The sequence below is a fragment of the Cynocephalus volans genome, chromosome 10 (genome assembly GCF_027409185.1).
Source record: "Cynocephalus volans isolate mCynVol1 chromosome 10, mCynVol1.pri, whole genome shotgun sequence".
Classification (NCBI taxonomy): Eukaryota; Metazoa; Chordata; class Mammalia; order Dermoptera; family Cynocephalidae; genus Cynocephalus; species Cynocephalus volans.
This window is the reverse complement of record NC_084469.1, coordinates 8,422,582-8,560,495: the sequence shown is the minus strand read 5'-3', so window position 1 is coordinate 8,560,495 and position 137,914 is coordinate 8,422,582. Positions and strand designations below refer to the sequence as shown.

The 137,914-nt window shown below is 53.5% G+C and overlaps 5 protein-coding genes across 8 annotated transcripts; 2 read left to right on the top strand and 3 right to left on the bottom strand.

Annotated features, from left to right (window-relative positions):
• Window positions 1-7,461: 7,461 nt before the first annotated feature.
• Window positions 7,462-16,994, bottom strand: SGCA (sarcoglycan alpha). Of its 4 annotated transcripts, XM_063110988.1 has the most exons (10): window positions 16,910-16,994; window positions 15,871-15,990; window positions 15,633-15,787; window positions 15,383-15,455; window positions 14,797-14,995; window positions 14,113-14,275; window positions 12,876-13,084; window positions 12,573-12,599; window positions 7,905-8,097; window positions 7,462-7,600 (listed from the first exon to the last, which is right to left on the bottom strand). In XM_063110988.1, the coding sequence occupies exons 1-9, from the start codon at window positions 16,944-16,946 to the stop codon at window positions 7,917-7,919; spliced, it is 1,164 nt and encodes a 387-aa protein (XP_062967058.1). In that variant the 5' UTR covers window positions 16,947-16,994; the 3' UTR covers window positions 7,462-7,600; window positions 7,905-7,916. The 4 variants fall into 4 exon arrangements, with proteins under 4 accessions (XP_062967058.1, XP_062967055.1, XP_062967059.1 ...); XM_063110985.1 differs by lacking the exons at window positions 7,462-7,600; window positions 7,905-8,097 and adding an exon at window positions 10,412-12,330; XM_063110989.1 differs by lacking the exons at window positions 7,462-7,600; window positions 7,905-8,097; window positions 15,871-15,990 and adding an exon at window positions 10,412-12,330 and having other exon boundaries at window positions 16,910-16,989.
• A 13,284-nt stretch (window positions 16,995-30,278) lies between these two features.
• Window positions 30,279-46,868, top strand: PPP1R9B (protein phosphatase 1 regulatory subunit 9B). Its single transcript, XM_063112974.1, has 10 exons — window positions 30,279-32,130; window positions 36,053-36,185; window positions 37,542-37,662; window positions 39,655-39,759; window positions 40,829-40,964; window positions 41,570-41,722; window positions 41,835-41,888; window positions 44,377-44,606; window positions 44,953-45,049; window positions 45,236-46,868. Exons 1-10 carry the CDS (start codon window positions 30,766-30,768, stop codon window positions 45,287-45,289), a joined length of 2,448 nt encoding a protein of 815 aa, XP_062969044.1. The 5' UTR covers window positions 30,279-30,765; the 3' UTR covers window positions 45,290-46,868.
• Window positions 46,869-54,337: 7,469 nt separating this feature from the next.
• Window positions 54,338-66,397, top strand: SAMD14 (sterile alpha motif domain containing 14). Its single transcript, XM_063112976.1, has 9 exons — window positions 54,338-54,380; window positions 61,624-61,790; window positions 62,264-62,552; window positions 63,268-63,355; window positions 63,455-63,529; window positions 63,636-63,795; window positions 65,042-65,161; window positions 65,265-65,420; window positions 66,242-66,397. Exons 1-9 carry the CDS (start codon window positions 54,338-54,340, stop codon window positions 66,395-66,397), a joined length of 1,254 nt encoding a protein of 417 aa, XP_062969046.1.
• A 1,762-nt stretch (window positions 66,398-68,159) lies between these two features.
• Window positions 68,160-83,865, bottom strand: PDK2 (pyruvate dehydrogenase kinase 2). The gene is made up of 11 exons (XM_063112975.1): window positions 83,609-83,865; window positions 81,584-81,725; window positions 73,402-73,473; window positions 72,743-72,927; window positions 72,074-72,163; window positions 71,790-71,867; window positions 71,050-71,126; window positions 70,866-70,964; window positions 70,548-70,655; window positions 69,856-69,969; window positions 68,160-69,268 (listed from the first exon to the last, which is right to left on the bottom strand). Exons 1-11 carry the CDS (start codon window positions 83,724-83,726, stop codon window positions 69,128-69,130), a joined length of 1,224 nt encoding a protein of 407 aa, XP_062969045.1. The 5' UTR covers window positions 83,727-83,865; the 3' UTR covers window positions 68,160-69,127.
• A 4,462-nt stretch (window positions 83,866-88,327) lies between these two features.
• Window positions 88,328-117,894, bottom strand: ITGA3 (integrin subunit alpha 3). Its single transcript, XM_063109567.1, has 26 exons — window positions 117,227-117,894; window positions 109,969-110,096; window positions 109,584-109,663; window positions 107,483-107,732; window positions 104,759-104,845; window positions 104,156-104,363; window positions 103,509-103,705; window positions 101,832-101,920; window positions 101,549-101,685; window positions 101,295-101,381; window positions 100,267-100,334; window positions 100,056-100,192; window positions 99,310-99,459; window positions 99,113-99,210; window positions 98,680-98,827; window positions 98,360-98,428; window positions 97,683-97,762; window positions 97,492-97,569; window positions 96,903-97,005; window positions 96,553-96,735; window positions 96,223-96,345; window positions 95,347-95,460; window positions 94,283-94,381; window positions 90,927-91,052; window positions 90,428-90,569; window positions 88,328-89,715 (listed from the first exon to the last, which is right to left on the bottom strand). The coding sequence occupies exons 1-25, from the start codon at window positions 117,430-117,432 to the stop codon at window positions 90,459-90,461; spliced, it is 3,156 nt and encodes a 1,051-aa protein (XP_062965637.1). The 5' UTR covers window positions 117,433-117,894; the 3' UTR covers window positions 88,328-89,715; window positions 90,428-90,458.
• Between the last annotated feature and the right edge of the window lie 20,020 nt (window positions 117,895-137,914).

Here is a 137,914-nt window from a genome sequence, read left to right as displayed (position 1 = left end):
TGGAATAAAGCATGTGGAAATGACCCAAACATATCTGCAGTGGCCTCCTGATTTCCTTCCTTGGGGTTGGGGGGAGTGGGAGAAGTGGGGGGGGGGGCTCTAGGGTGGGTGGGCTCGCCTCCCACTTCCTGCCCTTTCCCTCTTCCCCCTTCTCTTCTAGCTCCGTCTATAGCCCCTCCACCTTCCCTTTGCCTTTTTTATGCCTTAAACTTTTTTCTTTCCTCTTTTATTTTTCTCTTTCTTGCAATCCTCCTTGCAGTGCCATGCAGGGAACCCACTTGTGCAGCGACGCACACACGCACGCACACATGCACACTTCCCTCCAGATCCTGGGGGTGGGGTGGGGAGGTAGGGGGGCCCAAACCTCATGCCCACGCTCCCATCAGCATCATCAACTCTCCACTGCCACGGGCACCTTGCAGGTTGGGGGGTTGGGGGGATGGGTGGCACTGCTCACGGGTACCACCGTGAGTATCATGGGTGTTGGGAGGATGAAGGACATGGGAGCCCCTCAGCAAGGCCTCTCCCTGGACAAACGTGGGGTCATCTGGCCTCTACTCCTTCCTCACCCCCTCTGAGCTCCTGCCAAGCCGCATGGCGTGAGGAGGGTCTGCTGAGCCTGCCCAGGGCTGCGAGGAGACCAGGAGGAAGGAATGCCCCAGCGCATGCTCACGGGCTCCCAGGGGACTGAGGGAGAGGGTCCAGCCCTCACAAAAGCTTCCCGGGGGTCTTGAAGAGCTGCAATTAAGGTGCTTACAGGGTGCTCTTAGGAAGGACAGAGGCCCCAGCCCTTCTGGGTATGTCCTGGGTCCCTTTTGGCTTCCTGAACCCCCAGAACATGAGACCCCTGGGTATGGGGTGGTCTGGGGAGTTGTTTTGCCCAGCCCCAGCCTCCTGCCCACTCCTTTTCCTTTCTTTTTTTCTCAAATCCTTGCTTCCTCCTCCTCCTCCTTCTCCCTCCTCTTTTCCCTCATCCTCTGCCTGACCCTCTCTGCCTGCCTGAGAACCTGAGGCCCCAAGAGGGAGGGTGACTGGTTGGCTCCCCAACCTCAGGGAATGGGGACAGTGGTGTGTGGTCAGTGGAGGACAGAGAATCCAGAGGGTTGGGAGCCTGGAGCAAACCGGGCACCCAGAGACCAGGAGACAGGAGATGACAGCTGTCCATCCCTTCTGCCCCAAGGTCTCAGGATCTAAACCTCAAAGGAGGGAAAAGCCTGTGTCCCTCCCCTGGGTCTCCAGAGAGATGGACAAGTCTGCAGTTGTTATGAGTAACAGTAATACTATGGCTATCATTAAGTATTCATGGCTATTAATTATGGCCTTTAATAATTCATCTTCTATCACAATTAGGACAGAAGAAAGGGAATTAGTCTAGAATAAGAAAGTATGCATATAGAGAAGGGGCATAGCTCAGGGTAGAGTATGTGATGGCAGAAACTATGGCATATAAAAAAGGCATATACATATGCAAATTGCCAAAGTTGTGTGGTACCTCGTGATCAATTAATTGATCAATGCATGATTGACTGCTTGGCGATGCCTGCCTGCTGTCAGGACATACTGTCCAGGTAACTCCCATCTACCTGAACCTCTGGCACTCATAACCCTTGCTGTCCAGGCACCATCCCCATCTACCTCGATAGGGGATCTAGAAGCATCCTGAACCTGGCATCCAAGGCTCTACCTGGCTCCTACCCACCTGTCTGTGCTCACTGTCCCCTCTCCCGCCCCTATGTGTCCCAGCAACCAAAAAGGGTGACTGCAAATCCCATATGTGCACCACACTTCCCCTCTTCCAGGCCTTTCTTTATGCCCCTTCCTGTGACTGAAATGAAGTCCCTTCTGTCTGCCTCCAGGCCACACTCTAATGTTCCTCCCCACCCCGTTTCCCTGCCCCACCCAGGCTGAGCTTCCTCCTCTGAACTTACGAAGCTCTCCAGGTCTATAAAATTCACCTGGGCCCTTCATCCCAGGAGGCTGTGCTTGACGTGTGGTGGGGAGCTGTGTGCGCTCTGTACACAGGAGTGAGTGCATGTGAGAGGAAGGGCAAGGGACAACCAGCCCGCTTGTGGCAAGGCTCAGGCCAGTGCTTTCTGCAATGATGAGCGTGTCCCATATCTGTGCGGTCCATTATAGTTGCCACTAGCCACAGGTGGCTACTGAGCACTTGAAATGTGCCAGTGTGACTGAGGAATGCAATTTTTATTTTTATTTCATTGTAATTAATTTTAATAACTACATGTGGGTTAGTGGCTTCCGTATTGGGCAGTATAGCTCTAGGCAAAGGAGTGCATAGGTCTCTCACTGCATATATACAAATCTACATGTGGGTACGCAAGTGTGTGTGTGTACACGCATGTGCGTGTATGTGGGCACATGCACTATGTGTTGGGCTGTGGTGGTGGCAGGCACGTGTGGGAGTGCACCCCTGTGCAGCTCCATGTCTGTGTCACGTGTTCTGGGACTGGTGTGTGGTTTCAGTGAGTGTGCAAAACAGGAGGGGAGGGGGACAAAGGGGCCATTGTACCACATTCCCAACTCAAACCCTCCTTTCTGCTGACATCACAGCTGCCCTAAATACCGCTGCCCAGACTCGCTCCCCAAGACCCACGCTGTCCCCTGCATGATGGCACAGAGCCTGCTGTTCCCAACCCTCCTCCGCAAGATTCATCTTTGTCTTCTCTGTGAGGAAGGACCATGTTCCTGTGGCTGATTTTTCCATCAAATCTAGATAGAAAATTCTAGAAAAGGAGGAGGTTTTGTTTGGATTTTGCATCTTTGCTGCTCACTCAGAACCCTGGGTCCCTTTTGGGGCCTGAGCCCATCTCCTGGCAGGATTTTCTATAACCGGAATATGGTGGTTGCCCCTCCTTTTTTTCCAGCTTCTTAACCCTCAGCTTCCCAGGTGCCTCCAAGACTTTCCTAGATGGACAGAACTGGGTGAAGTTGAGGAGAGAAGAGTTGGAAGGAGACCTTCCTATCTGGAGTACAGGAGCCTCAGCATAAGGTGGACAAGGGGCTGTGCGTGGCGGGCGTGAGCGTGGGGGACCCACACAAGGAGGCCTGCTGGTGGCGGGTGAGTGAGGCAGGTGCCCCTGAGTAGTCCTCGTGTGAATGAGAATGTGCCTCACTCTCTGTGCCCACCCGCCTGTGAACGAACGCGTCTATGTTCACAGGCACCCTAACACGTGTGGGCATGTGTGTTGGGAGTGAGGGGTCTGTACATTGGTGAGGGCAACTTCCCACATACATGGCAGTGGGAGAGGTGCTGGGTGAGCCATGGAATGTATGCATCATGGCATTGGGGATACACATGTGCACAGGCATGAGAGAGGGTATAGGAGGGTCATCCGTGTGAACGCAGATGAATGGAGGAGGACGCAGGGAGAAAAGTTAGGACAGACTGGTGTGGGAGGAGGCCGCCATCCTGAAGCCCCAGAGCCCATGGGAGCCCTGGTGCTTGGGAGAGGTTGTGACTCCCTGTCCCCTTCCTCCGTGCCTGCTCAGGGGGTGCCAAGTCAGGCTGAGGACATGTTGACAGGCCAGGAGACAAGACCCTGGAAGAAGGATGGCCCTTGTCTAGGAGGGTAATGGACCCTTACACACATTGAAGGTGAAGGTTTCAACACTTTGCAGAGGATGAATAAGGCAAAGCCAGGAGGGAGGTGAGTATGGTGCATGCAGGTGCTGGAGAAAGGGGGATTTTTCTCTCCATAAGACAATAGGAGAAATTGGGAAGGGGGACTGCTGAATGGGAAGGATGAGAACCACAGTGGGGAGCAAAGCACATTTTAGAACAAGGAGGCCACGTATTTATGTTCTAGGAGAATTCTCTGCTGTGGGGCAAACTCTTCCCACTCCCCAGGGCTTCGCTGACATGTGCACAGAGGCCTGGGTGAGCAGGTGTTCTGTAGGAAGCAAGGAAAGGGGCTTTTTGAGTGAGTCGATCTGGGGTAGAGAGCAAGGAAGAGCTATGAAACCAGCACTGCCCAATAAAGACAATAATGCGAGCCACACGTATGACTTTTCATTTTCTAGCAGCCGTTAAAAAAAAATAAAGAGAAACAGGTAAAACTAATTTTAATAATCTATTTTAGTTAGTCTAATATACACCAAAATATTATCTTTTTTTTTTTTTTTTTTTAAAGATGACCTGTAAGAGGATCTTAACCCTTGACTTGGTGTTGTCAGCACCACGCTCAGCTGGTGAGCTAACCGGCCATCCCTATGTAGGGATCTGAACCTGTGGCCTTGGTGTTATCAGCACCACACTCTTCCAAGTGAGCCATAGGCCAGCCCCAAAATATTATCCTTTTATCATTATGCTTACAGCACATCTCAGTTTGGACTAGACACACCTCCAGTGCTCAGTGGCCACACATGGCCAGTGGTTGCCACACTGGACGGGACAGCACTGGGCAGCCGATCATGCCAAGGACTATGAGAATTTAAGTCTCCACCCCAGATCCGCAGGGAGAGACTAAACTTTTCATGAGGTACAGATGGAAATGGAACTGGTTTAGTCTGGATCTTAAGGGGCAGGGAGAGCTCACAGGCCTCTGGCCTTGGGGGATTGTGTGAGTGCTTGTACCTAATCATGTCTCCATTCTTGGGAGCTTCCAGAGCACCCAGTTCTCACAATTTTTCATAACAGCCCCAAGGCAGTTCTGATGACCTCTTACGAGTAAAGGAGCTCTCAGCTGGGTGAGCCAGCCAGTATGTGGCAGAACCATGATTCCAGTCCTGCTCTGGGAAAGTATGCATCTGAGGGCAGAGGCCAGTGGTAGGTGGTGCTCTGTGTCCCCAGGTCTAGCTGATCGAGAGGTGGTTAGGAAATGTCTGAAGAGCCAGGCCACGCATGGGGGCTGTGTCTAGGATGAGGGTGGAGGCTGGGCACGGGGCCATGAGGGCAGTGCCACGGTGGGACTGGAGGGGTGGAGGAAGGGTGGGGGACAGTTGCCATTCTGTGTTCTGGGCAAGACTGCTGGGTGGAATCACGCGCATCAGTGGGGGGCGAGGGGCTATTGCTCAGTGAGCAGAAGGGCACTGAGTATGTCTTTTCTCCCCGCCATGGGCTGGGGGGCAGCTGGGTGTGCACGTGTGTGCCCAGGCATGGCTCGGTGTCCTCTGCAGTCACGCCATCCTCCCAGCTACTTGTCTGGGCCACTTCCTCTCCGGCCGGCAGCCAGGCTCCCGTGTGTTCCTTGGAGCTGAGCAGGGAGGAAGGCGCTGCCAAGACCCCAAGGCAAAGCAGGGAAGCAGAGGGAAGCGAGAAGCAACCTCACCCTCTCTCATCCCTGGCCAGTGCAGGAAGCCCACGTACGGACGAGGCCTAAGGTCTGCCTGGCTGCAGGGTCACGAGCACAGAGATGCAGAGAAGGCAGCCCCTCCTCACAGGGACAGGGGTCAAGGAGGAGCCACCCCAGACTGCAGGCTGGCTGCTTGGAGCCTCCCATCTGAGCAGATTCTGGGCAACTCCTGGTTTCCATCAGACAATGGCCCCAGGAGAAAGGAGGCAACAAAATGAGAAGTGAGAGGCATCCCTGATCAAAGAAGCCGTGTGGCTGGCTGGGGGGTGGGGCCACTCCTTCCATGAACTTCATCGAGCACTCATGCTGAGCCAGTCCTGTGCCCCTGCCTGCCTTAATAAACACTCTGGAATCCATGTTTTAGGGCTCTGTTAACTGACTAACGGGAATGGGGCACCCAGCCGGGAGGGGAGGGCCAGAAGGTAGTGGTCGGTGCTTCAGCAAAGGCCGTGCTCACCCCTTTGCCCAGAGAGGAGGAGCAACCTCCTTAAAACTCTGAGCAAACCCAGACACGATGGCGTCCCTTCATGCATCCCTTCAGAGATCTTTCCTGAGCGCCTACTGTGTGCGGGTGCTGAGCAGTGGGGCCGGAGAGGGTTAGGGAAGGCCTCTCTGAGGAGCTGCTGTTTGGGCAGAGACCAAAATTGCAGTGAGGGGGGCCGGCCCGTGGCTCACTCGGGAGAGTGTGGTGTTGAGGATGCCAAGGCCCCAGGTTCGGATCCCATATAGGGATGGCCGGTTAGCTCGCTGGCTGAGCGTGGTGCTGACAACACCAAGTCAAGGGTTAAGATCCCCTTACCGGTCATCTTTAAAAAAAAAAAAAAATTGCAGTGAGGGGGGAGCTGTGTAGATATGGGGGTCTGGGTTGTGTAGTGAGTCCCCAAGCTCATGTTGGAACCTAACCCCTGATATTGTGATGGAAGGTGGGGACTTTAAGAGGTGATTGTATAGCGAGGACTGTGCCCTCATGCATGGATTGATCATTCATAGAGTAACGAGTTGATGGTTTAATGGGTTGTCATGGGTGTGGTTCTGATGGCTTTATAAAGGAGGACGAGTAAGAAGGTTAGCTCTCTCTTGCTCAGGCCATTGTCCATGTGATTCCCTGGCTGCCATGGACCCTGGAGAGAGTTCCCACCCAGAAGAAGGCCCTCACCAGATGCACCCCCTGGACTGTGGACTTTCCAGCTTCTGGAACTGTAAGATATAAATTCTGTTTCCTTATGCGTGACCTGGTTTCAGATATTCTGTTATAAGCAACAGAAAACAGAATAATACAGAGTGTCTGGGAATGGGGCTCCCAGCAGAGAAGAGGAATGAAGAGGCTCCAGGTAGTGGGTGCCTGGCCCTTGTGTAGATTCTCTTAGAGTTGCCACCTAGGGCAAGGCCTGGACCACATGTCCTCAGTCCCTGCTATCCCTCCTTGATCTGGGTCCCCTCTCAGGCTTGGTCTCTGGCCTGTCTTCACATGGGAGTGGTAAAATATGAGACTGGATGTGGCTAAGGATGGCAGTGAATGGGGCAGAGCCAGCCCACTTTGGTTGTAGCCAACTGGGAAAAACAAGTTCAGCCGAGCTCTCCAGGGCTCACATGGGGAAGGGCCACGCTGGCAACAATCAGCTCAACAAGGGTTCCAGGCTGTGTGGTGTCCTCTGGAACTCTGCCCTGTCTCTGGAGCAGCCCACCAGGAGGATAGCCCAGAGCCTAGAGTTTTCAGGGTCTCACGTTCCAACCTCTCCCTCCCCACATTCAGACTGGCTTCTTTTCCAGCACGACATCCAAAGGGGCTCTCCCTCCAGGAGATTTTGACAAGTGTCAAGTAAATCTCCACGTAAGAGCCTGGGTCTCCTGCTTCTAGGATCGAATCCAAACTCTGCCACTTGCTTGCTCTCTGACCTTGGGTAAGTCATTTACTCTCCCTAGGCCTCAGTTTCCTTGTCTGTAAAGTGGGGATAATGACCCAGTAATCCTTGCCATCAGGTTCACGAGTGTCACCTACAGCAGGTCCTTCCCTCTTTGTTTCAGAGAAATTGAGAAAACAGCAAAATGCCAAGAGTCCAAAGGCAGGCTGGGACTCCCAAAGGGCAGAAAGGGAAACAGAGGCAATGTGGACTGCAAGGAGGCTGCTGAGAGGAAGGCGCTGGCAGCAATAGATGTTCAGAGTGGCAGGTGTTTATTCTGCGGGTCCTGGCTCCAAACACCCTCACCCTACCCCGCCCCATCTCTTTGGGGATCAGCTAGGCCAGGAGATGGATTCAGCAGGTGGGATGTGGCTAAGAGTTGTGGTTGCTCTGTGTGGAGAGAAAAGAGGAAGCCTGGGCTGGAACTAGAACAGCAGGGATGGAGAGTAGACGGCTGAGAGGGCCACACCCTGATTCTCCTGCCTTCCCCACACGGACCCTCCAACCCCTGGTGCAGGGCACTGAGGAACATAGCCCTGGCACTTCTGAGCACTCTCCACTGCTGCCTCAGAGGGATAGGCAGGTCTAAGCGCTCCTTCCCTGACCTCCCCCATACCCTACCACCTGCCCCAGCCTTGAGACGGAAACCACTTTGTGCCGAGAAATAAGGCAGGCCCTGCCCAACCGGACCAACCTGGCCAGGACCTCAGTGCTGGTCCAGGATGAGGGGCACCTGGGCACTGTCCATGCAGGGAGGCAGCCGCTCGCCAGTGCGCACGTTGAACATGGGCAGGGTGGAGAGCGGCCGGGGCACCTCGCGGCTGGCTGCCATCTGCCGCAGCTCCTCCGTGTTCCCGTGGATGGTGCAATGGTGGACCATCTGGATGCTGGAGGCACAGGGTGGGGGAGTCATCAGCTCTAGTAGTCAGCCCCCCCAGGGTCCAGCCTGGCACTACCTCTGAGCCACCCTGCAGTCTTCCCCACCAGTTATGTGGGGGAGGCTCAAACACTTGATGTGGGGGAGGGGAGCCAACAGGAAGTTTTATGGTGCCTGCTCAGTGCCCAGTGACTGAGACATGGGCTCTGGGTGCAGACAGCCTGGATTCAAAGCTGTGTGTTCTTGGCAAGTTGCTTAACAATTTCGTGCCTCAGTTTCCTCAACTGTAAAATGGGATAATAATACCTACCTCCCAGGATTGTTGTGAAGATTAAATGAGAAAATGCAGCTTGGTGTTTAGAACAGTGCCTGGCACATCGTAAGTGTTCCTGAGATACTAAGACATGGATGGATATCCACAGTGGATATATATTTCCAGAGGCCATTGTTTTCTGGGCTTTATACTATATTCTGGTTTTATATTTGGATGGCCTTCTCGGTCCCTCGTAGCACTCAGCTCCCCTCCCTCAATACCTTCTCCAACCCCTAAGCACCTAATCCTCCTCCCTTCCCTCCATCCTTGTTACTCTGGCAAACTTACCTTCTCCTTCACCTTTCCTCACCTCCTAGTTGTTGCCCAAGCTGTCTCCCCTTCCAGGTACACCTTCCCTCCCCATGTCCTGCCAGGCCTTGAGCATCTCATCTTGTGGCTCCTCAGACCTGTCCTCCACTCCCTTTATACTCTTGCCCCCTCCCAGGCCCACCCCAGCCTGCCCTGGCACTAATCAGTTCCCAGAAGAGTCTTGTCTCCCTGTCTTTGTTTCAGATCAGGGCTCCTTGAGGCCCAGCACTGGGCAACACCCTCAATGGGCTGGAAATCTGAGCACCACTGAGTGGACACACTCATTGGAAAGTCCTTCCTGAGCTCTAGCTCCAGTTACTCCTCAGAAGGCTCAGCCTTTTTCACATTTGACATTCTCATGGACTTGCTTTCTGCTGTCCAGGGGCAAGCTTTAGTTCATTCTGGGAGGCAGGATAGCACAGTAGTTAAGCAGGAGAACTTATTTTGGATTTGCCTCTGGGTTTTACTACTTACTGGCTGTGTGATCTTGGGCCAATTACTTAACCTCTCTGTGCCTTAGCTTCCTCGACGGTAATGCAGTTGTTGTATGAATTAAATGAGTTACACGGGAAAAGCACTTAGAATGTTTCCTAGCCAAGCTTGCAGCAAGTGGTAGCTATTATTGTAGAGAGCCCTTAGCTGCTATCATCATCATCAGTTGTTTTATTATAGCAAGTCCACCAATGAACTTGGCTTCGAGTGGAAGGGTGTTTCCAAGCCCCTTTTACATGAACCCACCCATATTTGTTGGCCCAGTCTGGAGGGATTTTCCCAGACTACCTGGTCGCCAGGTCAGACAGAGCAGTGACTTTTCATTATGAACAATGAGAACTGGTTTTCTTAGAGGGTTGGGGCCCCAGGCAGTGCTGAAGTGACCCCACCTGCCACTCAGTTACTTATCAGATCGGGGAGGGGCTTCCTGTTTGCTACTCACCCATGGCCAAGCCTCAATTGGTGGACAGACTCCAGTTAGAGCCTGACTGGTTAGACTACAGGAAAGACTTCCTAGCTTTACCCTGAATGGGCCACTCTTCTCGGGGGGGGGGGGGGGGGGGGGGGGGGGGGGGACAGAGTCTTGTCTGGCCAGTGGGAAGAGATGGAGTCACCGTCTTAAGGCCAGAGGAGGGTCAGGATGAGTTCTTGAGTCTGGAATTTGGCAAGCTGAGTTGTCTAAAGTACAATTTTCCATTCCCCAGAGAGCGATGGGAGCGGAGCAGGAGAAGTGTATGGAGGCTGAGATGGAAATAGCCGGGTAGGTACGCCAGTGGAGGAAGGGGTGCAGTCACCAGGCCACCTCCCCACCCCCAGCCCTCATCTGGGTCTCATTACTCTGGCAACACACAGGTGGAAAAATGTTCTGGGGATATTTCTCTAGAACAAGAGCAAAAGCCAGACCCTGCAGTGCCTTTCACATCAAAACTCGGGCAGACGAAGGAACAGGCCATTCCTACACACACACACACACACACACACACACACGCACACGCACATGCACACGCACACGCACACGCGCACATGCACACACACACACACACACCTGTGGCCCGAGGTCTCACCCACACCCACTGCACCCCCCCCACAGCTCCACATGCTCTGCATCTGGCACTCACACCCACAGGAGAGCTGGGGCCTGGCGGACTCTGTGATCAGTAAAATATGATATAGGTGAAAATCAGGCAGCAGAATCACAATTTGTGGATCATTTGATCAATCGAACAAGTAGAAAGTTGGATTTTGTAGAAAATCAATCAACATAAAATTCAAGCCAACAAAGGTAAATATCGCACATGGTAAAACTGCTTATTGATTCCAAATTGAAGGAAGCAGATTTTTCTGATATTGGAGCTATAAAATCAACCCAGGGAAGCTGGACATGGTAGAAATTCTGGTCACAATGGCAGTAGATATGATTGGTAAAATTTGGCACAGTCCAAGCAAAATAAGGAATAAAATCCTCCGTATGAAATGTACATAGAAAATCATTGACCCCAATGGGAAAAAAAATCTATAAAATAAAAATGAAAATAGAAAATAAAAGTGAAGCCTTTTAACTGCTTTGTATGGAAAGTTGCTCAAGGAATGAAATCAACTTACATAGAACCAAGGAATGACATTTCTGTTCACTCTGGAAAATACATTCCCCATAAAAATTCATAAGTGTTGGTATAATTCTGATGTTTAAAATGTGTGTATTCCTCAACCCACTGGCTCATAGACCTAATGGGTTGAGATGGTGGGGTCAAATGGTGGGTTTAAAACCAGGGGCCCAGACCACCCTGAAACTGGGTCAAGCATGTACATATACATGCACACCCATGCATACACACGTGTGGGCCCACCCACCTGCCCATGCAGCCATGGCCTTCCTCCCCAGGGCACTGGCATGTCAGATGCCTACACTGTCTGGCATCTCCTGTCTGCCCCCCCCCAAGAGGGAACCATGGGGCCACTGTGACCCCTGCAGGATTCTGATGGCCTCACAATGTCCCTATGAGGTCACCACAGAGATAATCTTACCACCCCTGGCACCCCCAGCACAAGTGCTGAGGCCAACTGTGGGAGATCATCCTTGCTCCTCCCTCCAGCCACCCAAGGGAAGGAGTGGGCTGGAGCCCTACCAGGAAGCCTCTGAGGAAACCAGGAACTGGGACGCACCTGACCCACCCACCAAGATCTTCCAAGACAGTGGAGATTTCCAGCCGCCATCCTGGAGGTCCTCACACCCAACTCACTTCTCCTACCCCAGGAAGAGGTGCAGAAAGATACTTCACTGCTGCCCCCATCTATGCCTTCAGCCTCAAACACTGCCGTGGGTGGAGGCCAACAGGCCAGTGGGTCAGGGGTCCCTACCAACAGTGAGACCGGGCACCACACCTGTCCTAAAAAGCCCCTGAAGCCCAGCATGTCCAAGGTGATCATGGGGGCTATGAAAGAGAAGGGGGCACGCAGCCGCATGTCCCGGGCCGCACTGAAGAAGGCTCTTACCACCATGGGCTTCGACATGACCCGCAATGCCTTTCACTTCAAACAAGTGCTCATGGGACTGGTGGACAAGGGCGTGCTCAAGCAAGTGACCGGCAGGGGGGCCTCGGGCTCCTTCCGCCTGGGCAAGAAGTGGGCCACCAAGGCCAAGCTCAAGGCCAAGAGACAGCAGCAGCGGCGGCGGCAGTCTGGGCAGCGCCGATCTGGGCCGCGCCAGTCTGGACAGCGCAGGTCACTACTGGGCTCCAAACAGGGGCACAAGCGGCTTTTCAAGAGGGCTTGCAGGGTGACCAAATGCCGCCGCAACTAATGAGGCAGGTCAGGCAAGCGGCAGCTGTGCCAGGCCTGCCATAGGCTCAGTGCAGTAGCAATAAAAGGAGCCTAACTTATTTCACACCTGCCTCCTGGAATCTTTGGGGTTCAGAGGAGTGGGAGAGGAAGAGGGCTGGGGATACAGAGGAGGTATAAGGCCATGGGTAGAGGAAGTCTGGGGCAAAATAAGATAGGTTTGGGAAGGGCTGGTGGGATTGAAAGCATCCATAAACATCAGCTAGTCCAATCATGTCAATTTGCAGGTAGAGAAATGGTAACAGAGTAATTGTGTGGCAGAGTCTGGCCTGGAACCCAGGTGTCTGACTCCTAGGGAAGAGAGAGAGAGTGTGTGTGTGTGTGTGTATGTGTGTGTGTGTGTGTGTGTGAGAAGGCAAGATCGGGGTAGGTCAGGCCCAGTGTCCAGCCAGCTCAGGGCAAGGGCTCAGAGGTCAAGGGTGGCCCCCATCCGAGAGTAATCTGATTTGTCTATGCTGCTCATGGAGGTGGGAGGGTCTAACCTGACAGTCTAGGGGGGCTCCCCACCCAGCCCCCAGCTTTCCCCTACTTACTCAGAGGTGGCCAGGTCTCTCTTCAGCCTGTGGAGGAGGAAGAGAGAGGGTTAGCCCACCTCGGGGCTTTGCCCCATGGTGCCCTGGGGCCCAGGTGTGTGTGTCAGTTTGTGTGCTATTGTCTCCAATCTCCTGGTGCCAGGCCAGGCAGGACTCGAACCCCTACCTGCCTAGAAAGGGACCCACACTTCTTTTCTGGCTGAGCACCCAACTCCTTGAAGGGTCTGGGTCCTCATGCAGCACAAGTCCCACGGATAGTCCCATGGGTGTCAGCTCTAGCTGGTGCACTCTGTGCCCACTCACCGTCCCTCCCGCCGGCAGCACATGATGTAGGCCAGCAGCAGGGTGAGCAGGAGGGCCACCAGCAGGGGCACCAGGAGGGTGACCAGAGCATCTGTCAGGAAGTCACGGGCTGTGGCCTCAGTGGGTGGGCAGAAGAAAGGGTCGTGCTCCAGGATCCCATCACCTGGGGTGGGCACTTCATCTGCAGGCTCTGGCACTGACTTATCCACCTGCACAGAGAGCACAGGGCTGACCTAGGAGCAGCTGGCTGGACTCAGAGACTCCCCAGAGCAGGGCAGGGGTTCCAGGACCATCCTACCTATCGCCCTATCCAACCACAGAATTTCCTTTGCCTGCCTCCCCACTTTCGTGTGACCTAGCAGGAGCAGCACTAGACTAGGAACCAGGAGACACAAATTCTAGGAGAGGCAGGGCTGTACAATGGTTAGCACACAGCTCTAGGGTCTGACTGCCTAGGTTTGAATCTCGACTCAGACAAGTGCTTAGCTGGAATGACTAACTTCTATGTGTTTCAGTTTTCTTACCTGTAAAGTCAGAATGATAATGGTACCTACCTCCTCGAGTGGTTGTGAGGATAAAATATGTTGATTTTACAGTGCCTAGCACATAGCAAGTGCTCAAGAATGTTGTCAGTTTCCAGTTCTGGCTGTGGGACCCTGAATGAGTCCATGCTCTGTTGGTCAATTCCCAGGACCAGAGTACACAAGCAGTTTCCAGCCCAGGAAGTCAAGATCTCTAGGGACTCTAGGTACTTCACTCATACCCCAAAGAGCAGTAGTGAGCATCTTTGGTTTATAATGTGGAGAACTATCAGCTTCTTAATGCAGGCAGGTTTGGTAGGTGGTACCTTAGAGGGAAGCTGAGCTGTCACACAAGCCATTGGTGGGGAAAAGGGTTGAGAGCCATCCTGTGGGGAGTGACTGATCGTGTTTAGCTGTTGGGTTGGGTAGATCTGGGATACCAGGAGTTGAAGACCCCAGGTGAGGATTACAGACTCTTTCGCCCTCTTGTGGGAGAAGGTAGAACTTCAGGGTGTGTGTGCGTGTGCGTGTGTGTGTCTGTGAGAGAGAGAAAGAGAGAGAGAGATTGAGAGAGAGACCAAGACTGAGACCATCAAAGAAACGAGCTGGAGAAATCAGAGTCACTGGAATGGGAAGCAGTGGAGAGAGAGAGAGGGAGGGAGCTGTGATGGGGGCCATGCCCCACCCCCACCCCTGGAGTCAGGGTCCCTCCTCACCAGGGACACATTGCACCAGTCCACACGGAAATGGGGTGCAAAGGTGTCATAGCAGGACAGAAGTGGAGGCTGGCCCTGGGCACAGCGGGCTTGGCTGTCAGGGGATGCCACCATCTTCAGGCAGGAAGAGAAGGGTGAGGCAGAGCCCACCTTGATGTACACCCTGGGTGGGCCCAGATAGAAGCCACAGTCAGCAGAGTGGGGCACCTGGCACCACCCAGCTGGGTGGTGTCAAAGCTGTCCTGATTGTAGGCTATGGCCTAGAGATGGGATGGGGGAAGAGGGCTAGGAGGTGGGGTTAGGGGAGAGATGTGGGGCAGCTGGGGCCCGGCAGGAGAGGTCACAGCCCCCCTCTCCCCGCTGAGATCAGGAGTTGGGGTAAGAGTACACAGGGCACCCCACTCTTCTGGGAGAATAACTCCCCCAGGAATGTCCTTTCATATATGGATCTTGTACAACTTCATGGGGTAACAGGAAGTACAGAGTTCAGAGTATCTAAAGTTTAGCCCCAGGAAGGATAAGGAGGAGATAAGGGGGTGGCCAGAGGACAGTGGACAGTGCTGTGAAGATGGGCACGGTAAAACCTCACCTGGAAATTATGGAGACCCTTATTCTATGCCTACCACACAAACAAAAGGCAAGCTGCCTTCCCTTTCAGGAAGCCTTCCTGGGTTGCATGCCTACCCTTCCTTGCGGCCCTCGATGGGAAGGGGTACACGGCCCCCACGGTCCAAGGCAGAAGTGATGTTGAGCAGCTGGAGCTCCCCTGGCTCCCAGAGCCCCCCAACAGCTGTGAGGAAGCGGCTGACAGGCGTGGAGGGCAGCACCTCCTCCACGTCATGGCTGCGCACCAGGAACTCAGCTTGGTACGGCAGCAAGGGCCCTGGGAAGGCCAGGTGGGCACCTCAAGCTGCAACCAGCCCCAAGCTCTGCACCCCCAGACCCTTCCCAAGCCTCCCCCAAGCTCTTGCCCACATTCCCTCATGCCCCTTCCTGCCCCCCAATGCCCCTCCCCAACACCCACAGCCTCAGTGACTTGCCCAAGGCCCCACAGTCAGTCCACAGAACCCCAACAACACAACTCCAGAACCTGGAATCCCAGTCCAGCTCTCATTCCCAAAACATAAATGTCGTGTCCTCCTCAGACTCCCTACTTTCCAGGGTGCCCTGCTACCCTCTACTCTCCAGGAAACCCCCTCCCTTTCCATGGGAGGTGCCCCAACATCCCCCTGGCATTGTTGGGGAAGGGGTGGGGTAGGGCTGGAGGTACCTTCTGGGTCCCCAATTGACAGCACCAGCCTCTGCCCAGTGGTGTCAAAGCTGTCCCGATTGTAGGCTGTGACCTGGGGGGGATAGAGAAGAGAGCCTGGGGCCTTGCAGGACAGGACTGATATACAATTAGAGGTATGTAAATTATGTGTAAATGAGCGTGAAAGAACACGCAATCCTGAATGGCAGGGCTGCTCCTAAGAGGCAATGTTGACCCACCCCTGGGATTTTCTGGGAGTCCCTACTGGCACCTCAATGACCTGGCGCCCTCGATCTTCTGGGGTGGCCGTGCCATAGAGGAAGCCAGGGTGGTGGGGGCTGCGCTGCGTGTAGCGGAGCCACCGGGGCAGGTCTGGGTGTCCCTGGAGGTGGGCATGGTAGGTGATGGGAACGGTGGGTGGGACAGCTGGTGGAAGAGAGGATAGGGGGTTAGAGTCACAACGGGAGCCAGGGTGAGACGCACCCAGCCCACCCGGGTGCCCCTCTCACCGACATGCTCAGGAAGGCGCAGGAAGTTTGCATGGTCCAAGGTGTGCACAAAGACACGGCCCACGAGTGGGTGTAGGGTGGTCTGCTGGGCCCCGATGCCCCCCAGTCCTGCCAGGAGACCTGTGGAGACCCCACAGTCCCCAAATACACAGACCAGACTCAGTCCTGAGCAGGGAATAAGCTGCCTTCCCCACCAAGTCCTCAGTGCCCCTAAGGGACTAAGAGAAGGGGGCTCCTTTGCTGGCTCCCAGGAAAGGATAGGGGAGGGGGTTGGGGGGCAGGCCCTGTCGGTGCTACACATGTTAGTTGGTGACAAGACTCAGACTTCTGTTTAGTTTCGATCCATGGGAGGACCTCCCCCACGTCAACCTTCCCACTCAGTTTAGGCCCTCGTTGGGGGTCACAGCGGACAGGAACTGATGTTTGGCTGGGAGGGATTGTGCGGTGTGCATGTGTGTATGTGTGTGTGTCTTAAGGGCACTTGGAAAAGGTCCCATGCTAAGTGTCTAAGAGGCTGAAGGGGAACAGAAGGGGGAAGGAGCCTTCAGAGGAGGAGGGGTAGCCATTCTGAGACCCCAAACACGCACCTGCCTCCCCTAATATATGGGGAGGGACAAGGCCTGCACTAAAGGCCAAGAGGAGCTGAGCAAAGAGGATTCTAAGCCCCAGAGAAGATCATAGGACCTGCCCCAGCCAGCCCCTCCCTCCCTCTCAGGGCCAAATTTAGCCTGGGCCTAGACAGAAGCAGTGACCCAGCCAGCCCATTAAAGGGCCCACAACCCTCTGGGCCTGTGCTGTCAGGCCTACCCCACCCTAGGACACCTCCAGCCCTCTGAGCTCCAGGCCCTATGTCCCAGAGCCCAGCTCCCAGCACATTCCTGGGACACCCCAGCTGTGTCATTAACAGCCCAAAGCCCTTCTGGCCCCTGCCTCATCCTCCCCAGGCCTCTCCCCTGAGGACCCTTCATACTTCCACCTCATTACCCCCAAATCCCACCCCTCATCCTTGTCTTCCCCGCTGAGGAAGGCCCCAACTTGCCCACAAGAAGAGAAATCCAGACTAGTGCCGCTGCCATGGCTGCCCCAGCCTGGCCTGGCTCCTGTGAGTGACAGAGACAGGGGCAGGGAGGAGAGCGGGGAGGGAGTGAGGTGGGAGGAACTGGGAAGTCTCCCAGGGCAGCTGGGTCCCAGCTGCAGCCAGTGAGGCCCTCCCCATCCCCGCCCAGAGCAGGCGCTGAATCTGGGGTCGACACCCTCCTCACACATAATGTCCCTCCAATCGTCCCTTCCCGGTGGCACGGGGTGTTTTCGAAACCACCAACCTGACTACCTCGGTCCTCCCTTAAAACCCTAATAGTTCGCATTGCCCTGGAGTTCCCCAGCTCAACCCCAGTTGATGGCTTTCAGGCCCTTCCTGTACCTGGCCATCCTGTCTAGAATCCCCTCCTCTCCCCACCCCCAACACACACCAGTCTCTTGCCCAGCTGCCCTCTGCCCCTCCCCAGCTTGCTATGCTCTCTTAAGTCTCTGCAGCAAAATTCCAGTCACCTTTCAAGAATCAGCACAGTTATCTCCTCTTCTCTGAAGACTTTCTGGCCTCCCTCCTTCTCCTGGCTAAGTTGGGTGCCCCCTTAGCCCCTGCGCGAATCCCTGTGCACACCCAGTCACGTGGCCCTGCAGGGTATATAGGTGCTCTGAGCTCCCCAGAGACTAGGGGCTTCTTATCTTCCTATCCCTGGACCTGGCACAGGGCTCGGTAACTAGTAGGTATAGGTGGGCTGGGTGACAGCTTCTTTAACAGCGAACCAGGGTGCCCATTCACCCAGCTCTAATCCCTAGACCAAGGACCCCCAGCAGTTAGGTGTGGGAAGAGAGAGAACCCTGGACAGAGGCAGCCAGATGCAGATGGGTGAGCAGAGGAGGTGCCCTCTCCGGTTTATCATTCAGGGCTAATCGTACAGACTTGGAGCCTTGCAGGCCTGGGCACGAGTCCCACCGCAGCCCCTTACTGGAGATGTGAGTCATTTGCCCTGCCTAGACCTCAGTTTCCACAACTACAAACTGATGTGAATAGTGCTTGCCACTTGGCGTCATTGTGAGGAATCAACAAAATACATATTTACCGAGCACCTAAATCGCTGGCTGTGATCATGCAGGGCTGAGCAGAGCCCTGCCCACGTGGAGCTTGCCTGGTAGTGAGTAATGACAGCTGGCCCTGCCTGCTGCCACGCTGAAGGTCTCGCATTTATTTAGGTATATTAACTCATTCCATCCCCCCAGCACTTCTATGAGGCGGGAATTATTATTGCCCCCATTTTACAGATGCTAAAACTGAGGCACAGGGGTGTATAACTTCCCCAAGGTCACGCTGCTAATGAGATGAATGCATGTAAAGAGCTTAGCCCAGTGCCAGACTCAGCCCCTGACAGCCATCCATGTACTTGCTTATGGGACACTGCTTCCCCTTCCTTCCTGCATTTGCTAAAGGATCTTGATCCAGGCGTGAAAGGGGTGAGGTTCCCTTCTCTCCCAGGGCCTCCCATTCAGAGCAGGCAGAGACGGACCCTGAGAAGGACACAGGGATCCAAGGCTGCCAGGGTTCCAAAATCCTTGGTGCCTGTGTGTATGTCCCTACTGGGCCTCAAGACAAAGGGTGTTGCTCACCGCACCCCCACAGCCCAACTTCCCAGGCAAGGACATCCAGGACCTGCCTAGGTTGAGCCTAAGGGGGAGGGTGTTGGTCTGCAGATTGGGGTGACTGGTAGGCAGGTTACTTAGTCCTTGTCTCTTCCTCTCTCTCTCCTCACCTGACCGACCACCTGTCCCTGGAGACACACCAAATTCTAGAGTCAGCATCCACTTGGGCTCTCAGGAAGGGCAGTGTTTGTCCCAGAGTCACCTTGGCATCTCTCTGCCTTCTCTGAGATGGACAGAGAGAGGAAGAAATGTTCTGGAGGCAGAGGGAGAGTCAGAGGGCTCTGGGGGAGCAGACAGAGGTGAGGAGCCTGGAGCCTGGGCAGCTGCCCAGGCCTCAGCCCCTGAGCTTCTCCTTGTGACTCCTGTCCCTCCCCCTGCTATTTTTGGAGCCACCCACTCATGACCTCAGCTGTCTTAAGGTAGCAGTGCTTGCTCCCAGTGTCACCAGGCCCACGGAGGCCAGCCTTTTTTAATGGAAAAGCTGAAGCCATTTCCCCCTCAGATCCCCCCCTCGCTCTCCCACCCCCAATTCAGGGGAGCCAGGGACTGTCCCAGGAGCCAGCTGCAAGTCCCCAGAAAACCTCCCCCAACCCCTAGGCCACCAGAGGACCTCCCCACCTCAGAGCTGTCTGGATTGCAACCTGTTGCTGCAAAATGCAGCACCTTCTGTCTGCTGGGGCTTGTGGGTGGAATGGGGGGGTCACAGGGTCTTTAAACTTATTTTGGACATTTTTTAAAAAGTAGACAGAATAATGTAATGAGCTCCTATGTATCCATCACCCAGCTTTAACAATTATGGCCAATCTAGTTTCATTTACACATTTCCTAATTTTCCTCTCCCATTTAACTTCACCTGTTATAACACCAAGGTCAAGGGTTCAGTTCCCTGTACTGGCCAGCTGCCAACAAATAATAATAATAATAAAATAATAATAATAATAATAATAATAATAATAATAATTTCATCTGCCAATATTTTGGTGCGTATCTTTTAAAGATAATCACATCATATAGTCAATTATTAAAATAATCAATAACTCCTTAATATCAAACTTCCAGGTTTAAAATTTCTAATTTCTCATAAATGTCATTTATTTTTTTAAAAATGTATTTGTTTGAATCAGGATCCAAATAAGGTGCACACATTGCAGCTGGTCTATTGGTCTCTTCAATCTATTCAAATCTATAGGTTCCCCATCCATCTATTTCTTTCTTTTTCTCTCTTCCCTTTCCTTCCTTCCTTCCTTCTTTCCTTCTTCTCTCTCTCTCTGTCTCTCCTTCCTTGAAGGAACCAGGTTGTTTCTTCTGTAGTTTTCCACAGTCTGAATTTTGCTACTTGCATCTCTATGGTGTTCTGTAACACGTTCCTCTGACCTCTGTACTTCCCATAAATTGTATTTTCTGTATATCGTTATCTCCTGTAAGTTGCAGTTGGATCTAGAAGACTGATCAGCTTTAGGTTCAATTTCCTTCGGCAAGATCCCTTCAGAAGTGGTGGTGGTGTTCTTCCATCTGGAGGCACATTATGTGTTTCTGTAGTCTTAGCAGTGCCAGTGCCTCAGCCATCAGCAATTTTTTTGCAAGATGGTGACATTCACATTCAACCCTTTATTAGCTGCAATAACTCTAAACAGAGACACTGCCCCTCACGATTTGGTTACTGAGCGTTATCGCTCGTATAGGAAAGACAGGATAAATGCTGGATTCTTTTTCTGTATTTACCAGTTTCAAAATAATGAGTTGATTCCCTAGCATCCACCAAACCATGACCAATTAGCTTTTTTTTCTTTTTCTAGTAGTATAATTATGAACTTATGGTTTAAACTTATTTGATTGCTTCAATCCATTGCAACCAGTGATCCTCCTGGTGCTCAAGTTGTCCCATCTTTAACTGTCGATTTAGTCTTCATTAGTTGGAGCATCCATCTGGGGGAACTAGAGGGGTCAGATCTTTGCATCTGTCTCTGCAAGCCCAGCCAGAGTTTCCCTCGCTTCTGCTTTATTCCTGTACCCCAGCCCTGCCCTTACCTAGCTGGTTCTCTGTCCTCGCTTCTTTGCCATCCGCATCTGCTTCTCTAGCTTTCTGCCCTGTCCCCGCCCATCAGTGCCTAAAGTTAATCCCTCTTGTCCTTTGTCCCTGTCTCTCCCCATCCCACTGAATGCTCGCTGAATGAATGAATGAACACACGCATCATCTCCCCAACTCTGTGTCATTCCACTTCAGTATCTATGAACTTGTCTCCCTAAGTCTTTTGATCTGAGGCCCTATTTTCTTTATCTACTTCCAAAACGGGGAGGTTATGCGTTGTCGTGAGGGACAAAGGAAAGGAATTCTCCTCATTGTGATCTGATTCTCGCATCTGCCTCCCAGACTCCGCCCACATCTTTCTCCCAGGCCCTCTCCACCGCCCCCAGCGCAACAACAAAGGGTGCGACTCGATCAGTTCACCACGCGAGGGCGCATTCGCCAGTTCCAGCCCAGCCCTGCGCCTGCGCAATGTTGGAGCGGAGCGGAGCCGGGGGCTGGAAGGCGGCGGAGCACCCCGCCCCGGGCTGTGGTTGCGCGTCAGTGGTGCGTGCTGAGCGCGGCGGCTCGTGGGAGCGACGCCGGAAGCGAGCCAAGGCCATGAACCCCAGCTCGTCCTTCCCTTCCCGATCCAGAGGATGTTCCCTACGGGCAGGAGACTCTGCATGGAGGCAGAGGGTTGCACATAACGATCTCTCCTCCCTCCGCCCCCACCATCTATATCAACCCTCCAATTTCCAAGGACATTTCCATATCCCCCAATCCCCACCACCCACATTTTAGGGCACCAGCCTGAAGATTTATGCATACCCAGAATCTTACCCTCCCCCCATTCTCATCGGTGGACTTCAGCCCTCAAAGGGGTACCCTGAGCCTCTGACCACCCAAAGACACCGAACATGAGTTCGAGAACGCCAGAGACCATTCCTGGACAAATTTCTTAGCTTACGTCAGGAGAAACAGAGAAAAGAAGGGCTGTCCGAGGTGCCACAGGACAGTGTTCTACACAGCTAGATCTCTGGATACGGAACCCTGGGCCATTTGCACCCAGACACTCCATTTTTGTAAAATGGGGGTAAGAAGGATGGAAGCCAAAGTGCTTTGTAAGTGTAAAGCTCTGGAGAAAGTAAGGGGTCTATTTACTTATAACTGACAAGGTAATAGCTGCCCAGGGCAGGCCCACTGGCAAGATCTGAGAGCTGAGAGAGGTCAGATTTAGAAGCCACCACTCACTGATAGAAGGATTAGGAAAATAAGAGACAAAATCTCTGACATCTTTTGTAGACGGTATGATTATTTATATAGAAATCCAAGAGATTCTACAGGCATATCACTAGAGGTATTAAGCGAGCTCAGTAAGATTGCTGGACGACGATCAACATCCAAATACAAATAAAATACAAAATTCAACAGTGTTTCTATACACTAGCAATAATTTACTAGAAATTATAATATCTTTCTAAAAAGAAATCAATCACAGTAAAATTAAAATTGTACAGAATCCAGAAAAAAACTTACAAAAGACATTTCAAGATATTTATGAAGAAACACTATGGGCTATAAAAGGAATAAATGGAGAGAAGCAGAGGAGGATTAAGTTTAGAGACGAGAAGCCTCAGTGTCGTGAAGATGATTCTCTCCACATTAATCTGTTGATTCAATGCCTGTCTAATAAATATCACAACAGGGTTTTTCACAGAGCTAGGCAAACTGATTCTAAAATTCATATAAAAGCGCAAAAGGCCAAGAAGAGGCTAAACAATTCTGAAAAAGAATAAGAAGGGGAACAGCCCCTAAGAGACACCAAGAATTTTTTGAAAGCGAGAGTAATTAAAACAATGTGGTATTGGTGCTGGGCTAGACAAAAGGATCAATAGAGTGGACTGCCCGGAAACAGATCCAAGCATATGTGGGAATTTGATTTATGATGGTGGTGGCATTGTAAATCAGTGAGAGAGACTAAACTATTGAGTAAAAAGTGTTGTGACAATTGGCTTTTCTTATGAAAACTCTTTACACCAGCCATAAGTATTCATTCCAGATGAATTAAAGATCTAAAAGTGAAAAACAAAACTTTAAAATAATTAGGAGAGAATGTAGGAGACCTAAGGGTAGGAAAGCATCTCTTAGGCAAGAGACACAACTCACAAAAGATTGACTGATTTTATTGCATTACCCCAAAAAGCCCTCTGCTATAAAAATGACATTATAAACAAAGTTAAAAGGCAAGCAACAGCCTGGGTGACAATGTTGGCAGCACATAAAACAGACAAAGGGTTAGTATTCAGAATATTTAAAGACCTCCTAGAAAGCAATAAGGAAAGAACAGACCTTTTAAGTGCCACCCCAAATGGCATCCTTTCCCTTCTTCCTTGATAATAGAACCCTGATCTGACTGAGAGGTTTGGGCTCTGGGGGAGGCTGGGACTTCCCCAGCCCCATAGGTGAACTGTGATTGGTCTAAATATAGCAATTATAGTTTGGTTCCTCTAGTCAATGACTGGTTTAGGCTTGGACATGTATGCAATTTTGGTCACCAAGAGTGGAAGGGAGATCTCTTTGGGGTGCCGCTGGGGAAGAGACTTTAAGAAGAAAGCATCCACTTTCTTCTGCCTCTGGACATTATTGTCTGAGGGAGACAGTTGGAGGCAGCCATTTTGGTACCATGAGGGCGCCGGTCTAGGAGGCAAACCAACATGATGAAGAGGGTATTACAGAAAAGAACCTGGTCCTTGATGTCACAGTTGAGCCTCTGAATTAGCCAACTCTAGGACTTCTTGTTATGTGAGATAATAAAATTTCCTTTTTGCTTAAGCCCCTTCTAGATGGGCTTTCTGTAACTTGCACCAAAAGCTACAATAGGATAGCAAAGTATCTGGACATAAGTGATTTGCCTGGAGGAAACCCAGATGGCTCATGATCATAAGAAGATGCTCGACCTCATAGGCAGGGAATGCAGATACGAATGAGATATCACTTCACATGCATCAGATCGGCAAAAATAAAAAGTCTAACAAGAGCAAATGTTGGCAAGGATGTGGTCAAACAGAACATCTTGTACAAATGCTGGTGGTGACAGGATAAATTGGTTCAGCTGCTGCAGAGAGCAGTTTGGCAGTACTAGTCAAGTTGAAATTGTGCCTGTCCTACAGCCCTGGCTTTCTGCTTCTAGGAATAATCTCTAAAGATGGGTTCAGAGAAATGTCCAAGGGTGTTCATGGTAGCCCTGCTTATAACAGCAAAACATAGAAACAACCTAAATGCCTGTCAGTAGAGGAACTGATAAATAAGTCGTGGCTTATTCACATGATAAAATAATAAACAGAAGTTAAGACGAACAAACCAAAACCATATGTATCAACGTGGCTCCATTGTGAAAAACACGTCGAGTGGGAAAAGGCATGAAATGGTATGCATAATATGATCGTTGTTACACAAATTTTAAAAATACAGAAAGCACAACTATACACTGTTCTATGAATAGTTAAATGTGTAGGGAAAATATGAAATTACGGGCTATAATTAAAAAGGAAGGAAAATTTGACACATGCTACAACATGCATAAACCTTGAAGACATTATGCTAAGTGAAATAAGCCAGTCATAAAAGGGCAAATACCATATAATTCCACTTATACGAGGTACCTAGAGTAGTCAAATTCGTAGAGACAGAAAGTAGAGGGTGGTTGCCAGCGGCAGCAGGGAGGGAGAACTGGGGAGGTATTGTTGTATGCATATGAAGTTTTAGTTTGGAAGATGAAAAAGTACCTGAGATGGGGCCTGGCCATTTAGCTCAGTTGATTGGAGCGTGGCGTTGGTAACACCAAGATCAAGGGTTTGGATACCTGAGCCAGCCAGCCGCCAAAAAAACCCCAAAAGTACTGGAGACGATGGTGGTGATGGTTGCACAACAATATGAATGAATGTACCTGAGGCCAGTGACCTATGGGCTTAAAAATGGTTAAAATGGTGAATTTTGTGTTATGTATGGTTTGCTACAATTAAAAAAAATAATACAAAAACAACGGGCTAGAAAGGATGTATTCCAAATTAGTTAGAGTGCGGACAGCAAGCAATGGGACTGTGGAGAAAGAAGTGGGGATTTCACTCAAACTAATGTTCTCTTTCTTTTATATGAAAAAACCTGAAGCAAAAATGACACAATGTTAGCATTTGTGAATTGTTTGTTACATGATGTTCTGAACTTTCCTTCCTCTTGTTTTTTTGGCAGCTGCCCTGTACAGGGATCAAACCTGAGACCTTGGTGTTATCAGCACCATACTCTAACCAAGTGGAGCTAACCAGCCAGACTGAACTTTTCCTTTTTTTTTTTTTTTAAAAGATGACCGGTAAGGGGATCTTAACCCTTGATTTGGTGTTGTCAGCACCACGCTCACCCAATGAGCTAACTGGCCATCCCTATATGGAATCCGAACCCACGGCCTTGGTGTTGTCAGCACCACACTCTCCTGAGTGAGCCACGGGCCGGCCCGAACTTTTCCTATTTTTAAAGAAATTTTCAGGGCTGGCCAGTTAGCTCAGTTGGTTAGAGCGCAGTGTTATATACACCTAAGGCTTAAGGGTTTGGATCCCCTTACCTGCTCATGCTGCCAAAAAAAAAAAAAAAAAAAAAAAAGAAAGAAACTTTTAAAGTAAAAAAATAAATATAAATAATAACATTTTTTAGAAAGAAGAATTAGTTCTCTGAGGTAGAACTGCCCTGAAGTGGCAGGATTTCTCACCCCACCCCTCACCCCCCAAGGCCACCTGAAGTGCAAGGGGCTGCAGCACGGGAGACCTGAGATCTGGTGCTACGGAGGCTGTACCTGTGCCAGGCGCCAGGCTAGCCTGGCAGAGCAGTTGGGATGGGCGATGGCAAGATGTTCTTTCCACTGATCCAGGGCAGGTGAGGCAAAGGGGCAGAAGGGAAGTGACTCAGAGTCAGTCCCCTCCTCAGGCACCCCCTGCACAAGATCCAGAAAGCAGGTGAAAAATAGAAGCCATCAAAACACAGAAATGTGTATTATTAGTAGCTGGAGCAGGCAGTAGAAAGAGTTCTTTGAATCTGCTGATGACAAAATATATAGCCTAATTTTTCCAGTATTTTTTTTTTTTTTTTTTTGTTCTTTGACCTCCCTGCATATCTCTGGAGCTCCCATGGCTAAGGCTGTCTGCGTTGCAAAATACATATTTACAGGCCCTCTAAGCCTAGCTAAATATAGGTTTTCTTTTAAAGCAACTGATGATTTGGAGAAATCTTTCCTCCGCCCCCCAACACACACACATACACCCTGACTCCTCCTTCTCAGTCTCCCTCCCCACTCTCCAAGATGTATCTGAACTTTCCAAGTGGCACTAGAGTGAAGTGTGGAGAGTGACAGAAAGAAAGGGGGCAGAGCAGAGGGAACAGGCAGCAAGGAACCCCTCTCCCTGCAGGGGCAATGAGGGGCTGAGGCACCAAGAGGCAAGGACGAAAAACCCTCTTTGGGAGGTAGAGAGAGGGGTCACATTCACTCTAAGAATGATCCCTAAAGATTTGGAAGAGCTGCAGGCCGGGCTGCCTATATTTCAGATTTCACATAATGGACCGTAAAAGGAAATACGAGGCCCAGTGAAGACACTTGGAAATGCAAACACTGATGTTCATTCTCGGCCACACCTGCCCACCCACACGCATGCATGCACACACACCCATACACGCTCAGATATACATAATCAGTAACAGCCAACACTCCAAGCTCCTTCTCTGTGCTTTATGCATTTAGAATTCATTTAATCCTCACAACAACTCTATGAGGTTGGCATATTATTTCTATCTTACAGATAAAGGATATTTGTTGAGGTCCTTTAGCTGGGAAGTGGCAGGTCAGGAATTCTTGCAAAGAGGGTCTGGTTTCAAAGCCTGTGTTCTGCTATGCCCTACCCATAGAGTAGAGGGACACTCAGGGTCACCCATGCTCAGGAGACATTAAGACATTCAAGTTGAGTTTTCTGAGGAAATTGAAGCTTAGGGAGGGGAAATGGCTAGCCCAAGGTCACCCAGCAGATGGGCAGAGCTAGGATTTAATTCAGGACTAGTAAACCTTAGTCTGGTCTCTATTCTCTAAAACTGGGTAAGCCACTGCTCAGCCTTCCTCATTCCCCCTGTGAAGGGATCAGCCAGTGGCCATTAAAGGCCCCTCCAACACTGATATCCTGGATTTGAGATCTCCTGTACGTAAGTGTACACACACAAGCATCCTAGTACCAGCCCAAGTCCCTAGCAGAGGACGACAGATGAAGGAGAGCGACTGGGGTGGGACCACTGGCTCACCACAAAAGGACTGAAGGGCAGGGTCTAGGCCAGCCTCTGCTTAGATAACTGTGGCCAAGGAAAATGTACTTTTCGAGGCTGAGTCTCAAGGCCTCAGAGCTGGGAAGAGAAGCCAGCTTTGGCACCCAGCCCAGCCCGAGCCCAAGGCGTTGAGGGCTCAAGACTTATCGCACATCTGGCCTCTCCCCACCTTTATCACCATCTCTGCAGTTACACCTGGTATTTAAAACTAGCAAGCCTCGAGGAACATCTAAAAGAGCATCTTCCCAGAGGGCCCTCATCAGATTTGGGGGTACATGGGAAAACAGGGAGGGGCTTTATGAGGAGGAGAGTTGGGAGTGGATTAACTCTGCCTATTGTAGCCTCCTTTTTAGCAAAGACTGGGATAGGCATCCTACCCCATCTCACCCATACATCCTACCTTTTGTGTTCCAGCCATTTTCACCTCTCTCTGGGCTTCAGTTTATCCTCTCAGAGCACAGAGGAGACAAGTGATTCGTCAAGGTCGCACAGCTAGTAAGTGGTAAAGATTTGAACCCTGGCAGCCCGGCTCCTAGGTCACCTTGGGAACCACTCTTCCCTCTATACCATGGTGAAGGTAAGGAAGGAACTTCCATCCAAAGACCACCAGGCAGGGTTGACCAGTTAGCTCAGTTGGTTAGGGTGTGGTACTGGTACACCAAGGTCAAGAGTTAGGTTCCCCAGACCAGCCAGCCAGCAAAAAAAATAAAAAAAAATAAAGAAATAAAGAGCACCAGGTAACTTGGCTGTTGGACAGCCGTTGTCCAGGCTGTCCTCCACAGGACAATGGAAGGGGTGGCTTAATTATCCTGGGATGCTGGTGCTGGACCAGAGGAAACAGGTGATGATTTACAGCCTGGAAAATGAAAATTAGGTTTAAAGCCTTCAGTTTGGATGGTAAGCCTCCCAAATATAGCTCCCCTCCTTGCAGCTGGGAATACTGCTCCTGGCAGGCAGAGAGGGGATGGAGGAGGGAGCAGCCCATCCTCTACCCCATTCCCCACCCATCTCCCAGGCCAGGGAAAGACTGATGGTAAAGCACTTATCACTCCATAAAAGCTTCTTAAAGCTTCTTCGGGAATTCTGGCTGGGGGTGTTGCTCAGCTAACCAGGAGCCCATGAAATAATAATCCCACTCATTAGCCTCAGTCACCCAAGCTCTGGGCAGGCTCTACCCTCTTCCATTCCAAAGCCCTTAAAGTGGCTTCACCCTGGGAAATCTCTGGACAAGGGAGACCAGAGCATCCCAATAATTCTAGTTCACTCCACGCTGCTACGGGAGATGTTGAGGGTCCCAGGGTCTCTGGGCTTGACAGCTGGTTCTCAGCTACTCTTCCCATCTTCAGAAACTGGGGGCTTCCCCACCTGGCCTGAAGCGTGGGCACAGACCCTTTGGGCTGGGACCAATTAAGATGACTCACCACAAAGGGTGTGGGAGATTCTGGGCAGAACACCCAGGGGCCTGCGCCTTCCTCCAATCCACACAAGAGCTTCTGAGGACACTCTGCCCAAACTCCCAACCCCCAACTGGGTGAGATTTCTGTCTTCTCCCAACTTCCATGGTGGGGTTAGGGGGCCTGTGGAGAAAGGGATTTTAAGCCCCAACCTTGATCTTGGATACCAAGCTTGTTCCTGAAAGAGGCCTTCTAAGAAGGGTTAGGAGGGAGGGGAGCCTGAGGATGGCTTCTTTACTCTGCCCCATCCAAAAGTGCAAAATTGGGGAAGGGGAAATTTCCGGGCAGCTGGGCAAAGAAGACGCAGCTGGCACTGGAAAACCTGAGGTCTGGGTTCATTTCTAGCTTCAGCTCAGAACCCAAATCTTCCCTCCCCCTTAGCACCAGTCTCAAGATCCAGTCCTGCGGCTCCTGGCCCCGCCCCATCCCAATATCCAGGGTTCCCAGGTGGCATCCCCACACCCCATCCCCCACCCTGTACAGAGCTCTTTAGCACGTGCCAACGGCTTAATATCCTATAAAACCTACACACACCACTACAGCGAAGGGGTAGGAGGATTCTCTTTGCCAGCCCTTCCAGGCGAGGGGTATGAGAGTAGGAGATTAGGAAGAGGAGGAAGAGGATGGAGGGGAAAAGGGCGGGGGAGGAGGCAGAGGCCGCAGGAAGGCCGGAGATGCAGGAAGCAGCTGGGAGTGGGGGGGGGGGGGAGGCTTTGTGCCTGAGTTGTTCTCTGGGTCCTAGGGTCCACTCTGTTCATCAGTTTCTGGGATCTGTGGACTGAAACAGCGGATGTGGATCTGTCCAGAGGGTGGACCTTCACCTCCAGGGCCCAGGCAGCTGGGGCAGGATAAAGGACAGCCCTAGGCCCCTTGTGTATGTAGGGTGCAGGGGCAGCATCAAAGCAGCTTTCTGGGTTGCCAGGACAGGGAATGTGTAGGACACCATCACCCTCCCCCAACACCCTTGCACGCAGTGGTTAGGATCTTCTAAATCAGAGACCCAAGTTAGAGTTCTCACTGGGGAGACTTTGGCCCCAGGCCTCTAGAATTCCTTCTCCAACCCCCTTCTTCCTGTTTGAGAGATGAGAGTGCCCTGGTAGGGGCATGAAGACAGGGATTCTACCCGTTTTCTTCCAGCCTGGGGTGCAGAGCAGGCAGCCTCTTCAGGCTTCCAGACGGCAAAGGGCAGCTTTGGGGATCCTTTGCCACTTGGGTGATGGCGCCCACTTCCTTTCTTCATTCCCCCTCCTCCACCAGGGCAAGGTCACCAACGCTGAGCCAAGGCCTCACACCTTCAAGGGTGCAAAAGATTCCCTAGGGGAAATTGTTAAAACGCTGATTCCCGGGTTCAGCCTCTGCGGTTCTCCTTCACAAGGCCTTGGGGAGGCCCCGGCTATCTGCATTTTTACCAAGCGCCCAGCGATTTTGATGTTACTAGCCTTGAAGCATACTAAGGAGCTCGAAGGACCTAGAGGGAAATGATCTTTTGCCCCTCCCCACAGAACACCCCTTCACAGTTGAGGAGAGACCACAGTGGCTGGACTGCCTCCCCCCGATATTTAATGGGGCAGCTGTTATGAGGGTCGTGATAAGTGCAGTCAGAGGTTTGGATCCAAGAGGTGAAGAGGACTGGCCAAGGTCTGGGGGCTGCGGAAGGCTCTCCGCGAGGGACCGGCAGGGGAGGGCATAAGATCTGGTGGAGGGGAAGGGGAGGGCTCACAGGCTCCAGCCCCGGAAATCCGATCCCTTTAGGACCCAGAGGTGCCAGTCCCCCAGCGGCGGCTGCGAGAAGGGCAGCCGCTTGGTCTCGGGCAGCCGCGGCTCCGGTAGAGCCAGAGAAAGACCGAGGCTCGGGGCGCGGGGGGGAGGGAGGGAGGGAGGGAGGCGCGGCGGCAGAGCGGCCCGGGCCGGCCGAGCAGCCATGGGCGCCGGGGTGCCGGGTCCCCCGAGAGCCGCGGCCCCCGGCCGGAGTGGGGGGCGCCCGGGCTGCCAGCCCCGGTGACACCGCCTCGGACGATGTGAGCCGGCGCCGCCGCCGCTGCTTCGCGGACAGGGCGCGCGGTCCCACCGGCCCCGGCCGCCGCTTTGCTAATTTGGGTGGGGGCGACCGTACCAGGCCGCTCAGGTTTTTGAAGAGGGGCTGTCTTGGCTGGCTGTCTTGGCAGCTTGGTTGGGGGAGGCGACCCACACAGGGCGCTAGATTTTTTTTTTTTCCCTATTTTTTTAAAAGCAGGGTTAACTGTTTTTGGCAGCTTGATTTTGGGGGAAACCCTGAAAAAGGCCTTTCGGGTTTCTTGGGTGGGGGGCGGTGGTCCCGACTTGGCCAGCCGCCTGTTGGAGGGGGGGAGCGGGGAGCGGGGGGATGCGAACCCAGCTCCCCGCACCATGATGAAGACGGAGCCTCGGGGGCCCGGGGGTCCCCTCCGGAGCGCCTCCCCGCACCGCAGCGCCTACGAGGCGGGCATCCAGGCGCTGAAGCCGCCCGACGCGCCCGGGCCCGACGAGGCACCCAAGGCGGCCCACCACAAGAAATATGGCTCCAACGTCCACCGCATCAAAAGTATGTTCCTGCAGATGGGCACGACGGCGGGGCCGCCGGGCGAGGCGGGCGGCGGCGCGGGCCTGGCCGAGGCCCCGCGGGCGTCCGAGCGCGGCGTGCGCCTGTCGCTGCCGCGGGCCAGCAGCCTGAACGAGAACGTGGACCACAGCGCCCTGCTCAAGCTGGGCACCAGCGTGTCGGAGCGCGTGAGCCGCTTCGACTCCAAGCCCGCGCCCTCGGCGCAGCCCGCGCCGCCGCCGCACCCGCCGTCCCGGCTGCAGGAGACGCGGAAGCTGTTCGAACGGAGCGCCCCGGCGGCCACCGGCGGCGACAAGGAGGCCGCGGCGCGGCGGCTGCTGAGGCAGGAGCGCGCCGGCCTGCAGGACCGGAAGCTGGACGTCGTGGTGCGCTTCAACGGCAGCACCGAGGCGCTGGACAAGCTGGACGCCGACGCCGTGTCGCCGACGGTCAGCCAGCTCAGCGCCGTCTTCGAAAAGGCCGACTCGAGGACCGGCCTCCACCGTGGGCCGGGGCCCCCCAGGGCCGCGGCCGCAGGGGCTCCCCATGTCAACTCGAAGCTGGTCAGTAAGCGGTCCCGGGTGTTTCAGCCACCGCCCGCCCCGTCGGGGGATGCCCCAGCCGAGAAGGAGCGCGGCCCCGGAGGGCAGCAGCCCCCGCAGCACCGAGTGGCTCCTGCTCGGCCGCCCCCCAAGCCCCGGGAGGTGCGCAAGATTAAGCCGGTGGAGGTGGAAGAGAGCGGGGAGTCGGAGGCCGAGTTGGCGCCCGGGGAAGTGATCCAGGCCGAGGTGACGGTCCACGCGGCCTTGGAGAATGGCAGCACCTTGGCAACCACAGCCAGCCATGCGCCCGAGGAGCAGAAGGCCCAAGCGGCCCCCGAGGAGGAGGTGGCGACGGCGGCAGCGCCAGAGAGGGGGGTGAGCAGTGTCCGGGCCCCGGACGTGGCCCCGGAGGAGGCGGATGAGTCCAAGAAGGAGGACTTCTCAGAGGCGGACTTGGTGGACGTGAGTGCCTATAGTGGGCTGGGGGAGGACTCTGGGGGCAGTGCCCTGGAGGAGGACGACGAAGACGAGGAAGAGGATGGGGAGCCTCCCTACGAGCCCGAGTCAGGGTGCGTGGAGATCCCAGGGCTATCGGAGGAAGAGGACCCGGCCCCGAGCCGGAAGATCCACTTCAGCACGGCGCCCATCCAAGTAAGTGAGCCCCCTCCCACCCCCGCGCCGCCCCTGCCACGTGCACGCCGTCGCCCCCGCCTCGCCAGCCGAGCTTGGCAGGCTGAGTCAGCCCCTGCCACCCAGCCCCCTTCCCAGAAGTTCCCACCCTGAGGGGGACGTGGGGGAGCTCCAGCTGTTTGTCAGAGGGGGACGAAGTTCAAGTCTGGGAAGGGGGTGGCCTGCCCAGACCTGCCCTCAGGTTCCTCTGCCTGCGGCACCTCCCAGTGCTCTGATGTACCCGCCCTGCCCCACGCGGGTACTGGAACACCTGCTTTCTCTAACTTTCCCAGACAATCCCTCCTCCAGAGGCTGTCGGAGGCTGGGGCTTGGTGGTGTGAAGGGCTGTGTGTGTCTTCAGGAGAGACTCCCCACATGCATCCTAGAAGAAGGAGTCAGGGAGCTTAGAAACCCTCCTTGCTTTCCCCCTATATGGAAGCTGGGTGGGGGGTCGGGGAGCCAGGAACTTCCCAAAACTAAGGTGCTGGAGACGGCAGGGCAGCCCTTCCTCCACCCTGTCTGTACCCCCACTCCAACTTTGCAGAAGTGAAAGAAGGAAGCAGGTCGTGGGGGTGAGCTAGGCTCTGGCCATGTGACTGGGGTTGGGGAAAAGGCCCAGGCTAGGGCCCTGTTCCCTGGGAGTCTGTGCTGGGCTAGCAACTGGGGTCCTAGGTGGCACAGGGAGGAGGCACCTTGTATGGCCTTTGAGGAGGGGTAGGCCTTTTGCAGGGAACAGAGAAGAGGAGGTGGGGCAGGGAAATCCCCCAGGGTGCCTGGTAACAGTGGCATGTCTTTGCTCTTGGCAGCTCAACAGGACGGACTCCCAAAGCCTTGGCAGGCCCCAAGTGCTCTTGCCACTTTCTCTGAGCGCCCTGAAAGAGGGATGAGAGCTGTCCCTTTGGGTGGGGGGGTCTCAGTTTGCCCCCGCCACCGCCATTATTGGTGATTGGTTTGCGGGCTGTGCCAGTGCTTTGAGATCTTCAGAACAGTGCCAATGGGGAGGGGGTATCCCTTGGGGAGAATGAACCACCCCAGGCCACCCCTACTTCCCACCACCTTCTGTTCTTGGCTGGCACATTCAGCCTGATGATTCTTGCTCACTGCCCCAGGCTCAGCTGTGCCAGCTGTGGGTCCCTGGATTTTCCTTGGCCTGGACCCTGCCTAGCCTTTACCCCTCTGCAGCCAACCCCCTATGTGTTTGCTTATAGTTTCCATAACTACTCCTAGACACTAAGTTGCCCTAGTTTCTTCTCACCCGTCCCAGAATATCTTCACCTCTGCCCCCTCCCACCTCCCACCCCAGCGGGAGGCCTAAAAGGCTAAAAGTGAGTGGCTGCTGCTCCCTCCCAGGCAGGCCCCTTCCCCTGAGCTGGGACCTTAGGAGTCTCCTCCCATCCCCTCTCCCCTTCTCAAGGCAGTGGGATGGAGGATTATGGTGTTTCATGGGACTCAGAGGGAGTCAGGATCCCCCTACCCACACCCACACTCCCACCAGTTCTCTGAGCAGCCTGATGACCTCAGACATGGAGTTTGGTCTGGGCCTGTGACTGTCTATATTTGACACCTTACCCTGATTTTTTGGTAAAAAATAGCACATGATTTGGAGCAGTGCTTCCCTACTCCCTGGTGACGCTGGAGCTCACCGGTCCGGCCCAGTGTGAAAGCCAGAGTGTGTGGTGCGGGCCTTAGTGTGTCTGTCTTTGGGCTTTGCTGGGGATCTTCTCCTCCCCACCCTGGCACAGGGGGTTTTCTTCTCCCTGCCCCCACCCCTGCATCAGTACTGAATCCAATTGTTGCCCTTATGGAGGTGGAGGCTTCAGCTGAGGGCAGACAACCCAATTCCAGATTGTCACCTGGAGGTAGGACTGAGCCCAAAGCCCTCTAATAGACATATGATGGTGGGCAGCCTGAGGAGGGGTGGGGAGTGGTCTGGAGTCTACTAGCCTGAGGCCTGGGATTCCTGCACAGGGCAGGATTTGAAAGGTGGACAGGATTTGAGAAAAGAGGGGAGTGTGAAGCCCAGGACAGGCTGTGAGGGTGTGTTTTGGAGGTTGCAGTGGTTGTGGTCATCTGAGTGTGTGGGAGGGAGGGGTTTTGTTGATCCAGGAGCCCACAAAGACTGAGGGATGAGGGGACCCTATCTCCTGAAGCAGAGGGTGAAGGTCAAGGGACTCAGATGCAAAAGTAGGCCAAAGCCAGTTTGCTGGGTCCAGGGTCACTCCAGCCCCTGTCCTAGTGCCTGGGGCAAAGTCACTGGTGTCCCACCCACCAGAACCCAGCTGGGTGCGGTCTCATCCTGCCCTGCCACTGGTTAACCCATGTGTCCTTTGGCAGTGGACCTGGTATCTTGGACTGTGTGCGGAATGGGTAGCCCATTCCTTTAAGGAGCTAGGGGGCACTGGCCAGATATTGGGAGAACCGTCCACCAACCACTGCACAATGGATGAACAAGCTCTAAGGGCCTGAGCCCAGACTTCTCTGATGCTGTGAAATTGAGGGCACTGAGCTAAGTGACCACAAAGGCCCCTCCCAACCATACTTCTAGTCCCATGAGCACCCCTCCCCCTCCCACTGTGGCAGTGAGGGGGTGGGGATGACATGGAGCAAGCCCAAACAAAAGCTGGGACACAAGAGTGCTGCTGCCTGCCAGGGTGCCCATGGATCTGCTCCTGCAGCAGAGGGGGCCCTGGCAAGGGCCTTGGGGGAGATGGTGTCCCACTCCAGCTCCTTAGGCCTCAGGCCCAGTCATCTGTAAAGCTGCTCACCACCCTTCCCTACCCCCACTTTGCTCCAAGTGGTGCCAACCTGTCACTGCAGGCAATGAAGCCTGAATGTTATGGTACCCCAAATGGTGCTCATTAACCTCCCACTGGGGGCACCCCTGCCTGGGCCCAGAATTAGGCACCCTCTCTGAGCCCCTGCCCCACCTTCTCTGTTCTTTTGGGGAGGGTCGGAGCTGGAAATTCCCCTCTTTGTTGAGAGACACAGGAGGAGGGAGACAGCAGGGTCCAGGAGGGACCAAGCCTGGGTTTGCTGTGGACAGTGTCAGAGAGGCTGCCACTTCCCCCCTCTCCTTGGTCTCTCCAGGGCCTAGGGCCTATGCCTGAGCCAACCAGTGCGTGGGGAACAGGGCATCACTCTGAGAGCTGCTATTCTTGGGGGAGAGGGGCCTGGGCATGCAAGGAAGGCCATAGGAGCCCAGCTTGTTCCCCTGCTCCTGCCACCTGAGGGGCACCTGGGGGTGGAGGGCCTGCCCTTTCCCCATGGGGGTAGAGGTGGTCTCTCCTGCTCCCCTCCTCCATCGCAGCATCCTCCTCAGTTTCAGGTCCCAGCCAGTCCTGGGTGCCTCTCTGCCTGTCTCCATGCCTCTCTCTCCTGCTCCCCTATTCTCTCCACTCTGCCCATGTCTCACACCCGCTCCCCCCTCCTCCCCATCTGGCAGCCTCCAGCATCCTCTTCATTCTTTCTCCCCTCCTCTTCCCCTCTCCTGCTCAGCCTGTTCCTTCCTCCCTGCATCTGTGTCTTTGTGTCCACCTGGCCTCTGTCTGGCCCTCTGAATCCTCATCTCTCATGTGCTCTCTAACCTGGGTGTCTGGGTTCCTGAGTCTGACAGTTTCTCCAGGATTGCCCTGCCCTTCCTATAGCAGATCATGCATAACAGTGTGGGTCAGGCAAGGCCGGGTCCCTTTCTCTCTTAACCCTGAGGCTCCAGAGCTCGGAGCTGGGGTCATTGTGGGACTGGGCAAGGCCTCATCTCAGGCCTCTCTGGGGGCAGGGGAAAGGCATGTGGCAGGAGGGGTGAGGGGGCCATGGGGTGGGTGGCTCAGCCTGCCCCCTCGACCTCCTCACGCCAGTTCTGCCCTCACCCTCCTGCTGGCCTCTCTGACAAGCTGCCCCTCTCCAGGTGTTCAGCACCTACTCTAATGAGGACTACGATCGTCGCAATGAGGATGTGGATCCCATGGCGGCCTCTGCTGAGTACGAGCTGGAGAAGCGGGTGGAGAGGTTGGAGCTGTTCCCTGTGGAGCTGGAAAAGGGTGAGAGGCCAGAGGCCCAGACCATGTGGGCAAAGCCGGGGTTGAGCCAAGTCTTCTCTCTGGTGCCAGCTTCTGTTCTGTGCCCTAAGGGGCTCCCACGGACATCTTGGGCCTCTACTTGACTCAGGCCTCTACCTGACTCAGGCCTTTGATGGCCTTCCCATCAGCACCCCACAGATACACGTGACTCCCACCAGCCCAAGCTCACACCCCCACCAACTCTGTCATGGAAGGACATTTGCTTATTCCATTAACAGAGCTCTGAGTACTGTGTGTGAGGTCCTGAGCTTTGTGTTGGGGATACCGTGACGGGCAAAAGCAGGCTCCCTCAGGAGCGTGTCTCCTCCAGGAGGCCAATTGGGGAGGCAGACATCATGGAACAGTCGCATCTAACTGCGTCCTTATGCACTGCAATAGGTGCTGGGAAAGCATTCAACAGGAGGCCTGACCAGACTGGAGAGGGGGATCCCCAGCAGGTGATGCTTGAGTGGAGCTCTGTAGAACAGGAGTTGAGGGCAGTGTGCAGGGTGCATTTCCACAGGGAGGGTGACAAAGGTGTACACCCAGGCTTCGCAGACCATGGGGAGGACATAGTCCTTTTCTGGGATGGCGTGGGGGCTGGTGCAGGGCATGGGAAAGGTGTTCTACAAAGACCACACCAGGCTGTGATGTAGGGAGAGGGGTCACAAGGAGATGGAGAGAGACTGCTGTGGTGTGGACAAGATGATGGCAGAGCAGGGAGTGGGTGGACTCAAAAGAGCCTCAGGGGTAAAAGCAACAGGATCTGGTGTACTGGACTTAGGCGGAGGCTGTGAGGGGGAGGGAGGGATCCAGGTGCCTCCCAGGACTGGCAGCTGGTGGGTGGTGGTGCCATCCCCCACTAGGGAGTGTTTGTGGAGGGGAAGGTCATGAGTTTGGATGTCAGAGGCCCACGAGGCAGGCGGGGCAGGTGTGGAGAGGGGAGAAACAGAGATCAGTCTGCTTAGAGAGGGAGAAGGCCTAAAGGTTTAGGGCCAAACCCCACCACAGCCACCCCATGCCAGCCACACACCTGTATCTGTGTACACAAGTCTCTCACTCGCCCATGCCACCCTTGGCACATCCTGCTGCTCATCAGTTCTTTTGGTAGGGCAGGGAGTAACCCAAGAGCCAACCTAGCTGGCTTGCAAACCTGGGGTGGACAGACCCATGCCCCTTCCCCAGTTGTGGGGTATCCACTTAGGCATGGGGACTGCATCTGGATGTGGGACTGTGCCCTAGAGTGAGGTCTCTTACCCCATGCCCCCCACAAGCCCTCATCTGGAGTTCCACGACCTCTCCCCATGCCCTGGCATCTCACCACCCTCTGCTCCACAGACTCCGAGGGCCTGGGCATCAGCATCATCGGCATGGGGGCCGGGGCGGACATGGGCCTGGAGAAGCTGGGCATCTTCGTCAAGACTGTGACTGAGGGTGGCGCAGCCCATCGGGACGGCAGGTACCACCCCCGACCTTCCCCATTCTTGCCCAACTCCCTCCTTCGCCAGCCATCACCTGTGGGGTGAGCCACTAAGCAGGGGGCATGAGCCATTCCCTGGGAGCCTTCTGTGCTCTGTGTGTAGTTCAGCTGTTCGCTGTGCCAGGTGCTGTTCCAGGCCTAGGGGCTACACAGTGAGCAGAACAGATAGAAGCCTTTGCCCTAAGGGCATTCACGTTCTAGAGGAGGACAATGGTCAAGTTGGGGGGCTGTACTTGGGTGTTGTGTGTCCTGGTTTGGGGTCTGTATTGTGCCTTTGGAGGGTGAGTGTGGGCATGGAGCTGTGTGTCTGGAGTACATTTGAGCATTTTCTTTTGGTTAAAAAATATTACATCCCTGACTCTGTTGCTGGGCTGGTGCCAAGCCCTGGGAAGTCAGTGGTGAGGAGCTTGCCCTTGGGAAGTGTGCAGCACAGTGAGGTAGACAGACATTCAACAAGTGAGCACAGAAAATGATGAAATGGAGGAAAAATACGGGTGCCATGAAGGCATAAAAAAAGGGCTTGACTTCTCTGAGTGTCAGGGAAGGCTCCCTGGAGGAGGTGACACTGGAGCTGAGAGCTGAAGGACAAGCAGGAGCTAGCAAGGCTGAGGGGGCACAAGGGTTCCATGCAGGGGAGCCTAAAGCAGGCAGGTCTGGCTGGAGCAGAGAGAACGAGGGGGCTCCGGGTGCTGATGTGACTGGACAGATGGCGGGGTGTACCTGGAGCTGGGGCTGCTCTTTGTGTGTGTGTATGCCTGTGTTGCACAACTGTGACTCGAATCAGGGTGTTCTGTGGGTCGGAAGAGTCAGGGAGGGCATCCTGCAGCTCTGGGCCAGCCCGGTGACCCCTCTGGTGGCTGTTCTGCTGTGAGTGTATTGTAGGGTAGAGGGGAGTGGAGTGGGAAGGCTGTAGGGTGGTTGTAAGTTAGAGGTTGACATCAGGAGTCCCTTGTGGTGGTATCTCCAAACCCGGACCCCCCCGCCTTCCATATGATGTAAGTGAGTTGGTGTCCTTGTGAGGGCTCGGTGACTTTAAGGTCATGTTGCTAGAGATGGGATGGCCTCATTCAGGGAGCTTCTGCCTGTTGTGGCCCAGGTGGCATGGAGGGGTCCAGGGAACAGGAAGGGTGACAGTCCTTGTCCTTTCACTCACCCCCTCTCCTTCCTGATTTAAACTTTCCAGAGCTTTTCCCCTTGTCGCCTTTTGGCAGTGTGGGGAGTGTGTGTGCCTGTGTGAGCGTGTCCACAAGCTTGTGCCCACATGGAAGTGGGGGGCATGTGGGGGTGAGCTCTTTACAAGAGGCCATTTCCTCCATTTCCACATGGGACCCCTGAGAGAAGGCCTGGAGCTCCCAGGGAGGTGGGAGTGGAGGAAGGAGGTAGCCAAGGGTACCCCAATATTCTTCATCCCCTCCCCAGACCAGGACCACCCCCATGTCTCCCCTTCTTATGTGGCAAACAAGGGCTTCCAATGCCACAGCTGGAGTGCATTGGGGGTTGTGCACCTGTTTCAGGTGTGTGGGATGGTACGTGAACTTGAGAGTGCTACTTGGGTCTCAGGCATATGGGAGAACATCTGTGGATTTAGCTCTGTGCAGAAATGTCAGAGGAAGCCATGTCACGTGTGTGCCCCTTGCCTGTGTGCATGGCAGAGATGAGCTCTGAGGACATCACATCACTCTGTCAGGTGTGAGGGAGGAGGGGACAAGAGTGTGATTGTCACGGGAAGTGTGCCTGCCGCCTATCCTGGTCCTGGATGCCTGTGTCTGCTTTGCTTGCCTGGCTTGAACTGCACACATGGGTGCACCTGCCTGATCCCTCATCCTCTGGCCTCATGAATTTTATGCAGGTAGACAAAGTACCAGGTCCCTGTGGGGACTGAGCCTGGAATTTTTGATGGGAGGGAGACCACCTCTACCCTAGCTCCACAGTTCCTCTTGTGCCCCCCTTAACCAACGTCATCTCCCCTAGGATCCAGGTGAACGATCTCCTGGTGGAAGTGGATGGAACGAGTCTGGTGGGAGTGACCCAGAGCTTTGCAGCCTCTGTGCTCCGCAACACCAAGGGCCGAGTGCGGTGAGAACCCAGGGGGCAGGGATAGGTGGGGCGTTGGGGCAGGCAGGAGGCTCGGCCCTCATCCAGCCACTCTGCCCAGCTGCCCACATCCAGCGAAGGTTCTGGGTGGCCCATCTCACAGAGGAGGGTCCACTGACTTCCTGCCTGAAGTGATTGCTGTGCCCACAGCCCCTTCGTCATGCCTGCCTTCCCATCCTGTGCTCCATGGCCACTGCTGGCCACCAGTGTTCCGGCTTCAAGGTTCACTGCCCCTCCAAACTTTCCTCTTGTGCTTATTCTCCTTTCCTCTTACCTGTCCCTGACTCACTCATTGAAGAACCAAGATGTGCAGGATGAATGCCAACCCAGTTGAGGTCCCCTCATACGGAACTTCGTCCCTCCCTCCTAACCAGCCCCATGTAACCCTGGGAAGACTCCTCCCTGGGCCTGTAAATGAAAGGGATTGGATTAGAAGCTCCCTGTGTCCATTCCACCACTGGCATAACATTCAGGGATCACTCCCTACCCCCTCCAAGAGGGGCACTGCCCCCAGGAAAGGGTGGTGGAGAGAAACAGGATGTGGGTGGCCACAGGGAGGAGGGGTTGGTGCCTGGAAGTTCCACTATTTCCTCTCCATCCTAATCTCCAGTCATCATCATCCCGCCCCTTCCTGAAGCTCAGGGGCTTGGAACATACCCAAGACACACACCTCCACAGCCCCAGCCCTGCTAGGGTGGGCCATCTTCACCATTCCTCTGCCTCACTTTCTCCCATATGGTGGGGGAAGGGCCCCGACTCTGGCAGCTCCTGACCTCATGTCTCCTGCAGCCCAGTCCAAAGTTTGGTGACATCCCTCTTCCTCCAAAACTGGCCAAGAGGGCAAGTGGGCCTTCTGGCCTCCCCTGGGAAGGAAACCCAATAGGGCCCGCAGCCTCGCCATTCATTATTAACACTGCAGCCTCTGGACTCAGCCCTCTCATTTCCCCTCCCCTGGGAAGGCCTGGGTTTGGAGAGGGGAGCGCCAACAGGGAGGATGGCAGCAGGACCCAGCGGAGGACAGAGGCAGGGGATGACTCTGGTGCCCCTGCAGGTTCATGATTGGCCGGGAGCGGCCGGGGGAGCAGAGCGAAGTGGCCCAGCTGATTCAGCAGACCCTGGAACAGGAGCGATGGCAGCGGGAGATGATGGAGCAGAGATACGCCCAGTACGGAGAGGATGACGAGGAGGTAGGGACTCCTGGCCGGGCTAGCAGCACGATCGCCCCCTGGCGGCTAGATGAAGCATGACAGTCATCTTCTGTCCACAGCTTCCCCAGGGTTTGTAAGGAAGCCCAAAGTGCCACTCCTATCCCAGGGTAGCCCCAGTCTGAGGGAAGAGATACAGACCCTTCCCTCAAAGAACCTCTAGGCTGATGGAAGAGTCACATCCTGTCTTCAGAGCGCCTTCCTGGTCCTGCAAGGAAACAGTTCCCTCAAAGAGCCCCCATTCTGATGGGACAGCATAGCTCCTAACCTCAGGAGACCTAGTCTGAGGAGCAAGACAGGTCCAGACCTTGGGGGACCTGTAGTATGAGGGGAAAGTACAGGCTGTTTCCTCAGGGTCCCAGTCTTATAGGGAAACTATCACTGCCCTCAGGGCGCTCCCCAGCTTTTGGGGGGAGGACACTAACCATGCGTCTGGTGCAGCCCCAGAAAGATGGGGGACCCATGAGCCACACCCCTGGCTAGCTTCCAGTCTGACATGGGCAGACTGCTGCTGGTCTAAGCCCAGGTCATCAGGGCTGAGGGAGGAGGGGTGGGTAGGGTCCACAGTCTCCTGTCTCCCTTCACAGACGGGAGAGTATGCCACTGACGAGGATGAGGAGCTGAGCCCCACGTTCCCAGGCAGCGAGATGGCCATCGAGGTGTTTGAGCTAGCAGAGAATGAGGATGCACTGTCCCCTGTGGACATGGAGCCCGAAAAGCTGGTGCACAAGTTCAAGGAGGTGGGAAGAGGAGGGGTCCCTGGGGTGGTGGAGGACGAAGGTGGGCCAGTATCCTGCCCTGCAGCACTGCCTGCCCCAGCCGGAGCTGAGCACCAGCCCTTGTGCCCTACAGCTCCAGATCAAGCACGCTGTGACCGAGGCAGAGATCCAGCAGCTTAAAAGAAAGGTGAGGGGTATGTGTGTGTTGAGAAACAGGGTCTGAGGGCCAGGGGAAGGATCCCTCACACTTGTGTGTGCCGATACTTGTACACCACCCACAGACACAGGCACCCACAGAACAGGCTGCTCTGAGTTAAGGGGACATAGTATTAAGACCTTGAGCTCTGGACCCATCTGTTCTACCACTCACTTGCTGCTCTGTGCCTCAGTCTCCTTGCCTGTAAAGTGGGGTAATAACAGTACCAACACCAGAGGATCACTGTGAGGATTAAATGAAATAATACACGTAAAGTCCTTAGCACAGTGTCTGACGTATCATTGGTGCTCAATAAAAAGTCAAAGTATTAGCTATTATACTGAAGCTCACTAAGTCGCACTCCATTCACTGAATACAGACCCAGTGATAAATACATATTACCCAGAGATACACACACTGTCACATGCCAGCCTGGATCCAGTCACCTAGAGACACCCATTCTACATGGATGAAATCACGGAGACACTGGACCTGTGCTTTATGTGACATTACACCCAGGAGCATCAGCCTGGTTACATAGACCCACTCTGCATTTGCCTGCTCTCAGACTCACAGGAGTGACCATCATTCAGACTACCTGGTCTAGGAAGAGTGTCACAGGACATGCACATTCTTACCTGGGCAGGCAACACAGAGGTGCTGATGCTCATGTAACCGGGTGGTGACACACAACATACATAAACATGCATGTGTACCATGCACAGATGCTTGCACTTGTAGGCATGTAGTTACACAGACTTCATATTAAAAGTCTGCATAGGATGCCTACTGGGGCCTGATGAGTAGGAGTCCCAACCTACACGAAGCTTCTGGTATGGTGGAGAGAGATGGGTTTATAGGGGCTACACTGAGGAGAGACATGTCACACCGAGGTACATGGGTGTGTACGCTCTCTCGTGCGGGTATACACCTACTAGACACATAGAGAGGAGAGTGTGAAGCCGAGCCTCAGGGAAGGACAGGGTTTAGAAGGCTGAGGCAGAAGGAAAGGCATTACTGCAGAGATGCATGCTGGACCTTGGAGGTTGGCTTGGGAGGAGGCCTGCCAGGCTGCAGCCGCCATTCCTGTGGAGGAGAGGTGGGAGCGGGGCTGGGCTGCCAAGGTGGGCTGTGACCTGCAGCCTCCTGACTCCCCTCGAAGGACCTAGCCTTGGTCCTGTAGGCAGCATGGGGCTGTGGGCCCATATGGGGGCTTCGAGAAGGTCACTGCCTATGAAATGGGAGGACGTGAGGGTGTGCAGGGCTTGGAAGCAGGCAAACTGGTCAGAGGCCTGGACAGTGTTCTGACTGGGGTAGGCCAGGACTGGCCAGAGCACAGGCTGAGGGTATGGAAAGGAAAGATGGGTTAGAGCTGTATTTCCAGGGTCAAGATGACAGGCCTTGTTCCTGAGTGTATGCAGAGCATGAAGGGGAGGGGTGAGTTAGAAATCTGTGCATTCAATTTACAAACATTTGTTGGGTACCTTCTAGATGCCCAGCTCTGTTCTAGTCCCTGTGATGGGCAAAAGCAAAGTTCATTCTTTTCCTTGCACAGCTTAGTCTGCACACCAGTGATGGCATTGTTACAAGCTGACATGGGGCTCTGTTGGAGAGGACAGGGTTACTGAGCTCCTAAAGCAGAAGGAGCCTGACTGAACTAGGGGTGGGGTTAGTTGAAGGCTATGGGGCTCTGCTGTTGAGGGAGTCACAGGAAGCTTCTCTAGGGAAGTGATATACTGAACAGAGAGCTGAAGGGTGAGCTAGTGGGAAATAACTAGGCAAGGGGGAGGGGAGATGAGGGACATTCCAGGAGAGGGAACAGCATGTGCAAAGGCACTATAGCAAGTCTGGGGATCTGCAGGAAGGCCTGTGTGGCTGGAGTGCAGAGAGCAAGGGGCGTTTGCAGCAAACAAGGTGGTGGGGCAGGCAGGGGCTTGGGATTGCATGCTGGGATGGCTCTGAGATGGGGACACCTGTTAATAGAAGTGAGCAAGTCAGGAAAGGAAGTGTAGGTTTGTGCAGGTGGAGGGGCTGGTTTGGGGTGTGGTAACTATGAGGAGCTGGGAGATAAGGCTGGAAGTTGGGAGCGAGGTTGGGCTGTGTTTCAGGATTTGGGACTCAGAGTGCACAGAGGTGGGACCGTGCCCCAGGGCAGTGAGTATGGAGAGAACAGAGGATCCAGGATGGAGCTTTTAGGGATTGGAGGTCTATACTGGGGTCACCTGGTTAGTCAATGACTAACAGAGCCCTCCTTCCTCCCTGGGAGTAGGTGCAATGACAGGGATCCTGGCTAGGATCCCTGAGGCCAAGGTGGCACCTCTTCCCTCTCAGGCTCAGCCCAGGAGAGTTAGTATTTGGGGTGCAGTGGGCTCCACATCTGCGGCAGTCCCCTGGAGACTCTGGCCTCAGTGCCAGGATGGGGGTGCCCCTTGGCTCCCTCTGGCCCCCACCAACTCGGGTCCACTCCTTCTGCTCTCAGCTGCAGAGCCTGGAGCAGGAGAAGGGACGCTGGCGGGTAGAGAAGGCCCAGCTGGAGCAGAGTGTGGAGGAGAACAAGGAGCGCATGGAGAAGCTGGAGGGCTACTGGGGCGAGGCCCAGAGCCTGTGCCAGGCTGTGGATGAGCACCTGCGGGAGACCCAGGCCCAGTACCAGGCCCTGGAGCGCAAGTACAGCAAGGCCAAGCGCCTCATCAAGGACTACCAGCAGAAGTACGTGGCCTGGGGGCTGGGGGCGGGGGTCCTGGGCCCATGGAGGATTGAGAGGCCCCTTGATTACAGTCCGTCCCCGTGGCATCTGAGTAGGGAGGCAAGGAGCACAGAATTTGGAGCGCCCCATGGTGGGGGTGCCTGTTCCCGGAATGACTGGGCTCCAGAGCCCACACAAGGGCCAGGTCCCCGAGGCTTTGAGAAAACCTGAGACCTCCAGACCTGAGAATAGGGTGAGGGGCAGAGTTGCCCAGGTGGAGCTGAGGACAGGGCTGAGAACCCTGATTCTCCCTGGACAGAAGCTAGACCACCCACCTTTATGCACCATCTGTTCCTTGCCTGTCACCAGGGAAATTGAGTTCCTGAAAAAGGAGACAGCGCAGCGTCGGGTTCTGGAGGAGTCAGAGCTAGCTAGGAAGGAGGAGATGGACAAACTCCTGGACAAGGTAGGCTCAGGGGTGCCCTGGGGCACTGCCTGGTGGAAGGAGCTGCACATAAGCCCCCATCTAGCACCCACCCTGTGGATCCTGGAGGGAGAAAAGAGGGGGGTCATATCCCCATCAAAGGGGCAGAAGGGGCAGGGCCTGTGCCTGGTGTCCAGCCCTGACCCTCCCCACCCCTTTGTTTTCCAGATCTCAGAACTGGAAGGAAACCTGCAAACACTGAGGAATTCCAATTCTACTTAACAGGAATCATTCCTTGACTGGACAATACTTAATCCTCTCCCATTGTCCCCTCACCCCTGTCCTCAATACCCCACCCCGCTCCCTATCAGCCTGGGGACAGGTGCCCCGACTCCCCCCACCCCTCCACCCCACCTTCCCCAGCTTCGGACCAGAGGGCCGATATCACAGGCCCCAGTAAGGTGGCCCGGGCAGACAGGCGGCTAGAAGGGCGGCCTCCTTGCCCCATGGGGCTGAGGCACAGAGGCCGGGGGATGCCAAGGGCTGGCCCGGGTGGTGGATGGACACAAGGACCTGCAGACCAAACTGCCAGACTTTACAACCTCCAGTTTTTGTCTCTGGACTGGAATGGGGCTGGGGGCTCTCCCAGCATCTCACCACCTGGAGGCTGCTCCCTGCTCATGGGGCACCTGGGTGGCCCTGGGCCTCTTGACTTGAGATTCTACCTTCTTGGCCCTTCCCTCTCCCACCATTATTGTGCTGTCTCTGTTGCATTCTGACCTTCCTGCTTGGGGAGGTTACCTTGACACCTCCTCCCATCCCTGTTCCCCTATCCAGGGAGGGATAGAGTCCATCCCAGAGCCTGGAGGCTGAGCCTGGCCTGCACTGATTTCTCATGTATCCTTCGAGACAAGGAGAGTGAGAGTAGGAAAAGGAGTCCCAGGACACCTGGTCCCCAGCTCCCCCTCTCCTCGGGCAGCAGCCCTCAATTTCTCCTTGTGCCTCCCTTCTCCCAGGTGCCAAATAGCCATAACCTCCTCCTGGAACTGTTCTGTGGCCTCTCTGGGGTCCAGGTTTCCTGGTCAAGCCCAGGAATGCCAGGGAGGAGAGGAGGTCAGTTTAGGGGGCCTGGGTGCAGAGATCCTGGTCTTAGGCAAAGGGAGCATTTCTCATGGAGAACCAGGCCTTAGCCTGCCCTGCCCAGGGGACACGTGGAAGCCTTGTACTAACAGCACAGATTCAGCCTCGCCCCACCCCAACCCATACTGTTTTCCAGTGTTTTGACTGGAGGGCAAAACATTACCATCTTTTGGGAGACCAGGGCTGCCCTGCTGGCAACCTGCTTTCTAAGTGAAATCGACTTCATTTCCCCACGTTAACCCCAAATTGGGGCTTGGACCAAGGGAGGTGAGACTCCCCCAGGTCTCCTCCCCTTTCAGAATCCATGTCATTTTGCCACTTCCTCATGCCACTGCCCCAGACCTGGGTTTTTGTTCATTTTTTAAAAACGGACAACCCCGTCCCACCCGTTTTGGCTTCCCCTTGTCCCCTGTAAATAGACCACGCCATTGATCAGTATTTCTTGCCCGCCCCTTCCTGCCCCCAGACGTGCCCCACCCCCTGAAAGAGCTGGCTGTCTCCGTGCGGGGATCGTACACTTCACCCCGGCAGATGGAGGGGGCGGAGCCGGGTGGGCGGGGCCGCGGGGCGCTTCCGGCTTCTCGGGCCGGCAGTTCCCCTGCCCCGCCCTCCGGAGGACTGTGTCTCTGTATATAATATATATATATGTATGTATTGTTCCTGGTTTTGTACGGACCATGCCCTCTGTCAGATCGTCCCCATAAAAGCAGCCCCCAGAGCCTCGCTGCCTGGTTTCTTGATTCGCTGGAGGGGGGAGGGGTCAAGGATGCTAGGCTGCCCCCAGTGGTCCCCTCCCACCAGTGCTGCCTCGGACCCTGGGGATCTTCTACAGAATTCCACGATTCCCGGTTCCAGCACTCTGCCACCACTCCCCCCATCAGCACCCATGCTTTTTGTCCATTCCTGGGCAGGGTTAGAATTTCCAGAGGGTTCGTTCAGCCTGATGCATTCCTTTTTCAAGGTCTCTGAAGGAATTCAGAGGATGGGCTAGATATGGCACGGTGAGCCCCAGGCCCCTCCCCTGACAAGTCCTCTAAACTCATGAGGGTACTCTCAAGAGGCACCCTGTATGAAGTCCACGAAGGACCTAAAGTTTCCTAGAGGTGGCAGCTGCGGATGGGAGGTGACATGTCAGGGCAGATTTGTCCCCAGTGTCCTAGAGAGTCTGTTCTATTCGCTCCTCTGGGGGTGGGCCTTAAATTGGTCCCAGGCCCCCCTGCTCTGCACCAGCAGGTTTGGTGGCTGGCTCACCTGCTCTAGCATTAATGGGTCTGAGGGTCTAGATGCCAGGGTTCCAGGGACAAGCTTTAGTGAAGTCCCGGAGAGGTGAGAGCCAGAGGTGGGCAGGGAGGGGAGAAGAGCTTATGGCAGTAGTCGGCAGCAGTCAGCAGCACCAGCCTTGCCTTTCCCTGCATGCTGGTGTACAAATGAGAGAGAAAACTGAAGCACAAGGCATTTGCGTTCAGTGCCTTGCCTTAGGCATTCTCACCTTCCCCTCCCTTTGCCGTAAGGAATGGAAGTCCCAACCTCTGGGCCCTTCAAGGTCACTTTGGTGGGTTCCTAACAACACCCTAGATGAGCTGCCTCTACCAGAACTCCCAGCGAGAGCTCCCGAGGCAACCTCTCCCTTAATTGCTCTGTCACGCAGGTCTCATTCATGTCAACACAAATTCTGTCTGGCTTCCCATAGCTACCGCTCCAAAGTGCCATTACAACACCTCAGGGCCACAAGGGACAGGTCCAATCCTGCCGCCCACCTGATGGTGGAAACCTGGAAACCTGGGGGTGGTGACCATGACTTTCAAGTTATTTCCTTCAAGTGGATCATCCTTGTAACACTCTGGAGGCCCTGGGGATGCTGAAGACAGATCCAGGTGGCTGAATCCCAAGATCAGAGACCGCCAAGCCACAATGTCACAGGTCATGGCTCCAGAGTTAGGGGTCACTGAGGCCCTGCTCAGAAAACCTAGCCAAGAAGTCCCAACAAGTGAAGTGGCTGGACCTTCCTTGGTGGGGAGGCAGACATGGGGGTTAGACATGGTGGTGAGGGCTTCTGACTGGGGCTAAGAATCCAGGGTAGGGTCTTGCTGCCCTCATCTGTCCAGTATACTAGGTAAGGGACCTGTACATTGTGTGTCCCAAAAGGTGGGCCAAGTAGCTCCCTCATCTTGAAGTGTGAGTGTGTTGTGTGGCTGGGGGTGTTGTGAATGGCTTTGCTGTGAGTTTCTCAGGCCTGAGATGTGCCACCTGTGGTATATGTCCATGTTTGGGGATGTGCCAAGTAGCTCATCACACATGGCAGGCCTGTGTGAAGCTTGTCACCTTAGACCCACCCTGTCACCTGCCCAATTCTTGAAAGTCTGAGCACATTTGCCACAACCCCAACATTTACCATGGGTGAGCGAGAGGGGAAGATGAGACTGGGGGTGGGGGGGGGTGTGGGCAGAGGGCTTGAATTTTATTCTATTAGCCATGAAAAAAAAACTACCAGAGGAGGGAGAGGCTCAGATTTGTGTTTTAGGAAGAACTCTGACCCCTCAGTGGAGAAAGGATGGCAGAGGGCAGCCTGAAGCCAGGGAGACCCCTCTGGAGGCTGCTGAGAGGTGATGGCAGTGGACATGAAGATTAAAGATCAAGTTGAGAGCTAGTGATTCAACTCTCAGAAGCTTAGGCCTCACTAGGAACTGGGGTTCTCCCAGATCCTATGGCCTAGCAGACACCCTCCCACAGATCCCTCCCCCTCAACATGGACCTTACATATCCATCATCTTCCCAACCCCTTGGGCTCTGCAGGGCCTATATAATCAATGCCCCGACTCCGGCCTACCACCCAGATCTCACCAGACGCCTGCAAACCACATCCTCTTTAAAGAACCCAGACACAGCCCCCACAGGCTGTCACCAGAGACATCACCCCCTTCCCACATCTCCACAATCTAGCCAGCACCCCATGGCTGCCAGCAGATTCTGAATACCTCCAGAGACCACCAAACTCCCCCAGATTGCTCGAATACTCTCAGCCCCTAAAGGCTATTAATTTTGTCCTCACCCACAGTCCCAAGATCATCCTGGCTTAATATGCCACTTCCCTCAGGCCCTCGGACTCCTAGAACTGCAGAGACTCCCGTGAGTTATCGGGGAACTCTCTGTCCCTACAGACTCCATGCTTCTCCACGTCTCCCCTGAGCTCTGGACCCCTTATCCAGCTTCACCACTTGCTCTAAAACAAACCACTTTCATTCTTCGAAGTCTGTTTTCTCTGAGGTTGAGGGCAATAAAAACACTCACCTTATGGGTTTATTGTGAGGGTGACATTAAATAATCTGAGAGAGTGCCTGGCACGTTCTAAGCCTTGCAGTATGGTTGATTCTTACATGATCTCCCCTGGCTGGCCTGCTACCACCTCCCGCTCACCAGGTCCAAGTCTGATCTCATCCACCCCCAACCCCACCCTGCTCCAGGGCTCCCCGCCTCAAGCCAAGTCATCCAGATCCCTTCTTCTCCGTCAACTTCCCATCCAGTCGGTCCTCAAATCCTGTCAATTTCTTCAGTTCTACATTCCTAATAGCTCTCGACTTGATCTTTAATCTTCATGTCCACTGCCATCATCTCTCAGCAGCCTCCTGAGGGGTGTCCCTGGCTTCAGGCTGCCCTCTGCCATCCTTTCTCCACTGAGGAGTCAGAGATCTTCCTCAAATACAAATCGAGCCCCTCCCTCCTCTGGTAATCTTTTTTCATGGCTAATAGAATAAAATGCAAGCCCCCTGCCGCACGCACCCCCAACCTGGTCTCGTCTTCCCCTCTCGCTCACCACCCCCCGACCCCCGAGCTCGGCTGGCACTTCTCCCCCCCCTGGCCTGGCCACACACGGTCCCTCCCTCCGGCGCAGAAGTGTCTTCTGTGAGCCGGGACTCCCAGCACCCGGGCTTGGGAGGGTTTCCCCACTCGTCTGTCCCTCTGACTACACCGCGATCCCCCGAAGGCCTGGACCGGGGGTTCAGTTCCCCGGGGTCCCCTCCAGCCTCGGCGCCCCGGCATCTCGGTGGGTGTTTGTTTAACGAATGAATGAATCAGGAGCCCTCGCAGACCTTGCAGAGGTGGCGGAAGCCCCGTGGGTCCCAAGGCGAGACCGCCTCCCCGGCCGCTCCCACCCGCGCAGACTCGGGTGCGCGGCGGCTCCGCAGGCCGAGAAGTAGCGGCAACTCGGATCCCCTGGCCCGGCCGCGGCGCCGGCCGCCTCCTCCCGCGCCGGCCTCCCGCCCTCCCTCCCGCTCTTTGTCTCCTGCGCCCCCCGCACCGCCCGCTTCCCGGGGGACCCCCGCGGACCCCGGCGTGACGCGGCGCCGCGCGCGGAGGCCGGCCCGGCGGGGGCGGGGCGGGGGTGGCGCGCTCGCCCTGTCACACTCACTCACACACACGCACACGCACACGCACGCACACACGGAGCATCCTGCCGTCAGGTCTCCCGGCCCAGCCCCGCCCGCGCCGCCTGCGTCCTGCAACCCTTCTCCCGGTCTCCCTCCTCTCCCTCCACCCCATTCCTCCAGCTCCGGGACCCTGCCCCCAACCCCGGGATGGAGCGGCTCGAGCCTGCCCGGAGCCCCCCGCGGCCGGGGTGACGGTCCCTCTCCCGCCCGGCCCCCGCCTCGAGCGCCATGGGCCTGAGGGGCTCCCGAGGCGCCGGACGCTGAAGATGACCGACGCTGGAGGTGAGGGGCCGGGTCCCCTGGGGTGAACTGGGAAGCGGGGCTGGGGGCCGCTCAGGCTCGCGACGGGACCCCGCGTGGGGTTGGACGGGGCCAAGCGACAAGGGCCTTTCTTCCCCTGTCCCTATAGGGGACCTCACGGGGCTGGGGTGCTGGGTTGTCAGGGGAGGTGGCAGAGATAGGATTTGTGTCCCTAATCCCCTCCCTCCTGCCCGACGCCAGGAGAAATTAATAAAAAACTGGGGTGGGGGAAGGAGGAGAGGGCTTAACTCCTTCTTGTCCGGCGCGGAGTTGCACTGATGAATTGGAGAGAAACGAGCCACCTGGCTCTGGGTGGGGAGAGGGTTCCTAGGAGTGGAAGGTGCCCTGTCCCCCACTCCACCCGCACCCCATCTCCAGCAGCGCTTTGAGGGGGTGTCCGGCTCCTGCAGACTGCCCCCAGCCTGGGACCAGTGGAAGACTGGCCGGTGGGGAGGGGGCACCGCCTCTCTCTCCACAGCTGCCTCCCCACCCCCAGCCTCCTCTCCTGGGGGCCGTTTCTTCTGGGCCTTTCCCACTTGCACGTCTCTCTCTTTCTCCTCTTCCAGGGCCCCCTTCCTCTGGCCCGCCTGGCAGTGGTTCTTCCTTCCCTCTTCTTTCTCTTCACACCCCACCCTTGGTCCTCACTCACAGAGGGCAGCTGGAGCCCTCTGTCCCCTCTGCTGCTTTCCTTGGCCCCTCTCTGTCTGATCCCTTTCTGCTCTTTCTTCTCAGCAGCCCTGTGGACTCTCCACCAATCCCTAGTGCGTGTCCACACTGTGTTTGTTCCTACTCCTCAATCCCTTTCCTCTCCCCAGGGCTTATGCACCCTTTGTTTCTCTTCATCCTTTTGGTCTGTGCAAGTGTGGAGCTCACCTGCCTCCCTTTCTCCCAGAGAAGGGTCAAAGGTCACCGATATTCCTCTTCCAGGAATTGGAAGCCTTGAGGGAAAGAGTGGTCTGATAGCACAAGAGGGTATGGAGAGAAACAGGTCCATTCCACCCTTGTGCAGTTACCTGGGTGTGTGTGTGTGTGTCTGTGTGTGTGTGTGTGTGTAGGAGTGGGAGTGGGGGGTGGGATTCAGTGTCTAATTGTCCAAGGCTCAGTTTTGAAAGGAAAGGGTTGAGTGGGAGGGGCCTTGTGACCTCCTGGATATACTACTTCCCCAGAGTCCCCAATGGGACAGTGTAGGGTGGGTCCACCAGGGAGTTAGTTGGTGAAGGAGGGAACGAAAGCAGTTTGTACTGAATCAAGATGGACTGAGCGTGGGTGTGAGCTGAAAACTCCAGCCTACCAGAGGTTGCCTGGAAGACGACTCCATCCACAAAAGGATCTTGACCCTGGACGGGGGCCTTAAATAGAGAACAAATGCGGTTTCCATTCTCAGTAGTCCCTCAGAGGGCCTCCATTCTGGAGAGGCAGTTTATATCTTCAGAGAGTCCCTAGTGTGATGGGGGAATGCATGGCCCCTCCTCAGAGCGCTCTCATCTGATGTGGGGGAGATAAGACCCATTTAGGGATTTGATGAAGTGTGAAGAATTTCCCATTTCCATTAGTTGGAGAAGGGTGGATTTAGAAATTATGTAGGCACATGGGGAGGAGGGAGGGCTACCTAGGACAGCTTTCTGGAGAAGGTGGCAGCTCGGTCCTAGTCAGATAAGGCTTTGAGATTGAATGAGGGAGTTTGGTTCATTCTTAGGGGTGGCCTCCCTTCCTATCTGGCCACTCAAGAAGGGGAGAAAGGTTCTAGATCTTTGCTACTAGCTCTCAGAATTCAAAACTGGCAGGACAGTTCTTGGAGGGCTCAAGTCCCTGACCCCTTCCCACACCTTATTTCCTGCTTTCAGCCCCAGGCAGCCATGGAATCTGGGGGTAGAGGTGGTTTTGATGCTTTTTCCAGTCTTAGCCAGTATGGACCACTTTCCTTTTTTCTACCCTTATCCCTTCCCTCAGCAGTGTCCTTTCCTCATGAGCACCCCCCAAAACTCAGATCATCACCCAACATAGGGCTGAGGGGCAGGAGACACCAGGGTCAAGGCTAAGTTCTGCCTCTCATCCTCTGCATCTCAGTAAACTTCACCTCTGTAAAGTGGAGCTACTATTCCCAAACCTGGCCAGATCACAATGAGATGATGTCTGTGTAATAACAGAAAAGTTGAAAAAGACCCCAGCAGGCATGCGGCCTATCTTTCCTACACCTATCAAATGTGTGGTCTAGCCCAGTGCCTAACCCTTCTCCTGGAGACCTGAGTGTTAGAAGTAATTGGAGATCATGTCTCAACCACGCAGTGTCCCCACTGCCCTAAACCATCAATGGCCCCTGAGTTTCCTCACTCTCCCCTGGGCTTCTCGGGGCTGTGGGAATCCTCTATCTGCTAGGAAACCTACCCAAATTGTTTCAGCTGCGTACATCCTGCTTTTCTCCCTTCTTGCTTCCCCCACCCCACCAAAAACCAAAAAAAAAAAAAAAAAAAAAAAAAACCCACAAGAATCCTACCCATCCACACTCTTCCTGGAACATACATGATGCTTCAGAAAGATCTGGCTGTCCACTGTTCTGCTGTGAGTACTCTTCATACCCTCCTACATCTGTGAGTCTGTCAAGAACTGTGAGAACTGTGAGTTCATCTAGAACAGTGGCCCTGCTGATAGTGCCAGCTTCCTGAACAGCTCATGTTCAGAAAGGCAGGTGGTAGGGCATCAGTGATGGGGTGGGGGCGGGGAGGAGGCAGTACTGGATGATGGATGGAGAGTTGATGAATGCAAAGATGGGTGGCTGGATGGATGGCAGTAGATGAATGGATGCAGGGTGGATGTTGGATGGATGGATGGATAGATGAATGGGTAGATAGGTGGATAGATGGATGAATGAGCGGATGGACGAGAGGGCAGGTAATGGAAGGATAAGTAGGTAGGTAGGTAAGATGGATGGAAGATCCTGGGTCTGGTCCTGACTTTGCCATTAACTTGCTATGTGATCTTGGACCAGTCACTCCCCCATCTGTTTCATTTGGAAAATGAGACGATTGGATTTAACAATCTTCAGAACTTCTCCCAGATTTGATGGTGGACAGTTTGTGATGATTGAAAGCTTTTAGGGATGCTAAAGAGGGAAAGGCCCGAGACAGTGAAGGGAAGAAGTTCAGTGACCCCCGTGAAGGCACAGCAAATCAGCTGGGACCGAAACCGCAAGGCTCAGCCTGTGTCCATGCCCTGGATTTGCTTCTGCCCTTACCCTGCTGCTTTTGCCTCCTGCCTCCTGCCCCACCGCCCACAGTCTGGGGTATGATTCAGATGACTTCTCTTTTGGGGGGCTGGAGGAAGAGTTCTAAGGGAAGGTGAAGGGCTGGTGGGCCAGGAGTGGGTAGCCATTGGCATCTCCCCTGCCTTGACCAACCTGAATCTCTTATCCAGGATCTCTTTCTCTTTCTCTCTCTCCCCTTGTCCTCTCCAGCTATCTTGAGTCATGGCTTCTTCAAAGCTCCGAGATCCCGCGGATGAGGTTTTTGGTAAGTTCTGTGTGGCTCTATCTCTAGCCAATAGACACAGCCATACAGCATTTCCTTCCAAGGCCAGTGGGCATTGAGAAGGGACAGTGGTCCCTGGGGCTTGTGTGTGTGTGTGTGTGTGTGTGTGTGTGTGTGTGTGTGTGTGTGTGTGTGTGTGTGTGTGTGTGTGTCGTGGTCTGACTCCTTGTCACCACTCTCCTAAAGAACATGCCAGTTACAACAATGACAGTAAGTGTCCCCATTGATTAAGTGCTTATCTTATGCCAGGTACTAGGGTAAGCACCCACATCTCACATGTACCGTATCATTTAATCCTCACGACAATGCTAAGAAGGAAGCCCACTCTACAGATAAGGAACATAGGGTGCAGAGTGCTGAAGTGACTTGCTGTAAAGATCACATAGCAAATTAGCAGCAGAGCTGGGACTATAACTCCAGATTGGCTGACTCCCTGCTCTTTTTTTTTTAAAAGATGACCGGTAAGGGGATCTTATCCCTTGACTTGGTGTTGTCAGCACCACGCTCTGCCAAGTGAGCCAACCGGCCATCCCTATATAGGGATCCAAACCCGTGGCCTTGGTATTATCAGCACCACACTCTCCCGAGTGAGGCATGGGCCGGCCCCATGACTCCCTGCTCTTAATCACTGTGCTGTACACTTGTATACTACAGCCCAGATGACACACATTACCTCCAAGTCACTAAGTGTGTGGGACCTCACCCTGCTGGGATGTGCACTGAAATCAAATGTATAAGGCAGACACAGCCTCAGTACCCCAGGCGGGCCCCCCTACCTGGTCTGCATACCCATGTCCTCAGCACACACTGGGGTGCTCACACATGCTCACACCATCACCTACCCCCTGCAGTCTTCTGTTGTATGGATTGGAGAAAGAGACCACCCTGGCAGGGCAGAGTTCCCAGCATGCAATGCAGTGGGGTGAAAGGCTCTTTCCCAGCTAGATTTGGGTGAGGAGTCAGCTAAGGAATGTGGAGGGAGAGGTGACGATAGAGGAGAAGCCGCCTGAAGGCTGCCGATGTTACAGCCTGGAGGGGCGCATATACATGGAAGGCCACACGGCTCCCAGCTTCTCCCCACCCCCTTCCTCCCTCTCTTCCTCCCCTGCCACTGCTACTTGCCTTGGCAATGCTGCTTCCCACCCCAGCCTCTCTGGGGTACCCCAGCCTTTAACTGCATTGGAGGGCCTCAGTCTCTGAGTCTCTTTCTTCACACAGGCCAGCCTAACCACTGTCCCAATAGAGGTGAACTCTCCCTTCCCTGGGCTTTTCTGCCTCCACTGCCCCTACCTCCCTGCCCTCTCCTCCCTATCCAAACCCTTTGTGTTTTCCTCCTCACTGCGGACATAGCTGGACCCTACCTCTCTGGATTCCTGGTGCAAAAGCCAATTAAATATTCATGATTCCCACTGCTCAGGGCCTGAGAGAGAGAAGGAGAGAGTTAGGTGGGGAAAGAGGAAAGGGAGGGAGCAGAGAAGAGGGAAGAGATGGAAGGAGCAGGTGAGAGAGCCTATAGAGCAAGGACCTGGAGAGGGTGGCTCTACCTTGCATCAAAGCCCCCAAGTCCCTTAGGAGTTCCTTTCCTCCCCAGACCCTCCAATGTGAGAGGACCATGGTGCTGATGAGTCCTCTGGTGCGGGTTGGCTGGGCACCAGCCGAGTGCCAGACTGGAGAGGAGGCAAGAGTACCACTCCCAGGAGCCCAGGACACAGCCCCTAACTCCCTCTGCATCCTAGACCAAACCTCTCCTCTCTGAGCCCTTGTTTCCCGACCCATAAAATGAGGAGTTGTACCCAAAAGTCACTCCCATCTCTGCTTCAGAGGCTGTAGCATGCTTGTTGGTTACCAGCAGAGCCAGACTGCCTGTCTTTAATTCTGGCCAGGTCTTCACCAGCTCTATGTCCTTGGCCAAATTAAGGCTGCCCTGGGGATTCCTGTAGTCCCTTCCTTGTAGGGTTGTGGGAAGGATTAAAGGAGCTAGTAATTGTAAAGCACTTAGAACAGTGCCTAGCACAGTAAGAGCACAATAAGTATTAGCTGTTGTTATTCTGTGGTTCAGTCCTCAATCCTTGCTGCTTCCAGGCAGTGCCTGGAGACTCCATGTCAGGGGGATGGGAACAGAGGTCTCCCTCCCCCAGCTCCACCCCAGGGGCTAGGAACGTCAGAAGTGAAGCTGGGCAGCTGAGGGACTGGAAGAGTAGCATCAAGCCTGGGGTCCAAGACAGCAGTTCTTTGACAGTACCTCTCCCCTCTCCAAGCCACCGACTACTCCCCTTGGACAACTGCAACAGCCTGTGTCCACCCTCTCCCTTCAACCGATCATTCCTATCTCCATGCAGGCTGCACTGGCCCCCTGACTGCTCCTCAGACACACTAAACCCAAGCCTGCACAGTTCCTGCTCCTTAGAAAGCTTTCTTGTGTTTTCTTTTTTTACTTAAATTTTTTTTTTTTTTTGGCTGGCTGACACGTGAATCTGAACCCTTGACCTTGGTGTTATCAACACCATGCTCTAACCAACTGAGCTAACCAGCCAACGTTTTTCTTGTTCTTTCTACAAACTTGGCTCTTGATTGTCACCCAGACCTCTGGCTGCTCAATCTAAAGTAGTAGCCCCCCAGTCACTCTCTGCCTCTTCGTCCATTTGACAAATATTTATAGAGCTCCTAATAGGTGCCAGACGCTGTTCTAGGCTCTCAGGGGACAGCAGTGAACAAGCCAGACAAAGTCATTGTCTTTGTGGAGCTTGAATTGTAGTGCAGGAGCACAGATAATAAAAGACCACGTAAATAAACAAGGCACATATTACATAGTGAAGAGTGCTGTGCAAAGAATTAAAATGTGGGATGTGACGGAACATGGGCATGTGCTTGTACGTGACTCACGTCAGTTCCTGCACTGGCACATGGAAGGGTGATTTTGCTTCAACCCCAACTCAGCACCTGCTCCCTGCCAGGCACTGCACCAGGGGCTCATGATACACGGTGGATGGGGAAGGGCTTCACCCTGTGCAGGGTGCAGACAGGCACGGGAGGCAGTCATTCCCGACCACATCATAGTGCAGAGGCCTGAAGAGGTGCTGTTGTCCAAAGCAGGAGAGGAGGTGATGTGTTAGAAATGATTAGCCTGGCAAAAGAGGGGTGGAGAGTGATGGACAGAGAGAGCAGCAGGAGCACAGGGATGGAGGTGGGAAACAAGGTGCAGTCTGGTGTCTATCTAGGTCTCTATCAGGTGTCAGGATAAGCAGTTCAGTATGGCTCCCACCAATACCGTCAACAGGGAGTGCCTGTTGAGCTCTTACTAAGTCACAGGCATTATGGTGAAGCACTTGATATGGTTCATCTTGTGTAACACTCACAACAACCCTACAAGGAAGATACTGCTATTATGTTCCCATTTTACAGATGAGGAAGCAGATACCTAAATGTAAGTAACTCGCCCAGGCTTGCCCAGCCAGCAAGTGGCAGAACTGGATTGGGCCTGTGCCATCTGGCTCCAGAGCCAATGCTCTTAACCACACTGCAAGATATGAGCAGGTAGGAGGAGGAGCCTATGGGAATCCCAGAAAGGGTAGGCTGGTCCCCTCAGGCCTTGAATGGAGAGCGGAAGAGTGTGGACTTTATGTTGTTGGCTTTGGGACTCTCCCACCCCCCAAGAGATTTTTTAAAGCAGGAGAGTACAGGACATGGTCAGAAATGTGCTTTAGGATGTTTCTCCCAGCCTGTGGAAGGTGTGGGGAGGGAGCCAGATGGGAGGCAGGGAGTGAAGGAAGGATAGATGCTGAGGCCATGTTCTGGGATGGTGGGGCTAGGAGGTGGGGGCAGCTGGAGAAGGTCTGAGCTAAGGCAGTTCAGTCTGGAGGGAGAGGGGAAGCCAGTTCCTATGGTGTGAAGAAGGCTAATCACAGAACTTTATTCTTTCACTACAATAGTATGTACTGAGCACCCACTGTGTGCCAGGCACTGCTCTATGCCTGTGATAGAGCAGTGAACAAAACAGAGAAAAGTCTGTCCCCATGGAGCTGACATTCTAATGGGTGGAAAGAGACAATAAACTACATGAGTATAATATACAGTATGCCAGAGTGATAAATGATATAGAAAAACATAGGAGTGGGGATTTGGAATGGTGGGGGGTGTATTATAAGTTGAGTGGTGGGGGAGGGCCTCAATGAGAGAAAAGCAAAGACCTACAGGAGGTGAGGGAGAACCATGCAGAAATCCACAGCAAGAGCCTTGAAGGAAGAGGGAAGAGGACGTGCAAAGGTCCTGAGGGGAAGGAGGGGCCTGTGTGAGCAGGAGCCAGGAGCCAGGAGCTGGGAGCCAGGAGCCAGGTGCTGGAGTGGAGGGAGAGACGTAGAAGCTCAGAGAGGTAAGGGGAACACAGTCTGAGTCTGGAAGGCAACTGGGAAAACTTTGGCTCTTACTCTGCATGAAATGGAAGTCACCGGAGGGTTCTGAGCAGAGGAGTGACACGAGCTGACATGTTTTGTTAGGATCACTCTGGCTGCTGCATTGAAAATAGACTGTAAACAGGAAAGGGAGGAGAAAGACCAGCTAGGGGGCTTTTTGTAACAGTTGAGGCAAGAGACGATGGTGACCAAGACCAGGGCAGTTGTGAGAAGTTGTCCCTCTCCACTTCCCTCCCCCACCGCCTCTCTCTCTCCTTTCCATATGTATGCATGTACCTGAGTGTGTATATACACTCACACTCACAAACAACATTTTATTGTGGAAAATCTCAAATGTGTTCAAATGTAGAGAGAGTAGCACAGTGTGCTCCATCATGTGCTCATGTACTTGTCACCAGCCTCAGCGATTACCGACTCACGGCCAGTCTTGTTTCCTAGACAGTGGTTCAGCACTTAACAATGGGGATACGTTCTGAACAGTGCATCATTACGCGATTTTGTTGTATGGACATCATAGAGTGTACTTACACTTACCTAGATGGTACAGCCTACTACACGCCCCCAGCCCCATTATAATCTCATGGGACTACTGTCCTATACGCGGTCCTTGGTTGACCAAAACGTCGTTATGCGGTCTTTGACGGTATATCTCCTTCCACTCTCCACCTCTATTACTCTGGATTATTTTGAACCTGATCCAAAGCGTCTATCACTTCATCATAAATATTTCAGTATGTCTAGATATATTTTGAAAGTAGAACCAACAGGAATTGTGGACAGATCGGTTTGTAGGATGGGAGGGAAACAAATCAAGGAAGACTCCAGGCGTCTGGCCCCAGCAGCTGGAAGGATGGAGCTGCCATTTACCAAGACGGGAAGGAAAACTGGGAGGAGCAGCCTGTGGGGTGGGAGAGTCAGGAGTTCAGTTATTACAGTTTATGTAAGTTGAAGATGCCCATTGGACATCCAATTTGAGGTGTTGTTTTAGTCTGTTTTGTGTTGCTATAACAGAAATACCTGAGACTGGGTAATTTATAAAGGAAAGAGGTTTATTTGGCTTACGATTCTGGGACAGCTGCATCTGGCACGGGCCTCAGGCTGCTTCTACTCATGGTGGAAAGTGGCAGGCAGCCAGCGGGTACAAGCAGATCACATGGCGAGAGGAAGCAAGAGACAGAGAGGAGGTGCCAGGGTCTTTTTAAGCAACGAGCTGAGCTCTCGTGGGAACTAATAGAGCGAGAACTCACTCATTAATCCCCCCTCCCCCAGGGAGAGCATTAATCCATTCATGAGGGATCCGCCCCCATGACTCAATCAGTTTCCAACACTGCCACATTGGAGATCAAATTTCCACATGAGTTTTTGGAGGGGACAAAACATCCAGACTCCACCAGGTGTCAAGCAGACAGTTGGACACATGAATTAGCAACTAGGTCTGGGGCCGGAGAAGGGTAGGTCGGAGCTGTCTGACTTGGGTAACTTGGGTAGACAATGGGGTCTTTCACTGAGTCAGGGAAGAGAGCAGAAGCAAGTTTGAGGCAAGGTAATGGGTTCATATTGATGGTTGAGTTTGAGGTGCCTGGGGGCCTTTGACGTGGCAAGTTCCCTGGAAGGTGCCTGAGTGCCCAGGCTTGGAATTCAAGGGAGGGGTCAGGGCTGGAACTAGACATAGGTGGTAGTTAAGCCAGGAGAGCAAGTGGGGTGGCTTAGTGGGTGTCTGCAGATAAGAGAGCAGAGCAGACAAGGCAAGGTAGGCACAAATGATGGAATGGGTGTCCCCAAGATCACGGGGGGTGGACTGGGGAAGAAAGATCTTGACCCTTCCAGAGCCTGGGAAAAATCTTTTCTGTTTGGAGACCTCAGTGCAAAGCTCAGGGCCAGTACAGAGTGAGGGCTTCATTCCCAGGTGGAGCACATGAAATGTACGGCTGTGAGCAATAAGGGTTTTTACGCATGCACTATTGAGTTTGTCTGCTCTTCCTCTGTGTCCTTATGCAGGACCTAGCATTGGGCCACAGACTCCAGGACAGGAGAAATAGTCTTCAGGGGACTGTGGGACTTTCCTTCCTGCCACTGCCACTGGCTTGTGGAGGTCCCTCTGGGCCACTTCAACTGCGAGCCCTTTAGATGCTCAGCAGTGTTCCCTCTGAGTGTGACCCTGAGCGTGGCACAGCAAGCCAGTGTCTCCATTTGGGTCAGTCTCTGGAATCAGACTAGCCAGGCTCAAATCCTGGACTATTGCTAGCTGGTGGCTTTAGTCAAGTGACTTAACATCTCTGAGCTTCCGTTTGCTCAACTGTAAAATGTGCGTAATAGCTGTGCTGACCCCACCCATTTGTTCTAAGTAACATATGTACATCATCTGGTGCTAGTATGTGCTTCTTAAATGGTAGTCATTATTAGCATGATCTCTCCAGCCTCATCCCCCAGCCCTTCTCTCCACAAAGCTATCGTCCAACTGTCCCTAGAGGGGCTACCCCTTGCTTCCCTAGTATTACATATGCCAGTCTCACCAACCTCATCTCTTGTAAACTCCCACCCAGTCCTGACCCCGCTCTGGTGTTTCCTCCTCTGACCCATCCAAACAGGGTTGTCCTGTCTTCCTCTGTGCCCACATGAAGCTTCATCACACTGTGCTATATTTATGTGGGGACATGTCTGGCTGCCCCGAAACTGTGAGAGTCCCTGTTTTTCATCTCGTCTGTACTCCCAGTGCCTGGCACTTGGAAACACTGGTTGAATGTTGGGCTGTGAGGTGGGCCTCTGGGCTGGTCGTCTCATGGATCTGGTCTCTGCCCCTTCCACCCCTTTCGCAGACCTGGACTTGGCTGTGCCAGAGACCACCAGACTGGACAGCAGTTTACACAAAGCCAGGGCCCAACTGCTGGCCAAGGGCCGGAGACACCGGCCCTCTCGCTCCAGGCTTCGGGACAGTGCCAGCTCCGCTGAGGATGGTGAAGGCTCTGATGGGCCCGGAGGCAAGGTTGGGGCAACCCACACAAACACATCCACCACCTACCCTTCTTACTGTTGTATAATCCCTCCTCAATGCTCTTCCAGGGCAACTGCACCCCAGACGTCTAACACACTAATGCTAACAAACTTTAGCTCCGCTTCACTTCTGGTTCATTTCATCCTTTTAAAGAAGGTATTATTAACCCCATCTCACAGATGAGGTCACAGAGACCCCGAGAGGTTCAGTAACAAAGTCAGACAGTAAGTGAAGGAGGTGGAATTCAACCCCAGCCCATGTGGCTCAAAGCTCTCCTTTCCTAGTCTCACTGCCCAGCCACCCCTCGGCCCCAGGGCACGAAGAAACCCTCCCGTCAGGCTCCAGAAAGACCCAGGAGTCCGGGCTCCCCACCTAGGCGGCTCCGTGCAGTTTATAGGGTGAAAGTCTCCCAGGCCCTCCGGGAAGGGAAGAGGATTCTCGGTGAGTGGCTGCCCTTCCCCCAGGTGACCGATGGCTGCGGGAGCCCCCTGCACCGGCTGCGCTCGCCTTTGCACTCGAGCCCCGGGTCCCCGGCCGGGGGGTCTTTCTGCCTAGAGCCTCCAGGGTTGCGGCGCAGCCTGGACGAGGACGAGCCGCCGCCCTCGCCGCTCACACGCTACCGGCCCCTGCACAACGCCGCCTCGCACGAGGGCCTGGCCGCCGCCTCCTGCTCGCCGCCGCGCTCCGCGCCCTCCTCCGACAGCTCGCCCAGCTTCGTGCGCCGCCACCCGCGCGCAGAGCCACACAGCGAAGGTGAGCGCGGCCCGGCGCGGCGCCCCCTGCTGGTGCGCACCGGGACCACAGCGGCCCCTCCCGACCCCCGCGCGCACACAAACCAAGGCACAGGTGGCACGGGGGAGCCTGGGGAGGTGGGGAGTAAACGCCACGGTTCATTCATTCATTTACCGAGAGCTTACTGCTCGGCTCTGGGACACACAAGTGAACAAACAGATGTAGTCCTTGTCCTTACGGGGCTTGTAGTTTAGGGGAAAAACAAATAAAACAAATCAACCCTTAATTATTTGTATAGTTGCAGAGTAGTAAGTGCTCTGCAGGAAATGTGCACGATAGCGGACACCATTTAACAGGGTGCCTGACCTACTTGGGAGCGTCCTGGAAGGCTTCTCTGAGAAAGTGACATTTGAGCAACGATTAGAAGGCTGTTTAAAAGTTGGCCATGATAAAATTAACAGTAAATGTAGCGGTCTCTACCTTTTCAGAGTGTTTCACAGTTTGTAAAAGGCTTTCATGAACATCCCATTAGGTCCTGTGAAATAGGCAGGTGTCATTTGAAATGAAGGAAGCTTAGAGAGGTAAAGTAACTGATCGTAGGTCACACAGCTAGTGAAAGGCACCAGAACTAGGTTGCCTGATTCTAAGTCAAGAGAATTTCTACCACTCCACACTGCAGCCAAAGAAGGCAGGCAAGCCACCACACAGGCTATTTCTTTCCCTCTCTCCTCCAAAGATGACAGCCGGGATGCCAGCCCTCCTGAGCCTGCCAGCCCCACCACTGGCCTGGATAAGAAGACTCGCCGAAAGTTCTTGGACCTGGGGTGAGTGGAGGAGGGGCCAGAACATAGGGCTTGGAGCTGTCAGGGTAAGGGGTAGCACACCAGGCAGCACTGCCCTACTGCCCCCTACCCTCCCCACAGGGTCACCCTGCGCCGAGCATCCACTGGCAAGAGCCGGAAAGAGAAGGGCAGCAACCGCCTGTCTATGGGAAGCAGGTAAGAGGTGCCCACAGTGCCCCACCAGCGGCTCCTGTCCATGGTTCTCTGTGGGCCCTGGCCCTCCCCTCTGTGCCCACACCCATACTGGACGCTCTTTCCACAGGGAGTCGGTGGAGGGGTCCGGCAGGTCAGGGGGGTCCCCGTTCCTGCCCTTTTCCTGGTTCACAGACAGCGGCAAGGGCTCTGCGTCCTCGGGCAGCACCACCTCCCCCACCTGCTCCCCTAAACATGAGGGCTTCAGCCCTAAGAAGTCAGCTTCCCAGGTAAGTCCATGACTTTCTTGCCCCCAAACTGGCCCCCAGACTCAGGTAACATAACGGCACACTTCACCCTGGCTGGGATTCAAGCATCCTTGGAGTCCATGTGTCCATTCCTGGAGCCTCTCAGTGATCCATTACTTCATCCATTCTCCGAGTTTACTCATGCACTCATTCATATTCTGAGTAGTTCATTTGCAGATTCATTCATTGCTTCATCCGTTCAACACACAGCACTGAACACTGTGATTCCCCCACTATGCACTCAGCCTGAGGCCTGCTCCATTCCTGCTCACTACTCAGCCTGGCTCAGTTCTAACCCCACGTCCTGTGTTAGGAGCCGGGCCATCTGTTTGGAAGGGTGAGGCTTGGGGGATATAGAGATGATGGGACCCCAACCTAGTGTTCTGAGAGCTCCCAACCCTGTGAGAGATGTGAGACCAAGTGACAAGCAACACGAGCATCTGCTTTTGTTCATGGCACTCTATAGTTTACAAAAGCCCAAACACGTGTTTTTGGCTTTACTCTCACAGAGGCTTAGTGAAGTAGGGAAGGCAGGCATGCTCGTCCCCATTGTGCAGATGAGCAAATGAAGGCCTAGAGAGAAGGGGACTCACATAGATTTAGTAGCAAAACTCTGACCCTCAGCCCGATGCTTGTTCTTTGGTTCTATTCGTTATGTGCGGCTGGGGCAGAGGAGAAAATCAGAAAGCTGTGAATTCCTGGGAGTCCCTTCCAAATGGTACTTCCTTCCCTCCATCCCTTCCTTTCTTCTGTTCCTTGTGCTGGGCCCTGGAGATACCGTGGTGAACAAGACAAAGCCCAGGCCCTCATAGAGCTCATAGTCCAGTGAGAACAAAGATCTCTAATCAGGCACTTACAAGCCAGGGTTCTAGAGGCCAGGTGAGAGGCACCTGGCCCAGCATGAAGGAATCCTGTAGGCTGCCTGTAGGAAGTGACACCTAGCCTGAGACCTCCTCCATTCCTGCTAACTATTCTGCCTGGATTAGTTCTAGCCCTATGTCCTCCAGATGGCTGCTTGCCTTCCCAGAGGACTTAGTCCTGATGCCCCAATGAGTCACCATGTCCTGTGGTCCACCCAGCTCTTGGCTCATATACAGGGGGCAGTGAGCAACTCCTGATGCCTAGTCTAAGACTTCAAATCCATTCAGACAGGAGTGATGGGTTGGGGGGTGGCCTTGAGCTTGGGTGTGAACTCTCTCCTCAGCAGTATGCATCCCTTCCTGTCTAGGAATCCACCCTGAGTGATGACTCCACGCCCCCCAACAGCAGCCCCAAGATCCCAACTGGTCCCCGGCAGGAGGCCAAGTGTTCCTACCCCTACCACACGCTGTCCCAGTCTTCAGATGAGGTGAGCAAGGCCAGCCCATAGTGTCTGCTGGAGTCCTGACCTCTGCCAGGTGTTCAGGCCACAGGCCAAGCCTACCCCTCACCCTCCCTGGTCTCTGCCCCAGTTCCTGGATGAGCCCCTCCCCACTGTGCAACACTGGACCAGTCAGCAGGTGGGCCAGTGGCTGCACAGCCTCAACCTGGAGCAATATGCGCCTGAGTTTGCTGCACGGCAAGTGGACGGGCCGCAGCTACTGCAGCTGGATGGGAGCAAACTGAAGGTGGGTCAGAGGAGAAGGGCCATGACCAGCCTGACCTTGAGGCTACATTCAAGGAATTGGAGCCCCACATCCTGGCCTTTGACCTTCAGCCTGACCTCCTGGGCCAACCTTTATGGCCACTGCCCTGACCTCTGACCTCTAGGCATGGTCCTTGGTGTAGTCTCTGTGCTCCAGCATGAGTCCTATTCGGACTTGAAACTCAAGCCCAATACTTGTTTGGTCAAGCTCCAGCCCAAATCTCCAGGCCTACCCTGCCTTCTAGGAGTCAGCTGGCCCCTGACACTTATGAGTTGCCTGGTGTCATGAGAAGCCAGGCCTCTCCATTTTTCAGCTCTGCCTGATTCTGTCTTGGAGGCTTATGGTAGTGGTGGTGGTCGGGGGGTGGCCTCTGATCTCTGTACTGGGAAGTTCCTGGCCTGTCTCCTGTTCTCCGCTGAGTTTTTTGGGGAAGGAGTGGTGAGGGGTGGTGAGGAAGTCTGGCAGTGGGGAGGGGCCTTGGCCACTGACTAGCTGTGTGACCTTGGGCAAATCACTCCCCATCTCTGGGCCTCAGGAACTTGGGCAGGATCATGCTAAGGCTGAAATCCTGAGTGAAGGAATGGGAGCCAAGGTTTGGGGGTTGGGGGTGGCCAAAGTGCCTGGTACCCTCAACCCTTGTCTCCCCCATTCTGAATCTTCCACTGGCAAGTCATAGAGTGGGAGGTGGAGGATAGGCTGCAGGGAGGCTCCCAGAGCTCCACAGAGAGCACACCAGGGGCTGGGGTTGGCCAGGACCAGGAATGATCCAGGATTCTTTCCCTCACCCTTGGATTCCTCCCCAGAGCCTGGGGCTCAGCAACTCGCATGACCGGGCGCTAGTGAAGCGGAAGCTGAAGGAGCTGGCAGTGGCTGCCGAGAAAGAGCGCAAGGCCCAGGAGAAGGCTGCACGGCAGCGAGAGAAGCTCCGGCGCAGGGAGCAGGAGGCCAAGAAGACCTAGGAGAGGCAGGGACAGGCGCTGGCACCCAGGCACGGGGCAGCCGCTGGGCTCGGCGGGCACAGGCCTCACCAGGGAGGCTGGGCCTGGGCGCCAAGCTTGGGCTGGCCTGGCTCCATGCTCTCAGGGCGTACATGCCCTCTCTCACCCTGTCACTGTCTGCACCCAGAGCCCCCAGAAAGGGAGACCCCAGGGAGAGGGCCCAGTAATAAATCTGACTTCGAGGACTTGTTTGGCACAGAGTTTCTGGGGGAGGTGGCAGATGAAAGGAAGAGGGCAGAGAGGCCAGGGCTGGAGCAAGTCTGGGAGTCCAGAGTAGCCTAAGTCAGGCTGACCCTCTGCCTTCAGGCTGGAAGTGAGCTAGGACGCCTGCCTGCCTGCCAGAAGCCCTGAGATGGGGCCAGGGTCCCAGGGCTCAGAGAGGTAGGCTCAGCATCTTGGCAGCAGGGTGGATAGTGCTGTTCCTCTCCAGCTCTCCAAGGTGGTTTTGTGGTGGGGGAGCTCTGCTCTGCACCCCCAGGAAGCCCAAAGGGCACTACAGCAAGTCACACTCAGGGTAGACTCCTAGCCCACCTCCTCAACAGGAGAGTGGAGAAATCAGCATGGGATCAGTGCGATCTTTGCGAGGACTTCAGGAGAAGGAAGGGCAGTTCACCCTTGCTTCTCCTTTCCCCTCCCTGTCCTGTGGGTCCCAATGGGCAAGATGAGATCCACACAGGTCTGCCCTTCCTGGGGCCCACCCAAGGCCTGGCCTTTTGACCCACTCTCCAAGCCAGGATCCACTTCTCCTCCTGCTGCTCCTTCAGAGGGCACATGAACCCTCTTTGGGGACACAGCAAACTTAGGAGCTGATGGGAATAGAGGACACCCCCAGTAATGCCTGGGTGATGCTTAACAGGTGAATCCTCACCATGGCCAGTCTGAAAGGCAAAATCTGGGGGTCCCTGGAAGCTGCTGCATTGGACGGGTTCATCACCCCTCTCCCATCTGCCCTGGTCATTGCCGGGGCCTCAGTGAGCTCTAGAACTGGCAGACAGCACAGGCTCTGGTTTGCTGGGGCCAGCCCCCTGGGTGGGGGTGGAACCTGTCCTTTTTAGGAAAGGCCAAGGAGTGTCCAGGTACAGTGCTGGCCAGCAGCACACCCAGCACCTCCTCCATCTCCCCATATCTGCCTGCACTGGAGGACAGGACCCAGTGCATGCACACTCCCCTCATTCCTGCCCCGGGGCTGTGTCTTACGCAGGGCCCTGTCTGTGGGACCCAGCCCTGTCCTCCCCTCTGCCATCTGTGCTGGGAGAAGAGCTTCAGAGGGAAACTGAAATATGGGGACCCTGGCACCATCTGGGCATGGTGCAGGGGCTGGTGAGGAGATTGGAAGGCACCCCTGTCCTTGAAGCTGTCAGGAGCTATAGTAGGGGTCCACCTGCATGTGAAGTGGGGAGGCAGTTCTGTTTATTTCAATAAACACTTACAATGTGCCAGTGATCTTTCTGTGTGCCCAGCTGGGGGGTTGGGCTGGGTCATGGGGACTGTGCTAAGACCTGAGTGTGGTGGGTTACAAGTCTGTCACTGGGTTCTGGGCTGGCTGTGTTCTGGATGGATGGCTTTGCCTGGTGTTTTACTCAGGGTACATGATGGGTTAGGTCCTGACAGGGCCAGATGTCCCAAGTGCATTATGTGTTGATCGCGGGGTGCCACAGTGTGTGTTGTGTGTGCACGCATGCATACACGTGGATCTCTCTCCAGGAACACAGCCAGGCCACAGTCTCATTCAATCTCCTCTTTACTGTGGATGTCACTGTCACCATCACAGCCACCGGGAGGAGCACACAGCTTTGACACCCTGTTGCTAAGGGGAAGGGTCAGGGGCATTCAGAGTTATAAAACTAGCTATATACATAGAGTGTCCTAGGGAGAAAGCCACCCTGAGCACACGTGTTCGGGCACAGTGGAGGTTGAGGTCTGGAATTCAGGCAAGACCGAACAGGTGTGTGGCAGGCAGGTGGGTGTGTGCACACGAGGACATGCTGGGAAAGGGCTCAGGAGGTGGCACAAACATCACCAAGGCTGCCTGCAGGGCCTCAAGTACAGGGTCTTCCCAGGTTCCTCCACTTTACGGTTGGGCCCCTGGTGAGAACCCCCACTTCTCCTACCTCTACCCCCATCTAACCTTGACTTTACAACCTCAAGTGGAGGGAGAGGCTGCAGGACCAGTTCCCCAATCAGGGGTTAAGGGTACAACCCCTTTCCCCACCACTCCCTAGATCTGGGGGGCACTGGGCCCCTCCTAACACTAACAACGGGTGAGGACCTGTACAGGCTGGGGCATAAGGCAGGGCAAGGGCACCCACTCGGAAGGCCAGGGCTGTGGGGGGCAGTGAGGACGTAGGACCCCTGGCAGAAAAGTGATAGCCTGGTCTCAGAAAGGAGGACTGCCATGGGAAAGTGTCTCTGGGACACCCCATCAAGGTGAAGCCATCCCCAACCCCTAGGCATCGCCCACAGAGAATGGACACCAGGGAGGCTACCTAGGGTCTCCACAGAGACAGATTGGCACTTAAAGACCACAACAGACTGGTCACTGCAGTGATTTCCATAGAGACAGAACCTGGTCATCAGGGAGACCCCACCTCCTGCCTCCTCCCAGGGGGATGGGAAGGGTCACCATGGTGGCCTGACCCAGAGACAGCAGTCCATCCTCTCAGGGGCAGATAGGTGAGTGGGCAGCTGGCCCTAGCTGACACGGTATGTGGACGTGTTCTTGGGCTCCGTGCTGGGCACACACCAGTCGCCGGCCTCCTGGATGGTCTGGTAGTGGCGCCAGGCTGACTTGTTGTAGACAGGCAGGCGCTCCACTGAGTCCGTCGACAGTGCCTGCAGAGTGTCAGGTCAGCCTCCCACTGCCCTGTGCCCTGCTCACTCTTCAGCAGGCCACCTTGCCCCAGGGCGGGCTCTGCTGGCCACTGACCCCATACCTCTCCCCAGGTCTGGGTTGGCCCACCCTCCAGACACTAGTGGAAACCACTACCCTGCACCCAGAAAGGGTCTGTTCCTTCTGTGTCCTGCTCCTGCCCATTCAAGAAAGCTGCTCCCTCAACGGGTCAGGAAAGGAGTGGGAGGAGGCTGGACTGTGTGACCTTGACCAAGGTCACCAACTCTAGCCCTCAATCTTCCCCTCTGAGCTGAATGACAAGATTTCTATGGTCCCCTGCCTTTCAGGTCTAATAGTCAAGGGTCCCTAGAACAAAGAGAGATCTTAATCATGCACCACGGACTCCCTGAAATTCCCTGTCAAGTTGTGCATCTCTGGGGGTTCAGGAACTGTGGCTTTGCTCTGATTCTCAGAGTCTGGAACCAGGAAAGGATTGGAGGGATGGACAGAAAACCTAAAGGCAGCCCAATCTACCCAGATCCTGTCAGCAAAGCCCTTCTCCAGCAGGCTCTGCAGGCAGGGCCCTCACCTTGAGATAGATGACGGCATCAGTCCCAAAGCCCTCCATGGAGAAGAGCTGCAGGTCCCCTTGGAAGTACTTGGCATAAAGGCGGGAAATGGGAAGCCCATAACCAAAGCCAGCCTGCAGAGGGGCAGGAAGGCAGCGGTGACAAGGAGGCCGGCGCCTGGCCTCCAGGAGCTGCAGGGACTGACATGGTGAGTGAAGGATGAGCTGGGGCCATGCAGAGACAGGCATAGCTCTGAGGCAAGACGGGGGTGTGGAATGGACCAGGGAAATCACAGAGGGAGGGTGGAAGGCGGGGTGGGAAGAGGATTTCTGCTCAGGTGGCCAGGAGGTCGGGCAGGTCATGGGGCTCCTTGGAGTCTCAATTTCCCAGTCCCGACCCTACCTACTCCACCAGGAGTGGGCACGGAGGTGTTGGTAAGGGAACAATGCCAAGAGAAAGGGTGGCAGTTAGAGGGGAGAGGGAGAAGAGGACAACGTGGCAGACAGATAGGACAGATGGGGGGATGTGCACAGGTTGGGGGGAGATGGGAGTAGCAGGAGGCCTGGACTTAGGAGAGGTGACCAATGCCACACACAGCCACACTAGAGGAGGTGAGCAGGGGAGGTCAGGAAGCGAGAGACGGGGAAGAGATGAAGAGAGAGCCAGGCGTCCTTTAGGAGGTTGGAGGGGCACTGGAGTAGAGCCGTCTCACCAACGGGGTCCCCCCAGTGCCAGGCTGGGGGGTGGGTGCTGTGGAGTACATGTAGCTGAAGAGTCGCTCAATCTTCCTCAAGGGGACACCCCCACCTCGGTCACTCATCTAGGGGAGATGGGACATGTCAAGGCTCTCTAGAGCTCAGTTTTCCACACCCCCCATCCCCTGATACCCCTGACTTTCTCATGGTCTTTCTCACCCCCAGAATCTGCCCTGAGAGCACACCATGTGTGAGAAAAGGAGAGCCCATCTCCTGGCAGGAAGGAAATTCCCACCCCCACTGCTCCCAGGTCCCCAAGGTCAAGGATCACATACTTTGATGGACAGATCTTCCTCGCCCAAGGCCACCATGACCTTGACAGGTGGGAGAACAAGGCTGGATTCGTGGCTTTCCACAGTGGCCCGCATGGCATTCTGTGGAGGGAAAGAGGTAAGAGGCACGTGAGAAGCCAGTCCCAACCATGCTCCCCTGCCAAGGCCCAGCCCCCAGCCTCCTCACCTTGAAGAGTTCAAAGAGCATGTGGTAGAGGTGGGAGGGGACATAGACCATGTGAATTGGCTGTTTGGAGTTGGCTGCTGCAGAAGTCAGGACCAAAGATCAGGACATTGTCAAGAATTCACTGGTTAACTCCTTTATCCAAAGTAGGGCCGTTGTAGCTCTTCTTCCCTTCTTCTTTTAGTAACAGACACCCCACTCCCTCCCCAAGGTTTTAATTGAGCACACGGCTGCCCAGCTGAGATGAAATCCCCAGCCTGCCTTGAGCTGGTGGTAGCGAGTGACCTATGGAAGCGACGTGCTCAGCTCCTGGGCCCTGCTTCCACACCCTCGTTCCCTTCCTCCATGCTGGACTGAGATGTGGGGCTGGGAAGTCAGCTCTGGCCACCCTTCCAGGGGTTGGCGAGAGGGCAACCTCTCTTCATTGAGCCACTGGTATTTGGACTCTGGGAAGGCAGCCAAACTGATACCCCATCTAACACACCGCTCTTCTTCATCATGATCTGAAATGAGTTTGTGTTAATTCCCCAACTTCCCCGCACCCAGAATATAAACTCCATGAGAACAGAGACCTTGCTTGTCTTGTTTACTGTTTAATGAACATTTATCAAAACAATTAATACTATAATAATAGCTCTACTTCTTCTCTGTCTAGAAAACAGTCCATTTCTGACTCCCCATCTCACCTGGCTCTCCCATGCCCCGGCCCTGAGACATACACACACACAGCCTCACTCACTCACCATTGACCTCCTGGATCTCCAGGTCGGGTGAGGCCATGTAATACTTGTCACACAGGAGCTTGGCCATATCATAGGCATCTGAGAGAAGATGGGGCCACTCAGGGCATGAGATGGCCACCCAGCAGGCAGTCCTCTTGGCATCGAATCAACACCGGACATCAACGCCATTCAACCCACGGGGACGTGGCCCCCACCCACTGGGGAATGGGTCACCCTGTGACCAGGTAAGCTCGGAGGGGTCCCCGGGACTCCTCTGCAGGCCAGGCACGGTGGGGCTGGCTCACCTTTCACCACCTCAGAGACGTTGCAGTTGGGGTCGATGCTGCCGATGTGTTTGGGGTGGGCTGGGTTGGTGCTGCCATCAAAGATGAGGGCTGCGGGCGAAAGGAAGGGTGGTATTGGCTGGGCCACAAAGCTGCCCCAGAGTCCCTCTTCCCCCAAGGCTCTCCTACTTTTGACCTCCATCTCTAAGGCTTCGGCAGGCTCCAGTCCTAAAGCTGTACCTCCGCCTTCCCTGTGCCCTGACCCCGGCATCTGTGGCTCAGGCCATTTTGGGACCTTTGCAGGTCCGAGGCTTTCTTCTTTTTAGAGGTCTCTCCCCATGTCACATCCCACGCCATGTTTATTCTTTCCTTTTGCTATAACATCATAAGATAACTTTTATTTACCATCTTGCTTTTGAAATTATTTGAGCATGAGGAACTTGTTTGATTTCTGATTGGCTATGATTTCACAACAATCATGAATCCTCCTGGAGTAAGAAGCTCTAAACAACCAACTGTTTTTGAATGTAATGAGAGTTTTTATGACCACCACATATAAAATGTTTTAAGGATGTGACAATTTTACATGTTGTAAACGTTTAAAACAATAAATTTTGACGCTGTCGTTTTCTTTTTCCATCCCGGAGCCTGCGCTCTCCTCGGGTCCTGACCGGCGGCCGCGGCGCTCACTGTGCTGGTTGATGAGCATGCGGATGGAGATGCGGCTGAGGTAGAAGCGGTCCAGGAAGTACTGGATGTTCTGGTTGGAGACGGGGTCGTCGCCATAGGCGTCCTTGTACTCCAGCACACCCTGTGCCATGGTGGGCACCACGTCGTTGTGCCGGTTCCGGATGGTGACCAGCGCGTCAGTGAACCTGGGAGGGAGGGCAGATGGTCACCCCCACCCAGTCCCAGGCCTGGGGCCACCCTCAGACCCGCCTCCACTTCTGACCTTCTCTCCACAGTGTCTTCACCCACTCTACCCCTCCCGATCCAACAGACACACAGTGCCCTCCCCACTGCTCCCAAAGCCCACCCTGACCCTCCCAGCTGTCTGTCCGACAGCCTTCCTGCCCCAAAGCCAGGAGCTCTTAGTGCCTCTGAATGGGAACTCCCCAAGGGCATGGGCCTCTCTCATGAGACTCAGGGCACACTGAGAATGGAATCCGTGTCTCCCCACTCAGACTTGGGACTCGCCGAAAAGGAGTCTGTCTCTCCCCTCAGACTGGACAACCTTGAAGGCAGGGGTCTTTTCTCCCATCCTGCTGGCATCTCTGTCCCTGGGGCTGCCACCCCATTCACCCCTCGCCTACATCTGCCTTCCTCCCCCAACCAGGGCCCTCGCTCACTGGTTCAGGGTACGTTGGTCCTCAGGGTCCTTGTCCAGGAACTCCATGATGTCCAGGAGACTCTGGACATACCTGTGTGCAGGGGTGGGGGCAGGAAGGGACATGGCCTCAACTCGGGGCAAGGCCAGGCCCCCTCCTCACCCCCTGGGCTGGACCTCACTCTTGCTGCTCCTACTGTGGCTGCCACACAGAGCTGTGCCTGTTGACAAGCAACATCACAATTTTTCACAATCCATTTCATTTCTGCATGAGTCTCCTTGACAACCCAGGTAGTTATGCAAGAAAACTCTTAATTAGCTGGTCCTCCCTATAGTGCCTTTGCTTTGGAATCCTAGAATAGTAGTCTTAGAAGAGGCTTGGAGATCATCCCATCCCAGAGGCCTCACGGATCAGGAGACCAAGGCTGAGACTGGGGAGGGAAGGGCCTGACCAAGGGCCTCCAGTGAGAGAAGGCAGGAAAGGTCCATCAACCAATCTGAGCCCCTTCAAGGAAACAGAACCTAACATTTCTCCCACAGGCTTATTGTTGCATGTAATGGGGCATAGCTGGCTGAGTGGGCAGCAAGGGTCTTCTCCTAGAGCAACTCCCAGGCTGCAGTGGTCTGGGTCAGACACCTGCCTAGGGAACTGGATTCTAAAATGGCAGGTGGAAAGGACCCAGTATTGGGCAGGCATGACCAGCTCTGTCCCTGCTCACTCCTTGCTGAAGGCCCCAATAGTAGTGGGTGGCCCCTTCATCTGTAGGCCTGGACGGGAGCTAGAAAAGAGCTGGGTAAGCAATGGGAAGCTATGATATTATGACACGTATATTTTGGTTTTTATCCACAGTTCCAGGCTTGTTCTAACCTTCCCCCATCTTTCTGTCTTGGAGCTGACCTCCAAAGAAATTCTCTGACCTACCCTGTCTGATTGCAGGTCATAAGACCCTCATTCCAGAAGGGGTCCTGTCCCATACCCCAGAGGAAGGAATGCTGCACAGAACGGCCAAGAAGAATCTGAACAAAAAGGCCTTGCTGGGTTTCTTCACCCAGTCTGTTAGTGTCCGATCATACCCTTTTTTATCCAGTCACATCTCTACATGGCTGTCCATGCTTCCAATCACGCCTGCATAATGACGCTCCCATAAAAACCCAAGAGCACAGGGTTTGGGAGCTTCCAGGTAACTGAATATGTGGAGGTTCCTGGAAGGTGGCGTGCCAGAGAAGGCACAGAAGCTCTGTGTCCCTTCCCCATACCTAACGCTGTGCATCTCTTCATCTGTATCCTTTGTAATGTCCTTTACAATAAACCAGTAAATAGGAGTGTTTCCCTGAGTTCTGAGGGCCATTTGGCAAATTAACTGAACCCAAGAAGGGAGTTTGAGGGGCCCCAATTTATAGCCAGTTGGTCAGAAGCCCAGGTAAAACAACCCAGAGCTTGTGATTGGCATGAGAAGGGGGGTAGTTTTGGGGACTGAACCCTCAACCTGTGGGATCTGATGCTATCTCCAGGAAGATAGTATCGGAATCGATTTGAATCAGAGGACACCTGGCAGGTATCCACTGTGGAATTAGTTGCTTGTTGGCTGGTGGGGAGAGGTACCCACACGTTTGGTCACAGTCTTCTGCGTTGACTGCTGCTGAGTAAGAGCACAGGAAAAACACTAAAAAGGTGTTTTTTTCTTTCACTCAGAAGCCCTGCAGGGGGTCAGCTTCTGTGAGGAGTCTGGCCCACCTGTGGTAGCAGATGGTGCCAACCCGGAGCCGTGACATCCCCACCCCCTCAAGCCATGACCCTCTAGTTTCCCTGCTACCATGCCCAGCCGGCATGTTCTCCTGGGGAAGGCAGGAAGAGCTGAGCCTCTCCCAGCAGAAACACTTCCAGCCTGGAGGACCTGTGCACCCCTTCCGCCATGCTATCTAGGAGCTGCCTAGATAGAGCTCCATGGCAGGCAGGGCCCCTGGGGCCTAAGCGTGTCTCTAGAAAAGGCCCCCCCCATTGAGAATCATTCCTGTGTACACAGTGATCTGACTGTCCCTGGAATCTCTAACAGGTAAGAAAGTCAGTAATTAACCCCATTTCACAGTCTCCTCGACTGAGGCCAGAAGCAGGCCCACAGTTGTATGTGGTATGATGAAGACTCACAAGTCTCCAGGGCTCCTGTCACTCTGCAGTACTGCGACTGCTCAAGATTCTCACCTTCAGGCCTCCGTTCAGGCGGTTCCCTCTGCCCTGAATGCTCTTCCCCTTACATCTAGCAATAGCTGCTCTGTCCTCTCTTGCTTAAGACAGTGGAGAAGAGGGTGAAAGAGCTAGCTCTGGAGCTGGCTCTGCCAACTCCCAGTCCTTCCACTTCAAGCTGTGAGCCCTGGGGTAAATTGAGGGCCTGAGTCTCCTCACTGGGAAAAAGTTTTTTCTTTTTTTTTTCTGGCTGCTAGCCAGGAGGGGGACCCAAAATCGTGGTTATCAACACTGCGCTCTAACCACCTGAGCTAAAAAGCCAGCCCGATTTTTTACCGTCTTATCACTCCTTTTTGATGATTAAATGTGATCATTAGCACAGTGCCTAGCACATAGTGAGCACTCTCTCAATGCTTGCTCTTACAAATGGTGGCTGAAAAATTGTCAACAGCTGAGTGCATCCTCTGAGCCCCCAGGCGGCACCCAACAGCCTCCTACTGCTTGGAGGCTTGGCATCGCACCAAGTTTTAGTCCACGCCCTGGAGAGTTGCACCACTTGCCAGCAGGACTGCTCAGCCATGGTGCTCCCTCCCTGCCCTCCCTACCCGGGGCCCAGCTTAGAAACTGACAGCAGGACTTGTAATTGGGTAGGGCTGGGTGTGGGGCCCAGACAGCAGAAGAGATCAGCTTCCTCCCAGAGTCCCCTTCACCATCCCTGCCACCCCAGCAGACAATCAGAGTGACACTCCTAAGACCACCTCAGTCTCTCTGGAGCATAACAACAGCTGACACTTACATAGTGACCACTAATGCCCACATGTGCTCAAGAGTCCCACACAGGGTCTCTCATCTCCCATCAGCCTTCATGAACACAATTTCCTCCTTTCTGCAGGCAGGGAAACTGGCTTGGAGAGAGCAGGTAATATGCCCCAGGCCACATAGTAAGCAGCAGGCTGGGATTCAAACCCAGGTCTGTCTGACTCCAAGTCCATACCATCTGGCCAACTGTTTACTGTCTACACTGGTCCTAACAGTGATGCTGCTGCTGATGCTGATGGTGAAGGCAGCCAGTATTTGCTGGGCACCGACTGTGCCAGGGCTGTGCTCTGTGCCTACCTGTTCCCACACTTTAACCTCCACGATAACCCTGTGAGGTAGGCACTACTGCTAGACCCATTTTACAGATGAGGAAGTGAACAAGCAGAGCTGGGATTCACTCTCCAGGCCTGTGTGACTCCGAATCCCTTGTTACCTAACCATGCCCAGGATAAAGCTTCATGCTCATATGACTCTCAGAGGGATAGAAGACTTAGAGAGAGAACCTGTAAGTATGCAATACTGGGAGGCAGGTGGAGAGAGGAAAGGGAGGAGACCAGCTAGAGAGCAAGGCCCTAGGATCCCTTCTCAAGACCCCGGGGGCAGGCAGGGATGGAAGGGTTAGAGCCAGGAGGGTGAGCCCCTTCCTGACAGTGCTTGGCCCGCAGGTGGGGGGTGGGGCAGGTCCAGAGTCCCAGCCCTAGAGGCAGAGTGAGTCAGCTGCTGGCTGCCCAATGAACCCTAAAGGGCAGAAATGGGGCCTGGTCCCGTGGCCACTGAGTGGAGCACAGGGCACCAGAATGGACTGACAATGGGCAGTGCCTGTCAGCCATGGGCTTCAGTCTCCTGCACTGTGCAGCTGGGTTTCAAATCCCTGCCTGCCTCCCTCACAGGGCCATTCCACTAGCAGAGTGTCCTGGGTGTACTCTTGGGAGGAGAGGGCAAGATGAGAAGGATTTCCCCAGAGGGGCCCTGGCCCTCACCCTGTCCTGAAGTCCCCCAGGGGACTGATGTCACCTTTGGGAGAGACACTGGGGGTGGAGCCGTGCTGGCTCCTGCGCTGCCCACCCCTCCAAGGGCCAGAGAACAGGCTTAGATCTGGAGGCCTGAAAGCAGTCATGCACCGATGGGCCCTTCCAGGAAGAGCAGGCAGTGGGCCCAACGTGTCACCCTGGGGCAGGCCTGGGGGCTCTCGGCCTGTCGACCTCCTTTGTGAGATCTGGAGCTTCCAACCCGGCCCAAGGTAATGTGGAGGCCCACCAAAGCCTCGCCTTCTCTGGATGGGGAAGCAGGAGTCGGGGGAAGCAGGCAGAGGCAGAGAGTGTAGGGCTGTGGGAGTGGGAGATAGTGACAGAGGGGGAGGAAGGGAAGGACGAGGGCACCTGTAGGCCTGTGTGGGAGCAGGAAGGAGCACTGAGTGAGTAGGGGGTGTGGGCAAGTCTGTGAATGTGAAGTATCTGTGCACCGTGCACTAGTGTCCACAACTGCTGGGGACAAGGTGTGAACAAGACGTGGCCATGTGAGGAGGGCATTTGGCTGCAGAGGTGGCAGAAGTGTCCTGCATCTGGAGCTGCTCTGTGGAGGGGTGGCAGGCTCAGCCCTGAGCCAGGCAGGCTTGGGTTCCACTGCTGGCTGTGCCCTAAAGAGACCACTGAGTCACTCAGGTCCCCATCTGCACAGCGGGGTTCACAGCCTTGGCACTTCGTGGCATTGGGTATAGATAAAAGGAGATGTTGTAGTAAGTGATCCCTTGCTACACAGTTTCTGCTCTGGTTATGCAAGGGGTGGCTGAGGGGTCACTGAGCTGATTTAGCTAAAGCTCCAGCCACCTGGTGGGAGCCGGCCCTGGGCCACTGCCATTGTGGTTGTTTTTCTTCTCAAGGGCAAAGACTGGTTGGTTCCCTCAGGGTGGGAGTTCCCCACAGGCAAATTTGGGGTCTACACACCTTACTCATAAGGATGGCCATATCGCCTCCACCCCCTTCCCTTCAACCCCCACAAAGACTCTATTAGTGACAGGAGTGACTCACTGTCATTTGATTCTACTCTGCAATGCTTATTTAACTCTGCATTTTCTGGAAGCACATCCCCACTAACTCCACACTCATCCTCCCCGAGAAGAGCCAAGGTTACCCCTTCTGCCCCCATCAACAACACTAGCTGTCAAACAATTCCTATAAAATGAATCCTACTTTCCCATGAATTTGCACTGTGAACTTGGAAGTCCCTAACTGCCTTCTTCCTTTCCCTTCAAGAATGCAGTCTCCAGATCCCACAGCCTGGGTTCAAATCCTGACTCCACTTCCCTGAGTGTTCTCAGACAAGTTTCTTCACCTCTCTGAACCTCAGTTTCCCATCTAGAGAATGGAAATAATAACAAGGCCCACTTCATAAAGCTGAAGACTAAGTGAGTTAATAAGTGTAGACACAGAACAGTTCCTGGCACACGCAAGCTCTCAATGTGTGTTTGCTCTTCTCGTCACCATTATTTATACTACATTGTCTATGAAACCTCTGCCCTAGTTACATTATCTTTGGCCTGGAAGTGCTGCTGCCTGGAAGCTTGAGAACATCATCATGTTGATAGAGTTCTGTACACTTTTACATCGAGCAGTGCATCTGACCCATTTTATAGATGAGGAGGCTGGGGCTTAGAGGGGCCCTGCGGCTTGCCAAGGATTAAGTGCCTAGCAAGCCTCAAAGGGACCCTTTCTAGAACCTCTCCCCAGCTGAGTAGAAACTCCATTAGCTATTACCACATATTAACTATTACCACTACAACTAACTGCATTTGTGCAGGACTTTTCCTTTTTTCAAGAGGGAGGTTTTGCTCCTCACTCATCCGACTAGAGGCCCTCTTGCCAAGCTCCCTGGTAAATCATCCCCTCCTTTTGGGCAGACCCTGTCCCCTCCACCACATCCATCATCCTAGCTGGCAAGAGGTTTCTCCTGGAGAAGGAGATCTGCATTCCCTCATAGGCAGCCACCTCGTCCCCATCAGGAAGTCCTTCCTGCCCTCACACCTCAGTCTCTCTTGCTGCAGCCAATGCTCATTCTCTGAAAACACTCAGCAGGTTGCCTCTCCAGTGTGGCAGGATGCTTTAGCAGTCCCTTGGCTTGCTCTCCTCTAGGCTGAATCATTCACTGGGGAAGTGCTCTCTCTTGTCTAACTTCATTCCCTCCTACTGTTACCTGACATTACTTCCAAGCTTTGAGGGAAGAAGTCAGGCCAAGCCCCCACATGTCACTGATTTTCAGGAAGGGACTCTGCGGAGGCTCCCTGGTGGAGTCATGGGCAGTTCAATAGACCCCTGCCCTCTTCCTGCATCCTCCAGCTCTCCCAGGAACACAGTGTCCCAGGAGGGGACTCAGAAGCCTTGTCTTAGAGTGAGCGACCAGCTGGAGAGGTAGCCAGGTCAGTCAGCAGGACAGAGCCAGAGGAGGGCTGGGAAGAACAGATGGCACCTTCTGTCTCCTTCCCACCAGCCCACGGTGGGAAATGCTGGTTGGCTCAGAGGTCCTGAACCTCGGAGGGGCAGGGCACAGCAAGAGGTGACCTGGTTGGGCCACATGAAAATCAGGTTCTGTCCTCCCTCCTCTGACCCCACCTTCACAGCTTGCACGAATAGCACAATATCCACAAAGTAAGTTCTCGGACACCCGAGCAAGGCCCTTTCCTGCCTCCACGCCTTTGCGCAAGCTGTTCCTTTAGCTTGGAATACCCTTTGCTTCTTTCTAGCTCTGGCTTGCCTACGTAACCTATAAGGCCCAGTGACAAGTCACCTCCTCTATGCATCCATTTCAACTTCCCCCACAATTCAACCAACATTCATTGTGCACCTACTGTATACCTGGTGCTGTGTGGGCAACACTATTCCTTGCCATCTCTCACCTAGTTAGAATTAGTCAGGTATGTGCACATACATGCATAGAAAGGATGCTGCAAGGGCACTAGTACCTCTTATGAGTCCTTAACAGTGTTTGGTTATGGGGCGGGGGAGGTAATGCTTGGCGCTTCCTTCTACTTTTTTTGTGTTTTCCAAGTGTCAAAGTGAACATGTTGTACTCCTCAATGAGGGGGAAAAAACCCAATTGATGTTACTTTTGAATATCTCGATTCTTAATTAATTAATTATTTTTGGCAGCTGGCCAGTACAGGGATCTGAATCCTTGACCTTGGTTTTATCAGAATCATGCTCTAACTAACTGATAACCGGCCAATCCGATTCTTACTTTAAATGAAACAAATGAAACGCTTCAGCAGCTCACTGCTCCTACTATTACCTATGTTGCACTTAGTTCGCGCTGCCGTGGTGGTTTTATTTTCCCCACGAGATCAAGGGTTCTCTAAGGACAGCTGCTGCTGTTTTCTCAGACCCAGCGTGGCACCGGGCTCACACCAGGTGTAGACGTATGCTCCTGAGTCCAAAAGGAAACCACAGCCACACCATACTGCAAGTCCAGAGACCTAGCAGAAAATTTCTGCACAGGGGCCACTAAAGACCAATGATAATTAGCCACTTACACACCCAGTGATAGAGGACATCCTTGTTTATCCTTCATGTGACTGGCCATTAGCCATTGGCTAATGTCATCCAGTTACTTAACCATGGACAGAGTTCTTCGGTAAACTTTACTGAGGCTTTCCCTCTGCTAGTGCTGCTACGTGCAATAAACTTTTGGTCTTTGCCCCTCCAAAACTCTTTGGAAAAGTACTGCACCAATGTTGTGTCCATTTGAGTATTTTTCAACATCCAAAACAGTGTGACTTGTAGCTTGGATTATACAACTTCGAATATTTGCTTCTTCTTGTTTCTGTTTCCCAAAAAAGTTACTCCAAGTAAATATTGCCTAACAGGTGCTGGGGTTCCAGGACCAGGGCTGGTGGCTAATGCTGACGTTAGCCTGACATGGGGTTTTGGCTGTGAAAAGTACAATTTCCTGGGTAGGTTCTGGGTTTCTAGAGAGAGGAGGATGGTAAGAATAGGGTTGTCTCACAGATGTGGAGGCTAGGAGCTCAACCTTAGTCTCTGCTCTGGCCTAGGATTTCCATGTGACCCTTGGAAACTCCCTGCCCCCCACCCCTCTCTTGGAGCCTCTCTGTCCCCACCCGCCTCAAGGCTGTTGGGAGCATGGATACTCCATCCCCAAGCCCAGGGACACCTAGTGATGGAGTGGGAGGTGTGGGCACTGCCAGGGGTCTCACCAGCTTTGTACCAACTGCACCGAGGGTGTGCTCAGCACCCGGTCAGGAAGCAGGTTGATCTCTTTCATGATGTTGGCCAGGCGCACGGGCAGCTCCTGCCTGAGGAAAGTGAAGGAGGTTTTCTCACAGGCATTGCTGGACCCTGGTGGGAGAGAGAGGGGTGAACCCACACAGCCGCCAACAATGGGAGCCAAAGGACATCTCTGGGCCCAGGCAGGCTAAACCCTCCACTGACTGAAGGTTCCGAGAGGAAGTGACCTGCCCAAGGGCACACAGCAAGGCAGTTCTCCTAATCCCCTGCAGCGCTTGAACCTCCACACTACCCTGCCTAACGCTTCAGGGTAGCATCCTCTCCCTCCCCCGGTTGAACCCTGCTTGCCTTTAACCACAGCGCTGGGGGTGATATAGGGCCACTCCTGGGCCCATTTGGCCTAAATCACCTCACTTTCCTTTTCTCCCCTCCCAGCAGATACTTTGATCCAGTGAGGGTGATCCAGGTGGGCAGAGGAGCCTGGGAAATCCACCCCTGCTCAGGGATGGTCCTGGCAGAGGGCAGCTATGCCTAGACCTCCATGGCTGCGGGGTCCCAACGCTGTCTCTGGCTCAGTCCACCTCACCCCGGCTGGTCTGGATGCCCATTGTAGAGGTGTCCCTATATTAATGCCCATCTGTGAGGCAAACAAGGTCCAAGGATGACAGTCCCAATGCCTCGGTCCTTGGTCTGCTTCAAGATGAAGAGAGGCTGAAGGACTGAATCAGGCCACAGCCGGGAGTCAGGAAACCTGAGTGCTAGCCCAGGCTCTGCCTCCAAATCTGTCACCCAGTGCATCTCACCATCCTTTCAAAGGTCTCAATTTCCCCTACTGTACTACAAGTGGACCAAACTTTACTGAGAGCCCCCTCACATCTGTGATATTTCTGTAATTGGGGTCCAGTTTGGGCTGAACAGCTGCTGGGGGCTGGAAGGGGGCCCAGGAGGCTTTCCTACGTGGGGGAAGCTCAAAACTCAAAAAGGTCAGGGGGACAGGTATCCTCTGTCCTGGCTGCCATCCCTTTGCCCCTTCCTGTCAGTGACGCAGCTGTAACCTAAGCCAGGCACTATCAACTCAACTCCTGAGACCTGGGCTCTCCCTCCCAATCCCCAGCTGGCACCATAGAAAAAATGTGTAGACAGACAGGGCCCACACAATGCCTGTTTCAGCTCCACGTTGGCAAGGCCTTTCTCTTGCCCCAGAGCCACCCCCAGGTGGTGGACAATCCTGACCCAGGACCCAGAGGGCCCAGGATACAAGCAGCCTGACTCTGCCTCATGGTGCCTGCGGCCCCTGCCCAGCTGGAGATAGGCTGCCAGGCTATAATAGATTTGATCTTCAAATGTCCTTGCCCACTGGAGCAGCTGGGGTCCAGCTCCTTCAGTGGGTGGAGGCGTACTGGTCAGGGGACCTCTCTCTTGTTGCATGTTCTTCTGAAAGGGCCCCCTCGTTTCTCATTCTGCCCAGGAGCGACTGACCCTTCATGCCCAACCCAGTCCAGGTCTCCTTCCCAATGGCTGCACCTCCCAACGCTGCCTTGATACTCTCGCCAGCATGCCCCCTATTTCCTCTCTGTCCCCCACTCTTAGGGTCATCAGGACATCTCCCATTAACCTTTCAGTGCCTACTACTCCCTTGCTGCCCTAACATCACGCCTCACTGCTCCTTACTCCCCAAGAACCTTCACGAAGCCCAGGAAGAACCTTGGACCCCCGTTCTTCTCAGGACCCCTCATTCCCATTAACAGTCCAGTCGCGAGTCTCTTTAGACGGGGCACCCTTAACCTTTTCAGGCCCCGGCCGTCCCTGCCTCTCTTTAACCCTTTCCTGCCTGTACTCCTCCAAGCAACCCTTCTCTGTCACTGAGGGCCCTTCCCCCCCACCCCTCGTTAACCCTTCCTCGTCAGGACCCTTCATTCGCCTCCCCCACTGCCCGGCTGCCCCTCGCAGCCTCCGCGGGCCCTGCTGCCAGCTGCCTCCCGCCCCCTCCGTACCGAAGTCCAGGAATTGCTTCATGGACAGGGGGGACGGGGAGAACTTGCTGAAGTGCTCGATGTATTTGGGCGCCCCCGCCAGGGATGCATTCTTCAGCAGCGCCCGGACCCAGCGCATGGCGGCCGCGGCTCGGGTTCGAGCTTGGGATCAGGTCCCCGCGCGGGTAGACCTCGCCCTCCGCTCGGGTAGAGCTCGCGCTCGGCTCGGCCCAGCCCTGCCCAGCGAAGCGCTTCGGCCGCCTCCTCCCTAGCCCTGGCCTGGCCGGTCCTCCGACGCCCAGCCAATCGGCTCGTCACGTTGCGCCGATGTCGCCAATGGCCGCTCACAAACAACCCCGGGAGAACCAATAGCCTTCCGCCGGGGCACGTGGCTTCCCTCCGGGCCCGCCCCCTGAACCCGGTCTTTGCCGGAGGAGGCCTGTTGTTTTCCCGAAGCCGCGCAGAGATCCCGCCTCTGTCCACTCTCCTCTCCCTTCGCTACCAGGGGCCAGGCCCGCCTTAACCCCTTCCTCCCCAGAGGCCGCCAGCCCTGTCTTCCCCTCGCTCCCTCCCCACGCCTCCTTCACTTGCCAGTTCCTTTTAACCCTTCCTTTCCTGAATTGTCCGGGTAGCTTTCTACGAATCCACAGGAACCTGTTTCACCTGTCTCGATCCCTACCTGCTATGTCTTAGGGGGTCTTGTGGGTGACAGTGGCCCGGACTGTGAATATTTGCAAAATTCGGAATGAGGATGCAAACCTATCCTAATCTGTCGTAGTTACGAGCAGCCCAGCCGCCTCCACAAAGATCCAAGCGGCTCAGGAAAAGGCGGCGTTTTGCTTTTCCAGTTGAAAAACAACCAGGTCAAAACCCCCACGACTAGCGGCGGTGCAGGCAGCAGCTACCATCAGTGGGGCTAATTTTCGAAACACTTTTATTATCATCTAGCTCATCTGACTGAACATAAAGCCTGAGACATCTAGCGCGACCACCTGAGAAAGCAACCTTCTTCGCACCGGGTTTGCTTAGGGAAAGGTCCCAGGTGGTGAGTCATGGGGAGCAGGTGCGGGAAGGAGCCCGCCCTTCCGCAGCAGCCCCGCCTCTCTTGTAGGAAAGGTCTTGCGCCCTCTTGTGGTCGAACGGGGTATGTCCCATCTTGGACCACTTTGATGCTTTACTCTTGACTGTCATCCTTGGCTCGCACTTACCGAGTGCCTGATACGTGCTAGGCTTTGTGCTGGGAACAGGAAACACAGACAGACTCAAGACATGGACTTTTCCCTCGATCATTTCTCAGTCTGGGAGATAGCTGCATAAGTAAATAGTTATAACAGAATGCAATTATAGCCTACACAGGGCAAGGCTTCACAATGGAAGGGACTCTTAGCTGAATGAATAATAATCTGTTTGCCAGGCACTATTTGCATGCATTATCTCATTTAATTCTCCACACAGCTCTACCGTACTATTATCATCCCCATTTTGTAGATCAGGGATCACTCACAACTACAAATCTTGTTACTTCCCTGCTCACCGCCCTTCAATGTCTCTCCTCTTCTTACTGGAGCCTTCCCAGTTGTCTCATGATCTGCTTTGGCTTAACTTTCCTGCCTCTTCTCTCCATATTTCCCTGCTCAACTCCCAGCTGTACTTATATGCTGCCTTGAACCAGCCTCTAATCTCTAAGCCATTGCAAATGTTATCTCCTTGGTCTGGATCATTCTTTCTTGTCAACTTCACCTACCCATTCTTCAGGTCTCAGCTGCTTAGTCATCCCTTCCTCCTGGAAACCTTCCCTGACCCTGCCCTGTGGGTTATGGGCTCCCTCCACGGGTTCCTAAGATTTCCTAATCTTAGTTCGATGTTATCACACTGCGTGGTAATTGTTTGCTGTCTGATCTGTCTTCCCCACTAGGCTTTAAGCTCCATGAGGACAGGGGTTGTGTCTGTCTTACTCACTGCTCTACCTCCAGCACCAGGCACAGTGTCTGGCACATAGCAGGGAGGACAGGGTGGACAAAGAAGGTGGAGTTGGCAGGGAGACATGCCACAGAGATATCAGGGAGTTCCACCAAACTTCCATTGGGGCTAGCAATTAGGAGGGATTGGTGATGTTGGTGAGTGCAGTGCTCAAGTGCCTAGAAGAGTATATGGGATGTTATACACTCATGTGCTGCAGAAGAATATTTAGGTCAATGATGGACTGCATATACAAGTGCAATGGTGGTCCCATAAGAGTATTTTTAATGTACCTTTTCTATGTTTAGATACACAAATACTTAACATTACGTTACAGTTGCCTGCAGTATTCAGTACAGTAACATGCTGTACAGATTTGCAGCCTAGGAGCAATAGGCTATACCATAGAGCCTAGGTGTGCAGTGGCCTATACCATCTAGGTTGTGTAAGCACACTCTATGATGTTCGCACAACTGATGAAATCTCCTAACGATGCATTTTTCAGAATATATCCCTGTCGTTAAGCGATACATGACTGTATATAAAAAGCTTAGCCCTGTGCTGAGCAATAAATGGCAGCTGTTACAATTATTGTCAAAATGAAAGTAACAAGGAAAAGACCATGACCTCTGAGGCGAGGAATAGGAGAGCGAAAGTTATTTCCCTTGATCCTCACCTTAGATCTAGGCTTCCATAATGTGGGCTCTATAATTAGATAAAAATTCCTTCTGTGAAAAAAAATTCCTTCTGCAGAAATGGCTGCAGGGTGGTAACAGTAGTGGGGTGCATGTAGTGTATCAAGCAAGCTAGATTAGGTGATACTGAAGTAACAAAAACCCCTCAAAATCCCCAGATGTCCCACTACATGTACGATGTTGGTTGTCGGGGGGCTCTCAGGGACTCAGACTGACAGAAGCTTTATCTCAATACAGGCTTCCACTACAGCAGAGCAGGGGAAAAAAAAAAAACAAAACTGGGAGGGTTTCACACCAGCAATGTTTCAGCCCAGAAGTGATCCACTTTCTTCCTGCTCACAACTCCTTGGCTGGAATTAGTTACATGGTTTCATCCAATCAGGAGGGCCCAGGAAGCACGATCCCACCATGTGCCGAGAAGGGGAAGAATCACCTTGATGGGTCCTTTTAAGTGATGCAGGAGCAAAGACCCTCTTCTGGAATAGAGTTTGGAGATACTACAGCTCCAAGGAGCTCAAGAAGCTTGGCGTTGTAGAGGGTCATTTTATAGTGGGCATCACTGCATCTCTGCCAGTTACTTCATAAAAGTGCAGCTGAATTCATCCTGAAAATGACTTCTTATTCTCAGGTGTGTGTGTGCATGTGTGTGTTCTTGTCCAAGCAGCAGCTCACAGGAGACCGGGGGCTGGGCCTGTGAAGCTGGCCAGAGAGATGTGTAAACCCCTTGTCTTTTTTTTTTTTTTAAAACCCTCTTGTCTTAAGCGGGAACTGGCTGTAAGGATAGAACTGAGCTGGGCTTTGACAATCCACTTGTGCCATTAATCCCAGATTGTGGAAAACAAGTGAGGCCTCCAATCACTGGGTTCTGAGAGCTTGGCAGCTCCGGGTAGGGGCTGGGGTTTTCCTGGGGGGAATTAGACATTACATTGTCAATCATCCTTGGAAGAGGAACATCCCAGCACAGAAAATAAGGGGGCGAGGTGGGGGAAGAGAGGTGAGGTGGGCCCTGGAGGAGAGAGTGGAGGTCAGACTGCTGCCACGACGAGGAGCTGGGAGACACCCAGGCAGACATCAAGAGGGGCTCCCAGAACAGCTTGGGTGCAGGGGCTCTGAGAGCGGTTGAATCTGGGATCTGCCTCTAGGTTTCTCCGGGTAGTAATTTCCAGCTTTCAGTGGTCTTGCCAAAGGTCCTATGTAGCCTTGGGGAAAATTAACAGAAGGACCTGTGCCACAATTTAAGTCAAAGAAGTCATGCGGAGGACAGCCTTGCTCCGCTCCCTAGACCTGTGTGGAAGGGACAACCTTAGCACAGAGGAGGAAGCTGCTCCAGGAAGCCCAGGAAGTGGCGGTATGCAAAGCAAGGACTTGATCCCAGTGGTGTGGCTAGAACAAAGAAAGGAAAAAAGAAGAAAAACTAAAAGAAATAAAACAAAAAAGAAACAAATGATGTGGCCACTTAAGCTCAGTACTGAAGACACTCCTGAGGAACTTCCAAAAGACTAGGGCTCCGGGGACTCCTGCCTAGAGGCTGCGGAATGGACACCGTGACCTTTCAGTCTTTGTAGCCTTGGGTCACTGGTGCACCTTCTGATCTCCTCATCATGGTGCCTTGGGGTGGTGATGAGGAAATGGAGGCGGAAAAGCAGGCACTTATCTGAAGTCAGCCACTGGCACAGGGCCCCCAGCTCTCCAGTCTTGCACCCAGCCTCCCTCCATTATCAGCAGGGACAACCTGCTCCCACAGCAAAGTAGCTTCCTGCCTCTTCCCGACCCTGCACACCACCACCTCTCCCCATCTCCTCCCCAGGGCCAGCACACTGTCCTCCAAGAAGCCTTTTGGATTCCATCCAGTCTGTTCAGGTCTCTTCCCTCATATGTTCCGGATCAATTACATGTCTATGGCCATCCCTTAGACAGGAGCATCCCTGAGAGCAGAGGCTGGTGTCTCCACAGATCTTCACCCTCAAACCTGCAAGACCACAGGCCTGCTTTGTCCACCTAGGGGTCAGCTGGATGATGTCATTATGCATCCAGATTGTACTAGGGCTGGTAAGGGGCGGGGGTGGATGGAGGCAGGTACGGCATGTACAAACTGGGAGCTGTTTATTGGTCGCTGTGAGAAGCCTATATATAAAGAAGGCACAAGGAGGGGAGGAGCTCCCCTGCTACAGTACCATGGAAGGGGTAGGGGTTGGGGAGTGGGTCTGCCAACAGGCAGGGGTCAAGAGAGGTTTCCTGGAACCAGCCTCAACTTCTGCAATGGATGTCAGGACCCAGTCCATGGTGGAGGGAGCAGAGCCAGGCTGGCTCTGAAAGCCAAGGAAGACCAAGAACTCCACCTCTAGGCCCCCAACCCATGGTCCCAGTGGGGGAGGTTTGGGGGAGACAAAGTGGGGTCTGGCTGGATGGGGCAGGGCCAGGGCCCCCCTCTCTGTTCTACATTCAAGTGTCGTTCCCTCCATGGTCTTGTAGGGTCTTTCCAGGCCCTTCTGAGGTTGGATGGTAGTGGTGGGTCAGAAGTCGTATCTCCTCTGTATCCTTCCAACATCTGTGTGGCCCAGGAGGATTCTGTCATGCTCCCAAGGCAGTCCCAACACAGCACGTCCAGGCTATCTAGTAGATTGTCTGTCTTTGTTCCTCCAGGCTGCACCCCCTGATAGTTCAGTCTGTCGCTAAGAAGAGAGGCTTCACAGAGATCCATGAAAGAAAGCCATTGTGGGGACCTTCTTTCTAGTTCATTTGCCCTTGAGTCTAAGCATGCCAGGTCATACAAATACCCCCTGGACAACCTTAGGCAGGACCCCCCGCTGTCTGGCGTGGGTGCTGGGGAGCCACAGCCGGGGGCCCAGTGGGCTGCTCCCTCTGAGTAGTTTTACTCTTGACAGCAAAGTCAATCCAGTGACTATGGCTCAAGATGGATCCAGTGTGAAAGGGCGAGGTGTCACCACCTGGGGGGCTGTTTCCTCCTGGCCCTGGTGGAGGCCCTTTGGCTTGGTTTTGGCACAGGCAGAGGCTGAGACATAGCATGTCACACACCATCCATGGTGCACAAGCACAGCCCACAAGCGGTGGACCCCACGTGTGTCCAGGGCACAGGGCTGCAGTGTGCTTGGCACTGCAAGGTCCGTGGGTCCAGCCCTCCTGCAGGAGATGCCCGTGGCCAGACAGCACACGCACGTGCTTGAAGAGGTGCGTGTGCCTGAGCCTCCTGGTGCCAGCCAAAGGCAGCAGCCCCTGTGGACTGTCAGAGGCATAACTTATGATAAATAGGAAAAGAGGGGACACTGGGGTATGCGGGGGGTAGGATCAGAGAGGATATCAGTAGTATTGATCCCGAGTCTGCCAGCTGGTCACCCAGTGCTTCTTGGTGGGCAGGTTGCTCCCTGGAGGTGGGTAGCGCTCCTCCTCACGGATCCGAACTGCGTAGTACTTGGGCATGATCCGGTAATAGTGGGTGCGCTTAAAGAAGTCACACTGGAGTTTTGGGGGAGAAGAGAAAGAGTGTCAGCATCCAGCCCTTGAGCCGGGGAAAGGTGTACCCAGCTCTTCCTCCCCCACCCAGAGGTCCTCAAAGCCAGGACCCCTGACTGAAACACACCCCATCTCCCTGCACTGAGACAGGAGGATGAAGTTCCCCACCCCAGGCCCCAGAGGAAGAAGGAGTTGAGGAAGGCAGAGAGGAGAGGAAGAGGCAGATGGAGACTGAAGGGCAGCTGCAGAGACTGCTGACGGAATGGCCAGGAAGGGTAGTGACCCGCCCTGATGACCATGTTGTCAGTTTGTTTTCCTGGGGCAGGTGCTCAGGAGGAAAGTGGGTCCCGCAGGAAGGACTCTACACATCCCCTCCTTCCCTGGGGGTGGGACTGGGGGTAGAATCATTCTGGATACATCTTGTGGCCTATAGAGATGGGGCCTAGCCTTGGCTCTAACCCATTTCCAATCCCTAGAAAGCAGAGTGATTGGGGGAGGGTTTTTTCCCAAGCCCCTAAGAGGCCCAGAGGGAGGCTGGTGAGAGCCAGCCCAGAGAGGATGAAGGGGAGTGGGACAGGGCGGCCTGCTCTGTGCAGTGGTGGTGGGCACAGGGTGAGGGCAGAGCGGGCCCATAGGGAAGAGGAGCAGACAGGACAGAGTCAGAGGCCCCGGCCAGCTGTGGGGCTCAGGGAAGAGGGTGCGGAGGCCGCGTTACCCAGGTGGGCCGGGGGCGGGGGGCTGCCCCCTCAGTAGTCGTCGGTCAGCCTCTCCGTCTCTGACGGCTGGCTCTTCATCTCCGCCTTCTGCCTCTTAGCTTCATACAGGGCGCGAGTGCGGGCTCGCTTGAAGAAGCCGCACTGCGGAGGGGAGGAGGTGGGGAGGGGCCATCAGGGGGGCTCTGGGGTGTCCTTGCCAGCAGCACTCATGGACTGGGGTTAGGGCTAGGGAGCCTGGATGCCTGAATCCAGCCCCAGCTTGGTGGTGTGGCCAGATGCCGGAGCTCCTGGGCTCCCCTCTCCAGCTTGCAGCTCCCCCATTAACCCAGGCAGGGGTGAGACTGCACTGGGGAGAAGGTGGGGAGGACAGGGCAAGGGTGTGGGTGACATGGAAATGAGGAATGTGAGGGGGAGACATGGGTGAAGGGAGGGTTGGTGAGAGTCTGCTGGCAGGAGGTCCCAGAGTGGGAGTCCCAGAGGCGGGCTGGGGGTCCTAACCTTCCACAGCAAGAGGATGATCAGCCCCAGCAGCAGCAGCCCTGCACTCACGGCCACAAGCACCAGCCACAGCTCGATCTCCGCTGGCAGCTCCTCCACTAGGTCAGAGTCAATGTCCACAGAGAACTGCAGAGGGGAGAGAAGGGACTCAGGCCTGTGCACCCCCTGAGGCCCCATACTCACCCTCTTGTCCCAGATGGGCCCAGGGCCCTGCTGTTTGACTTACTGCCAGTAGGGGTCACCCAGGGACTAGAAAAAGCTCTGCCTGGCCCACTGACATCAGCAGGTCCACCCGTCTGCCTGCTGCTGCTACCTGCAGACCTGGATCCAGAGGAGTAGCCTCAGATCTGGGAAGTGTCCTGCAGTACGGGTTTATGAGCCATACATCTGGGCTTGGGTATCAGTTCCATTCCTGATGAGCTGTGTGACCTTAGCCAAGTAATTTCACCTCTCTGAATTTCCATTTCATGTTGTCTGATAAGGGGATCATAATGACTATCTCATAGTATAGCAGAGGGGCAAAAAGCACGGGTTCTGGAGCCAGACTACCTGGGTTCGATTCCATCTGTGCCATTCCCTAGCTGTGTGACCTTGGGTAAGTTACTTAACCTCTCTGTTGTTCATCTGTAAAATGTTGATTATGATCATAATACCTACCTCATAGGTTGCTGGGGAGGATTAAATGTATTTAATATGAGTGACTTGCTTAGATCAACAACTGCTACACAGCAAGCACTCCATAAATATTTACCAAAAAAACCCAAACAAACTCCAAAGAATGCATAGCATATAGGACCATTCTTTTTCTTTCCCTACAATGGAGATATGTGTGTGTGCCTGTGTATAAGTTTTTTTCTGACTATATGTGATTTTTACTTCTTTAAAAATTATTTTGGTTATTCTTTTTTAGAAATACAGATGATATAAAAAAAAAGTTTCCAGTAATTTTATTCTCTAGAAATAACTATCTCCATGATCTCTGGTAAATGTCTCTTTATATTTTGTTGAGTCTCTTTCTGCATTTTTTAATGCATATGAGCCACATAAATGGGATCAAACTGCACTTGCTCTTCTGCAACCTGCTTCTATTTATTTATTTATTTATTATTATTATTATTTTTTTTTTTGGTGGCTGGCTGGTACAGAGATCCAAACCCATGACCTTCGTGTTACAAGGCTGTGCTGTAACTCAGCCAAATGGCCAGCCCTCTTTTTTCACTCAATATCATCTTTCCATGTCATTAGATAAAGACCAACCTAATCTCTTCTGACAACTACAAAGTCATTGTAGGAAAAATAGCTTAATTTATTGAACACATCTCCTACTGAAAGACATTTAGATGGTTTCCAATTTTCTGCCATTATAAACACTGCTCTAAAATATCCCCATATATTTATCTTTGCATACTTGTCCTATTAGCTTCTTAAGATACATTATCATGTGTTGGATCAAAGGAGATGGGCATTTTAAATTTTAATAGATATTGACAAATTCACTTCCAAAAAGAATGCACCAATTTACATTCTAATCAATAGCATTTCCCTCCATCTCATCAGCACCAGACAGCACTATTATTTTTAACATTTTCCAATCCGATAGGCAAAAAATATCTTGTTGATATGATTTTTATTTCTCTATGAGTAAGTTGAACATTTGTATTTCACCCTATGTATACTGACTTTTTATACCCTTAATCTTCATGTATTTCAAAATATCTATCAATACTTTGTCATTTATGCTGTAAACTTTTTTTAAAAACAGTATATTATTTGCCTTTTTACTTTCTTTACCATCTCTTTTGCTGTTATACAGATTTAAATTTTCATATAGTCAATCTATTTTGCCAGATTCTTCCTGCATGACTTCTGGGTTTAGTAAAATAATTCATTCTGCCCATAGTTAAAGATTACTATTAAATTATTCTCTGTATTTTATTCTGATGTATTAGGTTTTAATTCTTACATTTAAATATTTCGTCTAACTCAAATGTACTTTTTGTCTTTATTTTCTAAATGTGTTCTCATAACACTATTTAATAATCTACCTTCCTCCACTATTAAAAATGCCATCTGCATCATAACCTAAATTTCTATTCTGTTCCATTGATCATTCTGGCCCTTCCTCCACCTTGTCTATACGATATTAACTTTTCAGAAATGTACTACAACACATTTAACAACCCTCCATTTATCTCCCTATATGTATCTCCATTTCTGACCTGGGCTGGTTCACTCCTCCTTGGAGTGAACCTGGTGGTCATCTGCTCCTGAGAGGTCACCATATTGATGTCAAACTTAGTGCTGATGCCCGATTGGCATGGCACACTACAGCCCAGAACTCCTGGGCTCAAGCGATCCTCCAGACTCAGCCTCCCAAGTAGCCGGGTCTACAGGCACAAGCCACCATGCCTGGTCTATATGTATCTCTACTTATATCATTTTTACAACAAATTGTTAGCAATTTTGTCGTATTTGTTCTTCTATAGGTAACTTATTATCAAGTATGGGAACATTTTTTTCAAGTTTCCTGAATCCTACTGAGACTGGAATAATTTGGGAAATCTGACAACTTGATAATATTGACTCTTTCCCATCCATTATTCAAGTTTTTGTTGCACATTTACTCTATCTTTATTCCTAGATGCTGTACAATCCTAGTGGTGAGTTTGAATGGAATCTTTTCAGCTATATTTCTGATTGGCTATTGCTAGCATGTAGGAAACCTGTGGACTTTGGTATCTTGATATTGCTTTGAGCTCTGAAACTTCCTGAACTCTCTTACTGGGTCTAATCACTTTCTGGTTGCTTCTCTTTTCTGCCATGTAGACAATCACATCACCTGCAAATATTAATCAGTTTCTCATGGGTGAACTTCCATTTTGCCTCATTATCCTGCTGCTCTCCCTGTATTGCCTGTGGCGAGAAGCTCCCATGTCCACAGTGGATGTGACAATGGGTGAGATGATCAGAAGGCCCAGGTTCCAGCCTCTGACAAGCTGTGCCACTTTGGGCAGGTCACTTAATTTCTCCGGGCCTCAGTTTCCTCAGCCATGCAATACAGCTACAATCCCAGCCCTATGCAGATCAAATAAGCTAAAATGGTAGTTCCCAAGCCTGGCTGCACATTAGAATTCACCTGGGGGTACTTTTAGACAAACCAATACTGGGGTCCCACTCCCAAGAACTCAGATTTTATTGCTCTGGGGTACAGTCCAGACAACGTCCTCCAGATGATTCTAACATGCTGCCAAGATTGAGAACTACATACTTAATGTGTGTCAACACACTCTGAAAAGATGCCCTGTGCTCTCATGGCCTGGCCAGACACTGCTGTCTTCGTTTACGTGCTCACTCACCCACGTGGTCTTGTTCTCCATGTTGATGGTCGAGACATTGGTTCGGAGGAACAGAGTAGCCCAGCCATCTACCCTGACTCGATCAAAGTCTCTGTAATCCTGGAGGAAGGAAGGAGTAGAAGGCAGAAGCAGCTGAATCCTCTCTGAGCCTCTTTCTTGATCCTCAGCCCCTCCGCCATCACCCTCCACCAGGCAGCATCCTGGAGCAGCATCCCCAAAAGATCTGCTAGCCACACCTCTCCTCCACACACAAATGCACATCATTCATTCACTTCTTCATTCTTTTGTGCATCAGGTCCTGTACTGGATGCTAGGGACAGCAGAGACAAAGGAGGTCACAGTCTTGGTCAGGCCTGTGGGCCAAATCTGGCCCAGCACCTGCTTTGGTAAATAAAGTATTTTTGGCACAAGGCCATGCCCATTCATTTGACTATGGCAGTTTCCGTGCTTCAATGGCAGACTTGAGTAGCTGCAACAGAAACCATGTGGCCCCCATAGCTGAAAAGATTGATAATCTAGTCATTCACAGAAAAGGTGTGGTCTAGGTGGGATGAGAAGGCTGGCACATGAGTAACTGCAACCCAGAGGTGAGCGTGGTAAGTGGCATGCATGGCTTCTGAGAAAGTTCTGTGGGGATCCAGAGGAAGAGAGGTCATCTTCAGCAGGAAAAGTCACAAAGAATCTCACTGACAGTATCTGATGGAGACCTTGAAGACTGAATAGGAGTTTACAAACAGAGGTAACAGAGGGGAAACCGGCATTCCAGGGGAAAGGAACAAAGGCATGGGCAAAGGCATGGACATGGGAAAGTAATGGACATGTGACAGAACAATGGACACATGAGAGAAGATCCTTTTGGCTGGAGAATAACATTACGTACACATCCACACACAGACACACAAACATAACACTGACGTGGCACACAGTGACAGGTACATACAACCATGCATAAAACACAACACTGTCACACACACACACACATGCGGCTCTGCTGTGACCCTGGCCTTACCCTGCTCTCCCCACTGGGTCAGCGGCAGTGGAGAGCTCCAGACCTAGGCACTGACCTCAATGAAGGTGCTGTTCCACACACGTGCCTTCACGGTCACGTTGGTGACAATAGGGGCATCAGGAATGGGACACTCCAGCCACACACAACGGGCGCGGCCAGTGGCACAGGTCTGAGTTGGGCATGGAACACAAGACACGAGAAAGTCTAAGTCTCCAGAAGCTTCATGCTTCATTCCTTACCTTTGACCCCTCCCAGGCTTTGTCCCACCCCTGGGTGACCCAAAGAGGCCTGACCTCATCCCTTAACTCATGTACACTCCCCCATCCCCACCCCCATATGTTTAAGACACATTCTTTGGGCCAAGCTCACATAATGCCAGGAACATATATAATGTGAAATCTGGTCCCTGCTCATATAAACGGGACCCAACCCCCACACCCCCTTCCCAGCCCCCTCCCACACTGAGTCTTTGCTCATGCCAGCTCCCTGCCCCCAGGACACCACCTCCTACCTCTCCACCCAGCCAGGCCTCAACTTGCTTCCTCTCTCCCTTCCTACAGAGGGCGCCCTGCACCAGACTCACCACCCTGTCCCATACTTCCTGCTGCCCCTCTCCTTTCCCCAGCCCTGACGTCCAAGGTTTTGAGCAGCTCTATCCCTGACACAGGTTGGGGCTCCTTGGGACAGAGCCAGTATCTCCTCTTTTGGTCCACTGTACTGAATGCTCCCCCATCAGGGTGGGGTACCCTCTGAGGGCAGCAGAGGAATCTCCCCACTCTATCTAAAGGCTCCCAAGGGCAGGGATCACATCATCAGACTGGGATCTCCCAGTCAGTAGCACCTATCTCCCTTGCTACATGTGCCCCCTGGTGCCCATGCACCTTGTGATGAAGTGGGCACAATCCTCTCCAACCCCACTCTGGCCACTCACCAGCAGAGTCTCAGACTTGGCTTTTTTGGCAGCAGCCAATGTGACAGGCGGGGGCCCCTGGCTTCCCCCTGGGTCCAACTGTCGCCGCCTGCGCTGTGGAGATGGCAGCCTGTCCCCAGGATCCTGAAGAGGGAAGAAGTGACTTGCTGGGAGGGCAGAGGAAGAAGTGGGAGCAGAGGTGGGAAAGGGGGAAAGGGCAGGGGGAGAGTCAGGCTCCCAGAGGGCTATGACAGGAGGGTGGGGAAGACACTGGCATCTCTGCCTGGCAGCATACAAATAAGATGCAATGCAAATGAGATGCAAATAGGAGATCCCTGATGGTGTCCTTACAGAGAGAGTGAGGTTGAGAGGGTTGACAAGGTCTCCAGGTGGCTGGCAGTGCCAGGACCCATTGCTGTGGACAGTGATCTCCGTGGGGTACAGCAGCCACTTGCCATTGGTGACTTCATAGGGCCACTCCAGACCTAGGACCAGGGTCCCCAGGGCCACCAGTCCCTCGCCCATTGGGGCCACCTGTGGGCACAAGAGGTGTCACAGTCACTGTCTCTTGGAAAACTACCTCCATCTCACCAACTCCCAACCCTCCCACCCTCAGACCCCAGAACCAGAAAAAAAAAAAAAAAATCCCATCGCCCTTCCTAGGAGTCCCCAGCACAGGACCCTAGTCCAGACTCCCTTACCTGGAATTCATACTTGAGGGGGCTTCCCACGTCCTCCACAGTTTTCATGCCAGCCTCACCCATCACTGTCCCTCCAAAGAAAGTTTGTAGCCGGTGATTCACCCTAGAGGTAAGAAAGATTCTGGAGTAAAGGGAGACAGGAGCCTGGGGCCCTGCAGAGCGGGTGGGTGCCGAGGCTGGTTAACTACAGTTTTTTGGGCATCAGGCAGATCTGGGTATAAACCCCAGCTCGCCATTTACTAGCTGTGTGGCCTCAAGCAAGTTATTTTTCTATCTTCTCTGAACCTCAGTTTCCTCATCTGTAACATGGAGTAAATAATAGTTGCTACATCAAAGGGCTGCTGTGAGAAGTCAATGAGATGATGTATATAAAATCCTTAGCACATGAACTCGGAAGAAATGGTAGAGAGCAACACTTAGCCCCAGGGTTGTTGATTCCTCCTCTTCTACCTGCTTTATAGCGGAATAATGATAAGAATAATCATGATAGTGGCAGTGCTTGTTAGGGGAAGGAATGACCTAGGGGAAGTGGAGCCCTAGCTCAGGCACAGCAGGCTGGGGGTGCAGTGGGAGACGGAGCAGTACCCACATGCTGAGCGAGGCCTGGAGAGTGTAGTCAACCAGCAGAGTCAGGGTCATGGGCTGCAGGTTGTCCTGGTGACTTGACCTGTGGAGGGAATGCAGGAGATAGGAAGGAGACTCAGGATACCTCAGCCCCAACCCTGGGAATCACCAGGACACCTCAGCCCTGACCCAGATTGGCTTCTCGAGGTCACTCACGTGGACAGCTGCAGCTGCACCTGAAGGTCCTTTGTGTGCAGGGTCACCCCAATGACCTCGAAGGCAATGAGCAGTTCCATCTGCCATGAGGGTCAGGGAGGCAAGGCAGAGAGGGTCATTTGGGCCTGGGAAGGGATGATGCCATGGGGGAAAGGGGGCTGAACACTATACTAGGGAGTTTGTTCTCTGGCCACCTCCTCATTCTCCTCCTTCTCCCATTCTGGGCCGGGGTCTCCACCTCCCCACCTCATCTCTGCCTCTCTTTTCCCCTTCTTTGTTGGGTTACATTTCTGCTACCTTCCAGCTACATGACCTTGAGTAAGTTACTGAAACTTTCTGTTTTTCCTCTTCTGTAAAATAGCATCTACTTCCTCAGAAGGTTGTGAGAACTACATGAGATCAAAGAAGTGTTGGGCTCAGGGCCTGGCACATAGTAGGTGCTTAGAAAAATTGGTTTCTTCACCTCCACATGCTCTAGCTTTGTGCATAGCTACCCAGAGGCCCCGTTTCATGTCTGGGCCTCCTTCCCCCCTCTACTGCATCTCCCTCTGCCCCAAGTCTGGCTCTTTGCTTCAAAAAAGCCTGGGAAGCAGGCAGGCAGAGCAAGAAGGATAAGAAGCTCATCAGAGGAGCAGCCTGGGGCCCATGAAGACTGGGAGGGTGTGGACAGTGCTCACCCTCTGATTCCGTTTGAAGGGGTTCCCCAACTCGCAGAGGATGGTCTCGTTAGCCTGGCAGGTCCCTGACTGTGGAAAGAAGATGAATAATGTCAAGGTTGGATAGAGTGTCCTCACTCCCTATGGTGCAGGGTTAGAAGCCCTAGAAGCTTGAGAACCGGGTTCTCCAAGCAGTAGAGACACTGCAGGCACCTGAGGAGGCCCAGCCCAGAGGAGGGGGCACATGGCAAAGGGCAACACTTGTACATGACATGCACATTGGTATGCAGACCCGCGTTGGAGATCTGTTTGGGCTTTGAGCCGGACGAGGGGTTACTCACGGGGCGCACTGAGGACAGCAGCAGGGCGGGAGGGACAGCCAGCGTGAGCAGCGCCTCGTGGGCGTCTTCCCCAGCCCGCTCTGGACTCCGGGCATTGGTCACATTGATGCTCAGGAGCAGTTTCCGGATGTCTCTGCTGTACTGGAGCCTGAGGGGAGGAACCCTAGACTAAACCAAAATCCCCGTCCGTCCGCAGGTTCCTCCCCAGATCAACTAGGCCCCGCCCCTCAGGTCTCCTAGGTGAAGACCCCGCCCTCTAGTCTCACTGGGAGAGAAGGTCCCTTTCCTGGACGTCCTCCCAGTCCCATTGAAGTCCCTCCCACCAGGCTCCCTCTCTGAGGCCCCGCCCCTGGCCAGTAAGGCTCCGCCCCAAACCCCGTTAGCCAATGAAGCTTCACCCGCCCTTGGTCAATCAGCGCGGCCCACAGCCCACCTGCTCAGCCGCTGCAGCTGCTCCGACAGAAAGGCCGCACGCATCTGCAAATTGCTGTCGCACCTGTTGTCCGGCCCGCACTCCTTCTGGAACTGGACCTGGAGGTGGCCTAAGGCGTGAGGGGCTGTACCACCCACAGCGCCTTGTCGCCTCACAGCCCTCCCGGCGCCTGCCTTTCTGGTCCCGGACCCACCTACCTCAGTGTGGTTCTCCAGAGTCTGCGCCTGGTTGAGGACCGGGTAGGCGTCCAGGGACCGCAGCCCCAGCCGGGGACGCTCGGGCATCCGCACAGGTAAAGAGTAGTTCATGGAGATGATGATGGGACGGAGTTTGTCGCGGACGTTGTCCTGGGGAGAAAGAGCGAGCTCAGCCCAGCCTTGCACTGCCCCTTCTCCTACTTATATCCTCACACCACCCTGAACTCCAAAGAGGAGCTAGGGCCCCCTCTACCCTGAAAACCCCCCAGCTAGGCTAAACCCCCTTCTAGACCAATCACCAAATTCAGACTTCCTACCATCTTGACCCCCGCTAGAAAGGAGATGGGGCTCTTCCTCTGCAGAGGTCCCGGGGGGGGGCGGGTATTGAGCTTCCTCGTCCACAGGAGTCCCCGGGTTGAGCTCTGCCCTTCCACCCTGATGTCCTAGAGAAGGACTGACCCTTTCCCCACTCAGGAACCCCTTTTTCCCAGAAGCCAGCTGAGCCAAGAGCTCCCACACCCCTCATAAGCCTTCTGGCTCCATCCCCACCCATGGGTCTCTATCTCTCCTCTACCATGTGCTGGGTACTATGCACTGTACCCCCTATAGATCTATGGGCTTCCAGGCCAACTTCCCCACCTCCATCTCTGGGGAGATCCCAGTCCCTAACCTTTGACCTGGGGGGACACTGGCCACCTCCTCCAGGGATCATGGCGCCCCCATCCAGCCCCTTGCTCCTCCCTCACCATGAGCAGCAGCTCCAGCTTCTGGCAGCGCTTCTCGGGCATGGAGAAAAAGCCGTGGAAGACAGCTGACTGGCTGCGGGCAAAGCGGAGCCGAGGCGGGCGGCGGTCCCGGTCAGCCTCCAGAGTGTAGGCCAGAGCTGCAGGTCAACAAGGGTGGTGAGCAAGTGGCCAGGTGAGCATGTTCCCCCTCACCCTGCACGCCAGCACTCACTGATGTTTCGCCTGTAGTTGGGGTTCCCGGCACTCTGGTTGTAAGCAAAGCACAGCTCCACCTGCACACTGTTGGGGGGATGTACAGGAAGGCCTGGTCACGGTGGGACACAGATATTCCTAGCTCTCACAGGCCCTAGCTCTCACCCCTGTACTGGGCAAAGGGCAACCAGGGCCCTTTTGGGGAATGGCAAGGGCAAAACTTGGGGGGTCTACAAAGCTGGACTCTGGTGTCCCTGGCCCCTTCCCTCCCACTCCCATTAGAGCCACAGAAAACAGGGTTAGAGGTCACCAGTGGGGAAACTAAGGGCCAGAGAGCAGAATGACTTGTTTGAAATCATTAGTCAGTTGGTGGCTCAGCCCAGCCTTGAACCGAACTCTCCCGATCCCCAGTCCAGATCTCCTTCCACCCCCCACCCTGCTGCTTCCCTGCTCTGTCTCCCTGTGCCTTCTGACACAATATCCTTATTCACATAAAGACCTTGGGGTCATTGCCTTTATTATTGTGACTTTCTTAGCAACTAACATTTTTTGAGCACTTAGGGTGTCCAAAGCACTGTGCTAATGACTTGTACATTATCTCATTTAATTATCACAACAACCCTGTGAATTGGTTATTAACTGTTTTATAAGTGAGGAATCCAAGACTCAGAGAGTTTAATTATTTGCCCAAAGTAACCCTTCCTCCTTCCCTACATCAATCCACCTAAGTGCATCCCTCTCCCTCTTCCTCCAGGACCTCACTCCCAAGCACCCGCCCCTTCTGCAATGGCATTGCTGGATTTAAACCAGGCAATCCAGAGCTCCCACTCCTAACCACTATGCTTCTCAATTCATCCATTATCTCCTGCAAAAAAATTTGCTTTTTAATGAGGTTGGGTTGGGTGGGCAATACTAATCTGAAGAATTGAACTTCTAAAGGTGAGACATCAGGAGTTGCCAGGGGAGGGGTTTGGGAGCTGGGGCTCTTTCTGACCTGTCTATACATGAGGAGGAGTGGTTAGGCAGAGCAGGGACTGATAGTCTCACCAGGAGGTGGCCGTACAAAGTGCAGGGTCCAGCACAGCTGGCTTGGCCACTAAGGTCCTGTGGAGGATATTGATGACAGGCCGGGCCCTGCAGAGACAAGAGAACCAGGCAGACATCAGGGCTCCTCCCTACCCAAGGCCAGGGCTGGGGCTCAGGCTTCCATCGACCTGGTGCCAAAGATGGACAGAGATGGGGCTCCATGCAGACAGGGATGGAGGACAGAAAGGCCCCAATCTGCTGTCCCCCTGGCTCACCGCAGCAGCACAATGCGGTCCGACAGGCTACCCACTAGCAGGTCTGGGTAAAAGTTCTCATCCACGTCCATCTGCCCACTCAGGGAGTAGCCGAAGGTGGCCAAGCCTGGCAATCCCAGCTTCTCTCCGTGGATTACCTGAGGCAGAGGAAGTGGTGAGGATAGGTTCTGGGGGACCCTCTAGGGAGAAGGGCCGGGGGGAACAAGGAAGGGGTGGGGGAGGGAAAGGAAGAAAGGCCCACCTCAACTGGCAGGGAAGCAAACCCATCCCCATCCATTCATACCTGCTGGGGCTCTCTGAGGAGCCCCCTGGAGCTGCTGTGGTAGATGTACACTTTGCCCAAGCCCTCGAATGGGGCTCCCACAGCAATGTCTGGGGAGGAGAGGCAGAGAGAGTCACCCAGCTATTCTGGGACCCACATCTCCCTAATCCTGTGCTCCAGGCCATGGAGCCCAGCATGGCATGGACCTTACCCTGCCAGGCAGTGCTCAGAGCATCAGGGAAGAGGCAGAGCTCCGCAGCTCAGGATTAAAATGGGGACCATCGGAACCCAGTTGCCTCCTTTCATAGGTGGGAAAGTTGGTTCAGGAGAGGGGAAGTGACTCACCCAAAGTCACATGGCAAGTTAATGCCACAGGCAGACCTATACCCCAGATTCCTGACCACTGCCTGGTGTTTTTCCCTTATTATGGGGCCTTCCATCTCCCCCACCAACCTCCTCTAGACACCCTGGTTCTGCGAATGACACTGACCATCAAGGTTAGAAAAGGAGGTGTACCCCACTGGTGACGGTGCCAGGTACTTATCAAGCATACATCTCCTTTAATCCTCACAAGAGTGCTGTGGGGTAGGTACTATTGTCCCCACTTTATAGATGGGGAAACAAAATCCAGAGTCACACAGCTAATGAGGAGAGAAAAGATAGTTGATCCCACATTTGTCTAATACCAGAGGCTGAGATTTTAATCCTAACACTATAGTGGACTTAAAGTGTCAAGACTTAAAATTCTAACCATTATTTTCCCTAGTAAACCCAAAACATTGTATTACAGTCTTAAACGTTACTGAACTCTTTTCAGTTGCTGCTTTTCACCTGAGAAAGCCAAGCTTGTTAGTAAAGTACGTAGAGGAAGGGTAAGTAGGTCCTAAGCAGAAACCAAACTACTCTTCTAGAGTAAGGGCTTGTGCTTTGACTGAACTTTCTGGCATCTATTTTGGTTCTTCAGAAGTTCCTCTGCTTTCCTTTTGCTTCTCAGCTATGTCTTGAGAAATTGAGGTTTCCAGAGAAGTTGCTTCCAAGTAAGCCAGGTGTTCCCATGGCAGGCAGGCTCAACCCCTTGATCCATCCTTGTCCCTGACACCCAGGTCTGATTGGTCCCCAATTCCTGAAGAGCACTGGTGACAACGCCTGTATCCAGGGCTCCCACCTTGTCTCAGCCTTTAGCATCCCACACCTGATATACTGCATTCTTGATCTTAACTCCCGCAGCCTTACTGCCCCCATCTCTCCCACACCCCTCTCCAGAATCATTTTTATGGCACCAAGTTATCACCTCGCATCCCCACTCCCAAACTTTCTCTAGATACCCCCCACCTGCCACCATTGCCCCAATATAAAGCCCCAGTTCCTCTGCCTGGCTTTCAAAGCATCTATCCCCACCCCCACACTACCTCGCCAGCCTCATCTCTGACATGAACATATCCGCTAGAATTAGGCACATCAGGCAAGTCCCTGCACTCATGTAGTGCTCTCTGCATCGTGCGCTCTCAGCCCTGCCTTCGCTACCCAGCACCTATCAGCTCCCCAGGGGGTCTGCCGAGCTCGCCTCTGTTGCTCCCTCTGCATGTCCTCTCTCTAGTACTGCTGTGAGCTCCCCAGGCCTGGACCCCATACCATCTCCTCTGCGGGCCATGTCAAGCCTGGTATGCAGCTGGTGCTCAGTGGGGATGCTGGTTATACCTTGGAATCCATCCTGGTTGATGTCACCAATGCTGGCCACCGAGAAGCCGAAGGCAGAGCGACTGGGGCCGTGAAGAAGGAGGGTGGGGTGGGCAGGGAAGGAGGTGCCTGCTTGGTTCATGAAGACATAGATGGCGCCCCCTACCTCCTCTTTTCGCTCGAAGTAGTAGGGGGCACCCACCAGGAGGTCTTGCCACCTATACAGGAGAGAAAAAGGGGGAAATGGGAATGTGAGGTTTGCCCCCAATATGCAGCATAACTCTTGTTTAACAGGCATGATTGTGCCAGGGCACACAGCTGTGCAAATGGCACCTCTGGCCATAGGTCATAGGAAGGACATGCAAATGCCAACATGACCCACCAAAAAGAAAACACATGTCATAAAGAAGCCATGCAGGCACAGATCACACCCAAACAGCCTATATCCACTGGAGCCATACAAATGACAGGCACATACAAGCAAGTGCAGGCGTCATGCAAATGACATGCAAATACCCAGACTCCATAAAGTCTTGATTGCAAATCCCTGCAAACAGCATGCAAACAAATGCACAACTGCAAAACCTCCATTTCTCTGACCTGGCTTGGGCAAGTCCGCCCTCCCCCACCTCTTTCCCTGGGCCTAGAGGATGTTGCTAGATTCTCACCCATCGTTGTTCAGGTCTGCCAGGGCAATGGCGCTGCCAAAATAGGCGCCCACCTGTGTGCCCTCCAGCACCTGCCTCCTCCGTAGGTCTCCACCTGCCTCCTGGCTCAGCAAGAAGACAGCGCCCATATGTCGGTGCCGTGGGGCACCCGTCACAATAGTGATGTCTGTGGGGTGCAGGATGGCACTGCCTACCTGCACTGTGTACCCTGGGATGGGAGGAAAGTGGTCAGTCAAGGCCACAGTAAACTTTGTCCCTTTCTACTCTGGAACCATCCCCTGAGTCCCTTCCCCCCAGTTATGTTCTACTCCCCTATTCCAAGTTGGGCAAGAAAGTGGACCCAATGCCCAGTAGCTGTGCCCCATTGCAGCCCCAAGTCCTGCCTGCACACTGGACTGAGAGCTCCATGAGAAAAGGAGGGATTTTGTATTTTGGGAGCTTGGAACAGGGCCTGGCATACAAGTGGTGCTCAATAAGTGTGTGCTAGCTGAACTGAATACCACTAGTCACACTTGCCAGGCTCTGAAGGTAAGAGGGTCAGTGTATCAGGGACTGAGCCCCTTTCCCCTCTCTCACGCAGTGGCCCACCACAAGTGCACTCACCAATGTAGAGGTTTCCTTGGTCCTCTGGGTCCTTGTAACTATACTCAGATAAATCCCAGTCTTTCCGCTGAATCATGTAGCTGTTTCCTTCACAAGAGTTTGGGGAGGGGGGAGCAGGGGAGTATAAATTATCACCCTTTTCCTCCACCCTCTCTAGCCACCCCCCCATAAGGATAACTCTTTCATTTGTGAGCACTTTGCCACTTGTAAATCACTTTCTCCTTATTTTAACAATTCTGCAAGGTACAGTGATGACCCCCACTTTGCAGGTAAAGAAAAGTGAGGCTCTGGGAGGGAAATTGATTTGCTTATAGTTGCCTGGGGCACTAGCTGTAGAGACATGGCTGGAATCCAGTCATCCAGGGCCCTGGCTGTTAGACACTAGGTGACTTAGGGTTAGGGTTAGGGTTAGGTTAGGGTTAGGTTAGAGTTTCCCTAGACACTTAGGTCAGACTCCACACCATTGTCTCCTTCTGTTCCCACCCCCAAACTTGGCTGTCTACCTGGCTCCTGCTCCCAGGGCTGCTGCTGGAGAGGCCCTGTGACCCTGCCAAGGTTCTAAAGGACCAGACGGAGGGAGGCAGGACCAGAGGAGGGGGCAGAGGCCTCAGTCTTAGGTGAGCCCAGAGCTGTCACTACACCCCAGGCTACCTGTTGGTCAAGAGGAAGAGATTCAGGGCTCCCTTTGCCTGTGGAGTCTACAACAGTAGGATGTGATAAGGGGAGAGGGACACCTGTAAGACAGTGTGTGGCATGGTAGTTACAAGCCATCAGACACCTATAAGACAGTGTGTGGCATGGGTCTTCATACAGGAAAGTACTCTGAAGCCCCTAAAAGGATGGTCCTATGTATACTGACATGAAAATATGTCCCTCTCCCTGATACCCCAGGTCTGATTGGTCCCCAAGTCTTGCAGAGAACTGGTGATAACCTCTATATCCAGGACTCCCACCTTGTCCCAGCCCTTGTCATCCCACACTTGATATATAATGCATACTTGATCTTAACTGCCCCCGCCTTGCTTCCCGCCATCCATCCCACACCCCCCTCCAGCATCATCTTTCAAGGTACCAAGTGATCATCTCACATCTCTGCTCCAAAATTTTCTCTGGACACCCCGCCACCCCACCACCCCACCACCCTTATTACCCAAATATAAAGCCCCATTTCCTTTCCTCCACAACTTTTGATAAGTGACAAGAGAAAGCAGCAGAAAAACATGTTTAGTATAATTCTGTTTGTGGTTTTTGTTTTTTAAAAGATACCTAAATATTCTAAAATAAGTCTGAAAGGATCCACAAAATACTGTTAACATGGGGAAATGGGATGAGGGAGATGGGTGGAGGGGAGGGGCATTTTATTTTTTATTTTACCAAATCCTACTGTACTATTTAGTAGTTGTACTAGGAGCATGTTTTATTTGATAAATGAGTTTTTAAATGGTTAAAGCGAAGTCTGCTGGATCCATTCCAATCCGGGTTTCATAACTGATTGCTGGCCTTGGGCTATTTACTTTACTTCTCTAAGGCTTACTTTTCTTTCTTCTTCGGCCAGTACTGGGATTGAAACCCTTGACCTTGGTGTTATCAGCACTGTGCTCTATAACCAGCCAAGCTAACTGGCCAGCCAATATGGATCAGTTTTCTTTTCTGTAAAATGGGTATAATAATACTTGCCTCAAAAGAAGACATGTGACCAAGAGACACATGAAGAAATGCTCAACATCACTAATCATCAGGGAAATATAAATTAAAAGCACAGTGAGATATCATCTCACTCCAGTTAGAATGGCTATTATCAACAAGACAAAAATTAACAAATGCTGGCAAGGATATATGGAGATAAAGGAACTCTCCTACATTGTTGGTGGGAATGTAAAATGTTACAGCCATTGTGGAAAACAGTATGGAGTTTCCTCAAAGAACTAAAAATAGATCTACCTTACAACCTAGCTATCCTGCTACTGGATATATACCCAAAGGAAATGAAATCAATATATCAAAAGGACACCTGCAACTCTCATGTTCATCACAGCGCTATTCACAATAGCCAAGAGATGGAATCAGCCTAAATGTCCATCAATGGATGAATGGATAAAAAAACTGTGCTATATATACACAATGGAATACTACTCAGCTATTTAAGAAAATAATAGCCTATTATTTACAGCCATACAGATGCAACTAGAAACCAGCATGTTAAGTGAAATATGTCAGACACGGAAAAACAAGTACCACGATATCACTCATATGTGGAATCCAAAAAAAAAAAAGTGGTTCTCATAGAAGTAGAGAGAAGAATAATGGTTACCAATGGGCGGGGGCTGGGGAGAGAGAATTGGTGGACTAACGAGTACAAAACTATGCTGTCTACCCCAAGGGAATCATTGTGCAGTATATGCATGTATTAAACAACACACTGCATCCAACAAATATGTACAAGTAAATGTTAAAATATGTTGAATTAAAAATATATATACAGATGTGCAAAAAAATAAAAATAAATGAGAATACTTGCCACATAGGAATATTTTAAGATTAATTAAGATAATATGTGTACATAGCATGTGCTTTAAAATAGTAGAGGTCATGGTGGTTGCTGATATTGGCACGGGGGTCCTGTCTCTTTTGCCCCCTAGTGTGGATGGTCTGGGCTGGCTGTTCCAGTGGCTAGTGGGGGGGTGGATGGTCTCTGCTCTTCCCCCCTGCCCCCATGGTCCCCACCTTTCCAGTTGTAGGCACCAGGGGCGCCGAAGTACACGGTGCTCTTGGTGAAGCCGCCGCTGGTGCCCAGCTGGCACATGCCCGTCTCCAGGTAGTCAGTGTTGCTGTTGCACATTTCATTGTGGTAGGTCTGCCAGTCATCACTGGGGTCCAGCTCTAGGTCATTGCCCCGCACATAGCACTTGCCCACCATACGCCGCTGATCCTCTGGCCCCGACCACAGTACCTGAGTGTAGCGGTGGGCACAGACCTGGGGACCCCCCCCAACACATGCAGCCTTAGCCAGGATTGGGGATCCAGGGCCAGCTGTATCCTTGGCCCTGCCCACCTCTCGCTCTGCAGGAGAGGAGTTGAGGGAAGTCTCCTGGCTTCTCCTTCTTCCCACGATGATACTTAAATCTGTATCTCCTATCCAGAATTCATAAATCTGTTCGGAAGGTCCTTTTGGAAAGCCAGAAGATATGACTTTGAGAGCGGCTTAGAGATCTTGGTGCTAGGAAAGGGGGGAAGGATGAGGGAATGTGGGGATCAGACTCTTGGGTCTAAAGGGGGCTATTTACAGGGAGATTAAGGAACTTGCTTCTCTGATGTCCCCAGATGACCCTGTCCTCTTCATGAAAGGACAATTATTAAAACAATCAGAAATAATAATAGTAGAAGCTAACACTCACTGAGTGCTTACTATGTACCAGGCACAATTCTAGGCTCTTCATATATTAACTCTTTTAAGTCTGCTAACAATCCTACAGTGTAGGCACAATTATTTTCCCCATTTTAGATAAAGAAACTGAGGCACAGAGAGCTTAGTAACCTGCCCAACATCTCACATCTAGAGAGAGGTAGAGAGAACACTCAAACCAAGGCTGTCTGTCTCTGAAGTCTGAGCTCTTAAGCACGATGCTGTACTGTCTGGCAAAGATGAGCATCTACACTGTACGTGCTCAATATATATTTATAGGGCAAATCAATGGATCTGGATAGGTGTTTGTAAAACAGCCTGGGGCCAGGCAAAATCCAGAAATAGACCTAGTTCTTGTTTAGTTGCTTTTTGTGTCCCCTTCTAGCTGTGAGCTCCACTAGCATGGCAACTGAGCCTGTCCTGAGTCACTGCAAAGTTTTCAGTGCTAGCTCAGGGCTTGGTACACAGCAGGTGCTCACTAAATAATTATTCAATAAATGAATGGATGGGTGAGTAGATAACTGCTAAAAAAAAAAAGCCAGGGTTTAGAATGGCTTTAAAAGGACTCCTAGACCCACAACCATCTATAACAGGCATCTTGAAGAGGCATTTCAGTGAATTGATGCAAACCTGGAGCTCAGAACAGTGTTCAAAGATGACAGAAATCAAAGCAGTGATAGCTCTGGGGATGGCCATTGACTGGAAGGGGGCACAAGGGAACTTTCTGGAGTGTTGTAAATATGCTATCTCTTTATGAGTGTTGGTTACACAAATATATACATTTGTCAGAAATTCATTGAAACTTAAAATCTGTACATTTCACTGTATGTAAATTTTGTCAGTTTTAAGAATGGTTGATCAAGCACCCTCAAAAAAGAAAGAAAAGAAAAGAAAGAAAAATGGGGAAAATTTTCCATCTGGGACTCAGAAATTGAGACTCCAGGGGTGGGCACTGAGGAATGCGGGCAGAAGGTGACAACTGACAGCAGGGAGTGACCCCCAAACCAGAGCTGGATGAGCGGGTGAGCCGGGTGGGCAGGGCTGTGCCTCTTCTGGCAGCCAGCCTCCCAGCCTCCCAGGAAGGAGCCCGGGCCAGTGCTGAGCTGCCTGGGGCCATCTCTGCCCTTTCCTCCTTGCGGTTCCCTCCACTCGTTCCCACGAATGGTGAGCACCCAGCCTGGGTGCAGGGAGGAAGTGGGTGATTCAGACAGGGCCCAGGCCATGCCTAGCCTTGGGAGAGTGCCAGGCATGCAGGGAGCAGGGAGCAAGGGACACACTGGCCTGTGGGAACACAGCCTTATTGCACAGGTCCCAGCACATGTACTGAGGACCTCTCTGCTGCCCTGTTTCCTCCCTGCCCCTGGGAGATGAAGGAGAGAGCTTGGCGAGGTGGGGCAGGGCTGACACTGAGTGCCCACTTACCAGGACTCTGCCTGCAGGGCCCTGGCTGGCCACAGTCACCCCGAGCCACATGTCCTCGATGATATGATGGTCAGGGTCACCTGTGAGCAAGGGAGGGATCATGACCCAGGGCACCCCACTCTGTACTCCAGTGCTCAGAGCCTCCAGAGGACAGGGGTTGGTCCCTCTTGGATCCTCTGCCCCCGCAGGGCAGCCTCCCTGCTCTGCTCCTCCTGCCCATCATTACTCTAAGCCCTACCAACCCCATATAGTCCTCCTCTCCTCTAGGGCTGCCTCTTCCCAGCTGGACAGGAAGTGACTAGAAACTGCACAAGCAAGCCTTCTATCTCTTCCAGGTCATTCTCTCTGGCTGCCCCCTGGCTGAGCCTCAGCCCCTTCCCCTCACTTTTCTCCATGATGTCCATCCGCTCACAGTCGTCCTTCTGGGCAGTGAGTGGGCACAGGTACACAGCACCAGTCCGGTTGGTGTAGCCATCAGGTACAGCGAGGTCCCGGGGGGCACCAGCCAGGAGCCTGGGAGCAGGGAGACAGGTGGGCCTGGGCTCACACTCCCTGAGCTCAGACTCGCCCATTTTAAACAACATGTTATTCAACATGCATTTACTGAGCATCAGTTCTGTACCAGGCTCTGGGGGTCAGGAGAGGAATGGACCCCAGCCCCTGCCCTCCGGGAGTGCCCAGGGGAAGGCAGGCAAGGAAACAGACACTGCAGTAAGGGCTTCTTGAGAGGAAAGTGGGGAGCAAACCAGCACAGGGATGGCAGTCAGGGATCAGCAGGGAAGGCAGTCAGGGAGGGCCCCAGAAGAGGTGACCAGTCTGAGTCTGAGGACAATGACCAGGGTTCTCCAGGTAAAGAAAGGGAGCAAGGGCACTTTAGGCAAAGATATGGCATAGGCAAGGGCCGGGAAGCATGAGCAAGCAAGGTGATTCAGGGATCTGCAAGGCCTCAGCACAGCTCAAGTCCAGGAATATCCAGGGAGGGACAGGAAGGGGGCAGGAAGAGCCTTAGGGAAGCCACGGAGGGATTCTAGGCAAAGGAGTGGCATGGTCAGATCTGGTTTTGGAAGGAATGCTTTGGCTTCTCAGATGAAGGTAGACCAGAAGAGAGCAAGACTAGAGGCATCCTGGTACTGGGTTCAAATTCCGGGGGCTGGGGGGAATAGAGGGGAGAACTTATGAGTGGGTGGGGCAGGTTGTCAGAGGCCTGGGCCCCTAAGTGACCTAGGTGATGTCCAACATCCTCCCCACCTCCACCTTGAGACAGGCACATGAGGTATGGGTGGGTCTGGGTACCTGGTACTTTGGACAATGTGGCCCAGGGCAGAGTTGCCAGTGGGTGGCCTGAGGGTGGGGGTGGGCAAGGACTATCACCGTGCCCCCAGCTTACCAGAACCCATCTTTGGGGACACTGACTACAAGTTTTTACAAGAATCCTTAGGGCCCTGGCAACACATCCCATACCAGAGGGGTGACGAGCAGAGGGAGGCAGAGGATCGACCCTGAAATACTATCTCAGAGGACATCTCCCAGATGCTCTTGGGTCATCAGCATCAGAAATCCCTGCGATATCTGTTAAAGAGGCAAATCCCTCAGCCCACCACAGACCGTCTGGGTCGAATCTGGTGCACCCAGTTTGAGAACCCAGTTCTACCATCCCTTCTTCTTCCCACATCATCTCCCCGCAGCCTCTCAGTGTTCTGCTATGAAATCAGCCTCTTGGATGGCAGGCACCCCCCCCCCCCCGGTGCACCTCCATTTGCCCCAGCAGCATTACCACCCTGAGCTCCCAGCTCAGAACTTGGGCTCTGGGCCTCCTGCCAGAGTCTAGAATGCCAAGCAACGGCTCCCTCTGCAGTCCCTGCCTGGACCTGTGCATGAGGGCTGCAGGGAGTAGGCAGGGCAGGGCCTGGGCATGCTGGGGCCTGGGTGCCTCCACCCACTGGGAGTCAGGAATGCACTGCCTGGAGGTGCAGGGACTGGCCGGGATCTCTGCCTCCACCTCACATCTGCCGATCAAACTTCACCCTGGGAAGAGTTCCTGGGAGCGGGAGTAAAGCTTCCCCACGCAGAGCAGTGTTAAGAGGGCTGGTGGGAGGCTGGCAGGGGGCCAGCGTGGCAGTTAGGCTTGGTTAGTTGCCTTCTGTCTAGGCTGGGGAGGGTGCCTCGGTGAGTCCACTGCCTGACCACCCATGGACATCCACCCCCTGGCATGCCTGATAGATGAGAGAAAGAAGCCATGGCCCATGGGAAAGAACCACCTCAGGAGCCTAAGGACCTGGTTCTAGGCTTTGTTCTGCCTCAAGTGGCAATTTCCTTTCCCTCTCTGAGACTTGAGTGCCTCATCTGTAAAATGGGGACAGTAGCTGTCCTGCTGACCTCTGGGGTTGTTAGAGGAACAAGTTGGGTTCATTCTGCAAAGGGGCTTTCTGACTATGAAGCCATGGCCAATGTGAGCACTGTTGCTCTGATTTCTTGTGGCATCAAGACTGGGCCTAGGATGACCCCAGGCTTCCCTCCAGGGACCCAGGAGTTTCTGCCCTGCCAGGTTAGGGAACCTGGAGCAGAGGGAAAAGAGCAGATTACTTTGGTTATTCAGAGGGAGCAAGGGATGGGACATGAGTAGGACTTCCATGGCCTCAGGATACCAGGCAATCATGAAGGTGGGGGTGGGGGCACTGGCAGCTAGAGTTATTCTAGGGTGGGAGTTTAGATTTGGTTGGAGTGGAGGTTGGGGGGCTGCTATGATGATCTTGAAGGGGTCTGGGCCTCAGCGGGTGAGGGGCCCCAGGGAGCCCAGGCTGCCTTCCAGGGCAGGCGGTGTAATGGAAGTGTTTGCCCATCACTGCTGCTGCCCTGTCCAAGTTGTCGGGCAGGAGGTGGCTGAGGAGCGGGTCTCCAGGCCCTCCTAGCATCCTCATCTCAGCTGGGAACGAGATGAGGGACCCCTCCTCTCAGCCTCCTGAGGTACTGAGCAGGCAACACTGAGCATGAATGCCAGCGGATTGAAATAAATCTCCTTACCACCTATACCCTCCCAGCCCTCGCCCCAAACTAGCCTTGTGCTCACTGATGGGGATTGGGGGGGGGTGCAGAGCCAGTGCCCTAATCCCAGCCCCATATTCCAGCCTTCTTCCTCCTCTGAGATTCCACAGGGAACCCTCCTCCCCCAACCGCCCCCTCCCCCACCCGCCATGGTATTTTTAGCTCCTATTTGGCCTGCTCAGAGGCCCTTTAAGGCTCTCTGGCTCCCAGCCCGGGATCCAATGGGTCTACAGCCAGAGGCCTGCTCATGGATGGAGGAAGGCAGGGCCCAGAGGGTCAGGTCCAGCTTCCAGAGGGTAGGAGGGACCTTACTGGTATGCAAATGAAATGTAAATTAATATGCAAATGAGCACCTCTGCTAGCCACCTGCCATTGGGTCTGGTCCAGATCAGATAATCTAAAACTGACCCCTCCCAGACCACAATTGAGCCTATCCTCCCAGCTACAGTCAGAAGGCGGGACACTGGACAGAGATACCTAGATGGAGACCTTGGAACAAGGAAGACAGGAGATGGAACCTCCGGCCTCCTGGAGTCAAGCTGGGCTCGCAGGAGAGGAAGCAGGGAGCCCCCTGGAGGTAGGAGGATGGGTGAAATGACCTGTCAGGGGCTTTCAAAGAGCTGCCTCCTTGCACTCTCCTTTGGCTCCAGCCAAACAGCCCTTCCTGCCCTCTGGGGAACCCCCTGAGCTCCAAGTTCCAGAAAAGTGCTTCCTCACCCCTGCCCCACCACTCCTCCTGGGGCAATTCAAAGCTAATGGAACAGCCAAGTAGAAAGCAGAATAGGAGAAGGCTGAGGAATGGGGCCCAGGAAAGTTCAAGGCACCAGGTTGGCTCACCCCAAAGAGCAGAAGGTTCCCTGGAGAGCACTGGGGTGGGGCGAGGCTCAGAGAAACAGCCTATAAGATTACACTTCCCAGGCTCCTTCAGTTCATGGAGGTATGGGGGTGGCTCCAGTGGAAAGATTTTAGAGGGGGGCAGAGGATCTAGCACTCAGGCCAACAGGCCCCCCATGCCTTACTCCTCAGATCCCTAGCAGGCTGCGTTTCCCTCCCACCCCAGCCCAGGAAGCAGGTGGGGAGGTGGCCTCCCTCCCGGAATACAGGGTGAAGGTGAGGCCAGCTCTAGGATGCTTGTCTCCCAGCTCTATGTCAGCCTTGCTGCCCAAATTAGCCATCTCCCCAGAGGCCGCTCCTATGGTAGCTGAAACTAACTGCAGCTCTCTCCATCCTCCCCCTACTCCTCCTTACACTGCCCACCCAGCCCCCTCCCCCACTGGTGACTCAGCCCCTGAACCAGAGCATCAAGCTGGAGGCAGCAAGAGAATGAGAAAGGAGGGGAGAAAGAGGCCTTGGCTAAGTCTTGATGAAAGAGAGCAATGCTGTTTTTCTGATTTCTTTTCCCTTTCCCTGGCTCTTTAGTATTTTTTCCATATTTGACCCCTTAGGGCATTCTTCTGGTCATCTAATCTAACCTCAGTCCTTCTTTCTGCAATGGACATCTTTTTCTTCCTTTGTTTAGCTCTGACCAAGCCATTTTTGCCTGCTGCTTTTTCTACAGGATCAGGCTTCCCCTACGTCCTGCCCAATTTAAAGCCCCTTGGCCTAGACTGGTCACTGGCGAGAGCCAGAGGAAAAGGATACTGCATGTGCAGGCCTTCTGCCTGCGGCCACAGCTGCTATACTCATTTCTGCTGGCACGAGCCTTGGAGGCTGCAGGCACCTGCCCTGCCCAGGGAAACATGTTTTAGGAGAGCACAGCAGGTAAGCCTGCTCCTACCTACCTGAGTCATGACCTCATTTCCAGGAGCTGCAGCCACCCCCGCCCCAGGCTTCCCAGACACTCTCATTTCCAGGCAAAGGCAAAAGGGAGAGAGGGCCCAGAGGTATGTCCCATAGTACCCAAAGTCAGGCCAGACCAGGACACCTGGATTCCTGGGAGGGAATGAGAGAGCCGGTATGGAGGGTGGGGGTATCGGTAACCACCTCCCAGAGGAACAGTCCCTCTCCCTGTAAGGGGCCCTCATGCATCTCACCTAGAAGCCCAAAGCACCTTGCCCACCCTTCCCGACTTCCACAGAGTAGGAGATTGGGGTCTGTGTTGGGACAAGCCTCCTATGCTGCAAGTGGGGGACCCTTCTCCAGAGATGAAGGTGATGGGGCAGCAGAGAGAGCCCACACCTGGACTTTTAACCATTTCTGGAACAAGGCCTTCTTTGAGAACATAAAAACTGTACACTCCCCTCCTCCTGCTCCCCAGGCAATGTACAAACACACATGATTTTGCACATACTTTCAGATCCCTTCATCTCCTACAAACCTTCTATGGACTCCAGGCTAAGAACCTATTCAGAACCATGAACCCTCCCGTTTTCCAAAGGGACTCTGAGGCTGACAGAATATGAGGCTGCAGCTTGACTTGTGGTCCCCCTGAGCTGTGCACTCAGGCAGCTGTTCACAGCTGGCTACACAGCTGGCTGCAGCTAGGCCCAGCTGGCTCTCCCAAAGGGCCAAGGAGCAGAATTCAGTGAGATGAGGGGATGAGCCAAGAAATAGAACCACCCCTGGACAAGACTCAGGATATCTAAGGGGGTGGCCCAGAACTCTCTCTAGAACTATCTGTCTCTCAGAGGTTCATTAGCTTTAGAACCTTCCAGGCTCTTGGAAGGCCTAATGACATCTCTAGCTGCCCAGAAGGAAAAGTAGAACCCTTTGCTTGGCCATCGTGGGTGGGGCCTATGGGTAATGGGCTGCATCTGGGTCCTGGTCTCAGCACAAGAGCCTTTAGTTGCTCCTTGGAGAAGTGGGCATATGCAGAGCGCTTTACACACATGATCTCATTAAAGCCCCACTCACACTCGTGCAGAAGGGGTAGTGTGGCCCTCCTCTCAACACATGAGAAAATTAAGGCTTAGGTATTAGTGACAGATCCAAGACAGGATGCTGGCAGTAGGACTTCCAAGCCTCTTCTCCCTCCACAATGCCAAGTTACCTCTCCTAGGCCACCAGAGGAAGGAAGGAGCATATAGATCCAGATCCAATCACTTTTTGAGGAAAACTAGCCAGGGAAGGGAAATATATTGCTCAAGGCCACATCGCAAAGTGGGGAGGAGTTGCAGAATCATTATTTACTCTTTCTTTCCAGTCTAATCATCTCTTTACACTGTTACTTTATACCATGCAGGCTCACCATTGAAAATCTGAAAATCTTTTTCTGGGCTAGGGCAGAAAGAGCATTAATATAGAAACTTGCATGGATGGTCACTCAGGATCTCCAAAGGACGGAGGGTTGGTCAAGGGCAGAGGGCAGCTGCTGGGGCCAGGCTGGGAATGGTATGGTGCCCTAGCTTCTGCAGAAGCCAGATGGAGTTGAGGCTAAGTCCGGGGAGATAGGCTGGGCAGGGGCTGGGCCAGCAGGGCAGAGGCCAAGGCTGGGGCAGAGTTTGGACTTTGAACATTCCAAACTTCCTCAAGTTTCTGCAGGCACCAGCCAGAGCTGGAAGAGGTTTCAACACACCCTTAATGTGACCATGTCTTCTTGTTCAGTGGAGTCAGAGGCCAGGTGGAGGCAGATGCCTGGCAGGTCATCAAGCCCAAATAGTTGAATGGGACCTGCCTGATCTGTCCTAAACACTGTCCCTCCCTGGGCAGCCTCACCTTCCCCAGCTGCCCTCTTCCCCCAGCTGCCAACCTCAGCACCTCTGAGCCCCTGGTAGAGAAAGAGAAACCTCTGAAACCTGGACGTGGCCCTCTGGTCATGAGTGTGTATGGTGGGAGTAAGGGGAGGGGACAAGCAGCTAATGCACCCCTCCCTCCCCTATGCCTAGCTCTTTCCTCCTTCTTGCAGCTGTTGGGGAAGGAGAAGAGAAGAAAGAGAAAAACACAATCTCCCTCTTCAAACCAAAACAAACACACTCAGCGTTGAAGATTCAACATGAATCTGTGGAATGCAGGGAAGATGTCTGGTGTGAGAGCACCACTGCTTGGGGGTGGGCGGCAAGAGACTGAGCCACAGTTGGGACAGCTCCTCCCCTCTCTTCTACTCCCCCCCATCCTCAAGGAGTCTGAGGGAGGCTCTGGACAGCTCCAAACGCCCAGACTCACCCATCGCCTCACCCTCCAACCAAGCAGTTGAGAAGGCCGTCGTCTGGCTCTGCAGAGGGTGTGGCCGGCGTGACGGCAGACTAAATGCGAGGTATAAGGGGGTGGGGTGGGCTTAAAATGCATATGCCCAGGGGTTCTTCCCAGGCTTAGGGTAAGGAGGGTCCACTAGGCGTTTATCTACGAAATGGGAGGGAGTTCAGGCAACAGAGACCCCACTTCCGCTTTCAGGACAGGTATAAGGGGTGGAAGGTCGGCGTCTAGACAGGTTCTGGCCTGGTCAGTACTTGCCAGTGATGACTGCCCCTTCTCCCCCCATCCTCTACTTCCCGCCAAGCCCCGGCAGCCGGAGGGCTGCCCGGGTACCCTCCCCTTAATCCTGGCTCACAAGGGCCTTCGGTAGCGGGCCTGGAAGCCGGCGGGCCCGGGGCTCCCATTCAGCTCCGGATCCGCACCCCCGCGCACACTTTCTCTCCCACCCCACCCACGCCAGCCTTACTTACAGGTAGCGCTGCTGCCGCTCCGTCTGCCGATGGAGGGCGACTGAGTAGCCGAAGAGGCTGCCCGCGTTCCCGGCCTCCTTCACCACCAGGAATCGGGTGTCCAGGTTGAAGGCGGAGGCGATGCGACCGCCGGCCGCCACCATCAAGGCGAGCGCACAGAGCATCCGGCGCGGGGCGCGGGGCGCGCGGCGGGGGCCGGGGCCCATGGCTGCGAGCGGGAGCGGGGGCCGGGCGAGAGCTCTTGAGGGCGCCGAGGGGGAGTGAGGACCTGTTCACCTGCTCCAGGAGCCTCGGAGGACGCTCGAGTCCGCTGTGCCGTTGCGCGCACTAGAGCTGATCAGTTTCTGATCCCCAGCCCCGGTCAGTTTCACTTCTGCTCGGGGTCTGCACTCTCCGATCCCTCTCCAAGGTCCGCAGGTCTATTCTCCCGTCTCCCCAGGAGCTGGGTCACCGCTCCCCAACCCCGGGCACCCGGCCCCCCAGCTTGTCCCGGCCGCGCCCCCTTGGCTGCGCTGTCGCCTTCGATCTCGGCTCGGCGGTGGATCTGAGCAGGCAGACCCGGTCGACAGCAAGGAGAACGGGAGGGAGGGGTGCCCCCCGCGCGCGCCCCGCCTCCCCACGCCCAACCCCGCACCTCCCCACCTTGCACGCCCAGCGCGGGCTGCGCTTTCCTTCCGGGGAAAGAGAAAAGGTCCCGGCTCGGCCGCCGCCTCTTAAAGGGGCAGCACCGCCCCTCCCTTCTCATCCTTCCTACCCCGGCTCCGCCCTCTCCCCCAAACACCTGTCCGGAGCCCCCAAAGGCTTGGATTTCCCCTTCCCGCCCCTCGCTTCTCCCGGGAAGCATCGCCTCCGGGGCAAGATGGATTGGACTGGAGAAACCAGGGGTGGGATTTGTCCGGCCGCTTTGCTTCGGCTGCTACTCCCGCTGGAAAGGCTGTTCCAGGCACGGTCACCTCGGCCAGCTCTGCTGCAGAGACCCGGCGTGGGTGCATCTGGGAACTGACGTCCGCGAGCGGCTGGCTGGAATGCTGGACTCGCCTCCGCAGCGCTGTGAGTCCCTAAGAGGTGGCAGGCAGTCTCTGGGTGTTAGCCCCCTTGCTATCTTTGATTTATTTCTCCTGCCACCCGCCCTCACCCACCCTGATCCGAGCTGGGACTGGCTCTTTGGCAACGCCAAACAGATATTTAGCAGTGGGAATAACCAAACATCGCTAATTGTAATTAGAAAAAAGCCAGCATTTTCCTCTAAGGGCTGCAACTTTTGGTTTAAGGGACAATACTGTCGATGTGGAAATAAGTCCTTTCTCCTTCTTTGAGCGCACTGCATGGCCAGGGAGCTGGGCCCAGATTGTACCCATTTCTCATCCATTCCTCCCTTCAGGGCCCAGACCAGCAGAATCCCAAAGGTCCCCTCCTCCCACCCAGGCTTGGACTGAGCTTTTGGAGACTGGGAGGGGACCAGCCCCCACAGGCAGCCAGTTGGAGGTAGGTGGGCGGGGCCCAAAGATCTCATTATCCGCAGAAGAATCAAACTGAAAGAGAACTTCAAGAGGTCACTATGTACTTTCTTGGAGTCTAACTCAGATTTCCCTTATTGCGGCACGAAGATCCTTTTTCCTTGAGCATTCTTTTCTTCTTATATTCTTACAGTAGTAATAGGAAGAAAAATATCATGTATTAAGCATATATGCAGCAGGAACTATGCTAAATGCTGTACAAATATTATTAAATTAAATCCTCACAACAATCTCTGAGGTGTTATCTCTGTTTTAAGGTGAGAAAACTGAAGCTCAGGGAGGTTAAGCAACTCGGCGAAGGCTGCACAGCTAGGATTTTAATCCTGTGTTGTCTGACCCCCGAGTCCTTTTTAACCACTTATGCTAATAACATTTGTACAATACTTAGGGTAGATCCAGGTTTGGTGGGGCCAGAAGCTTGTACAATTTGGAGCCCTCTTTAAGGAACATAATAAATTAGGAGTACAAAATTAGATCCAGAGCCCGGGAAGGGGCCCCAGCCTAACTTTACAAATCATTTCACATACAGACTAATTTCATTCTTCCAGCCTCACTGCCAGGTCAGGATTATTATCTTCATTTGACTTAGGAGGCAACAGAGCAAAGCCTCAGGATGGATGTCCAAGGTCATGCAGCTTATGGGAGGCAGAGCTAGGACTGGAAGTCACTGACCACAGCTGTGTCTTTAAGAGACAAGCTCCAGGCAGATGTTGATCAGACAGTCAGACATGCCTAAGCAAAAGCAGCTGCGATAACAGCTTTCTCTGTGCTGTTTGGGGAAAGGACACTTGTCCCTGACCGCCCTTATGACAGCATTTGTTCCTGAACTTCCAGAGCCACCCAGCCTCTCTCATGGTCTACCTGTGGCCCAGGGTCTCCAAGGATCATACGTCTGGGGTCAAGAAACAGGAAGCTGACCTGGATGGAAGTTGAAAAGTTACCTTTGCTTTCCTGGCTGGCTCCTGGGTTCTCCACCTTGTTCCCAGAGAAGGGGAGAGAACCAGGGATGGGAAGGCGGGGGTCCCACCCAAAACAGCTTTGAGAGCCCTGTGATGACAGATCGGCTGCATGCCAGGCCTTATCTCTTTGGCCATCCCAAACAGGAATAACTAGCATGTCTGATCCAGGGACTGGAAGCAGGAAAGGGATGAGGGGTGGTTTTTCCACTCCAGGGGAGTGTTTAGAGGGAATGTGGGAGCAGGAGCAGGGGCAACTGGTAGGGGGAGAGCCTGGGTGAAAGAATGTGGGGGAGTGTCAGAAGAGCTGGGGAAGATGAAACGGGGATGTAGGGAGACATGGAGATTGGAAGGGTCTGAGCTGGAAAGAAAGATGGAGAAAGAGAAATCCCAAGTTCATGTCAAAAGTCTGAAATCCTTTGGTTTCAGTGACATTATCATCCACAGGGTCATCTCATGCCTCAATTGACTTTATCATGTCAACTCTTTATCTGTCAACTCTTCCCCATGGAGAAGGGACCCACCTAGAAACATAGACAGAGACAGAGAAACAAGGGCACGCAAATAACATGTTAATGATGAGTGTACATCCATTTTTTGATATTTGCTGACAGCTTTTAAGCCTCACCCCTCCTTCTTTCCCTTGTGCCCACACCTGGACACGCTGATAAGAAAGCCTGGGTTCCCCTTCCTTTGGTACAAAGGAGGGGGACTTGTGAGCTCCTTCCCGAGTGAACACACACCCCCTAACCATGGTGAAAACCCAGGCCAATCTCTTTCCTCACTCTCTCAAGCTATTTGGTACTTGCTTGAGAAGCTGGACCTGCTCTCCGCAGAGATCTCAGTTATGTAAATAATAAACCTTGTCATACCTTCTTGGTGTGCTGGTTGAGTCCTTGGTCTTGACACCAGAACCAGATGGGTGCGGTCCATCTGCCTCTGCAGGTGGCCATAACAACATGCAAACTGTGGGTTCTGCTGGAGGGTCAGTGAGGCTTCCTGGAGGAGGAGGACCTGGACAAGGGGGAAAGAAAGGACTAGCAAGAGGGAGACTTGGGAGAGAAGAAAGGCAGAAGAGTTAGGGCCTGGTTGGGGTGAAGTTTTCCCAGCTGGAACAATGACAATGTCAATATTCTATAAAGGCGGCTTCTGTTTGTCTAGCACTGGCTGTGTTCACACCAGCCTTCCTCTGCCTGCCCTCCCCCCACACCCACAACCTGGTGCCCTCATCCCTCAGGGAAAGGTTAGCGTGCAGACGTGAGCACACAGACAGCTGCTGGAGAAATAATGAGGGAGCACAATTGGGTGCCACTTGGGGCGAGTGCAGGCTCTCTTCTGCCTTCTCACCACCCTGGGCAACCTTCCTGTTTTAAGCCTCAGTTTCCCCATCTGTGAAATGAAAGAGCTGGAGAAAATCCCTCATTATTCCCCAATCAGCATCCAGTGTGTCTCAAGGCTCCTAATATTTGTTGATCTAAGTGGACCTAATCTCTGCTACTGAACTAAGACTGAGGTCTCTATCTCTGCCTTGAATGTAAAATGCAAATTACTGGGGAGGGAGGGAGGGAGGGAGGGAGGAGTCGTGAAACGTGATTGGGTTTATCAGATTTGCTTCTGCTGCGACCCAGATTCGGGCCTAGCCCAGTTTACTTTCCTGGCTCAGAATCGTCAGCCTGAAACATTCATTGACAAGCTACTGGGTACCAGCACAGAGCTGAGTCCCCCAGGGGTATCAAAGATGAACGAGGGCATCTTGGAGGAGGCCAGGGTTTCATAGTGTCCTCACATTCTGGATGCTCTCAAATTGAAACAGGCTAAACCCATGTTGCATTGTATTTTAAAGGGGGTGCTTGTGGGGCAAGGGGGCCTGTCAGAAAGAACATTCTGGCTGCAGCATGAAGTTGACATTGCCAGGAGAGACTGGGCAAGTGGCAGGAGGCAGTTGCTGTAATAATTGGGGCAAGGGGGGAGGTGGGCTGAGCAGGGGCAGGGGCATGAGCAGAGGGAGGAAGAGAGTGAGTAGGTGAAAAAGACCCAGAGTACTGATTTGACTTGGACTTGAGGGACAGGTGTAGTGGGAGGTGCTGGGGGTGGGGGAGGGAAGGAGCAGAGGGTTTCTGGGAATAAAAGGGCAATGATCCCCATGGGGAATGGTGAGCAGACCCCAAACTTCAGGGCACTCCCTGCCAGCCTATCCTCCCTCTCTATTTCCTCCAGCCCCCTCCATGGTCCTCTCCTACTGCCCAAGGCTTAGCCTTGCTGTACGCACCCTGCCCCACCCCCCAGGTTCTCCTCCCCTCCTGGCTGGGAGATTAGGACTTTGGTGGGCTCCACAGCATTCTCTATCTCAAGTCAAGGTGGCTCCTTTGAGGTTGGGAGGCCATGGGGACCCACATGGGAGAGGCAGCCCCAGCTGAGTCAGAAGAGGCTGAGTCACCACTGCCAGGGGCCTTGCCATTTCCGGGGGAGAAGCCTTCTTACCAGCAGGGTTCTGTGCTCAGGTGGGAAACCGGGGCAGGTGGAGGGGCTTCGTCTACCTCTGCCTTCAACTAACTTCCTAGATGCTCCGCTGCGGGTGGAGGGCTACTGCATGTATATTGACCAGACACGTGCCTTATGCATTCACATGTGCTTGCCTCTGTGACCATGTGTCTCTGAATGTTTTGTGTATATTTGAATGTGGGAAGGGAGCTAATATTTATTGAGCACCAACTATGTACTCGGCCCTTTATGTATGTTACTTTCTAATAACCCTGTAAGGTAGAGATGTCGCCCAGGTGACAGCGGAGAACACTGAGACATCCAAGGTGGAGGAGGTATGAGGACCTCCCCAGCACTGTCTAACTTCATGGTCATGTCCTTTTGTTCATAGTGAACTCCTTGGGGACAGGGTGTGAAAAGTGTGTGTGTCTATATTTATCCTCCGGCTGGTGGCTGCGATGAGTCCAGTGGGTAGGGACATGGTCAGTAAGGCCCTGTGGGAGTGGCTGGGTGGACCAACAATGGTGACATCTAGCTTGCACATGGCACATACTTTTCTGGTCTGGTCAATTCATGTGGCTCACCAACCTGGACTTGCCCCATTAGAAGTCAACATCATCATGGCTGACCGATTGCCGAGTGTCGTTGCCTTCTTTGTAATGGGATACTAATCCTTGCAGGAATGGATCTGCTGTACAATAGATGAAACGTGGTTATTTGCTCAGGTAAAAATAAAGATTAAAATACCAAAATGGGAAATCCTGTCTCCATGGTGTTTTACTGATATTTAGGTAAAAATTATCTCATTGGCTGTTAATAACTCAGAACATGTGGTGACAACTCCCAGATCAGTGCCCTCCCAAGTTCCAGCCCTATAGATTCAGTTTCTGAATCCAAGTCCCTGACTGGAAGTTCCTCAGACACTGAAGACTCAGAGCACCCCCCAAAGTGACCCACAGTTGTCCCCCAGTCTGCTCTGCTCCCAGGGGCTCACCTCAGCTGGAAGCCTGGATGCCTCCCCCTCCTTCTCTCTACCCAATTGAGCCAGTCACTGTTTGCTGCTGATTGCACTTTCTTGATGTCTTGCTGGTGTGGCCAGTGTTCTCTGTCCCTCCTCCCTGTCTCCAACTCTCCTTATCAACTGCATGGTGGCCAGAGTGGGCTGCTGCCCTGGTCACTTTCCTATTTAACACCTCCAGTGTATCCCCTTGCTCCCAGGACCCACACCCCCCTTGAGGTCCTGCTCGTCTTTCCTTCTGCCCCCACTCCACCCCTGTTCCGGTTCCACACCCTGGTAGTTCCTTGGTGAGACCTCGTTTCCTCTTGCCTCCAGCCTTTTGCTGTTCCCACCTCCAGGCACCCCATTCCTCCCCACCCCCAATCATCTTGGCTGCTTTCTATTATTCCAGGAGGCCACAGCTTAAAAGTCACATCCTCTGAGTGGAGGCATCTGCTGGCCCTCCGCTGGAGCAGGGATCTTGCCCTTGGGTTATCATACCCCTCCTGCCTCCCCAGCCTGGCTTTAGCCCCTTCCCTCTCACTGAAACCTCTCTGTCCTTGGGCACCCGCCTCTTCTGATGGTCTTTTGCCTCCTGACCTCTCCAGGGCAGCAGCAGTGACCCACTGACCTCTCCTTCTGTATTTTATTTCAACCCCTCTCCACCCCCTGCTGGTCCTCCTCCCTGACAGTCCCTTCCAGCACTCTCTCTTGCAAGACTCCTCAGCCCACTCTGGGCTTCTGTTGGTGGTCTTCAACCCTTCTGCCTCCCTAGGTGACCCCGCGTGCATTAACATTCTCCTATGTGCTGATGACACCAGCCTGACCTCCCCCAGGCTCCAGCCCTCATGTTTCGCTCTGGCCAGTCACCTCCAGCTGGCCGCTCACAAGCACCTCAGTGTGTTCAGAACAGACTCAGCATCTCCCCCTCGTCCTCACAACCTGCTCCTCCTTTAGCAGCCTCTGTCTCAGAGCCTCAACCCCACTCCCAGCAGGATGCGTGAACAGGCCAGGCCATGCCACCAGCCCTTTGCACATGCTGGCTCTTTAGCTTGGAATGACCCTTACCCATTTGTCCACTTGGAGAATAGCCGCTTGTTCTTCTAAATTGTTCATGACTTGCCACTTTCTCAGTAAAGCCTTCCCTCACCCCCACCCCCCATACCCATGCATGCCCATGTACATAGTCACTCCGGAATCTTCCAGGACTTGCACTGAGTTCCAGCCTGGGCCTGCAGTGTGATTATAAGCTGGTGGGACTGTGACCTGGACAAGTCCCTTCATCTCTCTTAGCCTCAGTTTCCTCGTCTATACATTGGACACAAAGATATCAAACTCACAGTTTTGGTGAAACAGCAGAACTAGGGCCCAAAAGTTAGTCACTTGCTCCCTAAGGGGTAGTTGTTATGCTGTGTAGTTGTCACCTGTGTGTCCCAGCCCCCATGACAGCCCCTCACACACAGCAGGTCTGCAACCATGGTGTGTCCAGCTGAATTCAATCAGCCACATAACTCTTTATGACACTAAAAGAGGGGCCCAGCTCTGACTCTTTAAAAGCCCCTTGTCCCATCCCCTCCCCCACCCTGGGATCCTGTTGGGACAAACGTCTTGGCTCAGTGGGCTGAAAAGGAAAGTAGGAATTCTGAGGCATGAATCGCTGAACTCACTGACTCACTTCCTCCTGCCGGCTGCTCCGGACACGGACCAGGCCCTGAGTACGGCAGGTTGAAGCCTCCTCCCAGCCCTCGCCCCTCGCCCAGCCTCCTGCAGCCCCTCGCTGCTGAGCTGCTGACCTCCCCGCATGGGGCAGGCTGGGGCGGCTAGCGGCAAATGACTGCAGAGCCAGCTACTGCTGGTTTGAATCCTACTTGCAAGTTTCAGCAGCACTACTAGGGAGTTGACCATCACAGGGCAGACTGAGTGGAGAGGCACAGGCCCCACTTTCAGGATCCCAGGTCTGACGTGCCAGGCAGGGCGCCCTCATGGAGTTTAAACTGGAGGTGGCAGAAGTCCCCTGTCCTCACTATGGCTCTCTCCCTTGCTGTCAGGATCACAGAAATTCTCCCCTTTAGGCAACCCTCGTACGGTTACCTGGCAGGGTAGCTAGCCCTCAGTGCTCCCTGGCAGGGAGGGGGCAGGATGTGACAGCATTGCCCACAGAGACCAGGACCCTTGGGTACAAATGAGTCAGGCAATTATGAAGGTGGGGGGGAGGAAGGAAAGGGCCAGAGCATGAGGAAGAGCTGGGACAAAGAGTGATTTAGTGGAGGCAGGTGGGGTGGGCAGGGGTTCCCTGCCAGGACAATGATGAGGGAGGTTTTGCTTTTCTACAAAACAATCCCCCATGGCCTTGTCCTTTTCCCTCTGGGGTCCCCTTCTCCACCTTGACCTGGACATCAGGTTAGATTGGGCTTGGGGGATGTCAAGGCCACAGCCTCAAATGGCAGAACTGCTCTAGGCAGTGTCTCTGACAGGTGTGAGTCAGGGTGACAGCACAGGTCACCTCGACTGCAGAGAAGGGAACATGGGGTGAGGGGGGGTTGTGTGCAGATACAACAGAGAAGCCGAGGGGGCAGTGAGGCGCAATGGGCAGGGGAGTGGGGTGGAAATCACAAGCACAGCTGGCTCTAAGGGGCACACTCAGGAAAACACTGGTGCCTGGTACAGGAGTTTGGGCTTCAGCTTGCCGGCTTGGAACAGAAGGGAGCTGATAAGTTCTCATAAGGGAATGAGCTTATAGCTTTTGTGGATTCAAAATCTTCCTCTTTTGAATCCACAAAGGCTCGGGAGTCAAGGAGACCCACCTTGGGGCTGATGCAGGGGTGGAAAGGAGAAGGGGGAAGGGTCTGTCCTACTGCAGGGCAAGGGGCTGTAGAGATGTAGATGGACCTGAGAGGTATTTGGGGGAGGGGTGTGGGCAGGAGTTGGTGGCTAGAGGGATGCAGGGGACACTGGCAGCAGCAAGGATGTCTGTGGGTCTGTGGGACTTCTAGGGCAGGTCTGTTTGGCAAGGAGACCAGAACCCAGGAGAGACCCCAAGGTGATCCACACCAAGGCCACATGCAGAGGGAAATTCTTAGAGGCCTTTCCCTGGGGTGCCAGTCTGGCTCCCTGTGGCCAGGCTGGACCCACAGGAAACTGACCCAAGATAGCCACCCCCCCAAGCCCCAATCCCTGTGGGCCTCTCCCTACCTGCACCCCAGGCTCCAGACCCTCAGCTTGGCCCTTCCTTCCTCCAGCCCCCTTTATATCTAGCTCTCTTGGTGACTCTGGCTGCAGCCCCAGGGGCCTCACATCATTCATTCCATGACAGTCCTGACCTCCTCTCTGTACCCACAAATGCCCTGAGAAGACCTCATAGTGCTGCACACCCATCCTCCCCACCAGTGTGCAAATGTGGCCTGGGCCCTGGCCCCACCCTCAGGCAGTGGGGTTCCCCCACCCCAATGCACATTAACCTCTAACTTGCCTCTGGTCATCTCTGAGCCCCAGTTTCTCTGTTTGCCAAGAGGCGATGACAATGCCGGACTCAGTACTGTGGGGAGAGCTAACTGAGATCGTGCATGGGAAGAACCTGGCATCGGGCCGGGCACATGGTGCCCTCCCTTCTCTTCCCTTAAAGACAGTCATCACCTGGTTCTAGGAGACCCTCTTATTCCCCTTTGACCTGACCCCACTCAAACGCCAACCCTGGATGCCTTACAGAACCAAGCCCAAAGGCCAGCTCCCAGCCCAGAGTTCAAGGTCCTCCACAAAGCACCCTGCCCACCTTGGGCTCTTGTCTTCCACTCTCCCCATCCTCCCCACACAGCCCCAGCCTGCGAGGTGCATCTTCACGCCCCAAATGCCTGCTCACGGCTTTCTTGAGGCCTTGGCCCGCTGTTCCCTCTGCCCACAATGCTCCAGCTCCCTCCTTCCAACTGACACCCCCTCCTTTCTTCTAGGCCAACAGACACCCAGCAGCTTCCCAGGCTTCCTGGGTCTCAATGGATGTTGTTCATTCCAGCATTACCCTGTTTCCCCCTCTGCTAGGACACTGGCCACATTTGGCCACATTTGGTCTGGGTGAAGTTGCCTAAGATCTCTGGGCCTCACTCTAAAATGAAGTGGATAATTGCACCATCATCATAGAATCGTTGTGCAGAGTAAATGAGAACTTGTACAGTGCCTGGCACATAGTAACAGCTCAATATTTTGGGGTGGGATAGTGGTGGCAGTGGTGGGGGTGGTGGTGGCAGCAGCTGTCTCCCCCAAGAGTCCTGAGCTCCAGGAAAGCAAGCTCAGACCCTCTCTCTCTCTACTCTGCCAGTAGCTCTTACTACAGTGCTCTGCTTGCAGGAGAGGTCAATGATGTTCATCAAACTGAGTCTTCTCTGGTCCACTGCAGAACTCATAATGCCCCCTGAGGGTCTCCTCAGGTCCCCTCACTGTGGGGCATGGGTATTTCCATGTCAAGGAAGTGGACACCCAAGAGCAAGTGGAGACATCAGCTCCTGGGGAAGGTGCCCCCGTCACAGAGGAATCCAAATGGCTGTGACCAGGGCTCAGACTGAGACCCCTCAACACAGGGTTAGGGAAGCAGGGGGAAGTGGGCATCCTGGAAGACTTCCTGGAGGAGGAAAATGGGGAGAGGTAGGCTGAAAAAAAGAGATAACAGTTTTTTTGGGAGTCTCATTGTGCCAGGCCCTTTATGTAGATTATATCCTTTATTCTTCATGACAAGCCTGTGAGGTCCGTCATGTTATCACCTTTTCCAGAAGAGGAAACAAAGGCCCAGACTGGCAAAGTGACATGCCCAAGGTCATGCAGCTGTAGGGAGAGTAGGATTGTCACCTGCATCTGCTGGGCTCTGAGGGGAGGGCCCAGCTGAGAGACAGCTAAGGCTGAGGATGGTAGGAGAATTCCAGCCCCAGGCCAGCTGCCCCCTCAGCCAGGGAGGCTGTGGGTGGGACGGAAATAGCCACCAGAAGCCAGGGGCACGCGGCAAACAAGAGTGCCAGGAAATGAACTGGACCTGGGGCCCTTCCTCCCGTCCCGCCCTGTGCCCCTGGCCTCCTGCCGCCTCCTATTCCTGGCGTTCCCTCCAAGGGAACAGAGAAAGTTGGGCCAGAGCCCAGGGATGGCCCAGCATGGGGAAGAAACTGGGAGGGTCTTGAAGCCCAGGAGGAGCTCTGCCAGGCCTAAGCCCCCACTCTCCCCATCTCTGGAGGAGAGAGACAGGCCAGGGCCCCAGGGTTCTTGTCCTGTTTGTCTCACAGGGAGCTCAGATGGGCCCTGCAGAGAGGAAGCACTCAATGAATGTGTCGTGTGTCGTATGGAGGTGCAGCACGATGTCAGAGCTGCGGGGCCGGAAGTGAAGAGACCTGGGTCCTGACATGGCCTCTGCCCCCACCTGTGACCCTGGCTGTGCTGCATGAGTCACAGAAACCTCCCCATCCATTGAATCAAGCAGTTATCCTGAATTCTCACCACTGCTTGGGTCCCTTCCAGCTCTGACAATGCAGTTCTGTGAATTCTTTTACTCACTCCCAAACTTGTTATTTCAGTGAAATACACAGTGGAGCTCAGTCAATATATTTTGGCACAAATGAAGTGGTGGGCAGAGATGAAGTGCTAAGCAAAGGCTAACAGGAGAGCAGGGATTGGTTAAGAGCCGGAACTCTAGAGACAGACGTCCTGGGTTCAAATTCTCCCTCCGTTCCTTGCTAACTGTATAACTGTGGGCAAGTTACTTAACCCCATGGAGCCTCAATTTCCTCACTTGCAAAATAGGGATAATAGGAGCCTATGCCTCATAGGGTCACTGTAAAAATTAAATAGGATAATACAAATAAAGTGCTTAGGAAAATGTCTGGTATATGTCAAATGCTCAATACATGTTAGCTACTGTTATTCCTTGGAAGATGAGTGAATTTCAGCAGGCAAAGATATGTGTGTGCACGCGCATATGTGTATGTGTTTGGGGGGTAGGGATCGGGGGAAGTATCACATACTAAGGTATGGAAGCAGGAAGATCCAGTGCAAGTCTAAGGAACAGCAAGAGGCCAGTTCATTTAATTTGGGAAAAGGCAAGTTGGGGCAGAAGGTGAGAGTCCTTATGTCAAGCTAAGTGAGGATGTGGAGAAACTGGAGCCCTCTTACACTGCTGGTGGGAATGGAAAACGGTACAATTGCTTCAAAAAATAGTCTGGCATTTCCTCAAATGGTTAAATATAGAGTTACCATTTGACCCAGCAATGCGACTCATGGGCATATACCCAGGAAAAATGAAAACATATGTTCACACAAATACTTGTACATGAATGTTCATAGCAGCAGTATTCATAATAGCCCCAAAGTGGAAATAACCCAAGTGTCCATCACCTAAGAATCGATAAACAAAATGTGGTATATCCATACAATGGAATATTATCTAGCTAGAGGAAGGAAGTACTGGTACACGTGACAATATGGATGAACCCTGAAAACATTATGCTGAGTGACAGAAGCCAGTCACAAAAGGCCACGTATAGTACGGTTCCATTTATATGAAATGTCCAGAACAGGCGAATATAGAGACAGAGAGTAGATTAGTAGCTGCCTAGAGCTGAGAGCAAGGAACGAGGAAGGCAAGTTGGGGGTGATAGCTAAAGGGTACGGGATTTCTTTTGGGGGTGGTGAAAATGTTCTAGAATTGATTGTAGTGATGGCTGAACATATCTGTGAAAATAGTAAAAACATTGAATTGTGCACTTTAAATGAGTTGTATGATATGTGAATTATATCTCGATAAAGCCATAAAAAATAAAATACAAGGTTGTGTGTTTGAATGTGTCATCGAATTAGTTTGGAAAATACTGGGTTGAGAAAAGGATTCTTTGCTCTGGGACATCTCTGAAACTTTTATATGCTAATATGCATCCTTGGCAAACTCCTGGAGTGGGTTGACTGCGGCATTTCCCAAACTGTGACCATGCTTTAATCACGGTACCATGTTCAGAGGAACCTCCCTTAACCTCTCATCAAGCGCCTTTCACAGAACACAATTTGGCAAGTTTGGCTGTAAGCAACGTATGCAGGGAAGGGCTGGAGCTGCACTTAGAGGGAAGACAGGCCATGGTGGGGATACTGAGGTGGGAGGACAGCCTAGTGGCTTGGTGCCAAGGAGGTGAAAAAAAAAGGATCTGAATAGACATGTCTTCAAAGAAGATACACAAATGGCCAATAAGCATATAAAAAGATGCTCAACATTATTGGTCATCAGGGAAATTCAAACTGAACCACAATGAGATACCGCTTCACACCCTCTAGGTGTGCGGAAAGGGATAGCAAGGATCTTAGGGGTCTGAACACAGCCTTTGGAGGGACCACCCTGCCCCCTCAGGCATTCATCCAGAAGGTGTTGCTCTCTCCTCAGCTTCAGGAAGGGGAGTTTCTCCCCTCCCTGGGCTCCCTGACCCAAGCCCTAGGAATTCCCAGACCCTCCCTGATCCAGACTAGAGCTTCGACTGCCCCATTGCTTCCGGAGAGGATGCTGGGGACACTTGTTCATCCCAGCTGTGTTTATGTTCCTCTTCCTGGAAGTGGGATGGGCACCAGCCTGGCAAGGCTGGTGGGGGTAGGAGGAAGGCACCAGATCTGAGCACCCATGAGAACACTGAGGGCAGGGGCAACCGTGGGTGGGAGCAGGTTGGCTTGATCAGGGCCAAGTGGGTTGGAGCAGAGGGTCTTGTCCTGTCCCAAGGTACATTTTTCTTTAAACTTTCCTCCCTGCAGGGAACTTGGGGAAGAGAAATTGGCCTTTAAGTCTTAGAAGTCTTAGTCACAAATAACATTACTGAGTGCCTACTACATATTCTATCCTAAGTGCTTTGCATGTGTATCTCATCTGATACTTACCCTAGGTCTTATTATTATCCCCATTTTACAGATGAGGAAACTGAGTCTTGGAGGATTCCAATAACTTGCCCAATATTACACAACAAGGATGTGGGTCAAGGGAGTCTCATTGAATTAGGTTAGAGACTGAGTTCTAGACAAGGGAACAAGGTTGGAAAAGCACACACAACTGCCCTCGTCCAGATTTCCTGCCCCACAGCCTCTCTCAAGGCCCTGGGAGTGGAGTCAGGGAACGCCCTGAGACTACTTGAAACATCTCCCTGCAGCAGTTGCCTCCAGTTCTCAGCTGCCTGGTATGGGAAGTGTCCAGAGATTTCTGAGTCTTCTTTCAAAAGACATCCTTGGGCTGGCCAGTCAGTTCAGTTGGTTAGAATGTGGTGTTGTAACACCAAGGTCCAGGGTTTGGATCCCTGCACCTGCCAGCCGCATCCCCCAGAATGAAGTAAGGTGTCCTGGAAGAGCAAAAACTAGATTTCAGAAAGAACATCCATCAGCAAGTAATTCTGTGCCCGAGAGGGAAGCCTTGGGGTCTCCGGGCTGGAGGAGATACGGGAGAGGCAGGGGGTTGGCTGAGAAAGTGCCATCGCTGGGTGCTCTTGTCTGTGGCCAAACCTGGTCAAGGGTCCAGCAGTCTGGACCCCCAGATCCTTGATGCTGTCTCAGCTCAGAGGCAGAGGAATGGACAGACACCATTGCCTCCTCCATGAGTCTTCTGGGGCTGCAGGAAAGAGATGGCTGTGTGGGGAGGGGCAGGCATCATTCATTCTGCAAATATTTACGGACTGTGTTTCTAGCGCTGGGCCGCAGCCAAGGTCCTGGGGTCAGGTCCTGCACTGTGTCCATTACTCCTGTCTCCCTCAGGCAAGCAGGCTCCGGACACAGTGAGGAAGCCGGAGCCTGGCTCACCCTGCCTGGGGGGTGGGGGTGCACGATAGTAGCCCGCTGCCCGTGGCTGTTCCCTCCCCCAAGCCCACCCGCCTGGCAGGAATCTGGCTGCATCCCAAATGCTCAAGGTCTGCTCCTAGAGGGGAGGTAGTGAAGCCCGTCAGGGAGGGGGCCTTCCGGGATGGGGTGGGAGCAGACTCTTTTGTCTCCCTAGCTCACATTATCCAGCCCCCAAGAATGGGGGCTCCCACAGGGCCAGGCTGAGTCAGACAAGCTGCTGCCTGCCTTACATCCTGGGCGGGAGGCAGTCCCCAGAGGCAGAGCCAACAGGAAAAAATAATCAAGGAGCTTGACAGGAGTGGGGGTGCTGTCCTGGGCCATCAGCTTCAACAGGCAGCCACCTCCCAGGGCACAAGGCCTCATCACATGGCAGCCTTAGACACACATCCAGAGCTACCCATAGGTCTGGAGAAGTTGAGTTGGGCCCCCAGAAAGTTAAGGTACCATTTCTGGGCAGTGTAGAGGGTGCCAGCCGTGTGCGGCTTCCTCCCTCTGGGCTAGGACATCTTGGGCATCCTGCCCCCCCCCTCCCAGGGCCCTTGCCCCAGTTCTTTCTGGAGCCTTCAGCCCATCCCCCCTTCTCTGCCTCCGTGACCCCTCTTCCACCCCCTATTCCTGTCTCTCTCTCTGTCTCTCTGTCCCCCTCTCTCCTCATCTCTCCTGTCTGCAGAGACAGGCTGGGACAAGACTCCAGGTGCCACCCACCCAAAAGAGGTGTGCTGCAAGGGGGAAGTAGGCCAGGAGAAGTGGTGGTTGATGGTTGATTCTCCTGGAGTGTTGAGGTCCCTCCTCAGCCTTCTCTGTCCCTTTCGGGCCTCCACCCATGCCCTGGGAGGCTCGGGATGGAAATATAGGAAGAAACAGCATCTCCCTCCCCCTTGGTGGGATTTAAGTACCTAACCCTGGATTTCAATCAAGCCTCTCCCGCCCGGGGAAACACCTGCTCCTCTTTCCACAGAAGGCCCCTGACGAGGATGAGGGAACCTGCCCCATCTGCCTCCTGGGGGCCCCCATTCTCACAGTGGCAGGTGTGGGGAGGGGCTGTCAGCCCAGAGACTCCAGGCCCCCTGGGAAAGGATGGGACCGCCACTCGGCCACCGCCTCTGCTCCCCAGACCCGGGCTTCCCTGGCTGGGACTGGATCGCAGGTGAGGGTGGGAGCAGGGCGGCCAAGAGAGGTTCCCGATTCCCACCCATCCAGGATGGGGGTAGCAGGCTGCTCCTTCCACACCTTTTGGGAGTTCCGTGCCAGGGCAGCAAGGGCAGGTCCACCCTAGAATCAGGGTGTTTGGTGGGAAATGTGGCTATCATAGGAAATCTGAGCATTCTCCCCAGACCCAAACCTTCCTTCTTCTCCCCCAACTTCTGGAAGATCCTCCCATCTCCCCCTGGCTCCCTGGCTCCCGCCCTCTGCCACCTTTTCTCTCTCAGGAAGGTCTTCCAGGTGGAGCAGACTCCTCTCTGGTTGACTCAGAAAGTGCTGGGGAGAACCTACTCTGTACAAAGTCCACGTTGGGCACTTTGGGGGAGACCCAGAGGAGCCGATCCACCCCCGCTGCCTGGATGTCAGTCAGCAGTAGATGGGGGACAGGTAGAGCAGACCCCCAGTCAGGGCAAGGGGCCAGGTGTGGTCTGTGTTCTGGGAAGCTGGGAGGTGGGGATGAGGTGGGGGTGTTCTGATGGGGGCATCTGGGAAGGCTTGCTGGAGGAGGTAGGGTTTGGGGATGGGCCTTGATGAGGAGCCCCCATCAAAGGAAGTTCCCATCTCTCTTGGGGGCTATGTCCACCCCTGCTGCCTCTCACCGCACGCCCACCTGGAGCTTCCTTAACCACCTGGAGCAAAGCCTGCTCCTAGTGCTCCTGCCAACTCACCCAGCGCACCTGCCCCTTCTCCCTCCACCCTGTGACCGCCCAGCTGTGCACCTTGGGTATGTCTGGAGCCTCTCCGAGCCTTCTCTGTGCAACAGATGCTCCAAGTCTGCATCTGTGCCACAGAGCTAGTAAAACACAACCTCCACGGTTTTCCTGCCGATGGGCGGGGGTCATGCTGGTGACAGCTCCATGAGAAGTGAGGACAGGTCTGGGGGGATGGGGAGCAGGGGATTCTCCTTCCAGCCTCCAGTGTCAGTGAGGAGAATCTCCCCAGCCTCCTCCAGCCATCATGGCCTTCGGCCACCAACACCCTCTGCATGTCTGTGTTGGAGTCTGGCCAGGCAGGCTGACCTTCTGCAGCCCTGAGCAGTACAGGAATGGGCTTGGGGACAGTTCGCTGCCCTGGATGGGCCCTACACTGCATCTGATGTGCTCCGCTGCTTTTCCATGGAACCCACTAGTCAGTCACCTGGGCACCTCGAGTCCATCCAGCGTCAGGTTCCTCCTTCCCTCTCACGTTAAAACACACTCTGGAGTGGCTTTAGCCCCCACCCAAGGGTCTGGGCGCCTTGCCCCGGCTCCTGCGGCCCCTCTCATCCGCTCCTGCTGAATTCCCCACCCCTGCCTCTCACCTGTGCACTGTTCGCTCTGAGCTCTGTCAGCCCAGGTGAGGAATGCAGCCCCCCTTCCCTTCCACTCCCGCCCAAGTGCTCTTCACCCAAGGCGGTGGAGGTGGGGGATCATTCCCGAGGGGTGGAGGTGATGGGGGGCGTCTACTTCCCACACATCGCCTCTCTTGGCCATGATTTCTTCTCACTCTGGTTGCCCACCACCTCGTTATCTCACTGGTTTTCAGTCTCTCTGTGTCCCTCTCTCCTCATCTCTCCTCAGAAAGTCCCTCCTGAGTGGGCTCCTGAAACCCAGGGTCCTCCCAGGCTATCAGCTAGAGCCACCTCTCTCTCTGTTTCCTGTCATGAGAGAGCCCAGCGAGGTATTTTCCCAGACAGAGGTCTCGCCCTCAGAGAGATTCGCTGCCAGCTTTTTTTTTTCTTAAAGATGACCGGTAAGGGGATCTTAACCCTTGACTTGGTGTTGTCAGCACCACGCTCACCCAATGAGCGAACCGGCCATCCCTATATGGGATCCGAACCCGTGGCCTTGGTGTTATCATCACCACACTCTCCCAAGTGAGCGAACCAGCCATCCCTATATAGGGATCCGAACCTGCGGCCTTGGTGTTGTCAGCACCGCACTCTCCCGAGTGAGCCACACGCCGGCCCTCGCTGCCAGCTTTTACAACAGCAAATGCGTGTTTGTGTTTTCTTCGCATTCTACACAGGTGGGGAAAGTGAGCCCCAGAAGAGAAAGCGACTTACCCAGGGCCATAGAGAGTGAGGAACAAAGCAGGAGTAAGAACCTAGGTAGGACTTCTAACTTCCCATCTAAGAGCTGTGTGACTCTGCCGAGTTAATGAGTCTCTCTGGGCCACCGTTTTATTTCATTTTATTTGGAATGTTTTATTGAAGTGTGACACACAAACACAGAAAACAGTGAGTTTTCACCAAATGAACACACTTGTATACTCAGAAACCAGATCAAGAAATAGAATATTTCCAGCACCCCCCAATTCCCCTGGGACCTCCTCCCAGTCTCTACATCCCCCATCATGACTTCTACCACCGTAGATGAGTGTTTCTGTCAATGGCATCACAGAATATGTGTTCTTTTGTGTCTGGTATTTTTGCCCAACATTATGCTTGTGAGATTCATCCATGTTGTGTTTTGTACTTGTGGCTTGTCCCTTTGCACTGCTGTAAGTACACCATCCTGTGAATACACCACGGTTTATTGATCCATTCTACTGCTAACAGATATCTGAGGCTTTTCAATTTGAGGCTGTTGACAACGGAACTGTGGTGGACATTCTTGTGCATGTCGTTTGGGACACAGTGCATGTTTTTCTCTGGGATACATGTCCAGATATGGAATTGCTGGGTCATAGGGGCTGCATTTGTTCAACTTTACATAATGTCATAAAGTTTTCTAACGTGGTTATGCCAACTTCCACACCCACTAGCTGGGTACAAAAGTGCTATTTGCTTCACATCCCTGCCAATATTTAGAAGTATCAGTCTTTTTCATTTTAGCTCATTGTGGTTTTTGCATTTCCCTGGTAACTAATAATATTGAACATGTTTCCGTTTGATTACAGGGTGTTTGGAAAGCCTTACTTTGATGTGCCTGTTGAAGTCACCTGCCCATTTTCTGTTGCTTTCCTACCGACCTGTAAGAGTCCTTTATACATTCTGGATACAAGCCCTTTGTAGTGCTAATATCTTTTCTAACTCTGTCGCTTGGTTTTCCGTTGTTTAATGGTGACTTTTGATAAACAGAAGTTCTAATTGTAATGAAGAATAATTTATCAAGATTTTCCTTTACAGTTAGTACTTTTTGTGTCTTAAGAAATCTTTGCCCACCAAAGGCATGAAGATATGCTATGTTTTCTTCTAGTTGTTTTATCTTTTGTATTTAGATCTATATTCCATCTAGAATTTTGTTTTTCAGTTCATTAGAGCACAGCCTTATAATACCAAGGTCATGAGTTCGGATCTCTATACTGGTCAGCCACCAAAAAAAAAGGATATTATTTTTGTGTACGGCATGAAGTAGGGATCAAGGTACCTTTTCTCCACATGAATATCCAATTGACCCGGCACTATTTATTGAAAAGACTGCCCTTTTTCCCAGTATAGTATAGCAGTATCACCTTTGTCAAAATTCAAATAACCATATTTGCATGGATCTGTTTCAGGGCTCTCTATTCTGTTCCACAGGTCTGTCTTTGCACTAACACCACATTGTGTTAATATTTGGACTGGAAGTTTTCAGCTTTCTTCTGCTTGCAGTGTGTCTTGTCTGTTCTTGGTCCTTTCCATTTCCATATAAATTTTAGAATCAACTTATCAATTTCATTTGCACATACACACATTTCTGCTAGAATTTTGACTGGAATTTCATTGAATCTACAGATTGATTTGGAGAGGACTGACATTTTTACAATATTGAGACTTCCAATCCATAAACATGGTATATCCCTTCATTAGTTTAAGTAGCTCTCCATAATGTTTTGTAGTTTTCTGTTCATGTGTGATCTTGCACTTTTTTGGTTAGATTTATTTCTAGATATTTGATTTTTTTTTTTTTTGTCTTTTTTGTGACCGGCCGCACCGCGCCGGCCATCCCTATATAGGATCCAAACCCGCGGCGGGAGTGCGCCGCACCCTCCCGAGTGCGCCATGGGGTCGGCCCTAGATATTTGATATGATGTTGTATTTTTAATTCCTTTCCCTAATTGTGCATTGGTAGTTTATTTTTTTTAAAAAATTATTTTTTGGGGCCGGCCCGTGGCTCACTCGGGAGAGTGCGGTGCTGATAACACCAAGGCCCCGGGTTCGGATCCCATATACGGATGGCCGGTTCGCTCACTGGCTGAGCGTGGTGCTCACAACACCAAGTCAAGGGTTAAGATCCCCTTACCGGTCATCTTTAAAAAAAAAAAAAAAAAAAAAAAAAAATTATTTTTTAATACTGATCTAGTATCCAGTGACTTTGATAAATTCACTTCTTTATTCTAATAGTTTGTATATTGGGGGGATTTTCTCTATGTACTATTATGTCATCTAAATATTGGCAATTTCATTTCTCCCTTTACAATTCTCATAATTTTTTTTGTGCCTTATCATCCTGTCTAAGACCTCCAGTGTAGTGCTGGACAGAAGCAGTGACAGTGGGCTGAGAGAGGGAAGAAAAAATGGAGAGGAAGGAAGAACAGAACAGAGCAGGAAAGACAGCCTCCAAGAGTGAAGAGCTAGACATGGGGTCCAAGGTGTGAGGGGCTGGGAGGCATGGTGGTGCGAGCTGAGCCTGGGGCAGGGGGAGCAACTGGAGCAAACCCAGACACAGGATATTAAAGTCAAGCAGCATTCCTCCTCCCTGGCCAGCACCCCCCTCCGCCGCCCCCTCCACCCATTGGGAATGCTTGG

What these genes read in the sequence shown, in the direction of transcription:
- SGCA (XM_063110985.1), bottom strand. Translation starts at nt 16,946, where the DNA reads ATGGCAGCGGCACTAGTCTGGATTTCTCTTCTTGTGG. An exon ending in GAGGGCGCCAGGTCATTGAG is followed by an intron (nt 15,456 to 15,632) that starts GTGCCAGTAGGG and finishes TATCCCCCCCAG; the next exon opens with GTCACAGCCTACAATCGGGA. An exon ending in ACTGGTGCAATGTGTCCCTG is followed by an intron (nt 13,085 to 14,112) that starts GTGAGGAGGGAC and finishes CTCTCTGTGCAG; the next exon opens with GTGGATAAGTCAGTGCCAGA.
- PPP1R9B (XM_063112974.1), top strand. Translation starts at nt 30,766, where the DNA reads ATGATGAAGACGGAGCCTCGGGGGCCCGGGGGTCCCCTCCGGAGCGCC. An exon ending in AACACCAAGGGCCGAGTGCG is followed by an intron (nt 39,760 to 40,828) that starts GTGAGAACCCAG and finishes GTGCCCCTGCAG; the next exon opens with GTTCATGATTGGCCGGGAGC. An exon ending in TCCAGCAGCTTAAAAGAAAG is followed by an intron (nt 41,889 to 44,376) that starts GTGAGGGGTATG and finishes TTCTGCTCTCAG; the next exon opens with CTGCAGAGCCTGGAGCAGGA.
- SAMD14 (XM_063112976.1), top strand. Translation starts at nt 54,338, where the DNA reads ATGGCTTCTTCAAAGCTCCGAGATCCCGCGGATGAGGTTTTTG. An exon ending in TCCCGCGGATGAGGTTTTTG is followed by an intron (nt 54,381 to 61,623) that starts GTAAGTTCTGTG and finishes CCCCTTTCGCAG; the next exon opens with ACCTGGACTTGGCTGTGCCA. An exon ending in TGTCCCAGTCTTCAGATGAG is followed by an intron (nt 65,162 to 65,264) that starts GTGAGCAAGGCC and finishes TCTCTGCCCCAG; the next exon opens with TTCCTGGATGAGCCCCTCCC.
- PDK2 (XM_063112975.1), bottom strand. Translation starts at nt 83,726, where the DNA reads ATGCGCTGGGTCCGGGCGCTGCTGAAGAATGCATCCCTGGCGGGGGCG. An exon ending in GACCAACGTACCCTGAACCA is followed by an intron (nt 72,928 to 73,401) that starts GTGAGCGAGGGC and finishes CCTCCCTCCCAG; the next exon opens with GTTCACTGACGCGCTGGTCA. An exon ending in GCACTGGGGGGACCCCGTTG is followed by an intron (nt 69,970 to 70,547) that starts GTGAGACGGCTC and finishes GCCCCTCTGCAG; the next exon opens with GCTGGCTTTGGTTATGGGCT.
- ITGA3 (XM_063109567.1), bottom strand. Translation starts at nt 117,432, where the DNA reads ATGGGCCCCGGCCCCCGCCGCGCGCCCCGCGCCCCGCGCCGGATGCTC. An exon ending in GATGGACATCATGGAGAAAA is followed by an intron (nt 109,664 to 109,968) that starts GTGAGGGGAAGG and finishes CCTTGCTCACAG; the next exon opens with GTGACCCTGACCATCATATC. An exon ending in GCCCTGCAGGCAGAGTCCTG is followed by an intron (nt 107,733 to 109,583) that starts GTAAGTGGGCAC and finishes GGGGGTCCCCAG; the next exon opens with GTCTGTGCCCACCGCTACAC.